Source organism: Sorghum bicolor, chromosome 8, assembly GCF_000003195.3.
Source record: "Sorghum bicolor cultivar BTx623 chromosome 8, Sorghum_bicolor_NCBIv3, whole genome shotgun sequence".
Classification (NCBI taxonomy): Eukaryota; Viridiplantae; Streptophyta; class Magnoliopsida; order Poales; family Poaceae; genus Sorghum; species Sorghum bicolor.
Window position 1 is genome coordinate 3,117,045 of NC_012877.2, and position 141,674 is coordinate 3,258,718.

The following is a 141,674-nucleotide window of genomic DNA, read 5'->3' on the forward strand; positions in this document are numbered from 1 at the left end:
TTTTTGATGATGTTATCTTGATGGCTGAAGGGAAAATTGTATACCATGGATCTAAGAGTCGCATTATGAGTTTCTTTGAATCATGTGGATTCAAGTGCCCTGATAGGAAAGGCGTTGCTGACTTTCTCCAAGAGGTAATACAAAATTGGTTATGTAAAACAAGCAAAAACAAAATTTGTAGTTTCTACTACATTTCTTATATCATTACTTGTTCGTAACACTTGTTGGGGCATGTCATAATGCATTAACAAAAATATGTCTCCCACTACTAGTTTAGTATGTATCAAGTACTCCCTTAGTTCCAAACTATGTCATTTTTTGACTTTTTTTGGTACATTCATTTTTCTATGCGACTTATAATTTTAGAATGAAGGGAGTACATACTAAACTATATATTAGGGTAATTTATTAACTTCATCAGAAGCTAAGAATTCTTATTTTCCCATACTTATATATAGGTCTTATCAAAAAAGGACCAACAACAATATTGGAGCCACAGTGGAGAAACATACAATTTTGTTACCGTTGACCAATTCTGTGACAAGTTTAGAGTGTCTCAAATTGGTCAGAACCTGGCCGGGGAGATTTCAAAGCCTTATAATAAATCAAATGGGCATAAAAATGCCTTGTCCTATAGTATCTACTCGCTATCCAAGTGGGAACTCCTCAAAGCATGTTTTTCAAGAGAGCTTCTCCTCATGAAACGGAATGCGTTCCTCTACACAACAAAAGTTGTGCAGGTAAGTCACATAGTAATGGTCTTTTCTAGAAAATATTATTGAAGTTTAGTATTATTGAACAATATAAAGACTAATCACCTAATTTTGTGGTTCCATATGAAAACATGTAGCTAAATATTAATGTTCATATGAAAATTACACATATTATTTGTAGTTTAATTTGGCTATAACCAAAAAAAGTATGGCATGTATCTAGAAAGGGGAATTTCTAGGCTTATCTCTCCCACACACTCTCTCTCTCTCACGCGCACGCGCATACACACGTGTGCACACCCAGACACGTAGACACACACGTGTTCACGCACATGCTCGTAGGGGTGGACAACGAGCCAATAACACTTTTTTTAGTTTTTTTCAAAATTTACATAATCTTATTTGTCGTAGTCTCCTAAATTGTTTGAGACTTAACTCCAAACCAAGCTTCATGAACTAAGCTAAAGTCGAAAGCAATTTAAAATCAAGACATTTTTAAAAGGAAAACGACTTTAATCTGAGCACTTTTGAAACGAGCCAGCTCAACGAGCTTTTTGTCCATGCACACGTGCACACATGCACGCGCACACACGCATGTGCACACTCTCACACACACACTCAATAAGTGCAAAAAGGTGATTCGAACATGATCCTCCATGCAGGTGGAGAGATTCTACCACTTAAGCAAGATAAACCCTCTATAGACAAAAAAAACCTTATAAGTAATATTGTGTAATATTTCTATGTATGAAGAAACAAATATATTTATAAACTTATTTTGCTATGTGGATGTTGAAATCAAACCTTTGCACAAGAACCAAAACATCAAGTTTTATAATTTTTAATCATGTTTTGCTTCAAAGCGAGTTACTCCTGTATATCATCAACCCTCCCAACAATCAAGGGATCTCTTTTCAAGGAACATGGATATTAAGCGAAGTAAAACTTCATTTAAAAAACATGATATGCGGTCACATATGCGCACACAAACTTAGTATATGGATTTAACCACATCTACAGTACCTAGCTTGTTCTGTGTACTAAGAATTAGATGTTGGAACATAGATAAATTTAAATTGAGCCCCCATTGCAAAAAAAAAAAAAGATAGCCCATTGAGAACCTGTACACAATCTTAATATCCTATGCACTTCCTACACAATTTTACATTTAAGAATTTACATTATCTTTTGCTTATATGAATGAACTTAACTACATTTACGTGAAAAGTATATCTTACAATTGACATGAACTAAAAAACAATTTTACATTTGTCTTAGTGTGACAACTAGCAATTAATAATGCACTATTACTGCAGCTTGGACTACTTGCTACTATTACTGGGACGATATTTTTGCGCACACATATGGGAATTGATAGAGTTCTTGCTAACCATTACATGGGTTCACTCTTCTATGCACTCCTCATGTTGATGGTGAATGGATTCCCTGAGATTTCCATGGCAGTTAACAGACTTTTAGTCTTCTACAAACAAAGAGACTACTACTTCTATCCTGCATGGGCTTATGCAGTACCAGCTTTTATCCTAAGGGTTCCTATCTCTTTAGTTGTGTCAATAGTTTGGACATCACTATCTTACTTCCTCATTGGCTATGCTCCTGAGGCATCTAGGTAGGAATTACGATTTTGTTATGACTAATTTAATCACATCACATTTTTGTTGTCAACTTTGGTAATAATGCTTTTGTGTGTCAGCATGTTTTATGTGCATAGGATTTTCTAATAAAGAGGTAAACCAGGCATCTCATGTATATGCGCACTTTCCTAGTAGTCTAGCCAAAAGATGTGTGGCTAGACTCTTTAACTAATTTTTTAGTGACCTCATCTCTTGAGGTCAGTTATATGTATAAGTTTGCCTTAGGCCTTATCTAGCTCTAGGTTTCTAAGGTTCAGTTACTGCTATTGCTAAAAAAGAATACATTCATATATAGCTTTATATGTTCTCACACACACCATTTGTATGTATAGGTTCTTACGTCACCTTCTTGTACTCTTCCTAATCCACACCGGAGCATTATCAATGTTTAGATGTGTCGCCTCTTACTACCAAACAATGGTAGCTAGTGTAGTGGGTGGTACAATGTTACTTCTACTCATCCTTCTGTTTGGGGGTTTCCTCATTCCTCATCGTAAGACATTCCCATGCTTTCATGAATTCATCATTCAAGCATGATATTCGATTACTAAACACAAATTGCTAACACATTTTTGTATTGAATTTTTACAGCATCCATGCCTAACTGGTTGAAATGGGGATTTTGGCTTTCTCCATTATCGTACGCTCAGATAGGGTTAACTGTAACTGAGTTCTTAGCACCAAGATGGCTAAAGGTAAACTTTGACATAAAGATATGTATTAATAATTGTGCACTCCATAATAAAATCATGCCCTTGATCTTTAGAAGCATGATGTATTTTCTTATGCAATATCTGTAGTTTTCAGTTTTACCTTGTTAGCAGAACTTGTAAGCAAGGTATACATGTGGAATTAGTAACTTGATTCCGGGAGTACATGGTACATGTTTATACAGGAAAGATATCCTAGGGTTGGCTTATATAATTATAAACAATCATAGAGATCCTTTATCTAAAATTAGTCTACACTTTCATAGTAGGGGAGTGCAAAGACACGGTGTTAGGTGGGTCAACAGCCATGGAGATGTTGGCAACAGCTAGGGTTCAGGCAAAGTTGTGTGATTGAGGATCAACTAGCTTGAAACCATGTGAGGTATACAAACAAAGATATCCTAGTATTAGCTTATAGAATTAGAAGCAGTTATAGAGATCATTGCCTATCTCAATTCAATATCAGATCTGCGCCAGACTCTAGCTCCATGCTAGCATGGACTGTGTACATTTGATAACCTAAGTCCCAATTTTTTAGGCCATATCTGTGAAGTTATAAATCGAACTTATTTCCCCTTTAAATTCATTATTGTGAACACAATGCAAAATGTATAACAAAAACTATGTAATTTGCAATTTTTCATCACTGAGATAGTACTAACTTTTTTCATTGTTGATAGTTCACAGGATCTGGTGTGACACTTGGAAGGAGGACATTAATGGACAGAGGGTTGAACTTCTCTAGCTATTTCTACTGGATTTCAGTTGGAGCATTGATTGGGTTTATTTTGTTATTTAATATAGGTTTTGCTATTGGGTTGACTATTAAAAAGCGTAAGTGCATTATTCTTGAAATTTTCTTTGAATTCTTTACCAACTTATAATTCTCAGATATGATTTGTAAAGTAAATTTCTCTAACATCTCATGTACCTCATTCTCAGCTCTAGGAACTTCTAAAGCTATTATTTCTCATGATAAGCTTACCAAAATTAATAGAAGAGACCAGAGTATGTCTATGGGCACCAAAGATGGGATAAATAAGCTGGAAGAAAATTCGTCTACACCTAGGACTGGTTAGTCTTAATTCTACAATGTGGAACCAAACATAGTTCAGATTGTTAGTGAAATGGAACTCACCTTCAATAATAAAATTTGCAGGAAGGGTGGTATTGCCTTTCATGCCCCTTGCGATATCATTTCAGGATGTGAACTACTATGTGGACACACCTGTGGTAATTACCATACTCTAAAATGTCAATATATAGTTACTCTATTCAAAGAAAGCCATGCTTGATAGACCATCATATGGGCATGGCAGACACTTGTGATTCTCAGTGAAGTAAACATAAAGAGAAAAAATGAAACTTACTAGCAAAAAAGGAATTATGAACATTTGTTGACCAATACAAAATGTCTATTATTGCAGGAAATGAAGCAGCAAGGTTACATGGAGAGAAAACTTCAACTACTCCACAACATCACAGGAGTCTTCCAACCAGGAGTCCTTTCAGCAATCATGGGAGTTACTGGGGCAGGGAAAACCACCTTGCTTGATGTTCTTGCTGGGAGGAAAACTGGTGGTGTCATTGAAGGAGATATAAGAGTAGGAGGTCATCCAAAAGTTCAACAAACTTTTGCTAGGATATCTGGTTATTGTGAACAAACTGATATTCACTCCCCACAAATCACAGTGGGAGAGTCAATTGCATATTCAGCCTGGTTGCGCCTTCCAACAGAAATTGACTCCAAAACACGAGACGTAAGTTATACTTGATGATATGTCATAGATAATTGTACTTCAATTATAAGAAATTACAAAGAACTACAAGGTAACTGGTATTATTTTCTCTTGCAGGAATTTGTTGATCAAGTTCTTGAAACAATTGAGTTGGATAAAATAAGAGATGCTTTGGTTGGAATACCTGGGATAAATGGATTATCTACAGAGCAGCGAAAGCGTCTCACAATTGCAGTTGAGCTTGTATCCAATCCTTCAATCATATTCATGGATGAGCCAACATCAGGCTTAGATGCAAGGGCGGCTGCTATTGTCATGCGTGCAGTGAAGAACGTGGCAGACACAGGTCGAACAGTTGTGTGCACTATTCACCAACCAAGTATCGAAATTTTTGAGGCATTTGATGAGGTAATACCATTTATGTACCCTTTGTCAAGAATTAGAAAAGAGCTAAATACAAAATAATTTAAAGAATACCTTCCAAAGTTTTGTCTTCCAAGAACAAATCCATGCAAGCTCAAATGGAATTCCCAATCCCTAGAAACTAAGGTTTATCCAAATATTAATTATCTACTAAAGAACCAAAAACTGCATTCAATACAAAACTTTCTTCAACCTTCTTATTGTCTAAGTGTTTGAGATGTTATTAAATTTAATCCTATTATTTGCAAATAAAAATAGTTATTTAATCTAATTTCTTGATATGGTTTCTTTTAAACCATGTCATATATTGCTAATTAGCCTATAAAATTCATATTTAGCTGATGCTGATGAAAAGGGGTGGACAGTTGATCTATGCTGGGCCACTTGGTCACCGTTCGTGTATGCTCCTCCAATATTTCCAGGTAATTAAAACAAAGCTCAATTTGTGTGTATACATGTATAGTTTATATTATGACTTAAATTAATGTAAGCCATCTTACATCGCATGCAAAATAGGCTTCAAAATGGTCTCCATTTATTTTGAATATTTCCAAATATATTGTGTTTTTTTACTTGTAGAGTCCTCATGATTTCCATTATACATAACACATGGAGTAGACTTTCTATATTCATGAAAGACGTAAAGAGTAAAGTGAACAAACTAGCTACATCCCTAAACTTTGAATTGTGGTTTCAAATCCCCTAAGCTTTGAGTGGTTCGCCTATAGGGTCCAAAACTATCCGGTCAATAGCTACTCTCTCTCTCACTTGTCCTAATTGATCTGTGGCATTGTGAAAAGTAAAAGAATCACTATTATAATCTACTCGTTGTAAACTACATTCAGTTTTAGTTAAAAATGACAATGATCTATATTTATCGTTGAGTGGAATGTGTTCCATAGGCTAATACTTGTGGAAGTATTCCCTCTATTTCTTTCTAGGCAATACCTGGGGTACCCAAGATCAAGGACAACTACAACCCATCAACATGGATGTTGGAAGTAACATCAACATCTTTGGAAGCTCAACTAGGAGTTGATTTTGCACAAGTTTACAAGGACTCATCAATGCACAAGTAAGCTTTGAAAAATCATCACAATTAGTTAAAAACCATGTTGTGTCACTAACAAACATTTTAGTATCATCATTACAAAATACAATATGAAAAGCATGTTTAGAGGCATTCTGCATCCACAATACTTAACAAAATAAAACTCATGGATCACAAAAGCAATTTTATTAGGAAGGAACTATTTTGCATGGGTCCTCTCTTATTTCTTAGGAACTAAATTTTGCAAAGGATTTGTACTAATAATAAGCTATTGGGGATTGAAGGGATAAAGATGAACTCGTAAGACACTTGAGCATACCACCTTCGGGTACAAGCAACCTCCATTTCCCAACACGGTATCCACAAAAGTTTTGGGAGCAGTTCAAAGCTTGCATTTGGAAGCAATGTTTATCATATTGGAGAACCCCTTCCTACAACTTGGTGAGGATTGTGTTCATAACAGTCACTAGCATTACCTTCGGGGCATTATACTGGCAGCAAGGAAACATAAACCGCATGTATGTAAATCATCACTTGAGCAATATGACATCCCATATCTCTTAATTATATTTTCTTAATTTATGATGTTAATACTTTTGTGTGTGTAGAAATGACCAACAAGATTTATTCAATATATTGGGATGCATGTTTGGCACCACTATATTTGTTGGCATCAGCAGCTGCCAATCGGTGATGCCATTCATCTCCATTGAGCGATCTGTCATGTACAGAGAAAGGTTTGCAGGAATGTACTCTCCTTGGGCTTACTCCTTTGCACAGGTAAATAGACTTGATACAAACCACTTACATAAGGAAGCTTATAAATTGTCTAGTTTTGGAGCTCATGGCAATAATGCATGTTTAGATATGAAGTTAGTATTTATTAGTATTTGAAGACTTTAACTTTATATTTCCACAATTAGGTCGCTATGGAGATTCCTTATGTCCTTGTGCAAACAGTGTTGTTCGTGTTAATATCTTACCCAATGATAGGCTATGCATGGGAAGCAACAAAGTTCTTCTGGTTATTGTATACCATGTTTTGTACATTGTTGTACTACGTCTATCTTGGAATGATGATGGTGTCACTCACCCCAAACATCCAGGTGGCGTCCATATTAACATCTCTGTTCTACAATATGCAAGACCTCATGTCTGGCTACATTCTGCCTGCTCCAGTAAGTCCTTCCACACACTTACTATCATAGTTTGCTCTATCCCATTTTGTTGATGTTTGCAAATTTGCCATCCATTGTATCATTGGGTTTGCCTCCGATGGCAATAGTGGCAAATTTTCCACTTACTATTGCACATAATTTATTGGCTTCATGTCACCTTTGGTCAAGGATTTAGTAAAGCTGCATATATGCACTAGCTCAGAAAGAAAACTAATGTTAGATTAAGAATAGACTGAAGGAAAGTATTTTATTGTGTACATATACTACAAAGTTTGTATTGATTTGAATAATTTATACTAGCTTGCTGGTGCATTTATTGCAGCAAATACCAAAATGGTGGCTATGGTTGTACTACATGTCCCCCATGTCATGGACACTCAATTTATTCTTCACCACCCAGTTTGGGTATGAGGACCACAAGAAGATTGAAGTATTCGGGGAGACCAAATCTATCGCAACATTTCTTAGAGACTACTTTGGTTTCCGACGTGAATTGCTACCCCTAGCAGCTGTACTTCTGGCGGCCTTTCCCATCTTGTTTGCCACTTTATTCGGTTACAGCATTTCAAAGCTAAACTTCCAAAGAAGATAAATCAGTAAATAATCAAAAACAAAATATTGATTGTATAGTGTACCATAAATTTTGGCATATAGGATGTTGATCCAAGGGGGCGCATGAGAGAGGTGGAAGGAGGGATTTGTAAAAGTGTGATTAAGAGCGGACGGTTAAGTGTAAAATTACCCAATCTCTCCGCGTCCCTTGGATCAACATCCTGTAGTCTAGATTAGAGTTTACACACGGGAGATGAGTTTGCACTAAATCCGTTGCCGTATTTACAAAAACTATAAGTTTATTTTTGTTGTTACAAAAAGTCAATATTGTGTACATTATACACGTGCTACACTGTGATTATTAGTTTGTCTCCACGTAACACATCCAGAACGAAATGTATCATCTGGCACATCTAAAATACAAATTGTATTCCTCTTTTATAAGTCCTTGAAATATAATTATCTTCGTTTCTGCAATTGAGCTGGAGAGGAGTACTATTCTTAATACGTAGAAAGCCAAGTGAATTTCATTAGTTTCCAAAACATGCTTGTGAACTATAGTTTACCATTCGGTATTTTTATTACAAATATTGATCAGATATACAACTAAATTGTCAGATATAAGTTGACGGATAATTGTTAAGTTGTATATGTTTCATTGTTTTGTATACATAATAAATATCTGTATCTGTATTTGATATCCAAAGAAAATTACGGATATTATGTTTGGTGAGGAAACATCCGCACCCCAACCCCCAGCATTGTGCAGAGTTTTGCAAGTGCTGCATTTAAAAAAACTCATGCGCCAAACGCTCGCACCAGTAATCCAGTATGCCGTATACTCCAAGCGGCAAGGCCGCAAGGGCAACAATAAGAATTTCACATATTGAGAGAATGATTTAAAAGCTGGAGGCAATATATCGAACAAAGGTGCATATGCGTGGTAGAATGGCCTCTGACCAAGAGACATTTCTATCTGAAAGACGGCACGAGAATCCAAGGTAATACAGTTGCATGAATATATGGTTTCCAGAACCATACACCATGTTGATAAATGATAACAGCATACTCCTAGCTCTAAAAGACTAAAACTGGCCCAAAAGATAAGCAGCCTAAAGAATGACAAAAGGTCTTTGTTGACCCATCCTTTAGTATGTACAGTGTAAAACTCGCAGCAGTCATTGCTACTCTAACTGTATGATGGTTAAACTTTGGTCAAATAACCAACCCCACAGCATCTGAACAAACAGTAGCACTGCATAACAGCTTGGTGGAAATTTTTCATACAGATCCACGTCACACTTCACGATGTACCTTCCACCTAAAAAGAGCTTGCTCAGGAACTATAGCCGCAAACTGTAGTTAACAGAAATCTCGTATGGAATGTCGGTATGTTTACCTTATGATAACAGCTGGCAGTTGCCACTGTTAACAGATGCAATCAAGATCAAAAGTTAATCATCGCCACTCCCGGCAACCACCACAACTCCAGTTGCTGCTGTCAACAGGCTCTTCACCTTCGTCCCACGGTGAGCAATGCCTGTGTATGTGCAGGTCACAGACAGCACATTTGAGATCAGGTGGTGGCTGAGTATTCATGCACTTGTTGCATGCTACCTCATCAGGGGTGGGGTCATTTGTTGGGAAGTTCATATTTGAAGCTCCATCTTCTACCATGAAAGACAATTCATCAAAACCAACTCCTTGTTGAACAAAGCTTCCTGTGCCATTGCTATCACCTTGCAGACCAGCAGACATCCCAAAGGCATTGTCAAGCTGTGTATCATCAGCTTCAAGTAGCTCGGTGAACGAGAAATAAGTCTGGGGCTCATATTCGTCCATACCGCCACAGCTAGTGTCATTCGACTGGTGATTAGCAGTGAAATCAGGAGGTGCAGCATATGCAACTCCTTGGGAAAAATCCCACCCCAATAGTTCTGAAGCATCAACGCTGTCAGCCTCCGAAAAAGAAATTTCATTCGTATGGCTGAAATTGATGTTTCCATTCCCTGGAGGTTGATTCTGGATATAATACTCATTCACAGGTCTACCAGTACTTTTTGCCTGTGCTCTTCTTACAGACAACTTCTGGTTACTTCCAGGGCCAAAGCTTGCCATGTTCATTGACAAATCAATGTCCATTCTATCATCCCCAATTGGTTCCACTATCCCATAAGAAGCAAGCAGTGGGTCCTGATCTGCTAAAGCAAAAGTCTCCTCACTAGATAGCATAGTTGACTGCGATGATGTAGCAACTGTTTGTTCACTTAATTCTGGTTCAGCCTTTGTGTTACCATCAGAATGAGGACAATGCGGTATGGCTCTCCTTCGGCACCTACAGCACCGGTATGCAACCAACTCACAAATCCTTTCTTCATCAAGTTGCAAGGCATCACCATGAAACCAATCTGTATGCAGGGATATCGAGATGTTAGAGGGAAAAAAAACTGAAAGATAACACAAAAAGGATAATGATCTAAACTACAGAAATGCTAGACTTACTTCTGCACTTCTCACAGCGTACATACAAGAAATCCGGAGAATAATCTTTGTCACAGAGACAACATGTTGGTCTTATTGATGAACCTATACTATCCTTGCTTTTAAGGATTACATCGTCTGCCCTGAACTTACTTCCGTCGTCCTTGTCGCTCTTATTTTTCTTCCATACAAGACCAAAATATGTGATCGCTTGAACTTTTTTAGGTTTCTTTTCTTTTTCTGACTTTTTAGCTTTTGTCTTTGGCAGAGCTTGGACACTAGTGATATTCTGAGTTGCCACCTTTGCAAGTGGCTGGGCTTCCACCTTCGCAGTTGGCTGGGTCTTCTCATTCATAATTGGCTGAGCTTCCACCTTCGCAAATGGCTGCGTTTTCACGTTCAAAACTGGCTGGGCTTTCACATTCATAGTTGGCTGGGCTCCCACCTTCACAAATGGCTGTGCTTTAATCTTTGGGACTAGCTGGGCTTCAACTTTGGGGGCAGATTCACCGGAATGAGAAGAACTAACCTTAAACACAATTCTGGGAGCAGTCACTGGTTGTTGGCCATTGCTCTTCTGTTGAGGCCGGATATAACTTGCATTTGTATTGTAACTAGTAAGCATAAGATTCCGCTTCTGGAGGCATAACTTGCATATCAAACTGGAAGTAGCACTGCTTCCTTTGTTAACAACAGAATTTGATGTACACTCTTTATGACAATTACCTGAAAGTTATTTTTAGATAGCAACAATGTGACCAAGTATTCAAAATATCAGAAATTGTTCAATTGTCTTCTTGAATATTACAAGGAAAAATTTTGAAAACAAATAATCTAAAGAGCACGACATAGATCAATACCTTGACAAGTGCTGCATTTAACAATATCCCTGCATGTGATCAACCAAAATACAAAAGGTCAGCATCTCAAAAATAATAAATGTATAATCAGTTTATTATCATCGTAACAAAGAGGTGAAGTAGAAAAACCTGTAGAGAACGTCCTTCTTGCATGAGGTGCAGGGATAGACTTCTCCTTTGTGAAAAAGATAAGAAAAGACATCTCCCGCAGATGATTTTACTCGCCTTGGATATAAATTGGTAAAACAGTTAGAGTCCGAAATTCCTGGAGTAGGCAAGAAGGTGTGCAGCTCAAACTCTCGCAACATGTGCAATGGCACATGGTTTTCAGAAAACCACAATTTGCTATTTTCATCCTGATCACCTTCTGATTCCAAGATATTTTTTGTCACACGCACAGGAAGATGCTTTTGATTGCGAAACTTAAGTGCGTATCTTATCTTGTTATCAATTATTTTTTTATCACAGACTACAGCATTTCTGAGAGCAGAAAAGTCTGCATCAGAACTTTTTCCATCTGAAGGAATTTGATCTGGAGGGATGAATTCCTTCCATCTGATGTGGGCATCAAGATATCTAACCTGAGAAAAATGGATATTAGGTTCATGCTAAAGTAGGTTTAACGTACTGCTCTTTGCAACATCAGGACAGAAGTGCAAACCTGCAAAGCAAGTTGAGATGAAGTATGGCTCATTCCAACACATCCTCTCCAGATAAACTGCCGAGATCGTCTTGGAAAGTTGGAACCTTCATGGTAAGATAAACCTGCTATCCTTTGTTTACCACCTAGCAGATGACAAAACAAGTCAACTTGTTAATGTCTTGGACACTGATAGAGGATGAAATAAGACTACTAAGAGTTAAACCATGTAATACCTTGGCGGGCAGCTTTCCTTATGGTTGACTGTAGAAGAGCCCCCCTCTGCAAAGTACGTTTTGAAATATTTCCTCCGGTCCACCAAGTCCAGCTGTTGTCCTCATCAGTAGCAGTACTAGATTCAGATGCCAACGAACGTCTTCTGCCACGCCTTCCACCAACCCCACGTTTTTGGTATTGTGCAGGACGAGATGCTCCCATTGATGGACCAGGAGATTCCACAGGCCAATCGTCTATTGGCTTCAACCAGCTTGCACAAAATGCTACTCCACGGATGTTGCTTTCCAACTGCATAGAACATGTAACAATTTTTAAAACAACAATCAAATTCATCTCACAGCCATTTGTGGCAATAGCTTTTTCAGCTAGGCTATTTATCTTTCTTTCAATATCTTATTAGCATTTATTCAATATCCAACTTGATTATCCAGAAGCAATTAGTATGCAATATTATGGCATATTGGCATTTGGCATGCTACTATATATCCACTCTTTTGTTCTGCCTACAATATACATCATCATCTAGTCCTTCTAATTATCCAAGAGTTGTGCCAGTGAAGCACTAGATGGCATTGCTGCAACTTTTCTGTTCTTTCATCATCTTGGTCGTATATTGTATGTTCATGAGTTATCGCATTGGCTCTATTAGGATAATTTTTTTCATGTAAATTGTTTTTTACACCAGGTACAGTAGTCTTTGTTTCACTTTGCACAAATAATTTTATTTTGCACCCTGTTATGTTAAAACCTTCATGGTGCCTCATATAACACGATTGAAAACCATGAAACTTTCATTTCATGAGCCAAGTGTAATGGTCAAATTATTATTTGGGTAGATAGTCTTCAATAGCTCTTCTGCTTTTATCCTAGTTCAAAGTGAATGAATATGGCTTTACATGGGCAAAGTGCAATTTACTATATCTTTCAGTATTGAATCATTTTATTTCACAAAATGCCTCACTAGTCATTTCTGAGTCAAATATCAATGGTTTTTTGGAACAATTTTTCTAGATTCTAATGCTGTATTTAGAGTTAATTTCCTTTATTAAAAAATGCATGCAGGGATATTATGTATCTAGCTCAAGCTGAATAAGAAATCTGAACAATGTTATTCTATTTGATGCCCACCCCAAAGCTGCCAGCATTCAGAGTGTTATATGCTATATCACAACTTAGTTGTAGAATATTGAAAAGTACCAAAGGATGCCCAACCAAAAAAAAATACAGCTCACCTCAAGCAAGAGGGGTATTACAGTTCTGCAGTTGGAAGCCTCTTGTAGTTGTTGATGCCACCTTTTTTTCTGCTGCATGTCTTGTAGTGAACCAACCAAGAGGCCACGCAAACTCTCCTCCATGTTGGCTAAATAAGCAACAATACTAGGAAAATGGCTATCAGAACTTTTTATGACGCGCATGGCACTAAGAATTCGAGCAGAGCATTTAGCAGCATTTGTGGTGGCCATGTTAAGAAAACAAGCCTTTTTTGTTCCACTTGCCGAACTTCTACAAGCAATGCACCAACCACATCTATCTCTTGGGACTTCCATAAGCTTCTTTTCAGTACTTGGCCAAAGAAATTGTGTGGCTGCTGAAGAAAATGCTTTCAATTGTAGAGCATTGTCTGCAGCCATTTTCTTCCTTGTTTTTGCAGTCAGTTGGGATGCTGAAACTTTACCTTCATCGGATGTAATAACAGCTAGATTGGCAGCAGCAGATGCTGCAATGTTGCCATGATTGTAGAGATTCATGTAAGCTTGTGGTTTAAAAGAAGATAGTTTTGCTGCCTTGCCACCACTCATGTTTCCAGATCTTTCAGGAAACAGCTGAAGGTGGTGTTTACCTTGAGAAGATGGACAAAACAATCCTGCCGTCGCAGAAACGGTGGATGAGTCTGGATGGAATATACTCTGAGCTGGCTGCGCCTGTGCTATGTTAGACACACCTCTTACAATGGATCCATTCTGATGAGAAATTGAGGATACCACTGGTGGTCCAAAAGCTCCATTTCTGTGTGCATTATGTACATTATTCTGAGCTGACACAGTTTGCTTGCAAACTTCAGCATTCTTCTCGGTGACAGCACCAAAGCTTGACTTGCATTTTTGTTCCTCCAGGCTTTCGGCTGAGCAAACTGCGCTCTGATTAGCCACAAATTTCTGCTGCACATTTGTTTGAGGAAGCGCTGCTGTTTCTCTGGCCCCGCCATCTTTTAAAGCTGTCCAGACACTTCCATCTCCTGCTTTTATTGGAATAGAATTCAACATACTGGACCTTGGAGTATGGTTCACACCAACTTCTTTACCTGTTGCTGATCTCTCACTATGATTTATACCTAGTAAATGCTTCCAATAGTCCTTTATTTGCCTGCATATGTCCACATATGCATCTGAAATAGCAAGTCTTTGGAAGACCTTGGCAACATCATACTGATTGTAATATCTTGCATAAGACTCTGCATCCAAAGCTGCTTCAATCCTGCAGTATTTGACGGAACAAATACAAAGGAAACAAATCATTAGTAAACCACTAAACCAACGTATTGCATGATTCATTTGCAAGAACTTACACCAGCAAATAGTTGCAGGTTCCTAAGAATAGTCTCCCACACATATCAATGCCAAACATTTGAGCTCCTCTTGCACCACGCTCAATTCTTGAAGAAGTTGGTCCAAGCTTGTTAACCACACATTCTGGACAGAACCAATCGCCCTGAGGAAGGAAAGCTTTGTTTTGACCAATACATCTCGAATGATATGCCCATGGGCAGCCATCACAGCATACCAAAGTTCCATCCATTCCACATATTCGGCAATCATCACTATTGCCATCCTGGGACAGTACTGCTACAGCAGTTTCTGGATTTGTTACATTTGGAGCATTTTCGAGATTCTGGAAATCATTCGTATTTTTGTAAGCTGAGGCCTTTGCAGCTCTAGTTGAGACTCCTCTTGAAACAGCCTCCTGAAAGATGCTGGATTCTATCTCATATTCCATCTCCTCATTGTAGCCTACTCGATTTTCCAGTTCAGTTTTGAGTTCTTCTGATTCATTCACATCATCGCAGAGTATTTGCAGCACCCTCAGCTTCATGGCAACAGGAAGTTTATAGTATTCGGCAACTAGGAGGCTTCTACCAAAACTCTTCCCCCCTAGATTTTTAATGGAACGCATCACATACAGGTACTCCAGTAAGAAATTCGGCCATGTCAATGCATCTAGTAATGTCCAATCCAGGTACCTACACACAGTTCCGGGGAAGTGGAAATAATGTCAGAATTTTAAGTACAGAAACACAACACCTACGAAATAGTTACTGTGGTTAAAAGTGGGTTGATAGAGTACGTACTTCAGGCAATCTGAAGCCTGTCGAGATCCTTCAGCAGATATAGATTCAAGATGCCGCCTCAGTGCCCGCAGTAGCGAGACATGCACAGCATCCAACAAGTTATTCTGCACGCTGCAATTAATGGCCGCAACAAAATCGTCCAGCCCAAATGGACTCAGGAACAGCTGCACACTGAATGACCGCAGGAAGTTATAAACAGAGAAGAGAGAACTTATGGACTCTTCTGGCACAGGAATGTCTCCTGATGACGGAGGCAACTCCACAGCCTGTACAGGAGGGCATGGATCAGATGTTTCGTCTCTAGTGAAATCCGATGAATTACTCGAAGATTCAACATCCTCAGACATATCCGAGCCAGACGCGCTATGCTGCAGCTCATCAGGCCTGGCAGGCATCTCGCATCCATCAACCCTCTGCCTAGTACTTGCTGGCTCTTTGACCTCCAAGACACTCCCCGACGAAACCAGCAAGTCTAGCTTCCTCTTCCTGCAGCTCACCTTCATGCCTAACGCACCATTATCATCCGACATGAGAAACTCCCGGAGCTGAGCAAGCCCCAACACCTCAGTATGTCCATCCTCAAACACCACACTGTAGACCCCAGCCGTGCTATCATAGGATGCAACCTTCCCAATAAGAATCCTCGCGTGCCCTGGAGCGCTCCGGCCAATGTAGCGGCCCACCAAGCATTCCCCTACCTCCTCTTTCACCTGTATTGCCCCAGCAGGTGCCGTAGTCCCTTGATTCACCACTCCGCCATCGCCTTCCTCCGTCTTAACCTCGCTTGCCACAGCCACTGCAGCGCACTCTTGTTCCTGAACATTGCCCTCTCCTTCCAGAACAGAGCTGTCATCCACCTCCATCTTCATTTCAGATACAACAAGACCCAAATCTTGCGGTGCCCCAAGAACACTCCCCACATTCACCTCCCTCACCGTAGAAGCTGCAGAGTAGTCCTTGCTTTCAGGGCCACCCCCGTCCACGTCCATCCCCGCTTGTTCAGATACCACAGGATCCACATCTCGCACTTCCCCCGCAATGCTGCCGTCAACTGCCCCATTCGCTGCAGTACCATCCCCGTTCGCTGCAGTACCATCAGGCTGCTCCTCGCCCACGGCACCACCCTCATCCACCTCGTCTGCCTGAGGCGCCGCAGGACGCTGCTCGCCCCCAGCGCCGCCTTCGTCAGCGTCGACCCCCGGCTCGCTCGCCGACGTCTCCGCATCACGCCCACGCTCCGCCGCCCCAGCCACAGTATCCGCGACAGGCTCCTCCGCAGCAGCAGCAGCAGCAGCGACGCCAGAGCTCGTCCCCGCCATCGCCTCGTCACCGTCTGGCGGCGCGGCGGGGGAGGCGTCGGCGGGCGCCCGATCGGAACCCTCCCGTCCGGGCTCCGCGTCCATGGCGCGCGGCGAAAACCCTAGCGATTGCGGCCCCTACCGAACCATCCTCCTCTCGGCGAATCGTGCGGGGTCCGAGAGAGATTTCCGTTGGGGCTGGTGGAGCGGGAGCGAGAGCGGGGAGAGGCGGCGCCGACGCAGGGGTGAGTGGGGGTGGTGGGGGTGTGGCCGGGTACGAATCTGGTAGCTGCCGATCTCGCACTCTCGCGGCGCGGTGCGGCGGCAGCGAGAGGCCGGCGTGGGTGGACGGAGCGTGGAAGTGGAGGAGGGTACGGTACGCGTGCTGCTTCGGGGCTTTGCAAACCCTACTGCGGCGGCGTGCGGCGAGGAGTTGGGTGGTGGGAGAGGCGGAGATGATGGGTGGAAGGGGAGGGGAGGGGAGGGAAGAGAGGGAACTGGAACACGGCCGCTGCCAAAGGCAAAAAGGCCCGGGCCGGGCCGAAGCCGCGGAACCGACTCGACTCGACTCGACTCGACTCGCACGCACGCACCAGCCTGGCTCGCGTCACTCCGGGAGGTCCGTGCCGCACTTGTCGGGTCGTGCGGGTGCGGGGTCGGGGTCGGGGTCGGGTCGGTGGCGATACGAGAATAGCGCCGCCCGACCCACACGCGGAGGGAGGGAGGGGATGCCGCGACGCTGCCAGGTGGGGCCGTGCGGGTGGGTGGCTTTGCTTTTGCTTCGGCGCCTTCACTTCACGAGAGTTCGCGGGCGGCGGGCGCGGGGTGAGGCGGCAACGGAGAACGGACCCGGTGGGTGCGATGGTGGAGTCCTCGTCGTGTCCGCGGCGGCGACCTGGCTGAACCGGGTCAGCAGGGTGCGTGTGCGTTCCACCACCAGTCCAGGTGCAGGTCCAGACCAGCACGCACGGCACGGGATGGGACGACGGCTGCGGTGTCGACGGCCGCGAGGCTGGAGGAGGGAACGAGGGAGGGAGGGAGGGAGGTGCGGCGAGTTTTTCAAATTCAAAAAAAAACCCGGTGGAGGGAACCGAACTGAGCTGAGCTGCCCTGCGTCGGGTTGTTGTGTTGCTTGCTCGGTTATAGCCTTATAGGGCGGGCAGGGGGGCAACGGTTGGCTCGCGCCAAACGCCGGACTTCGACCTTGTGCCGCGTAGCACCTGCTTTGGTTTGCTCCTACTCTTGCTCTCGCGGCTCCTTTTGCGCTTTGGTTGTAACTTGTAACGCTTGTGCCCAGCTATCTGCCCACTGGTGAACTAGGCAGAGGTGTGCAGTGCTTGTGTGCACACCCCCTTGCCCCTTGGCCTTCTAGTTATATAGTATCTTTCTTTGCATATATATATATATATATATATATCAAACTCTTTGATGTTTAGTTGTAGGCCATAGGGAGTGCTAACTGCTAAGGATGGTGTAAAAGTTCTACGTAGAACTAATGCGTTGTTGTCCTAAATGAGCTGAAAAGTTTGTGTCTCGGACAATTGGTCTCTCAACAATTTAAAACCTTTTTTTTTTCTTTTCACCTAGACTCTCCTCGAATCTTATGCCTTGTTTGGTAGATCCCCTTCTGCTTTTGGTTCTTAAGAATTCTCAAGAACAAGCAGTTCAATGGCTGAAACCGAATCTCTAGAATTAACTCTACGTAAAAGTGTTTACACGTGCAAAATGAATCAACGAAAGATATCAGGGTCGATAATGCAAAGTAGAGAAAGTGAGGGCGCCCTAGTATTTTAGGTCCTAGCATCCTAGTTTATTATTTCAGGCAATAGCTTCACATAACCGCCATAGGTGTGATTATATATCACAAAAGTTTTGTAGAGGTTCCCATAGGATTAGCCTAAGAGTTGCACCAAGAATTTTGCCAAGCATACCCTTAAAATGAGAAAATTAATACGAAAACTATATGGCAATTAATATCCCTCAAATCCTAGAAGCAAAATTCTATGAAGCTATTATATAATTCAAACATGACCATCTTGATATATATTTCCTCTATCCCAAATTTTAAGATGCATCGATGTGTCTAGAAATATTTAAAACGTCTTTATAATTTGAGATGAAGGGAGTACTTACAAGTCAATATCATGGCATGACACATATGGCTAAAATATATAGTAAGCACCTACTTTGATCCACTAGAATTAATAGCTGCTATTTGTTAGCTAGCTAATTATTAGCAGGGTTGTTTAGATCCTCCTACTAATTATACAAATATTTAGTTGGCACCTATGACCCCCTATTACCAATGCTCAAATCTACTAATGGAACTAATAGTTAGCATGTCCTTATCTAATAGTTAGTTGGTCTATTAGCAAGTATGTTTAGATCCACTAATACTATTTTTAAAGCACTAGTTGACCGAAATAGGCCCTAAACCTTTCATTAACACAAATTTTGACACACAAAATTTGAACTTATTTTGAGATGTCCAAGTTCATAGCCGCCAAGATTGTTTTTGAGAAGTGATTCTTTTGGAACAAAGATAAAAAAGGCGAATTTTCAGAACATAAACCGCAACCAGGCTGAACTGCCACAAGTTTGAATCATCTCCAACAACTTGGTATTTCAACATACTATCCTACCAAATTTGCTAAAAGCATAAAAATCCTCCTCCAACAACTTCTTATCTCAACTTGCTAAATTTCCCAAGTTGCTATCCAGATGTTTCTACTGCCGAGATTTGTCAAGTTGCTATCCTGAGCGCAACTTGTTAGAGACACATATTCTTTTACCAAGTGAGCGGGTCCCATCTGTCATCCTCTATTTTTACCAAGTGAGAATATCAACTTATTGGAGACACATCCTTTTTTCTTTTGCTAAACAAATTAGCAACTTGCTATAACTCAAGATTTGACAAGTGAATTTTACCAAGTTGTTGGAGATGCTCGCCCACTTGATATGTTAATGCATCTTTCTCCCTTTACCATTTTTTGCAACAAAGATTGTGCGACCCTTGGGATTGGACCGGGCTAAAGAAAATGTCAGAATTGTTCCTTTCAGGCAGAAAACTTCTACACGGGCCCATCTTTACAAGGCTACCAGACAGAGAATCATCGAGTTGGGCCGATTCATTTCAGAAATTTTGCGTCGAAATGACATTTCCAGTCCATCACTTCCAGAAGTAACGCTATTTTCAACAAAAATCGAACTGAAATTACAGTGGGCATGTAATAAAGTACTCCGTACTTTTCTTGTTACAAGGCAATATTAGGATTCATAAAAACCTATACATGTATATTTTAATCATAATTTTTAAAGGAAAAAATAAATAAACTATATTATAGCTTCGTACAATATATATATATATATATATATATATATATATATATATATATATATATATATATATTACACATGAAAAAAAACTAAAATAAAAAATACGATATTCTATCCAAAATCTTTTACTACTGCTTTCCTACTGTCTTTTCCTTGATATAGCCAATGCTCAAATCATATCTGAAGCAATAAAGAACATTGGCACTTACATCATCCGTATAGCATAGGTTGCAAACTCTAGACCCATTAGGCCTTGTTTAGTTCACGCATAGAGCATTAAATATAGATATAAAAATAATTAATTACATAATTTGTCTATAATTTACGAGATAAATTTTTTAAATCTATTTAGTCTATGATTAGATAATATTTATCAAATATAAATGAGAGTGCTACAGTATCTATTTTACCGAGAAAAATTGGAACTAAACAACACTGATTCTCGTCCCCTCACCCACACCCATCTACTTCGCCACCGCCACTGCCTTCATTGCCACATCGGCTGTTGTCAACCATAGAGGCATGCATCTTGGCGCGACCTTGGGTGCTCAAGGTTTATTGCGGCTTTGCATTGACCCCACCGCAAGCGTGCACCGGCAACCTCCTCACCAACAACACCTCATGTACGTAATAAGGTACGGGTGCCCGAGCTCATTGTCGATGTCGCCCCACCTCCATCTGCTCTTCCTCCTGGCTCCTCAGACCTTCCAGCTACCTTTGTTGGGCATGGCACAGCAGCAGGCGATGATGCTGTGAAGACACCTATCTTGTATATATGGACGGTGATGACGACGCAACAGGTGACAACGATGGTGCATGGTGGTGGTGCTTCGTAGAGCATATGCGTGAAGTGACTTGAGGAAGAGGAAGAACTTTTTTTTTATTCCCTACTGTCGCATCGATCGTCTAAGCCTAGGATAGACTTGTCAGAAACTTATAGGATGAGTTTACAATAGCTAAGGTGCATCACTATTGTGGTATTTGTTGTTTAATGCTATACTCTTTGTTCTAAATTATAAGATATTTTGTTTTTTTATATACATTGACTTTAACTATATATCTTAACAAATGTATCTAAGAAAATAGAAAACATCTTATATAATATATAATTTAGCACGGAGTAAGTATACATTTTTTAATACACTGTGATTGCCCTTAGAGTCTAGAACTGTCTAGTCATGAGTTGTTAGATGACAATTTTGACCAGCCAAGGAGAAAATGTTCTAGATAAACAGCTATGACGTTTCTCCTTTTATTATCAGTACATACGATTAGCTACATAGTAAGAGCAGATCTTTACGCTGAAGTACCTATCTGAACTACAGACCGTGACAATTTTATCAGCATCAGCGTCCAGTAGACCAGTATTGGACTACACACTGACAGACTTGATGCCAGTTTCTAGATTGTATCGCTGACGGAGCAAAATTAGCAACGGGTCGCTTTGTCTGAAAGGTGATGTTTGTACTTGGCCATCCCAGCTCGTCCAGTTCAGTTGACAGCGCCGCCGCCTGCAATTTTGATACTGACAGTCTGACACATGCATACATACCGCTGTCCAATCATCGTCGTTGCCGCCGACTCGCTGCTCGACTCCAAGCTCAGTCCAATCCAAGCTGTCCAATCATCGTAGTTTTCGTCGACCCGCCTTTGACTCCAATCTGACCTTGGCTTCGATGTCAGTCCCGTGTCGCCACATGTAGTCGAGACCAACGAGCAGCTCCGTGACCGCGGCCTCCGTCTTCCTCTGGTCCGCGAAGTGGAGCGTCTGCAGGAGCAGCACGGTGCCGCCGCCGTCGCCGCCGGAGGCCACGTTCCGCTGCTCGAAGTTCCTCTCGGTCTCCCACCGGACCATGTTGTGCGCGAGCGGCGCGAGCCACGCCAGGATCCTCCGCACCGTGTCCGACCACTCGGCCGCGAGCACGGGGTCGTCGCAGCAGCAGCGCGCCGGAGCCGGAGCCGGAGCCGCCGGGCTCGGCCTGAGCCGCGCCCTGAGGGACGCCCGGAGCCTGGCCGTGAGCATCCCGTACAGCGCGTCCCTGTCGTCGGGGCAGATGTCGAGCGGCGACGCGGCGAGCTTCTCGATGAACATGATGAGGTTCGCGTAGTGCAGCGCCAGGGCCGCGGCGCCCAGGGACGACTCCGGCGGGTGCGTCACCACGTCGCGTGAGGAGGCGTCGAACACGGACGTCGTCGTCGTCGTCCTCGCGTCGCCGCCTCCGCCTGCCTCCGCCGCTTGGGAGTGGAAACTAACGATGCCACTGCTGCTGAAGTCGCCATCGTCGCCGTCGTCGTCGACGCTGCCGGCGGCTGATGAAACGTAGCTGAAGCTCACGGGGAGATGAGCCGCGTCCCCGCTGCTGCCCATGACGACGCAGCCGATGAGGTACTTACCAGCCGCGGGCCACCTGACGCTGAGCTGCTGCCCGAGGCTCTTTCTCCTAGACATAAGGAACCGACGCGCGTCGCCGGCGCCGGGACCGGTGGTGGTAACCTTGCCAGACCTCGCACGCAGCCGCACCGTCTTCCGAGGCGCGTCGGCATCGGCGGCGACGGCGTCGGAAGGGTACACCATGGACTGCAGCTGCATGCTGCCGCTCACGAACGAGGCGCTCCACGAGAGCCGCGAGGCCTTGGACGACGCCTCCTCCTCGTCGTCGTCCTCCAGGGACGCAGACGCAGACGCGGAGAGGAGCCGCGCGACGGGCTCGAGGTCGAACACCTCGATGATCCTCGCCACGACGGTGAAGAGCGACCTGCCGATCAGGCGGACGGCGTAGTCGAAGGACCGCGCCCAGAGCGACGCCGCACGGAGCCGCTCCACCTCCTGCCTCTGCCTAGCCACGAGGCGCGCGCACTCGGCCCGGCCGCCACCGACAAGGTGAGCCTGCTGGTGGTGGTGCTCGAGCTCGGCGAGCACGTGGAGCTCGTGGCAGAGGTGGACGGTGGCGGTGACCAGGCGCTGCATCTTGCGGGCCTTGCGGTCCATCTTCTTGTGGGCGGCGTAGCGGAGCCCGTGCGGGTCGGCGTTGCACCGGACGAGCGCGGCGAAGAGGGCGTCGAAGCGGCGGAGCAGCGGGTCGGCGCAGCGCGTCGAGAGGCGGGACACGGAGCGGGAGAGGCGGCGGCACGCGGAGGCCATCTCGGCCAGCGCGAGCGACAGGAGCGCCGCGTCGTCGTCCGCCACGAGCCGCCGCACGCCCTCGTGACGGATGGTCTCCCCGCGGAGCCGCGCCAGGTTGGTGGCGTCCAGCGCGCGCCATAGCCCCGCGGCCCGTGACATGAGCGCCGCCACCTCGAGCGCTAGGACCCCCACCTTCTCCCCGCCGCCCCGCGGCGCGCTCAGCTTCCGCATCCCCCGTCCCGTCCCTCGGCCGCGGTGTCGCAGGGCGTGGTTGGGCTACTGGGGTGGAGGAGGGGGGAACTGACTGGGGGCGGGGTGAAAAGGCGGTGTGGCTGCGCGCCAACGGGTTTGGTGGTGGTGGGGTGGGCGAGGAGGAGGAGCATAGGAAAGCGGCAGCGCGGTGGCATCGGTAGTGTCACGAGTGAGTGAGTGGGTGGGAGTTGAAACCGAGCGCGGTGCGCGGCGGCATCGCATCGCGGGGGGGATTATTCGGCGGTTTTCGGGCGCGGCGCATGGGCAAGTTGGCAGGCAGAGGCAGGTTTTGTGAGGGATTCCGCGGGTCGGGGGACGGACGTCGTCGTCGTTCGGTCGTCTTGGTGCAGGCAGACAGGCTCCGCGGCACGGCGTGTCTGCGTGCGGGTGTCGTGGCTAGGGGACGTCGCCGGCGCGGGGGTTCCAATGATTGGTTGTTTGAGCTATCTATCTATATTCTGAGAGCTGGCTGGTCATTTTGGGAGCATCGGGTGATCTCGATGGGGGCGGCAGCGGCACGCAGCAGCGCCGTTTGACGAGTTGCTTGCTACTGGCTCTATAGTAGTACAGCAACAAACGCACGCGTAGGACGCCGCGTGTGTCGCGTCGCGTCGCGGTCTCGAGATTGTGAGACTTGATTTCCGAATTCCGAGTGACCGAGTCACACTCACGCCGGCACGGAGAAACGGAGGACAGTACAAGCTACTACACAAAAGGTTGGACTTGCCGGCAGATCCAGTCCAGAAGGAGTGAAATCTTAGAAAAGTTTTTGAATTTTAGAGCAGCAGTAATGTATGTGTAGATGGTGGTTCTATATATTTAATATATCATAAAAAAAATATATTTTACTTTAACATATGACATGGTTCCAACGGCTTTATGCATTGCGAGCTGAGTACTAAGACCCGTCATATCGTTGGTGGAGCCCTCCATCGAACCAAACTCGGTGCTCCATACTGCAGACGCTCAACTAAAGAAGGCCTTAGTTGGCAAAAAAAATTTAAGACTTTTTATCGCATCGAATATTTAAACGTATATACAGAGTATTAGAAATAAATAAATAAACTAATTGCACAGTTTGTCTATAACTAGCAAATACGCCCGTGCGTTGCAACGGGAGAAAAAAGTAACATAAAAATAATACTCTATATTTATCATCAAACTATTTTCATATTATTTGTATATATCATTAATTATTTGTAATATGTGACTAAGAAAAGAATCTAGCAATAATTATTATCTGATCAGAAAAAATTCTTTATAACTTATGTCGATGCAGTATTGCAAGAATTAAATTCATGGCGTACCTTCATAATTTGTATATCCAACGACAACAATTTTTAAACCTTTGACAATATGGTACTCACAGACACACCCATATAGGATATCCTAATTCTCACCTAAATACAAAGCTAGCTATGACATTGTTAGAGGCTTAGAGCAGCAGCGGCAGCATACATACATGAGGCACGAGAGCTGACTTCTCCGCCTTGCTTTTCTGAATTTTCTTTCCATCCATCTCAGCTTTGACTCGTCCCCCATGGATTTTGTCACTATCATATGAAAGCCTCTGCCGCTGTTCCTAGCTCTTGTGGCTCTGTAAGCATCCATCCCTGATTGCAGGGTGGACTGGTGACTCCGAAAACTTGCATGCCGTGTTTAGATGGCCGCGACTGTAAGATGCCGAGCACGTTTGATTTGGTGACCGTGTTCTCCTTGTGATGTCGGGCTGAGCCATCAGGCACCGGTGTGGGCTTTAACTTCAGCTACCTAAGCTAGGCCTGGTCCACGCTGCCCCACAGGCCCAATTAACGTTTGACTTCATCTAAGCCGTTGATAGCAATCCAGTGGCTAAGAACGCTTCTGTCGGGAACAAATCCATGAATCGACGTTTACAACAAAAACCCTATCTTCATCTCTTCTTCCACCGCCTTTCTCTCGTGCTCTGGTGATGAGAGAGGAGAGCGAACAAGCATGTGGCGCCAGCCCAAGTGCCCCGACGGCCGCATAGCCCGTGTTCCTGGTGGCTGCACGCCTCCACAAATCCATGCCTTCGCTTTGCCGCACTGTTGCACAGAGTTGACGCGGGATGACGAGATCTGCTTCTTCCTCCTTGCAAGTTGACCAATCGAAGTCCCCCGCGCCGGGTTTGGCCCTTCATCAAGCTAGGTGCGCCGAGTTTGGCCCTTCATCAAGCTAGGTGCGCCGGGTTAGCCAGATCAAAGTCTTCTTGAGGCCATTCTTTCCTTCCTTTTCTGAAGCTGAGTTTCTCATGTATTGACAATGATCCGCTTTATAGTAGATTTTTCTTGACATATATTGGGCTGTTATTTATGATCTCGTAAAGAACATGGTTCTTTTCTTGGCATAGCTTTTATAGTTATTTTTCATCTTGATTTTTTTCTTTTATCTGGAATCCTTTCTCTCCCGTTGTTTCCTGCTTTGCAAGTTTTTGTTGCTTAACATTTTTAGGCCTTGTTTAGTTCGCAAAAAAATTCAAGATTCCCGTCACATCAAATCTTTGGTCACATGCATGGAGCATTAAATAAAGACAAAAATAAAAACTAATTATACAGTTTACCTGAAATTTGTGAGATGAATCTTTTGAGCCTAGTTACTCCGTGATTGGACAATGTTTGTCAAATAAAAACGAAAGTGCTACAGTAGCCAAAAAAGCAAAATTTTGCGAACTAAACAAGGCCTTAATTGACTCGTTGTATTGCACTTATTATTGTTGATTTGGATTCCATCTGCAATTGCTTGGTACCCAAAGAGGAAATATAATACGGACCCATGATGTCCTGTTATATTAGAGAGGGATTTTGTCTTGTGGTTTACATATTGGACTCTTCTCGTTTTTGCTGTCTTTTAAGTCATGTTGTTTTTATATTAATACTCTATATTTCGGTGGAGATTTTGGAAGGCAGGAGCGACAAGGACTCTGGTTGTTAGAGTGTGATTCCATCATGGTTTCGATTTTGTTGGATTTTTTTCTTCTTTCTTTCCTCTACTGTTCGAACATGCCTCGGACATGGTGACGGAAGAAATCTATTGGCAAACTGAAATTTTGGCTCTTTATAGATAGGTATAGATTTGCTAGACGAATCTTTTGAACTTAGTCAGTTTATAATTAGACAATAACTAGCAAAAATGCCCGTGCGTTGCAACGGGAGATATACAATTTATTGATCCGTACTCATGCTAATTATCACAACCAAAGACACGAAATTAATCAAGCTTAAATATCTTTTTATTCCACTTTAAGATGCTTCACAAAATATACAATCATTCTTGCTTATACAATTATGTTTGGTACGTCAGCCATTAGAGTACATAATAAGTTTCACCTCCCTTATCTGACTTGTCCAAAATAAATAGCCAAGCACGTGCACACTCGCAAAACAATATGCATATTAGACCTAGAATTTACAAATACATGATCATCTAGTAAGGAATATTACATTTTAGATTAATTTAAGGAATATTACATTTTACAAATACTGATTGCAGCATAAATGACTAAGGGGTGTTCCATAATATATAGTTTATGAATTAGTTTGGTCATATCAGGAACTCTATTTTCAGTAGTAATCATAAAAGGTACATTTAAGATCTTGTATCGTTCATTAAACTGAAAATTAGGATATGAAACAACCCATTAGAAACATCACGACCAGATTTATTGGACTCATCTAGACCAAGGCTTGATATCACCTCCTGCATGAAACCCTCAACGTGGCTATCAGGTTGTCCTGATCCATGGAAGCATGCAGGTATCCCATGATTTGCAAGTTTCAGGTACTAAACATGCATTAACTAATCAAGGGTGATATGACCACCATGATCTTTGTTGTTAGTGTAGCTAGGATCTAAAAACAAAGGGACTTTCCTGCCAGTAGAGTTATCCATGTGAGAAAAGGAGGCCAAAACTGCTATTCATGTGGGGGAAAAATGATAAACTACAAAATATAAAAAGGGCATTACAGAAAACATACCTACCTATTTGTCACTGCTAGGACGAGACAATCCCTATGAACAAACCAGGCATCGACTTCCTTTATCCCGTACAGTAAGGCCAAAACATGGTCTCTCTTCGAGTACTCGCTGGCTCCGGCGTTGTCGATGTTGCCATGGTTAAGCTGCCGCTCTGACGATTTGACGTCGAGTAGTACACCCAGCCGTCCGATGCATGAGAATATGACTCCTGTGGCCTGCATGTTGCCCGCAACTGGAAGCCCCAAACGATGGTTCTTCCTCCACGGCTGTCGGCGGTCGTCCGTTCTTTCTTTCCTTGGAGCTCCTCGGCCCTGTGCGCAAATGAGAGGAGCGGTGAGGCTCCGCACGGACAGGAGGAGCGACGGCCTCGGTCCTGCACGTGCACGTGAATAGGAGGAGCGGCGACCTCGCCCCTATGCGCGGACGGGAGGAGTGGCGGCGCTGTGGGCGGATGGTAAGGGGATGTCTCGCGTGCAGCGCCAGCGCGGTATGGCACCGCGAGACAGGAGCGATGATGGCGTGGGAAGGAAACGTTGCGGTGGCCTTGGAAGGAAATAAAGAATAGACATACTCGTGCGGACAGATACCTGGTGGCAGAAGAAAGTTTTGGACAGACTGAAATTTTCACAATTTAGTAGTAGGTATAGATATAGATTACCAAGTACAAACGAAAATGCTATAATAGTAGCTAAATCCAAAAAATTTTAAAAAAAGAAGACCGATTTGCTCGTGTCTCTTGTGTACTACAGTACAGCAACACACGCACGGGTAGGACGCCGCCTGTGTAGCATTGCAGTCTCAAGATCGAGACTTGGCCTTGTTTAGTTCACAAATTTTTTTTCAAGATTGCTTATCAAATCGAATCTTTAGACGCATGTATAAAGTATTAAATATAAATAAAAAATTAATTATATTATTTATCGATAATTTATGAGATAAATCTTTTAAATCTAGTTAATCTATAATTAAATAATAACTATCAAATACAAACAAAAGTAGCAAAAATCAAAATTCTCGTAAACTAAACAACAAGGGCCTTGTTTAGTTCACCCTGAAAACCAAAAAGTTTTCAAGATTTCCCGTCACGTCGAATCTTGTGGCACATGCATGAAGTATCAAATATAGACGAAAACAAAAACTAATTATACAGTTTGCCTGTAAATCGCGAGATGAATCTTTTGATCCTAATTAGTCTATAATTGGACAATATTTGCCACAAACAAACGAAAGTGCTGCAGTAGTGAAATAAAAAAATTTCACGTCTAAACAAGCCTTGGTTTCGTGTGACTGAGTCACGCTAGCAGCTATACCTCACGCCGGCCGGACAAACGAAGGAGTGGAGGAATCGTATACGAGCTACACAAAAGGTTGGACTTGCCGGCAGTTAAGCAACAGAAGGGTGCGGGCTTTGATTTTGTCTTTCTGTTCATTGCTTGCGTTGGAGCTTCAGGAAGCGAAGGAACGACCGAAGGTGTTTGGTTGCGAGGATGACCAATGACATGGCGAGTCGGTCCTAGATTTAAGTCTGTTTCGTTCCAGGGTGACCGCTGATGGGACCGTCCTCAACCTCAAGGAAAATAATCCTCTCATATGTGGGGGTTCTCTTTGGATGACAGCCTCATCCGTCTCTCGTGGGTGAGCCACATGGAAGCTAGCGGTACAAGCAAATGGAGTGTCTCAAAGAGGAATTGTCACTGTTGTATATATCAATGCCTTCAGCAGCAAATGTAATGGCTTCGATATGCAAAGTAATGGCTGTGTTCACTTCTAGTAGCTTCCAGCTACAGTACCATGGCGCAGGGAGGCCCCGCCCCTCCTGGTGGCTTGTGGGGCGGCCCTAGCGCGGAGGGGCCCTCTTCCTCCACGGCCGCGGGCGTGGCGTGCACCTCCTCCCCTCTCCTCTCTCGAAAGCGGAGGCCTCTCCTTCACCGGCGGCACTCCTCCAGGGTGGCGGGCACGTGGGCGGTTCAACGGCGGTGGCGAGCTCCTCCCAACGCAGTTGACCTCCCTTCGTGTGGATCCAGCGACAACGACTCTGATCCGCGTGGATCGAGGGCAGTGGTGCCCCACGGCAGTGGATCAAGGACGGTGGCGCCTTCTTGCGGCGAATCGAGAGCGTCATCGTCCTTCGACAGTGGATCAAGGGCGGTGGCACCCCCACGGCTCCCCAACAGCGGCGACGGCACCTCCGAGGATGAGATCCAGTGGAGGACGGGCGCTGCGGACCTAAGCGACAGCGTCGACGACTGCCGGTGGATGGGCTCATGCGGGCCTATCCATGGATCTTTTGTTTTTTTGTTTTTGATCTGATTAATTGAGGCAGGTAGCAAACCACATTGGAAAGAAGGTCATTTAATGTGACCTTTAATCCGAAACGGTTGTAAAAACCGCCTCGATTAATCGTTTTTGCCCGCCTCCACAGAGATTATTGTAGTAGTTTGGAACGAAAGAATCGTGATTTCCCTTCCTAGGAAGGGCTTGCTTCCATGTGCAAAATGGAGGGAAAAAACATCCACCCAAATCTCTTAGGTTATTTCCTTCACGAAGCCCAAGGCAAAAGCGCTATGTGTGTTTGCCATGCATAACGTCAGTGAGTGAAAGTGCAAAGCAAAGAATATTTAGGCCTTGTTTAGTTCATTCTGAAACCAAAAAGTTTTCAAGATTCTTCGTCACATCGAATCTCGTGGCACATGCATGAAACATTAAATATAGACGAAAACAAAAACTAATTACACAGTTTAGCTGTAAATCACGAGACGAATCTTTTGAGCCTAGTTAGTCCATGATTGGATAATATTTATCACAAACAAACGAAAGTGCTACAGTACCGAAAAGTTTTCACTTTTCGGAACTAAACAAGGCCTTAACCATACTCACCTCATGGTGCTGAGGTCATCTGCTCGTTTTCAAATTCCTCCTATCCAAACACCTGTTTGTATATGTTTTTTTACTCTCTCCATTTCAAATTAGTCACTTTTACTTTTTTGGTACATCTAATTTGCTATGTATCTAGATGTCGATCGAAACAACTTATAATTTGGAATAAAGGGACTATGTTTTTTTTTCTTTCTCTGTTTTGCCACTAGCGACCTTCTACCTGATTCTTGTAGTTTTCCTATTGCTATGTTTTGCAATCTTCAATCCAACTGTCACACCAAGCCCAACATCTCTTTTTTCTCCAATTTTAAGGTCACTACGGTGGTTCTGCACTGCTGCGTCAACTAATGGCGATGTGATCTAGGCCGCCTCGTAAGCAACGGGAAAGGTGATGCGTGGTAGTGTTGTTTTCAGGGACTGGTTGTTTTGTTGTTGGAGTTTTACAAAGCAGAGCAATGGATGCGCATCGTCGTGGTCAAAGCTACGTTGCCTAATGAGTGAGGTAATACACCTTTTAGCCGTGTTCTCGTCGTCGTCGTTTCTCACGAAGCACGATCGAATCAGTTCATCGTTCCTTTGGACGGGAACCGCCATGAGCGCTTGTCATGGCAATGCACGTTTGTGTTTAAGCTTGTAAACTCTTGTACCTTAATCTCTTCTCTTTCTCTGCTCTCTATTCTCTGTTGTATCTCCTATTCTGTCTGTCTGTCTGTCTGTCTGTCCGTCTGTCTTGTAATCTTCTACTCCCTTCGTTCTCTTTTCTTAGGCGTAAAGAGCAGCTTTGCACATACTAAGAAAAAATAATATCAATACTGTAAGCAGTAACCACTTTACATACAGCGACATTTAACTGCCATGGTGAAAAAGAGAACGGAGGTTTAGATGGACCAGAGCACCCTGCTATGGTTGCAAATTTTTTCCAATCTGGACGGCTAGCTGCCAACACATGCAAGTCTTGTAGACGGCACCCAACAGAACGTCGTATGGTTTCGGGACAATCAAGCGTGTGCTGACTGCTGTCGAAGTGTTCACCGAGTATTTTACAGATTTTGGATTTGTATAGCCTGTCAGTCATTCAGCTGATCAACTACTCCTTGCACGGAAGACAAGTTCATCTGCCGCTGGCATGCGTCCCATCCCATCTACAAGCTACCTGGTGGACAAGGATGTTTTTGAGCGTTCTCGACAGGCAGCAACGAGACAACCTACCTACCTACAACGGACCGTGCGCCTTTTAATTTAACCTTGTGCATCCAAGAAATGCAGACCACTGAACACCTCATGCGTCTTCAGTCGTCAAGAAGTTTGGTCAAGGATAGATTTTGCATCCTGTTGGCACTTGTCCCGGCGTCTGGCTGGGATATTGGGGATGCCGATTGGATTTGGTGGTTTTCGTGCGGGCTTTCTGTTCATCGCTGGGAGCTTTGGGAAGGGAAGGAACTCAAGGGTGTTTTGTATGTCCATGGAGCTAAGTGCGTCGGACTATGAATGAGGCGATTTCTTCCTGTTGTGTTATAAACTTAGCGTGCCATAATGTAACAGGAGTTACACACATACTCTGCAAAATTAGCGTACGGAAATTATTAATTCTTCATAAGTGAGCCTAAAAACTTTTGGTGCCCTATTAATATTTCAAAACTATATATGTAGTACCTCCTAGTAGACCTATTCTAGATTAAACAAATGTTTTACCAAATATGTCCCGATTTTTAGAGCAACTCCAACAACTTGGCTATTCTTATTAGAACTTGTATAGCAGAAAAATAGGCTTTAACATATGTGCTATTTAGTTTTGTATTGACTATCTATTAATTTTCGGAGGCTATATATAGCTAACCACTTGCACTAGCTATCTAATAGCAAGATTACTGTGGATCTTTTTTTTAAAGAAATTATCAATTTTACAAAATAGCTAAACAATAGAATTTAGCTACTAATTTTAGCCAAGCTCTTAGAGTTGTTCTTAAATGTAAAGTCTAGAGTAGTACAAATTTATAAAGAACGTATTTCATTCAATTGATTCTTTTATTATGATAAATCAACTTACCGTATTATGCCAGTACAACAGGCACAAGCACAACCGTACACTTATTCGTGATATATTGCTTGAGAATATACTTAATATGCCTCTTTTTTATAATCCTAACTAATACTTATTTGGTGCTATATTGACGAATGTTAATACCTAGAACATCATAGATTGACCAACATCTTTCATATTTCAATTGGGTAACAACTTTCACTCGTAAAGAGTACTCCCTCCATTTATTTAAGTATCACATTTGATTTGTTCTAAGTGAAACATCGCAATCTTTGATCAACCATTTTTAAAATCCTTATAGTTTCACAATATATGAATTATATATTATGATAGTATTTCTCATAATAAATTTAAAAATATAATATTATGACATGAAACTATATACTTTTGTAAAATTAATAGTAAAAAATACACACGTTTGACTTAGGAAAAATTAAATGTGACACTTATAAAAAACAGAAGGAGTAATAGGACAATAAACTTTTAATGATCTTATTTTAGCATAGACATAATTGTCCATTTAATAAAATTATAAACCAAAGTAAGCTATGAGTTTAGCTTTAAACATTTAAGACTCCATTTGCAGTCACATCTAGAATCGTAGACTTTTTATAGCCTATAGTGACTTCATTAAAAATTGTACTAACATACATACTTTATGTTAATAGTTTTACTTAGTTTAGAATAACAAACATCCTCTCTTGATGTGGTCATCTTACACAGGTTTATTAGAAGTCATAACTGGTTGAGTAATTGATGCCCTTCCCAATGTGCATAATCACTAGCTAATTGTCATTGCTACACTTTCTTGTTGTGCTTCATTAATTGACTCATAAATTCTTGAGAAAATGAAGTAATTTGAAAAGAGATGTACTAATAACTTGTGTCACAAACTAAGACATACTTGTGTTCCCTTGAATCACTAGTCAATTTTGGAGTGTTTTTTTTCTGAGGAAATCAATTTTGGAGTGTTTAAGTGTTAACGCACGCGCGCGCGCACACACACACGCACACACTCGTTAATTAGCTATGATCAACACAACAGTGGCAGACTGGCAGCCATGATTCTAGTGTGTAGACCAAAAATACGATGACTGATGATGCTTCGGAGCCATTGTGAGAGGAAAAAAACCAAAGGTCCTATACGAGGCACCATTATCTTCAGCCCACGACCACTGCCGTGGGCCAAAAACAGTAGGGCCTAGGCCCACTAGGCCATTAGACAGCAGCCGCGCTTGTTGGTCGTGGACGACGACGACGGCTGATGGCACCGAGGCGGTCGACGAACCGGCGCCGGCGGCGACGTCGATCTTCCTCGCTCTCGGTGCTGGCGGCCACTACTCGCTTGTTTTTCCCGAACTGCCACCATATCCTTCCCAGACGTGTGCTTCGGAACCTCACCTCGTTGGTAATGGTCAGTAACTCCCGATCAGGACACTCTCCCAGTCCCAGGTCAAGAAACATCAGGTTCGTCTGCCTTTCCTGTTGAGACGATGTGCGGCTTAGCCTGTAGTTATGGCTTCCAGAATCATCATAATCAGGGAATGGAGGACCAGACGGAATTCGTGATTACAATTTACGACATATGTTCCCTCCCCTTTTTTTTCAACTAACCCAGAGATGAGATGAGCACCATGCCTTCAGTTAATTTATATTTATATTTATATTTCCTCACATGCATGTTGCTTGCATTGTGAATTACGGTATTACCTTCAGTGGTCACCCTCATGCCTCAGACCTTCAACATCACATAGTTCAGTGTCAGATTTTCCTCCTGACCTAAGAGATCTTGCTTCAGTTTCAGTCTTGAATCTGTGATTCTGTATCTCTGAAGAATTCTTTACCCAACCTGCTGATAGTTCCTAGTTCCAAAAATTGTTATAAAACTCGTTCTTCAGTTAATGCAGAATAGTTTTTGCCCAGGCATTTCAAACTTCGAAACAACACTTAGTTGTTAGGGTTTAAAACAAAATCGAACTTCCTTAGGGGCAGTGGATTTACTCTTGAGAAAATCATATGTTATTTGCCTTCTCCAATCTACTTTAGTTATAAAGTTTTCGTCAGCTATGAACCTTTTAGAGTCATATTAAAAAAAAATGAACTTTTGTCAGCTACCACAGACCACAGTCATTAATAACTGGAATCATGTTCCTCAGCATTTTATTGTCATATTAGTATGATTGTCAGTCTGAATGTAAGGACTCTTGCTACATTGAAGTCGCTCTTTACCTGCACGTCATATGATGAGTCAGCATCTAAGTCAGAATATAAGAACATGTAAGGTTATAAGTGGTTAAGCAATTACTGTCAAAATCTAAGTTAGTATCAAAACATGTTTTTTTTGTGACTATCAAAACATGTGTTTTATGTCATCCCTTTATGTGCATCCTGTACAAAACTTGACCGTAGCTTTTCCAGAAAACTTCTGATGGTTCTGTGCAACAGATACTTAACAGATTTATTCTCGACTGAAGTAGCAACTGAAATTTGGTGTGTTCGAGAGTCATTGTTCAATCATGGGAACAATCTTTTCTCTATTAATAATATCTAAGTAGGTTTTCATGAGGAAGCAAGCATCATATGTTGTTTTATGGTATGTATTCTTGACTTTTTCTAGAGCAATTTATTCTTGATTGAAGAAGCATATGAAACTTGGTTTCTCACGAGTCATAAATCAATCGTGATAACTTTTCCCCTCTTACATTCATAGTATCCAAGTAAGTTCTGGAGGAGTTTTTATGGCAAGCCTAGACAGCAATAGAAGTGCTTCATAGCATTTGATCTTCTACTGAAATATCGTTCAAGCCTCAACATTTCCACTGTTATTTGTAGTTTGCTAACGAAAGTGGGTCAAGCCCAGTGGTATATATACTTGATTTTGTTGCAAAAGTAGTAACTCCGTAGTAACTCCGGCTATGTATCATCAGAGAGAGGGACTTGCAACCGAAGTTGGATCTATTGACTTACTTTGGCAAAGCCCGCTGTTATGGTGCAATAAATTCCCTGTCATTTTTCCCAACCACTACATTAGGAAAGCAGGTATCCATCTTCTGATCTTAAGCATCGTTTTATCTGTTAATAGTGAGCATGGTACAGTTCGTAAAATCTTAGCACTGAAGCTCAATGCTGACACAACATGCAACTCTCAATAGCCCTGTCAGTTAGTTGTTGTTGATTCTAGTACTGTTATTTTTCTTTATATTTTTAGCGATTAGTACTACCTATGAAATCCTATAAATACTACAGCTGCTTTCTTCTATCATGAAATGGCAGAGCAACTGCCCCTGTTGGGCAAAAAAAAAGCTCTCATGAATAGTACTATTGCTGTTATTCCCATGGGTTATTCCTTGAAAGGGTGCTTTAGAGGCCATGTGCATGGTTAGATTAGGTGGCAGATTATTTCCCAGCCTAAGAGTAGAAAAGGTCCTCTAGGTCTCAGTTCTCTGATTGTTTACTTTAATATAATTTGGCAGCTTTAAATTTTGGTTCCTGTTTTGCCTTTACCTGTTTATCGTATCATATTGAAAGTTGTGACACAAGAAGCCTGCTTTCCACTCCACAGAAATTTTAGTATAGTAGAGCTGCTTTCCCTTGTCCCATTTGTTTTATACTTACAAGAAGCCTGCAAAAACGTTAGATACAGGAATATCAATTTTTTGGGCTTAATCACATGGCATCACCATCATGACTCTTTAATCAAAGCCTCATCGATAATCAACTCTACTATACTAATCCTTGGGAGGCGAGTTTTGGTTCCTTCTGGGTGCAATTGAAGCAAGTACCTGTCCATTAATCCATACTAAGTTTCTGTCAATATCTCCAATGGAAATTAATACAGTTTGTATGTTTTTCCCTTCGAATCCACAGTGTAAACAATGGATTATTCAAGATATTTATGATGTCCTTTGATGTTCGTTAGCTGTTAAAAGTTTAAACACAAAATCAGTCAAAACGTGTAAAGCTCTTCTGTGCTTCTCGGTACTTTTTTTTTGGGTCCTGTATGGTTGTCTTTCCGTGTAGGATTTCGACTCATAACAGGTGTACCATTTTTTTTAAGACTTCATGGTATTTTATCATAGTTGTCCAGCTTACACAGGCATGTCTCAGCTAGAATCTTCTCTATTGGTGCTCATCAATTGAAAACAGGTCGTCCCAAGCCTCTGATTTGAGATTATTAGATGTTTTTTAGGTAAAACATGGGACTGCATGGTATGGTTTAAGGAACTATTCTCTATCTTTCAAAAGAAAAGGGAAACTACTTTCGAATAACGATGATATGTAGGACTCTTTCTTTTATCTTTTACAAAATGCGCAACTATAATCATTCTATTTTGGTTGGGATTAAGCTGCTTATATATCATATTTGTTATTTCCGGCAAGTAATGTTGCTTGCTCTAAGTTTCTCGTGTCCTATGCTCGTGTCATTTTGTTGCTGTCATCTTTGTTTTTCCTCCCTAATAATTGAAAATGCTGTTTTTCCTGAATGTTTTCTAGAAAAAATGTAATGGAGACACAGCCACTAGTCCTTTCAAGAAACAAAAAATATCTGCTAAGTTCCAGTGTAACAAACATTTTCACTTCAAATTTCTTAGTGCTGTCTTTTTCTCTGTCTTCTTGTTCACTGAACCAAGAGCAGAGTGACAGGTTATATTTAGAACTCAGAAATTCTGTGATCTGTATTACAAATTGGTGAACCAGAATTTCTGTGGAGTGGACTAATTCAAATGTTAAATCCTAAAAGAGAGAAAAAAAAGAATATAAGCAGGTTGTGAAGTGTCACAAATGTGTTTCTTTCTTCTACCAGCTTGTGAAGTAGTTTCCCTTTTCTTTTGAGAGTAGTTTCTCTTTTCTTTTGAAGTGGCCTCAGCTCTTTTCGCTTTGCTAAAAAGCTGTCTAAAAGTATTGTTCACTAGCTGAGATACAATAAATGCCATAGCTTTTGGACGAATTTTGGGGTGTAAAATTTGTTCTAGTTCCCAAAAATTTTCAAAAATCACATCGAATCTTTAGACACATGCACAGAATATTAAATATAAATAAAAAATAATTAATTGCACAGTTTACCTATAATTTGCGATATGGATATTTTAAGCCTAGTTAGTCCATGGTTAATTAATATTTTACCAAATACAAATAAAAGTACTACATTAGCCAAATAAAAAAAAACACGAACTAAACAAGGCCTAAATGTCATTTCCTATCTGAGAGATGCAATAACCAAGCTGTTAGGCCTTGTTTAGTTGTTAGGCCTTGTTTAGTTGGCATAGAAAAATTTTTTGGACGTCACATTAGATATTTTATAGGATGTCGGAAAGGATGTTCGGATACTAATAAAAAATAATTACATAACTCATCTAAGAACTGTGAGACGAATTTATTAAGCCTAATTAATCTATTATTAGCACATGTAGGTTACTGTAACACTTAAACCTAATCATGAACTAACTAAACTTAAAAGATTTGTCTCGTGATTTCCAACTAAACTATATAATTAGTTTATTTTTTATCTATATTTAGTACTCTATGTATACCTCAAAACATGAGTGTAGGTTGGGAACTATACGAGGCTGTTTTAGAGCTTGTTTGGTTAGAGACGTAGTTTATCGTCTGTCACATTGAATGTTTAAAAACATGCATAAAGTACTAAATGTAGTCTGTTTACGAAACTAAAAACATGAATAGAGAATAATTTATAAATTTTTTAAATCTAATTAGTCCATAATTAGATACTTCTGCTCTCAACTTTTGATCCAGAAGCTGCCAGGCAGCAGCTCACACATCTTGCATCTTTTGCAGCGGATGCCACTGAAATCTGCTCCAGCTGCCGTGCTAGTTCAGAGTACTAGTGTACTACAGCTAGTACTACAGCTGTGCTCACGAAAGCAAGGGACTCTAGAACTCTGGAGTCCGTGTCTGTCTTTTGTGCAATACTTTTCAATTTTTTTTCAAAATAAACTACTTTCATTTATATTTAATAAATATTATTTATTATAGACTAATTAAGTTTAAAAATTTTATCTCGCAAATTACAGATAAATTATACTATTAGTTATTTTTTATTTATATTTAATATTCGATGCATATGTCGCAAGATTCGATATGATAAAGAATTTAAAAAGTTTTGCAACTTTTTTGGAGCTAAACAAGGCCTTAGTTTCTTAGAAATTTTACAAAAATTTTTAGATTTTTCGTCACATCGAATTTTGCAGCATATACATGGAGTATTAAATATAGATTAAAAAATAACTAATTACACAATTTACCCCCTAATTTGCGAGACAAATCTTTTGAGCTTAGTTAGTCCATAATTAAACAATATTTGTCAAATACAAACGAAAATACTACAGTGTCTAGTTTGCAAAACAAAATCAACTAAACAAGGCCGATTCGTCTCACGATTTATAACTAAATTATGTAACTAATTTTTCTCCTATATTTAATTTTTATACATATGTCTAAAAATTTAATAGGACGAGTGAAAAGTTTTTAGATGAAAAACTAAACAAAACCTTAAAAAGGAAAAACTAGTTGTTATTTCTGTACACCTTTTTACATTACCACTATGTACTTAAGTTTAACCCATATTCTTCCCTATTACTTGTGTACAAACGTTTTCTCTTCATACCACACTCTTCTTTTTCTTAAGGCCCACTTTAGTTTTCCATCAAAAAAATTTCATCCATCCCATCGAATTTTTGAACACATGCATAGAACATTAAATATAGATAAAAAAGTAAACTAATTACGCAAATTAGTTTAAAATCTTGAGACGAATATTTTAAGCCTAATTAGTCTATGATTAGCCTTAAGTGCTACAGTAACCTATATATGCTAATGACATATTAATTATGCTTAATAGATTTGTCTTGCAGTTTCTAGACGAGCTATGCAATTTGTTTTTTTATTAGTTTCTAAAAACCCCTCCCGACATTCTTCCGACACATCTGATGTGACACTCGAAAAATGTTCATCTCTAAGATAAGGCCTTGTTTAGTTTGCAAAAATTTCCGTTTTCGGCTACTGTAGCACTTTCGTTTTTATTTGATAAATATTATCCAAACAAGAAATAACTAGGCTCAAAAGATTTATCTTACAAATTACAAATAAACTGTGCAATTAATTTTTATTTTTATTTATATTTAATGCTCTATGTATACGACTAAAGATTCGATGTGATGGGAAATTTTAAAAATTTTTGCGAACTAAACAAAGCCTAAGAGTTCCCACCCTTTTGTCTGCATCTTTCTGTCTTGCTAAAAAAACAACACTTACTTTTTTATTCCATTATCTTTTTTTTTTGCAGTGTCTGATTGTCAGCTGAAGCATTCTTTTTTCATATACTTATAAAAAAGTGGATAGCAATAGTTCTATGCTATATTAGTTTGCAGACTCTTATCCGTAGCCTTATTTATTCAGGTCTTATTTAGTTCCGAAAAGTGAAAAGTTTTCGGTACTGTAGCACTTTCGTTTGTTTGTGACAAATATTATCCAATCATGGACTAACTAGGATCAAAAGATTCGTCTCGTGATTTACAGCTAAACTGTGTAATTAGTTTTTGTTTTCGTCTATGTTTAATGTTTCATGCATGTGCCACAAGATTCGATGTGACGGGGAATCTTGAAAACTTTTTGGTTTTCAGGGTGCACTAAACAAGGCCTCAGGCATCATATAACTATGATGACGAGGATTTCATGCTTTACTTTTACAGTTGCAGCACGTCATGGAATTGACTGTGTTTTTTTATTTCCTCTTTGAATTAACCCAGATACTGATTTCCCAAAAATGATCCCAGCTTCGATCTTATCCCCTCAGATGGACAGCTGTGAGATGTGCAATAGGTGCTGCAAATTCTGGTACGCCTGCTTGCGATAATTTTACTACTACACAGGTATTTCCCCGAGCTCCTCTTTTTTTTTTATAACAACCAAGCTCCTCTAAAGAAAAGTATTTCCTCGAGTTCTCTTGAAGCTGTCTTCAGACTGTGGGAAAAAAAAGAGGATAAAACAAAAAAAAAGACCTTTTTAATGTGATTTTGAATATTCATAAGAAGAGGCACATTGAGAAAGCTGCATAGAAAGATGAGAAATTAAATGCTTTATTTGGTCTACCGACGTTATTAGTAATAATATTAATAATTAACAATATTAACGGTACAATTATCACCTGTCAATTACATGAAAACAACCAAACACATTCCCTTCATTGTCTTAATAAATGTCAGTTTAACATGCACGCTAACTTTTAAATTTAACCTCTGTTATTCGCAAAAAAATAGATTTATTGCAATAAAATGAATCATTACACTTTCCCTTCATTTTTAGATTTTTGCTACCGTAGTACTTTCGTTTTTATTTGATAATTATTGTCCAATCATAGACTAACTGGTTCAAAAGATTCGTCTCGTAAATTACAGATAAACTACGCAATTAATTATCTTTTTTTATCTATTTAGTGCTTCATACATGTGTCGTAAGATTCGATGTGATGTAGAATCTTAAAAAGTTTTGGGAACTAATCAAAGCCTAAGGCCCTGTTTAGTTTCCCACCCAAAATTTTTCCATCCATCCCATCGAATCTTTGAACACATGTATGGAACACTAAATATACATAAAAAATAAACTAATTACACAATTTGGTTGAAAATCACGAGACGAATCTTTTAAGCCTAGTTACTCCATGATTAGCCTTAAGTGCTACAGTAACCCACATGTGCTAATGACAAATTAATTATACTTAATAAATTTGTCTTGCAGTTTCCTGACGAGCTATGTAATTTGTTTTTTTATTAGTTTCTAAAAACCCCTCCCGACATCCTTCTGACACATCTGATGTGACATCCAAAAAATTTTCATCTCCAATCTAAACAGGGCCTAAACTGTAAAATGTGTGGTAATCAGAGTTGTGCAGTGTAGGTATAGTAATGTCATAATGTCAGAGATGGAGGGGCAGTAATATACAGTATGGTACAAACCCCCAATGTGATTGCTTTTCTCTCACCTGCCTCACCTTTTGTGAGGTCTAGTTTTTAAAATTTTTCAAAATTATCTGTTACATCAAATTTTACGGCACACGTATGAAGCTTTAAATATAGATAAAAAAGATAACTAATTTTATAATTACCTGTAATTTACGAGACAAATCTTTTGAGTCTAGTTAATCTATAATTAAATAATAATTATCAAATAAAGCCGAAAGAGCTACAACAACGAAATCTAAAAAATTTCATGAACTAAACACGGCTTGAATAATAGTAATATATACAATCCACAGGCAAATTTTAAAGAGAACCAGCACTCTATGCTTAGGAAAAAAAATACTCCTAGAAAGGTATATTTTCATTTTATTTATCTTATCCATTTTCTGTAGTGTCTTCGTTCGCGGCTTTACTGTTCAATAGAAAAATGAAAGTACACTTTTGCAGTCCAACCAATCAGATGGTTGGTCAAAGGAGAGAGGATCACCAAGCATTCTTGTGCCGTTTCTGCCCCAAAAATCTCTCCCCCTCCCTCTCTTTTTTTTCTCTGTTATATTTTCCCTATTCAAAAATCATACCCCTGATGACTTTGGTATAATACTGGTGCCTGGTAGTAACCGGACACAAGCCAAATCCAAACTAGAACCAGAAGAGGAGGTGTCTGTTCTTGTCCGCCTTCCTCTGCCAAGCAAAGAAGCAAAACCAAGACCAAGGCCAAAAAATTTTACCCAGCAAGCAAGTTCCAACCAAGAAGAGCCCTTCAAATTCAACATGGGCGGAAGGGAGGGCATTGCAGTGGCAGGTGGCCATGAATCCGGCCACGGTCTGTTCAGAGCAGACATCTCCATGACAGAGGCGCAAGAAGCAGCAGCGAAGGGGTACCAGTTCTCTCTCTCCTCGCCGTCGACGTCCCCCACTCCGTCCCCGCCGCCACCAGCTGCGGCTGGCGATGGTGGGGACGCCACTCCAGTTCCGCTAGCCTGGAGTCTGGGTGGGGACAAGCCGAGCGAGGCCTCCGGGAACAACGGCGTGCAGACGGCCGCGCAGACTGAGCACGCCAACCTGAGCTCCGGACGCCGCCGCGGCCGGCCGCGCGGTTCCGGGAGGCGCCAGATCCTAGCCACCCTAGGTCAGTTTGCCCCCTCAAATGCAAAGCGTCCTCATTTTCTTCTTCAGCAGCTCGAAAATTTCATTTTTTTTTTATTTGTAGTTTCTTGCAATGTCTGCTCCCCTTGTTGATTTCTGTTACATTGCGTCTTGGATGGGGTCCAGTTGGGGTGATGTGTATGTGCTTTTCACACTCAGTCTTACAAGTCAAACATCCGTTACCTGCTACCACAGTTCTTCTGTTCATCGCATTCATCTTTTGTGTTATTAATTGTTAATGTGATTCTCATGTTTTTATCCCCTTTTTCCTACCAATTTTGTGCGCGCGTTCTCTCTCAGATTTTTCCTGGGTTGGATTACCTAATCGACCTAATCCTTAAATTTCTTACCGATTAACTGTGATTAAGGTCTCTTTCGTCATCGATTGAGTAATTAAGTTACTTAAAATTAAAATTGTTCATTTCGCTGTCTGAATGGTGTTCATCCAATGCAAAAGGGGAATGGTACGCCCTGACAGCCGGAGGGAGCTTCACACCTCATGTGATCATCGTGGGTACTGGGGAGGTAAGACATGTGTTCCATCATCATCGGCAGCGTCATGCTTCTCTGCAGACTGCAGCTAGTTTGGCATTGCTTGACTAGTGTGCGCCTGTGCGGTGCTTGTCTTAACGGTGTCACTGAGCTTTCTTGTCGAATTCGTTGGTAGGATGTGGCGGCGCGCATAATGTCGTTTTCTAAGAAGGGTCCACGCTCGGTCTGCATCCTCTCTGCAAATGGGACAATCTCTAATGTAACACTGAGGCAGCCGGATCCATCTGGTAGCACCTTCACCTATGAGGTATGGACTGTTGAGTGTTACTCTTTGTATCTTATCATTATCCCTGTAATGTTCAGATTATATAGAACTTAGAAGTCCCCTCTGGACAAATTCGATGCACTTAGTTTTAGAGTTGTCTATAGGCACATCCAGCAAAGTGGCAATGCTTTCATTTTGTTGAAAAAGTGGCAAGCTTAATTTGATGTGTTGATGTTGCGGTGATATAAAAAATCTCAACCACCAATTCAGACAAAGATTTAGTAATGCAAGTCACATTCTTTTGACTTGATTGCGGTGAGTATCACACAGACAAACACTGTCATACATTCATCAGACGTGAGACCATTATGTCAGGAAAACGCTCCTCTTCCACTTTCTTCTAGTATGTCTCTTCGATTTTCTTCTATGCCTCTTCCACCTTCTGTGTCTCTGTATGTCCACTATTGATGTGATTTATTTCAGGCTTCAGGAAGACTTTTTTAAGTTCTGATTCTAATTGTAACAATACACAAAATCGTCAAAGGTATAAATGGCCATGTAACTTCTAAAGTCTCCCATCTGCATGGAAAGGGACAACTTTCATCTCCATGTTGTTCCGTCGCTGTAGGATCACAATGATGTTGTGGGATTTTGTATTCTAGTGCACATGCACATGAAATTTGTCATTTTTGTATGAATTTTTTAGTTTGAGTTTGTATCCCACTTGTGCACATGTGTACATATTTGTATGCATTATGAGTACATATTTGTATGCATTATGGACATACCAAATTTCATTTTTTTTATTGACCAAAATACGTTTTTTGAATTAGTTTCCTGTTTTCACCTAATAGGTGGTTTCTACCCCATATTTTCCTGTGAGTTTGTGCTACTTGTGTTTAAAAGGCACTGATGTGTTTCTGTTCTTCAGGGTCTTTTCGAGATTCTGCAATTGACGGGCTCCTTCACAATGGCTGAGGAAGGTCGGAAGAGAACCGGTGGGCTCAGTGTCTCTCTTGCTGGCCCAGATGGCCGTGTAGTTGGCGGCGTGGTGGCTGGGATGCTGCGTGCTGCAAGTCCTATACAGGTAAGTGTAACTGAAACCTGAACCACTTTTTAGATGTAGTCATACTAAACACATCAGAACACAAAATATTCATTCCTTGTTGATTTAGTGCAATCTGTAGCGTATCAGTTCACGGATTGATCACAAAGCAAATATTGAGCTATATATAGCCTGTTGGTTCTCTAAAATAAAACTTGGCATGGCAGGTGATCGTGGGGAGCTTCCTGCCCAACAGTCTGAAGCAGCACCAGAGGAGGATGACCTTGCAGCAGCAGCAGCAGCAGCCACCTGCCTTCCCGGCACCACCAGCACCACCAGCACCTGTGGCTCCCCCTCCTGTGCTCACTGCCGCCATGCCAATCTCCCAGGCAGGTTTCGGCAACGGCTTCCACGCACCGCCACCATCTGTCGTGCCTCCACAACCCCATGCCAGCACGGAGCACGGCGCCATGAACCTGAACTCAACGACGGGCTTCACCATGGTTGGCTGGCCTGCGAGCTCCCCGCCCATGCCGCACAGGGCCTCTCCTGACATCAACGTCAGCTTGACTCCCCAGGAGTAGGAGGAGCCGGTTATGGCGGCTGACTGGTTGCCGTTTTCTTTTGTTGCCTCATCCCTGACACATTTTGTTATGTAGGGCCTGGCTGTTAATGTAGATGCTAGATTAAGGGCGGTTTAGCCAAGATCAGTAGGATGTGGTAGATGCTCTAATCTGTTTTAAGAGGAGGTGCCAGTTTCTGAAACAGTCAAGACTATTGTGCCGTCACTGACAGTTATGTTAATTCTGCTTCGTCCATCACTGTGCCTTTGCAATGTCCTACATCCTGAATTCCTGGTGTATATGCATATGTATATCCCCTGTTTGTGTCCATGTTTGTGCTCTGCTTACCGAAGGTTCTTGGCATGATTCACAGCTCGAATGCAGTAAGTAGTTAGTAGCAAATCTTCAGCTTTCTTCCAATATGACTCTTTATCCCTCATACACTGTTATCTCGGAGGGAATGTGACTTTTTTTCTTGCTTTAGCATACCTCCAATTAGACCTGAGCAAATTGAGCTAGGCCCAACCCAGCTTGTGAGCCTGACACAATCCCGTTGGATTTTGGCATGTCTAGTTGCCCTGTTCGTTTGATCTTATTTATTAAATTTTTAGACGTATGCATGAAATATTAAATATAAACGAAAATAAAAACTAATTGCACAGTTTAGCCGAAATTGACGAGACGAATCTTTTGAGTCTAGTTAGTACATGTTTGGATAATATTTGTCAAATACAAACGAAAGCGACACTATTCCTATTTTGTAAAATTTTTTGGAACTAAACAAGGCCTTAGAAAATTTTATCAGAGACTGACCCTTCTCGCTTAAGTTTATCTCATTCAGCAATATTTTTTTCTTACAACCAGATCAGTGAATACTATTTTCAGCAATAGGAGCTTTAAAGCCGCACTGACCTCGTTAAAAAAAGAACTGGGACCCACCTACAAACGTGACCTCTGTAAAATGCGTGGTTGGCCACTTGGCCTGACTCGCCCAGTGGAAAGGTCATAGGCAGGATTATGTCAGCAAAATGCTCAGTCTATCTGTTGCATGGGGCCCATATTAAGGCCTTGTTTAGTTCACAAAAATTTTCAAAATTCTCCGTCACATCGAATCTTTGGTCGCAGGTATGGAGTATTAAATATAGATAAAAATAAAAACTAATTGTACAGTTTAACTGTAATTTGTGAGATGAATCTTTTGAGCCTAGTTACTTTGTGATTGGACAATGTTTGTCAAATAAAAACGAAAATACTACTGTGGTCAAAACCGAAAACTTTTACGAACTAAACAAAGCCTAACTATCCTAGGAAAATGGAGGGGCCGTAGCCCCTACAGAGATTAAATTAAATGAAACAAAGGTACATAGTACAAAAGATTACAAACTAGGAAGACTCAAAAGGGGAGTAAATCAAGAGGCTAAAAAAGAGACGAAGAAAATAAAGCAAAAACTAAAGAAACAGGTCTATTCTAAGCTTTGCAACCATTGGGCCTTGTTTACTTCCATTCCAAAATCCAAAATTTTTCAAGATTTCCCGTCACATCAAATCTTTAGACGCATGTATGGAGTATTAAATATAAACGAAAATAAAAGCTAATTGTACAGTTTGGTCAAAATTTACGAAACGAATCTTTTGAGCCTAGTTAGTCTATGGTTGGACAATAATTACTACAAACAAACGAAAGTGCTATAGTGTCGCAAAATTTTTGCCTTCACAAACAAGGCCTTGATTGAAAAGAAATGAGAGTCTACTCCCAATCTTTCCAACACTTCAAAAAACAATTCAATCATATACGAAAATATATGCAGCCAATTGGAGGTAGAAGTATGTGTAGACGAATAAAAATAAGGACAAAGTTTCTAATACAAATGTATAAGTGAGAAAGAAACTACAAAAGTAATTAGAGTGATTCGGAAATAATCCAAAGTTTATATATGATGCACTGTAAGATCGTCTTCTAATCTTTTACCAGCCAGAATTTTAAAAACGGTTAAAGAAACCTAACAAATATACTTCGCAAAAAAATATTATTATTAATTAATTTTGACCTACTTTCCATGTTCTAAAAACATCATTGTTTTAGCAAAGAATCTGAATAGCCATAATCTAAATTCATTTTAAAATAACAGTTCTTGGGCCGGAAGGAGTATCATAGACGCTCTAACTGCATTCGGGGCTTGTTTAGTTCCAAAAACTAAAAACTTTTTAAGTATCAAATCGAATTTTGTGGCATATGCATGGAGTATTTAAATATAGATGAAAACAAAACTATTACACAAATCATCTGTAAATTGTGAGATGAATCTTTTAAGCCTAGTTATTCCATAATTCGACAATATTTATCAAATAAAAATGAAAATACTACCATATCAAAGTTTAAAAACTTTTTGGATCTAAACAAGGCCTTGCACTCGTGTTATGCAGGAGCCCTTTGAACAGCAAAAAAAAAAAAAGTTTGCCACACCTGATGGCGCCAATCATCAGTCGCCACGCGAGCATGTGTCTGTTTTCGCCACGTCACGCGGGCAAATGGATATTTCCATTCCATTGCAGCGGTGGCGTCGTGATCGTGACTGGTGACGTGTGCTCTAGATGTCGCCGTCTCCTTCTTCCACCTTCGCTCACGTTCTAGACTCCTCCTCCACCGCTCACCTCCCCTATAAAATCTCTCACCGGCCACACCGTCCTATATATCCTCACCAGGCAGAGAACAAGAACAACCAGCGCACGCAGCACTTCCACTCCAGCACACACACACACACACCATCTCAATCTCATCGAATCGATCCTCGTCCACCGACAATGGCGGCGTACATGCGGGTGACGCACCGGGACGAGGAAGGCAAGAAGGTGACGGAGAAGATGCCGGTGCCAGAGACGCGGCGGCCGGACACGGCGAAGCACTTCGAGCGGAAGCTGGAGGAGCAGGGGCTCCACCGCTTCGAGCGGCACCCGGCGAACGCGCCCCGCGGCGTGGGTATCGGCACGCCGCCGCCCAAGTCTGGGCGCGGCGGCAAGTTCACCTGGGAAGGACCCGGTGGCGTCGTCGACGGCCAGCTCGACCCGGCCCCGCCCGCCATCGACGCCAATGATCCCAACTACGTCGCGCCGGAGGAGGAGGAGGAGGAGGTGGCTAGGGAGGTGGTCGTCGGCGAGGTGGAGGTGGCTAAGGTCGCTGAGAGCAGGGTTGGTGTTGCCAGAGTCGACGTCGCGCCGGCCCTGCTCCAGGACCAGAACCAGTAGTCGCTTTTTTTTTCCTCTCTTTTTCCTGTTGTTTTCTGGAAGTGTCTCGACTCGGTGTGTGTTTTGAGTTTGTTGGGTGCAGATCGTGCAACACCGTAAACTCTGCTTTAATTAATGTATGTATGTACTGATCAGTAATAAACCAGTGTAATAGCAAGTGTGATTATCTTTGCATCGCCATCATCGGATTAGCTTGCACCAATTTGACATCTTGATCGTACCTGTTGCAGTGGATTTATCCGAGAACACCGTTTTATGGATTATGTTTGATTTGTCAAGAAAATTTTCACCCCAAATTCCTAATGAGAATAACTCGGACCAGCCGGTTGCTCGCGGAACACCACATCATGTCGGTGTTTCTACAATTCCCAGCAGAAGAGGAGGATCAAGGGTTGAAGCTGCCTTCTTCGGAGTGCCCTCGGGTGGTTTTGTGTTCCAGATGTCCTCCACGCATCGGATGTCTTCAGTTCTCCAGCCAATCCTAGCCCAAAACTGGCGAGCGAAGTCACAGGCCGAGATGATGATGTGGTCTGCATCTTCATCTTTCATTCTTGCATAGTATGTCAAGTAGCATCACTGACTATTCCTTTCTTGGCCAAGTTCACTTTCAGTTCTTTAAAGAAACGGACTCACGGAGGGGGCGAAATTATGCCAAACAAAGGTGAAGGATGGAAGCTTCTGCTCACCCCTGACTGAAGCTTTAAAGATCGTTGCCGTTGATAGCTTATGATCTCCTTTCTCAAACGCACGGACTCTTTCATCCACTGTCTCGGTCAGTTTCACCTCCTCAAGCAACAGCTCCTTCCAGTTGTTGCAGTTCATTCGCCGGCCTCGGGGTGAGCCTTTGCCATCCCCATGTTTCTATTGAACTTACTTATCGAATCTATACTTATCGAATCTATCGGTAATTCAATTATATTTTTATTTTATAATAAATCAGCAACACTCTTAGCCATGGTTTTTCAGAAATAGCTATGAAGAGCCGGGAAGGTTGACGTTTTGCCTGATCCCTTCCACAAGAAGGCTCTGCATTTGGGGTCCAAAGCATCCTTGACGTCGATTTGCAGAGCTAGAGCACTCATGGCGTATTTTTGACCTGAATCGTGAACAATCACTTCCCCTATTATGTGCCATACTTATGTGACTCCTTTTTCTTATAATTAAAGTTGTTTCTTAGCTTAGCTGGGATCGGATCAACACACTGATATTGCCATTAGGAATAAATCCATTATGGGATTAGCTTAGCTTGATAAAAGTCATTATGGGATGGAAAAAGTCTACATAACTCTAAAACTATCTAGGGTGGAATACTTCACCCCCAAACTATAAAACCGGATATTCTACTCTCTGAACCTTCAAAACCGGTCAAATAACCCTTTCGAGTGGTTCTAGGGGGTGGTTTTGTCTTTTTCTTTTTTATTTATTTCCGCTGAATCTTTGAAAAATCGTAATAAATCACAGAAAAATCATAAATAAAAAATTTGATTTTGTTGGACTTCTGATGAGTAGATCTACATAGTGAATATATAATATGATATACTTTAGTACAAATTTTTTTCTATAGCTTTAAATCTATGTTTTTCATAATTAAAAGAAATAATTCATATATGTAGTTCCTATGGTTCCAACTGTGGTAAAATTTTTATGGTAGGCTCATTATTGTATGCTTGAACTATGATAAAAATTTCATACTCATTGGATCACATATAACTTAGTTATAGATAAAGCATAGATTTAATAAAAATAAAGCTAAATAAATCTATAACTAAATTATACTTGATCCAATGGATATGAAACTTTTACCATAGTTCAAGCATACAATAATGAGTTCACCATAAAAAATTTACCACAATTGAACCATAGGAACTACATATATGAATTATTCTTTTTAATTATAGAAAAACATAGATTTAAATCTAAATAAAAAACTTTGTAGTAAAGTATACCATATTATATATTCATTGTGTAGATATAATCATTAGAAGTCCAATAAAAATGAATATTTCATTTTATGATTTTTCTGTGATTTATTATGATTTTTCAAAATTCAGTGGAAATAAATAAAAAAGAAAAAGACAAAACCACACTCTAAAACCACTCGAGGGGGTTATTTGACTGGTTTTGAAAGTTCAAGGGTAGAATATCCGGTTTTATAGTTTGGGGGTGAAGTATTCCACCCTAGATAGTTTGGGGGGTTATGTAGACTTTTTTTCCTTATAGGATACATGTAGATCAAACTTTCTCAACTTTGACTAAATTTATACAAAACACATGCAACATTTATATCTCCAAATAAGTTTACTATAAAAGTATAGTCAACGACCTATCTATTGATACCTGATTATGTATTATAAATATTAATATTTTTTGTATATTGTTGGTCAAAGCTAAAAGTATTTGACTTATTGGGAGGTGAGAATGACATCAATTTTAGGATGAAGTGAGTAGATATCAAAGGAGGTAGACAATACCCCACCGAGAAGGCTGCCATCATGCAAGACCCATCACCATACTACTGCAGCAACAACATGCATCGCAGTCACTAACACAAAAAACATAATGTGGGAACTTCTTCGACAAGAGAACCCGTACGGGGTGTTTCCCCTCCCGCATATTTGGACTCCGCTCCTCGAGCAGAGAATCATGCAGTGAGCAAATGAACCTCAGTCTTCAAACCCTCAGTTCCCTGGCAATTAATAGAAGGCCTGGGGGATTGGAGACCACTCCCAGTGGAGAGGGTTGATGACCTTCCATGGAGCATCAGTCAATCAAGATTAGACCCTAGATTGATCGAGAAACCCTAGATCACTTAGGTAGCACTCTCCTCCATCATCTCTCCCCCACATCGTAAGAACTCGAATGAACATTCTAACATGAAGAAAATAGTTGTTGGATATAGGGCTGTTTGGATGCCTAAATCAGCATAGATCATTTGTGCCTTGAGTGCTAATATAAACCATCGAAGTCATAAGCATCTACCCACCGATTGGATCACTAATCACTTCCGTGGAAATAAACCCAGGACAGTTTTCTTCAACCGCAAGGTAATGATATATTACATAGGGATTTAATTTCGCCCCTTAAGAAAATTGTCGACCGTCAAGGATATTTCATTTTCTAGTAGTTAAATTTGTAGAAAAATCCACACTCATGCATCTATAACATCAAAATTATTTCATTAGATACAATGTGAAATATACTTTAATGGTGTATTTGTTTAATATTATAAATAGTTATATATTTTTCTATAATCTTGGTCAACGTTAATAGGAAACATCTAAAATAACTTACAATATGGAATGGAGGGAGTACAACTAACACCGCTCTCCCTGCATGCTAAAACAATTCAAGTTCACATCATCTAACAAAGTTTTGGATTAACAGTGCTGCTTTGTTCGGCTAGCTGATTTTTCGACGGCTGCTGACGCTGATGCTAATTTGTTATGGGACAAAAAAAAAACTATTTATAGCTGAAAAGTAGTAGAACCTTTTTTAGCCACTGTTTTCTCAATGCACGTGAAAAGAGAGGTTTTTTAGTTGAAAAGTAGTAGCGTGCATGAGCAAAAGAATGGTTCCTGTCCATGACGATGCACAATATAAAAGAATGGTCCCTGCTACAAGACAAAAACTCTACCGCGCGCCAACCCTGATGCCATCCATGGCACTCCTGCGTGGCAACTGTTGCAGCATCCTCATCCGCGGCGTCTAGGATCGAGCGCCTAACCCTGCCATCCCCGTCCTCGGCCGCGGCGCCCCTCTGCCCCGTTCACCTCCGGTTGCGGACGCAAGCTCCTCGGCGGTGCAGAGGAAGAAGAAATGACAGTTACAGATGGATCTCACTGGATTGGAGGAGATGTAACTCTCGAGAAGAGATGGGTTGTTTTCGGTGGCCACAAAAAAGGCCATATTAGGGAGATCTTATCTCCTACTCCCTCCGTCCCAAATTACAAGTCATTCCAAGAATCTTGGAGAGTCAAAGTTTTTCAAGTTTGACCAAATTTATATAGCAAAATAATAATATTTTTGGTACCAACCAAGTATCATTAGATTCTTTGTTAGTTATATTTTTATAGTGTACCTATTTTATGACATAAATCTTTATATTTCTCTCTATATTTTTGGTCAAACTTAAAAATGCTTTGACTCTCCAAGATTCTTGGAATGACTTATAATTTGGAACGGAGGGAGTACTATAATAGTTTTATGGTGATTGGAGTCCTATTAGGGAAGTGCTGTAAAGACTCTTAGATTGGTGGTCTCCCCAAATCCTTGTGCACTTATCTTGGGATGAGTTAGGCCTTGTTTAGATGAAAAAGTTTTTGGATTTTGACACTGTAGCATTTTCGTTTTTATTTGACAAACATTGTCTAATTATGGAGTAACTAGGCTTAAAAGATTCGTCTCGTGATTTACAGATAAACTGTGCAATTAGTTATTCTTTTTATCTATATTTAATACTTCATGCATGTGCCGCAAGATTCGATGTGACGGGGAATCTTGTAAAGTTTTAGGTTTTTGGGTGTATCTAAACAAGGCCTTACATGATGTTTGTTTGACTTCTCTCTCACTTTTTTTTTGGAAGAAGTCCACTTTAGGTCTCTCAACTTTCGCAAAAGTCTGTTTTTCATCCCTGAACTTCAAAACCGGGTAAAATACATCCCTCAATTTTTGAAACCATGCATATTACGTCCCTGACATGTTATGAGCGGTTTTGAAGGCAGTTTTGTCTTTTTTTATTTTTATTTATTTTGGCTGAATATTTGTAAAATTATAGTAAATCACATAAAATTCATAAAATATTAAATCTGATTTTGTTGGACTCCAAATAAGTAGATCTACATAGTGAACGTATAATATAGTACACTTTAGTACAAATTTTTTATTGTAGCTTTAGATCTGTGTTTTTCTATAATTAATTAGAATAATTCATAGCTATAGTTTGTATGGTACACTTGTGGTGAATTTTTTATGTTGGAATAATTATTATATGTTTAAACTATGGTAAAAATTTCATACTCATTAGGTCTTGTATAACTTAGTTATAGATTTATTATAATTTAACAAGCATAAACCTAAATAAATCTATAACTAAGTAATACGTGATTCAGTGAGTATACAATTTGTACTATAACTCAAACATAGAATAATTAGCTCACTATATAAATTTCATCACAATTGGACCATAGAAAATGTAGCTATAATTAGTCTAATTAATTACAGAAAAACATAGATCTAAAGATGCATCAAAAAATTTTGTACTAGAATATACTATATTATATATTCAATGTGTAGATCTACTGATTTGAAGTCCAACAAAATTGAGTTTTTTATTTTATGATTTTTATGTGATTTACTGTTATTTTTAAAAAAATTCAGCCAAAATAAATAAAAAGAAAAAGGTAAAACCGCTTTCAAAACCAGGTCAAGGATGTAATGTGCACAGTTTAAAAGTTGAAGGATGTGTTTTATTCGGTTTTAAAGTTTAGGGATGAAAATCAGACTTTTGCGAAAGTTGAGGGACTTAAAGTAGACTTTTTCCTTTTTTTTTTTTAGATGACCTCTCCCACATGAACACAGCCTACCATCATCATTTCTATGTCACTGGGCCTTTTCAATCAACGCTCAATTTAGCCGGCCCGGCCCATAATCCCTTGTAAGAGAGGCTTTTGCTAGGTTTTTGCCCCAACCGCCCGCCCAGGTTCGTGCTTCTGCCCACCCACCCCTCCACTCCCGGCGGGCGGCGGCTGCCTCGCCGAAGCGGTCCAGCCGGCGCGCCCGAGATGGCGAAGGGCGACGACGCGCTGGCGCGGAAGCGCAACCGGGTGCGCCGCAAGCGCCTCCGCAGCAGCGAGAACGCTGTCTCCGCGCGGGTCGCGGCAATCATCGCCTCCAAGCGCCGCCGCAAGTCGGGGAAGCGCCGCGGCTGCGAGGGCATGTGCTTCTCGCTCCCTACGCCCGACGACCCATTCAACGAGCGCCACGGCAAGAAGCGCAAGGTCGATGACGAGCCGACCGAGGACACAGCCGCCGCCAAGGACGGCGACGACCCCAAGAAGAAGGGCGCGAACACCAAAAAGGAGCAGCCGGTGGCAAAGGCCGGCGCCGAGGCCAAGGCCAAGGCCAAGGCCAAGTCGAAGGCAGTTCGCGAGAGGGCGACGGGAGCGGATGAGGGCCGCGTGGACTTGGACCGGCCCTCCAAGTTCCTGGTGGTCTGCCTCAACGCCATCCGGGACACGCTGGCGCCCGAGGACGGCGGCGGCAGCATTCACGGCGCCGGCGACTGGGGCGTGGAGCTCTGGCGGTGCTGCTCCGCCCAGGCGCCGTCCGACGTGCTCGACGCTAGCGGCGCGTGCGCCACGGTGGACCAGACCGCGTGGCTCGTCTCCACCGCCTGCGACATCGTCGCTAGGAAGGAGAGGCTTGGGATGGTCGTGTCCTGCCCCTTCCTGCTGTACCTCGTCCCGTCCCAGGAGAAGGCCGCGCAGGTTTGTCCTCACATTTTAATGCTCCTATTACCTAGTATTTCTTTGTATGAGGTTTAATGAACAAATTGGAATGATTTGTTGATTCTCTTGGTGTTGTTTGGGCAGGTGCGATCGATATGCAAACCCCTGAAGCCTCTTGGGATTCATTCAGTGAGCTTGCATCCTGGCGCATCCATTGAACACCAGATTTCTGGGTATGTTTTGTTCCATTATTTGCATCATCCGCTGTTGATTGTAAATGTGATACATGCTATGTATTAGCATAGTCATGTACTGTTTATAATGAATATACTAAATGACAGCCGATTTATTAGTGTTAATTCATTTTGTTTCGACTGCTCTATCAGACTGAAAACTTGTGAGCCGGAGTTTCTTATAGCTACCCCTGAGAGGCTTCTTGAACTTGTTTCGTTAAAGGCGATTGACATATCAAGTGTATCAATGCTGGTGAGTAAATGTGGCAATTGGAGTGAGAGCCTTGATGAACTATATCAATGTGATTGTAACTATGAATCTGGTGTTCTATGTAACTGCACATTGCAAACTATGAATTTTGCAACAAGTTATTCATCATGGCTCTTAGCATGCTTAGTCATTCTGTTTTCTATATTGCTTTTCTCCATATAGTTACCAATCCTACTACCGAATTTCAGCTAAAGATGACAACTTCAATTGACAGGTCATTGATGGACTGAAATGTTTCGTGGACCACAATGCCAGTGACAAAATATTTTCTATTAGAGACGCCATATCAAACAATCCTCAGATTACTATCTTCACCGATCCATCTGATAAAAAGGTTGCAGCAATGGCTAAAAGCCTACTCCGTGGAAGAATTACAAAGCTTTCTATCAATGATTCTGTTTCTTCACGAAGTGCATTTATAGCCCAGCATGTACACTTCTGTCCATCAGAGGAGCTGAAAACATCAAAGGTAATTACTTCTTATTTCTCTAATGCCTATGTTCCTGATGGTACCTTTCATGGTTTGGTTGTGTTTCAAGTGTTGTGCAACTTACTCATGATAACAATAATGCATAGCTACTAAGCTACTGCAATTTCTACAGAACTTCCAGTCTTAGTTACACTTAATGTGTTTCCTTCTTACTGGACATCTAAAAGACTTCATTGTTTTCCTGTATACTGGAAATCTTTGTTTTTAGGATGTCGTGCTCATACCTCAAACAGTAGTAGATTTGCTTTGATATTGATTGTCTGAACAAACATTTGGATCCTGCTTGCTAGTTAGTAGCTTACTCTTACACCTATCAGGATCACAATCCGAATCATAGAATCTCATGATCCAGTGTTAAACGCAATTAAATGCTCGCCTAGGCATTCTTAAACGTGAAACGGAGCCCTGGTGCCTCGCCTAGGCCATAGGCATCCAATTAAATGTTGACTGATGGGTAAGTGGCATGAAACCAGAGGAAATCAGGAGGAAGGCAAGGTAGCGCATGAATAGGCGAGCAGCAGGAACATGCATGAATCTCGAGCACCAACTCCTGAAGTGGCCGCCGGAGTAGCACAGCACCCCCCGGCACAACTCCCTGGTGCTTGCAGACCTTGTGGCTGTGCGGCCAGAGACCTTGCAGTTTGTGAAATGCGGATAGCTGTGCGGCGGATGTGCCCCTGGGAGGGAGACAGGAGGGGAATAGAATAGGAGTGGATAAGGTTGGGGTGTAGTTTTTTTTTTTAAATGGGTCTAGGCCTCTTAACATCTTTTCTGCTCTGCCTTGTTTGGCCTGTTGTTGCAACAAGGATAGACTGAATCTGTGATGCAGTGATACACTTAATACACATCCCGGCAACAAAAAAGAGAAAAAGCGCAAACGCTTAATCATGTTTAATCTCTGCTTAGGCATCACAGGCGCTAATCAGTAGCCTGCTGCCTTGCACCTTTTGTAACCTTGCTATATGATCCTAGTTCTGGCAAACAATCTGAGTCGCAGCAGGGATCGTTTTTAGGTGGAGTCACCATGAGATCGTAGAATCAGGATACAGATGTGATTTTATACTGTCCATACTGAGGGAGAGAGGGAGTCTATTTGCTGCATTGTCTCTGAATAGCGTTCAGAATTTTTGCGAAATTCGGTTTTACCGGTCAGGCAATGTAAAAGGCTATACTGTTTTCTAAATTTCGGTCTGTTTTTTTTTGGCCCAATAGAGTACACAACTACACATGGCCCATGTATCCATTCCGGATTACATACAGACCTACTTGAAACCCTAGCCAATGGGAATTATATTTCTCTCTTCTCCTCGGAACCTCAGCCACCGCTAGCCTTTGCTCTTTTTCTCTGCTCCTGGCCTGCTGCTCGTTTGCTCCATGGCACCTGTGGTTTCCCTCCACGGCGTGTCTCCAGCTGTGCAAGGTCAGTGTCTTGTAGTGTAGCACTGTAGCATCACATTTGCCTTCTGAGTCTCGATCTGATTGGAGTTCAGCCATGAGAAGAGCTGATGTGCCGGTGCAACTGGAGACATCTCGCCGTGGATGGCACTGCAGAAGGTTGATTTGTTTCAACAACTCTGTTTTTCTTGGACTGTTGAAGTCAGTGACGGGCCCAGGAATTTCCTAGAGCCTGGGCGAACATAACAATGGATAACTAGTTCACATAGACATATTTAGCACTGGTATAAGCCAAGTTTACAGCCATGATAGTTTTGAAACTAAAATCACCATTGAGCATTACACATACGAATATGCAAATATTAAAGCCTCGTTTGTTGTAGCTCTGAATGCCTTGGGCTTCTTGTTATAGAAGTAGACGGAGCCAGTGAAGCTAAAAGTTATGTCTTCATTGACTCCTGTTCATTTTTAGAAGAAAGATAAAAATGATTACTTGCTACAGTGTTCAAAGGAGGCAGAGCAGAGCCATTCAGACCAAAAACCAGTAAGGAAAAAGAGATGTCACCAATTGTCTAAATAATATATATGACAATAAAGATTAACTGTACATTAACAAATTTCAATATACGTGCACCAGCTATATTTTTAAACCTTTAAGTTCTGATGAGACCGTCGATGAGTGGTAATTTGACTATTGTGTGAAAATGGAAAGTCAATTATGAATTAATATACGTGGTAGCCGGTAGCTAGTACTATCTGCTGCTTGTCTATTGCTCCATGAGGCATGAGAACCATGAATCAAGTGATTGATTTTGGTAATGTTGCCTTTCACTGTGTCATGTGGTCACCAAGGAGAGCTCGGGCAGGTGCCCAGGGTCCCCGGGCCCTGGGTCCGCCCATGGTTGAAGTGGACTATTAGACTGTATATCTGTATGCAACTATAGAGTATCATTTGCCATCTAGATTTGGAGTATATCGATGGTAGTTTGAGTTGAGGAATTTCCAGTGTACTGGCTATTGAGTACTTGATGTTGACTGTGATTTTATAAACAAAAAGGTGTGGTTTGGTCTATTAATTCCGGATGATTTCCGCTGATTTCGTTCAAAAAGTTCTGTCGTTTTGTTCAAATTTCAGACAGATTTCGGTATTCACCAAAGTTAGTTTGGGCATTTTTTGAACCGAGAAAATCTGAAAATCTCTGAAATTCACGAAATTTGTTTCTACTGTTGGGCACCGTCTTCCCCCCATCAAATAGTATCCTCAACCCTGTTGAACAGCTCACATGCTCCCTTCCTTTCCCTTCTCATTGATCTGACCCATACTCTTATCTCCTTTCTACTCCTAACAATCAGCAGCTTCTGCAGAATAGAAAAAGATTCATGAAATCGTGATAGAGCTCAGTAGCCTGGGTATCAGCAGTGACTCCACTGCACGCTGCATTGGCATAATGATTGGCCGTATGGTTTTACTACTGTATATTTTAGCTTAGTCTTGAGGGATGCATTTTGTAATTTTGTTTGTTCATCTTGCACTTGGGGATAAGGGGCAAAAGTCAACCAATGGAAACAGTAGAGTAATGCTGCTTATCACTAGTGATGTCAGTGATTCTCTTGTTGGATTGCGAGTTTGCATCTTCAGTGAATGTTGAAATCCAGACAATACTTGGATTCAGAACCATGTGTTTGCATGTATAATTGTGCAAGTTTGAATGGAACTCCACAGTTTGTACCTCCAGAAATATCTCTATTTGCATCCTAATATTATAATTACCATATTATCTGATGGATCTGCTATAAATAAATTGAAGTAGATGTATGCTTTATCATATAAAAATACATTAAACTTAAAAAACGAAAATCCCACAGGATCCTGATCCTGCAGTACGACCCTACTTGGCAAAATCGATCCTACCTTGAATCCCGATCCTAAGAAACTTAATCATGTCTGTATTGAATTCATGGCTGATAGTTTATTTAGCAGGAGTTGTTCAAGCTTGTATGATTGGGGTGTGTTGTGGCTTTGATGTTCTGATGAAGTATTTCTACTTTCAGGTCAAGGAAATTCTTGAGGGGATATTGCAAAGTCATCCTAAAAAGACATCGAAGGTTCTTCTAGTAGTCGCAAACGATCAAAAAGCGCGATACATGTCATCGTCACTTAAGCTGAAAAATTGCACAGTGATTGATGATTCACATGGCAGCTCTTTTACGATATGCAGCAGGTAAAGTGAATTAAACAACATTGTAGTTTTTCTGCAGTTTCCATTCTCTGCATGCAGACTGAAATGCTGTGAGAAGAACTTTGGGTTTCAGTCCTAAAGTAGTTTTAATCACCACATTATTATCTTTTGACTGAGTACTGTGTAACTCATCCTTAATGTTGACATTGTAAATGCATTTATATTTGTGCAGTTTGGGGCTGATGAATGTCATTGTGAAAGATCGGGAGAACATGGCAGTGACAGATGCAGAGGAATTTGAAACAGTGCTGGTGGTGGATCTGCCTCCTTCAGTCGACGAATATGTTGAGATCCTCACTGGGGTTGCTCTTCATGTGATTGGAGGCGAAGTGCATAGTATATTCTGTAACGCTGATGCGTCTATTGCAAAACCTCTGGCGGAGCTTCTTGCAGATTGCCGTCAGGTGGTGCCTGAGTTTTTCAAAAACCTGGAGTCTTCATAGCAGACTTGTGTACACAATCAGAATAGTCAGATCATATCGTGGTGCGGTTGTGGCACTTAACTGTCACCAATCAATTTTGTTATTTTTTGTGTTGGGTTCTACATGTAATTCTCATTTGTCAGCCAACATTGGTATTCAGGCCTCGACCTTGATATGTGTACTAATGTACTATTATCTCATACATTGTGAAATGTGAATGCCCTGAAGCCCTTTACCTGGAAGAACTGGAAGTGCCGCATGTTCATAAGACGGCGGCCTCTATTATTGTCAATTTTGTCAAAGGAACTGTGTCAGTTATCAGGGACCTCCTTTGCCTCCAGCTCCCTTTGTCCAGGGAACCCCCAGCTTCCTTTGTCCAAAGGCAAAGCTGAAAGGAGTCCTACACTGATAGATCTTGGGACCTTTACAGCGCATCAATCGAAATGTCAAAGACAGCTTCTTTTGATCAAGTTCTTTTCACATCTTTACAGTACTGCTCATCTTGCTAGCTCATCTCTGTGAGCTGTGCACCGGCCAGCAGCCTTTGCCATGCCGGCCTGGTCCTGAAAGCTTGGTCAGAGAGGGATTGCTGGATGCTCATGGGTAGATCACCGGTGGCAGATCTACGCGGCCGGGACCAGGACCATGCTGTGCAGCAAGCAGATGGCACGTCGGTCCAGGGAGGAAACAAAGTTCTGTTACACGTATACGTGACTATAGCTCGACAACGATGTATCCTTTCTTGATTGATTCCTCTGAAATCATAGCATGCAGTCACCTTTATTTCATCGTGTTTCTGTGGTGTCCAGTGCTGGAACTGGAATGAAATGTTCGTTCTGATCTTGAATTCTTGAGAGCAGCGAACAGTTGTGCACGCTTGAAGCTGAAGCTGGAGCCCGTCTTGTCGTGGCGACCTATTGATGCTGAAGCGAAAAAAATGTTCGACCTGATCTGCAGCCGCCAAACCAACAATTTCAGTGGACGGCTTGGCTCCATCAGTGGCAAGGTATTCTTTTTCCAGATCACAGGCATCTCGCGCCGTGCACACGGCGACCTTCACCGCTTCCGATGAAACATTTGTCTAATGCGTCGACATCTTTGGACTTTTGGGTACGTTATTAGAGTATTAGACTTGTAGCATGACACATGCTTGAACGAGCTTATTATCTCCCTGTAAAGGCGATTCACGCCTGTCCTACAGTCCTACTCCTACACAAGTTAATTTGTCTTTCAGCAGCAAGTTTATTTTACTAGAATACTAGTGTGTTGATCTGCAAGCTATCTAGCTAGCTTTCAGCAGGTACGGAAGGGAGAAGAGAGGAGCATATAGATATAGAGCATATCTTGGCAAGGCTGCCATGCATCATGCCCATCCAAGGTCCTCAGCTACATGATGCTGAAAGCACAGAGGCTCCATGGAGAATCTGCCTAGTAATCATGGTTTTCAAACATGCTCAAGTTCTTATTTTAAATGAGTTCTATGTCCGCTCCTTTTCAATATCGGGAGGCGTAGGCAATGTTAAAATTCACAGCGACGACAAAAAAGTGGATTCATTGGTACGACATGCTCGACTTCTTGTAACATATATATGTACACATACATTATCAACTTCAAAAAACTCGACCTGTGGTTGTGGGGGGGTGGGGGGGGTGGGGGGGGGGGGGGTGGCGGGATTGTTAAGACGGGCTGGGCTGGGCCGGGCCGGGGCATTGTATTAAGACATTCTTACGTATGTAGAGACAAACCTTTAGACATCTACCTCACTCATACACAGCGGCACCATTGCCCATGTGAGAATGACCATGACTACGGTCAAAAATTGTGCTTTGACATGGGAAAGAGAAGGAGATTTTTTAAGCTCAGCCTAAAATTCGCTCCCACGGGAGTCGATATATGTACACCACCTAACCAACTCAGCTAGATGCCCTTTCGCTATTCTCAACTTTACCAATAACATTCACTAACTTTAGCATAGACTTTAGGCCTTGTTTAGGTCCATAGGCTAATGACTAGTTGACTAATTTTAGTCCCTAAAGATCCAAACAGACAGACTAAATGATGGTAACCAAATTAAGTACTACCTTAACCAGCCTAAAACGACTAGCTTTGTGAAAACAACTACCAGGCTTAGAACGATCTGTTTTATGGGTATGGAGAGAGTATTATTAGCCATCTTTCTAGGTTTGACCTAATAAGTCATAATTTAACATTTCCTAGTAATACCTAATACACACATATCTTATATATATTGAAAAAGAGTTAGAATCACTTCTGTATGCCAACCTTGTAAAGCGGACTTATAAATCATTACATACCGAACTAAAACGGTTTGACTTATAATAAATTTATATGGACTTATATTATATATTTACAATCGAAGGAGTTGCCATTATTATTCTCTCCACCATGTGTGCTAAAACATTAGTCTATTGCAGCTCGCAGTGTCGTATGGCACCAACACGTACTTCGAGATATTCCGACACAAGCTTTGGTAGGGATGATGAATGGATGATGAGCACCCATCACGCAACTCAGCATCACAGCCACGAGGATAAAACGTTCAGGTCGCTCTCAATCAGCATGCTAAATTTATCCGTTGCCATGCTTGCCGTCTTGCCGATCATGGAGCTTCACTGTCATCAACTCGCCGTCGGCCGTCGCCATCGCCATTGCCCTGCATGCTAGCTAGTTAGCTAGTAGAAAGAAAAAGGCCAAGGGTCCCTCAGCTGCATGCACGCGCGCCTTCTTCTTCTTTACACATCACGCGCCGCGGCCGCGATTGCCTCTTGCATATATAGCGCGTGCTGTGTGTGATTGTCCTCTTGGCATGCTAAACTGCAGGCGGCTGCTAGCTCGTGTCCACAGAAGAAGCTAGTTGGTGCTGATTAATTAATTACATATGGATCATGGATGCATATCATTATATTTCATCTTATCATGTAATGATAGCTAGCTTTACGATTCAATACTAACCACGTGGAATGCATGCATGCATAGGGTTGATCGTATTTGTGCTAGCTCGAGCAATTCAATCCAAATCAAATACGTATTTGACATGTTGTTTATACGTGCATGCATGCTTGGCTAGGAGGAACCTAGGGGCCTTCTAATTGAAGAAAGAATATAACTTTCAGAGAGAGAGAGAGAGAGAGAGAGAGAGAGAGAGAGAGAGAGAGAGAGAGAGAGAGAGAGAGAGAAGAATCTAGAACTCAGCAACTTGAAAAAAAGCTCTCTACTTTTGTGTCATCGTCGATCGTCATCAGTAAAAGTATCAAAGATTGTAGAGCATCAAATGCTCGAGCTAGTGTTAATGTTCTGCTCACCTTATTAGCTTTCCTACAGGCGCATAAAACTCTCAGTTGTTTAAGATAATTAAGAAGCAATACAATTTGAGTTTTAATTTTGTACCTACTAGTATTGCCGTATATTACCTCTCAACAATCGACATTCAAAAAACTTGTTTTCTTTAACGAAACTTGTCCCCCCCAACTCAATTTACTAAGGCCTCCAAAGATTTAAAGCTAATTTCATGTATAATGGCGACATCACCATGCATGGAGGGAGCGAAAGATGCCAAGCAAACCCTAACTAAGAAAATAATCTAGCACTAAACTTTTAAAATAACATTGGATTATTAGCATCCTAGAGCCACCTAGCTCCTCCAAAGAAAGTCAAGACAAAAACATTCTACTTCATATTTGCAATTTTAGGGTTCATCTTTGAGAGACCCCCTTTTCATTCTTGGGGCACACTTCTGCCCCCAAATGAGTGTTCTTTTTATATATCTGGTTGCAATTTGTTGGGTGGGTGGGGTGGGGAGGGGGGGGACGTTGTTTTCAACAAAGAAATAAGGGGGTGTTTGGTTGGGGGTAGCATTTTCGTCTTATTTGATAATTAGTGTCCAATCATGAACTAATTAGGCTTAAAAGATTCGTCTCGCCAATTATTCTCTATCTGTGTTTTTAGTTTCGTAAATAGTCTATATTTAGTACTCCATACATGTGTCTAAACATTCGATATGACGGACGGTAAACTTTATCGAGAACAACCAAACGGGGCCTAAAGCTATTTTCAAAGACGGCTAGTGTTTCAAACGTGAAAATAGATATAGTTAGAAATACTAACCGAACCTAGAAATTAAAGCCATTTCTAGTTACAACCGATTCTGAAAAAGAATTTGTGGTGCATGTAAAAATCATTTTGGATAAATGGTGGCTTGTTCGAGTGGGCAAGTTAGCATATAGTGTACGTAGTACAATGCAAGAACAAAAAATTGGTGATGATGCAAGCAAAGTTAGGTGAAAAAGAAAATATCCACAAATCCACAATTCCAATCCCCATTTAGGTCACACAACGTCATGCTCCGTCACAAGATTACGGCATCTCCTCGCATGCTTAAACTAAGATGTGAAAGGAGAATGATGCTCTCTACACAAAAAAACTCGCTGAAAATGACAAGGCAAGCTCTGCACTCGTAAGCTCCAATGAACCGTTTGCTGGCATATCCTCCGGCGTTATATTAGCACTACTCTCCACTATCAGCAATACAGTGAACCATGCATATAATTAGTCACGAGGCCTTATGTATAACAAACTACTTTTTGCGATTACATGCATGTTCCCATTAATTAGTAGCCTAGTAGGTATTTATTACCTGCTAGTGACATCGCACGATCTATAGTGTTGGGGGTGAAAATTAAAAGTTGTTTCCACACATATATAGCTCAAGTCCAGTGCATGCACGGTAAGATGACATGGGCGCGCAAACCAGCATATCGTTGGGTAAGTTTGCACACGCATGCATATCAGCTAGTGCTTTACAATGTTTACACACTGCGCTGCATAATATTTTTCACGTGGAGTTTGCACACGCATGCATGCATATCATCGACCAGATTCGAGATTATCCCTGGAACGACTTAGCTTATTACATGGATTACATACAGAGACAAGTGCACGGAACAAACAACTTTACATATATAAAAATCTAGGGTTTTTTTGTAATTTAGGAATTCCAGTGGTGGAGCTTCAGTGTGTGGCTCTCCTCCCCGTGGTTGCCCCAGGGTTCAAAATTTCGATGAAGTTTCACTAAAATTTGTGAGTTTCGGTAATTTTGGGGTGGCAGAAAGATATCCAAATATTACGCATGTGCTATATAACTCTAAAAGCATATTTCATGTTTAAGTCTATAAAGAATTCAGAGTAATTTCGGCCAAATTTTGGTAATTCGGTTAAATTTTTCCAATACCGAAAATTGAAAAGCATGAGCTGCCCTACATATGGAATTCTTGTATATATTTGGATTGAGTACTGTACTGTGACGATGTCTACTAGTCCTAATTACAGTGAAGATGCGTATCTTGAAAAAGTATTTGGGTGCTGAAAAATCCATCCCTGGGGCCTGGGCTCCTAATTTTGTTTTTTTTTCCTGTATCCCCTGGTAGCCTTAGGCCCTGTTTAGTTCCCCGTCCAAAAATTTTTCATCCATCCCATCGAATCTTTAGATATATGCATGGAACATTAAATGTAGATAAAAAAAATAAACTAATTACACAGTTTAGTTGAGAATCGCGAGACGAATCTTTTAAGCCTAGTTACTCCATGATTAGCCTTAAGTGCTACAGTAACCCACATATGCTAATGACAGATTAATTATGCTTAATAAATTTGTCTCGCAGTTTCTTGACGAGCTATGTAATTTGTTTTTTTATTAGTTTCTAAAAACCCCTCACGACATTCTTCCGACACATTCGATGTGACACCTAAAAAATTTTCGTTCCCAATCTAAACAGGCCCAGAAATCTTATTTGAGCAGTGTATTTGAATATCATAGATATCACATAGGTCCTGACGAGAGGAACCTATAGTTGCATGTTCTCGTGGACGAGGGTACTATAACTAGCTGGATTAGTACACGTACGTGCATGTGTATAAGTAATTAAGTATACTACCTTCTTCCTCCGGTACAGGAAAGTACGTATGCGTACGTCACGAGTGGCAGTAAGGGTGACCAATCGACCGTCTGTCTGGTCGTGGATTGGTGACGCGAGCGAGCCTTGTTTTTTTTACGTACCATAGTATTTTTGTTTTTATTTAGTAAATATTGTCTGATCTAACTAAACTTAAAAGATTCATCTCGTGATTTATAGGTAAACTATATAATTAGTTTTTATTTTTGTCTATATTTAATGCTCAATGTAAGATTTGATATGACAAAAAATTTTGAAACTTTTTTGGTTTTTGAGTAAACTACGAGGCCGCTCCGTCTCGTCTGCAGCTGTTGCAGTCGTAGCATGGCACACCGGCTGTGCGTGTCTGTGCTGCATGCATGCGATGCGCGCCCACGTCGTCGTCCCTGTCCGGGCCGAGCATGGAAACGTATCGTATCCTGTATGGCTGAGGGGACTGTTCTGTTCATCAGTGCAGCTAGCTAGCAGCACAGTGCCAGCTGACTGCAGGGGCCGGCCGGCCGGATCGATGGAGCCGTTGACTCGTGCGAACCACTGCACGGATCGACGATGTGGACCGGACACTCGGACAAGAACAGCAGGGTTGAAAACACCAGGACCAGCGTGTTAAAGTTTAACGAATATTATATCATTTTTGTTTTATTTAGTAATTAATATTTAATCATAAATTACCCTCTAACTGTGTTCTTAGTTTTATAAATAACTTATATTTGGTATTATATATATATATATATATATGTGTCTAAATATTTAATATGATGAGAGTTAAAGTTTAACATCCCCAACCAAGGATGCATAGATTGACAGAGCACCGTTGGTGTTGGTACTCCTTCCAGCGAGCGAGCAGAGCACTGTACTGTAGCATATGGCAGCAGCCTGGCTGGCTCGGGCGCTCGGCGACGACGACGACGACGACAGCGACATGCATGCATGAGGCGCCGAGCAGCGACCGATGCATGCACGCAGCTGAGCTGAGCTGAGCTGATCCCTCTCATCTATATATCGTCAGTACGTACGTGCTGGTGCAGCACAGGCAGGCACACGGGACGGACGGGACACGATCCTCACTCCTACGTACGTACTCCTGCTGCTAATATATGGCTAATGCAGTGACCAGTGAGAAATAAAGTGGCGCCAACCGCCAATGATGCAGCAAAAAAAGAATACAAAATAGTACTGGTAAGAAGCTTGAGCCTTGTTTAGTTCCGAAAGTTTTCGGTACTGTAGCACTTTCGTTTATTTGTGATAAATATTATCCAATCATGGACTAACTAGGATCGAAAGATTCGTCTCGTAATTTACAGCTAAACTGTGTAATTAATTTTTGTTTTCGTCTATATTTAATGTTTCATGCATGTGCCATAAGTTCGATGTGACAGAGAATCTTGAAAACTTTTTGATTTTCAGGGTAAACTAAACAAGTCCTCAGATGGAAACGTCAAGATGGTGATGGATCGGTGGGGCAGCACGTACAGTAGTACTCTGCATGTACACAGCACAGCATGAGGGGCGGAAGGGAAGTGCTGCCACATGCACGCACGGACACGGTAGAGTGGACTTGCCACATCCATGCGTCGTCATCGTCATGGGTGCTGGGTGGTGCTGTGCATGTGGCCCGGCTGTGGGACCTGTGGGGGACCGGCCAGCTGGACACCGTGCATGCATGGTCAACGTGCGCCGGGCCCGCCCATGCACTAGGATAGATTGTCCATTTGGGCCTTGTTTACTTCCAAAAAATTTTGCAAAATTTTTCAGATTCTACGTCACATCGAATCTTTAGACGCATGCATGGAGTATTAAATATAGACGAAAATAAAAACTAATTGTATAGTTTGGTCGGAATTGATGAGATGAATCTTTTGAGCCCCGTAAGTCGACAATATTTGTCACAAACAAACGAAAGTGCTACAGTAGCCACGCAGCATGTACAGTACACAATGCAGTTTTCCTGACTCGAGGACAAATACTCTTACCCTCTGCAAATTTAATTAGTGGGAGGATGTGCTTTGAAGGGCAGAAATAATTTTACTATAGAAGATACCTCGCACATTGCTACAAAGATTATGAAGGATTTCGAATGAAATTAAGTGGAAATGATGTGCATAACTTGCAACAAGAGGTTTAAAGTTAGTGGAATGACATAGCTATTAGTGAGAGATGACGTAGATTAATTGTTATTGGACAGTGGTATGGATTACTTACATGTTGAGATAGATTTATAGTAAAATTAGCTTTATAAGAGATATAGATAAATAAGCTCTCTTCCAGACTAACCTCTACCTAGCTAGTTTCATTTTACTCACAACAAATCACGATTATATAGCAGCAGGTAAGAGCATTTTATTTTTCTTGAAAGACCACATGCTGCGCATGCCTTGCGCCCACCATCTCCCATTATAAATAGAGCGCCTCGGCACCACCAAGACGACCACTCCAAACTCCAAAGTCCCAGCTCCCAACACAACACCCATCCTCATCATCCTCTGTTCCAGTCCAGCAGCTAGCTATAGCTAGCTAGCAGAGCTTCTCCCTCCTCCTCTTTCTCTTCGCTCACAACGCTACGCTAGCTCCATAGTTTCAGTCGCAAGACCGAGTGACCGACAGAGATGAGGCGCTGCAGCAGCAAGATCTCCTCATCACCGCCCCTTGTCGCTCTCGCTCTCCTCTTCCTCCTCGTCGTCGTCTGCTCCTCCTCCTCCTCCTTCCATGGCGCGGCAGCTGCTCGCCCCCTGCAGCCTGCTGTTCCTCTTCCTCCTCTGATTGCTCACCATGGTTAGTGTATTGTATATGCTGAATTGCTGATCCTCTGTGTGTTTATTGCCCCTACTACCAGATTAGTGTTGCTCCAAATTAAGTTTTCTCAACTGCTATTTCTTGTGCAGAGGATGGTGCCAAGGCGGCGGCGACGGCGACGGCGGCGGCTTCTTCTGCATCTGACGGCCTAGTGCTTGATGAGAGTGCTGCCGTGGTCAGCGGCGACGACGAGCTTTCACTTTCAGTCTCATCCGAGGTGACAACTGAAGACGACGACGACGACACTGAATCCAGTGCTCTTCATCAGTTGGAGCAGAAAGTCTGACCTCTCTTCTTCATTATCGTTCTTCTTCAGGTGATGGGAGCAGATCAGTCGGAGTTGGAGGAGGAGGAGGGTGGAGTGGCGTGCGAGGAGGCGGGCAACGACGACGAGTACTGCATGCAGAGGCGGCTGCTCCACGACGCGCACCTCGACTACATCTACACGCAGCACAAGGGCAAGCCATGAGGCACGAGGAGGAGGATGCAGATGGAGGAGCGAGGAGCTTGCAGTTCCGAGCTCTTCGTCTCGGTTGCTACGGCCTGCTTGTTGCATTGGAGTCGTCGTACGTTCATGCTGGAAAGTTCGTTGAAGGGAATATAATCACTTGCTAGCTTAATTTAATGTAATGCTGTTACTAATTAACATCCGTACGTCTTCTCCGTGTAGGAGTATAGTAGTATATACTAGTACTAGTATGCTTGTGTACTACGTGTACGTACGTCTGACATCTCTTTGTACGTCTCCAAGCTAGTCTAATACCTGCATGGTGGTGGTGCAATTTTCTCTAGTCTTTTTTTTTGTCTTGGTACTATTATCAAGAAGAAGAGCACATGGTGGTGCTATAGAAGAGCTCTTCTCTCTTTCCTCTATCTACATATATATAGAGTGTGTACTATGTCATTTACATGACACTGCTGCTATGTATTATCTGTCCACAGTACACCTTTTTTTTATTTCCTAATGCGTGGACAAAAAATAATAATATAGCCTCTCATCTTAATTCGAACTTTATTGGAGCATGGCTGATGACTATAGTAAGAGCCATCATTAATTCATTATAGCAAATAGTAATCACTCACAGTGAATTGGCTATAAAAGATTTTACTCTGCTTGCACCTTAATTGGAGCACCTATAAGACTGGCCACAGCGTTACTGGTGCTGAAAAATCATCTCCGTACGCCAGCTCCTATCGATGCCAGAAACCACAAATGGGTATAGTGTGAGCATCGATGATTTATTATATATGGGATCCAAATGTTCAGAGTTGTCAGTGTGCAGTGAGTGTGTGGAAGAGGGAGTGATGCTGGTTCAAACGAACAGCTGGTGCAAAAAAAAAAAAAAAAATCTCAGCATTAAGGAACCAATATACCTGATGCTCCAACACTCGTCTCTTTGAGCACCGTAAAAAACATACTTGGCCAGTATAAAAAAATAGGTTGTTGCATGAGATCCCATTGCTCCCAACTTTTTTTTTTCTTGTCTATCTCCTTCACACATAATAAGTAAAACTGCCATGTAAATGGGCTATAAGGCCCTTTTTATTATATACACTTCGTCTCAGACGTGCGAAACGTTTGCATAGCAGTGACAAAAAGGTAACAAAAAGCAAAGGAACATGCCCGGTGATACAAGAATTCCTCGACAAGTGTTTTCTTTGAATTAGTGTGTTTGTGTCCTTGTTCATGTTTAACTTTTCTTGCCGCGACACACATCCCGAAACATTCTAAGTGCGGCCAGCAACACGTATACCAAAACATTCCGACACAAGTTAAAAAATGATTTTTTTTTTAAAAAAAAAAGAAATAGTACTAGTATGTGCGTTTTTCTGGTTACACTCTCCTTGTGTTGTTTTTTTTTTTTGGCGAATCTCATACAAAGTCTATTTCGGTATTGAAAAAATATTTGTAAAACGCACATAGGTTTCAAATGGAGGTCGTCATCAACGTATTTATCCGTAGTAATGCTCAAATGCCTAGAATGTGTCTGGTAAAAATGAAGCGGTGTGTCATCCACTCCGCGGCAGAAAAAGGCGAGGAGCACCGCGTGCATAGGCATTCGTATCGCATAATCACGCGCTTGGTGCGGCAGCTTTGGCACAATTGCAGCATGCGGTACGTGACTGTTCTAGAGTGTCCGTGTGAAAAACTAGCTAACTAGTGTCCTAGTTTGTATACACAATTTTTTTCTTTGGCACAATTTTTTTAATGGTTGTGTGTATATGAAAAAGAAAAAGAGGGTGTGCGTCAGGGCGTGGAGTAATATCTAGCACTATATACAGTGACCACGTGGAATGCACGAAAAGACCGACCGAACCCATTGGCTCCAATCAGTTTTGTACTCTAGTACTATATATAAAATATACTCCAATGCAATATCCCACTGGGACACCAAGGATCATCAGTCCAAAAGTTGAAGTTGCATGCCTGATCTATTGCAATTGGAGTGATGGTGGTGCTTAATCTTAATAATAACTAGGAGAACAAAAAAACTAATTTTGGCCTTTGTGTAAACATTTTCCAGAAAAGCAATGGAGGTAGTATTTTGATTTGAGGATGCCAAGAGAGGAAAGAATAATCTTTATTGGAGATCACCATGCAAGCAGAAATAATGCGAAGACCACCCATATTTTTGGCCTGACAAAGGTCTTTCCAAGAATAGCACGTCGATTATTACCTCTGATAGAAGATTCCAGATCTCTCAACTCAACTGTTGTTCATAGGATTTTAGGCCTTGTTTAGTTCCAAAATTTTTAGCAAAATGGACAATGTAAAACACTTTCGTTTGTATTTGACAAATATTGTCTAATTATGGACTAACTAGGCTCAAAAGATTTATCTCACAAATTACAGGCAAACTGTACAATTGGTTTTTATTTTTATTTATATTTAATATTTTATGCATGCGCTGCAAGATTCGATGTGACGGAGAATCTAAAATTTTTTGTAAATTTTTTTGGAACTAAACAAGGCCTAAAAATACCAACAAGCCAAGACTCCATGTACTGCTCATTTCATTAGCACATCAGGCAAAAAAATTGATACGCGCTACCGGAGACGGAGTTTTTTCCGATGGCCCTCAAGGTTGCCGATGGCCGAGGAATCTGCCATCAGCAAAAAACAAGGTTTGCCGATGGCAAAGTGGAGCCATCGGAAAAACTATTGTCGCCGATGGCCGGGCCATCGGCGACAAAAGCCCATCGGCAACCGTCCAGTTTGCCGGTGGCCCCGCCATCGGCGACTAAAAGCCATCGGCCAAAAATTTTTTTTACCGATGGCCGGGCCATCGGCAGAACTCCCCCATCGGCAAAACTTGCCAAGAGCGGACGGCCGCAGACGCCGTCACGTTTGCCGATGGCCACGGCTAACGGCAGACCATGGCCACGTGGCAGCCTGGGGAGCGCCCAGGCCCACCTTGTTTGCCGATGGCCAGCCGTCGGCATAGCTTGTTTGCCGATGGCTTTCCAAGGCCATCGGCAAACAATTAATTTTTTTTTGTTTTTTTCTTCCCAATTTTTTCTGGTGTCTTCCTAAACCAAATACAAGCCACCTCCAAAGTTTGGGACAATTTTGAACTTTTTAGCTATATTTCGTTGATTATTTCTGTTTCTTTTAATTTTTCCCGCACCTCAAGATTTGAACTGCAGGTACCTGAAATAATGCAGACTTTTGATTCGAAAAATGATATTCATGATTCTCGGAGTATGTTGAGGCCATATCCAGGAGCTCGCATGAAATTACGACCCTGTTGGCCTCGTAACATGGGTAGTGACGTGCCGGGAAAGTGTTTTAAAATTCTATAAAATCCAAACGAAGTCCAAAATTGACGAAACTTGACGAGTTGTGTGGGCATGGCATGTGTAGTGTGTGGTAAAAATTTCAAAAAGTTTCGAGCAAGTTGTGACGTCGGATAGTCAAAACCCAGACATCTCCACAGGTTCCTCCTCCACACCCCGGTTTGGGTCCTTACCAGAGCCTCCTCCAGAGCGGGCAGCCGTTCGGCCCGACACCTCCACCGACGCAGGGGTACTCGTGGCCGCCGCAGGGGCAGCCCGGGCCGTCTCAGTTCCCCACGCAGTCGGGGTACTCGTGACCGCCGCAGCCGCAGCCCGGGCCGTCGCAGTTACCTCAGCAGCTCGGCCACTGGCAGTACTCGTGGCAGCAGCAGCAGATGCAGAATCCGCAGCCGCACGGGGGTTGGCCTCAGTGGGAGGATGCTTCTGGGGCTCGGGGACCCAAGGGGACGGCGCCACGAGCTAGGTAGCTTCTACTCCTTATTTTGGACCTTGTTGTGCCAGGTCGGACATGTTTGGCCGACGTTGAACTTGTATGGATGCATTTGGACATGTTGGACTTGTATGGATGCACTTCTGATATGGACTTCTATGCATGGATATGGATTTGATGCTATATTATGTTTGAAATGGCGTATTATTGCGAATATATGTGATAAATGTTGTATATATTGCTTCTGATATCATGCTTGTGTTTAAATGTGCTGGAAATGGAAGAAAACAAGGAAAAAAGGAAAAAAAATATTCCCCAGGTTTGCCGATGGTTAACCATCGGCAAACCTGTGGAAATTGGCCCAGCGCGGCCCAGGTATGCCGATGGCCGTGGCCAACGGCAAAAAAATTCGTGAAATGATTTTTAAAAAACAAAATAAAAAAAATGCCGACGGCCCTGGCCAACGGAAAACAGGACTATTTGTCGATGGCCACGTGGCGTCAGCCATCGGCAAACCCGCCGTTAGCCGGACGGCGGGCCGGATGACGTGGAGGGTTTGCCGATGGGGGTAACGGCCATCGGCAACCCTTTTGCCGATGGCTTCTGCTTTTGCCATCGGCAAACAAGTGTTTTCCGATGAGAATTTTACCGATGGGAGGTTGCCGATGGTCACGTCACTTTGCCATCGGCAACCTCTTTTCCGATGGCTAAGTTCTTTTTGTCGATGGCTTCGAGCCATCGGCAAAAAGGTTGGATACGGTAGTGACGTGAGTAGTACAATATACAAGGCCGTCTACTGCCTTCTCCTATTCAAGCCCCCTGAACACCACTAGGCACTAGATGCTCAGTGCAGCAGGTTCTCTTAATGCACCTTGGGTCCCCTTGAACCTCGTTCTTGTATGTTTATTTTTTGTTGACAACAACGTCCGTGTATGTTGTACTTATTTTTAACGTTAAGTTTCTTATCAAATAAAGTAGCAGTGTTCCTATAATAGAACAATCAAGTAGTGTGTGTTCCTCGATCAATATCACAATATATATAAGTTGAATGAACGTACGACCACCGGGTACGGGGTATGTCGATGATGATGATGAGGCGCATTTACATGAGAAGATGTGGTTGGATGGATGTGCCGTACGTACGTAGTATGTGTTCTTGGCACGATTGGATTGGTGGTGCATGCGCACTGAATGGATGGAGAGGGAGGTAATTAAGTCAGAAAATATCCTTATTATCCCCTTTTTGTCTGATCCTACACGTCACAGGATTACTCATGTGGCCTCTATATGTATCTTCACGTACGCGTGCAGTGTACTTGAGGTAGAGTTTATTAATTTGGTCCGTTGATGGAGCTCTCGATCAGGATGTGACAGGAAATCATATACAGCTAGCTAGCTAGCGCCACGCACAAACATGCTAGTAGATGAAAATGACGGCAGGGCCGGCAACAAGTTGGATCCCCGCATGCATGCAATGCACGGATCGGAAGCAAGCGCGATCGAGAGGGGATGATAGAGATTGGGGGTTGGATTCCGCAATGCATGCAGCATGCAACAAGAAAGATGATGATGAAACCTCTCGCCTGCTTAATTGCGTGTCGTATGGTATGGGGCGCCATGCTCTTATCCTCTCACCCTATGTTATACGGATACTCCAAAGGAGTGACGTATCTGTATCCAATACTCGTGAGATACGCGGACGCCGTCCCTGCAGGCCAAGCTAGGCTCCTGATTTGACTCTCTGGCAGTGTGTGGTGGGAGGACGACAACGACGAGGATGCACGTACGTACGTACCATGCATCGACGGACGACAACACGGATGAACACGGATCAACGACCCACACATGCATGCAGAGATGTTGTTAGTGACCAATGACCACTGACCGCACATGGATCGGAGGCGAGACGACAGATCGATGACGACGAGACTGGAACACGTACGACAATAAACAAAGTGGCGCCACTTTGATCTGAAATGATAGATCCATATGTGCGCGCGGCGGGAATGAAGATGCATGGTGGCCGAGCTACATATGCTGATGATATGCAGAGCACAAGCCGACACTCCTCGATCTACCTCTGCCCTTCTCAACCACCGTAGTACTCGCTCTCGTCTCTAGTTCACCTTCGAGGCCTTGTTCACATGTAATCGGAGATTTGTATTAATCCACGTGTTGTTGGGGTAAATTAGAGTAGAACCTGAACTAAAATTGCATCTTAAACTATCCTAACATATGTGAATTGAAGGGAATCAGATGACATCCCTGTAAGCAGTGTTTTTTTTCCTGGGAAGGTACGGTGGAAATGGGAAAGAAGGAAAGAGAGAGTGCGGACGCAACAACTTGAACCGGAATAATGCATGGTCCAAAAACTACTGCATACATATGTCTCAGTCTGCATCCATATCCACCATGAGACGGCATGCAGCGGTGCGTAACAGCACGTATGCGTTTCAGGCTTTCAGCTGGAATCTCTAGTGGCTGAAGAGTCGTATATATACTTCCCTTCATTCTCTTCGAATCATACCAAAGGCAGTAAGGCACGACGAGTAGTATGGATACTTCCTCGGTTCCATTGAAAGTATGGCTTTTAACTTTCTAACTTCTTGTTTATTTTGTTATGACTTATTTTATTACTAAAAATATTTTAGCAATGATTTATTTATTTTATTGTTTGTATAAAAAATTAAATAAGATGAACGGTTAAAAAATTTGAAAGTTAAAAACGATATTTTTTTAATGAAACGGGAGGAGTAGATAACTTTTTTTTTTTTGACAAAGAGGAGTAGATAACATTGACTATAGCATTCCGTTCAGTCCCGTTCATCACTTTGTCTTTCACCGTTTTATCCTACCTTTTCATCCTCCTTTTCTCCTGTGGCTGGCTACATGACAAGAGCATATACTTTGCGTTTGAAGGTGTACAACAGTAGTCCTCAGTCCATATATATTCATATTTAATCAATATATTTAAATAAATGTAAACCAGCAAGGACACTCACCAAATCATACCGGGTGTGATATTGATCCGGTATGAACACTCATGTTATCACTGTCGAGTGTCGAGTAAAGGTTTCACCATGTAGAAACACTGATACGAGTCCGTTCCTTTATCTTATCAACCGTATTTTTTCTGCCAGCCAGTAATATTTTTCTCTCATAATAAATCAACCAACAGTAATTTTAGCTATGACTTTTTTTAGACCAGCGAACAGATATTATAACTTTTTATGTATGTAAACATATCTTGTATCTAGACGCAAAGCAAGAGCTGCGTGCCTAACAAAGTCAAAACAACCTATCATTCCTCTCTTCCGAATCCTTGTAAAATCTTATCGATCCGTGGGGATCGGGAAGAAACATTTAACCAACCATTTCCTTTTTGTTTGGCACACACTAGTAGTAGTGGAAGGTGGCACTAGCACCACGCCCGGTCCGTCCAAACTCCAAATCTCTACGTGTCACACAATGAACAAACTAAACGTGTGGCAAACTCCAGTATGTAGTGCGCGTGCGTGCGTGCGGCTTGATACTGTTTTCTAGAAGAAAAAAGAACATCTGCTGATGATACTGTTTCTAGAACCTGATCGGTACATATACTGATCGAGTAGTGATGGTGAACTAGGCCTTGTGCACCCTAAAAACCAAAAAGTTTTCAAGATTCCCCGTCACATCGAATCTTGTGGCACATGCATGAAACATTAAATATAGACAAAAACAAAAACTACTTACACAGTTTAGCTGTAAATCACGAGACAAATCTTTTGATCCTAGTTAGTCCATAATTGAATAATATTTGTCACAAACAAACGAAAGTGCTACAGTACCGAAATCTTTTCACTTTTTCGGAACTAAACAAGGCCCTAGCAAAATTCTTCCTTATATTTTACCTTTTATTAAAAAAAAAAAGATTGATGCACGCCATGAATCCCTGTCGTATCGTATAGGGCGCCGGTTGCGCGTCACACGTGATCACTGTCGTCAGCTCTCTGCTGCATGCCTCTGCTCCAGCCGGTCGTGTGCAAAAACCATAGCTAGCGCCACGCCGCGCACTGCACAGCACGGGCCATCAGCATGCCTGCCGAGCTGACCTGAAAGCTACAGACCGATCGAGCGAGCGGGTGGAAAGTGGAAACAACACTGCAGCTAGTGACGGTGATGGAGCAAAAAAGACTCGATCGCCGGCGCACGGATAGAGAAAAAAAAATTGAATGGCTGATGAGATCATCCAACAGGAGAAGAAAGTGGCGCCACCGAAATGATGCTGCAGGAAAATGGTGGCCGGAGTGAGTGAGTGGGGGGAGTACGAGCGCAGATGCAGCAGGACGCAGCATGGGCTGCCAGTGCTGCTACCTGCTCTGCTAGTGCCACAGCTGAGTGCACGTACGGTGCCAACGACTTTTGCTCTACCTCTACGTGGATCTGCCGTGCTTCGTGGGAGTGAGCCACACCCGGATATGGTGGATTGGATTGGTGGTCAAATGCTGCACTGTCACATGCATGCATGCATGCATGCACCGAATACCATGTCTTTGTCAACACTCAACTGCAGCAGGCCAGCTGCCTCCTCTTGCTCTGAATCTGATGCTGCTCTCAGCTCTCTTGGAAACAGAGAATACACTTGCCTTTCAAATCTCTACTCAAAATTTTCCAAAGTTCATGTGTCAGCAAAGCACGTCGGATGTTCAGGAGGCCATTCCCCCCCCAGAAAATCACTATTACCATTTTGAATTGAGCTGTTTCGTACTAGACAACTACAGGCCAATGCTGCTCCTTCAGCCAACCCTTGCTGAAATGTTATGATGAATGCGGACGGAATGTGCACCAACATCAGAACAATCTTACGGGCGAACTTTTGTTGTAGATGACAATTGATTCTCCACAGTTATCAGACTGATAATTGAGTTTGCGGAGCAACTGAAGTTGAGAAATCATTGGTTTCCTTTCACTGGGCAACTTTGGATGCCCTTCTGATTGCACTTCGCACGTACATTCCCTCCTCAACTTCCAACAATCAGCCACCTAGTACACACGGACATGGGTATTAAAAACCTTCAGTTTCAGGTGAACCTTCAGTCAAGGTATCACAGCAATAGCAAAGCACCATAAACTTGGCATATACAGTACATAGTGAGCTTGCTGGTAACATGGTCCATGGGCAGGTCCTATGATCTGCATCTTTGTTTTGCCATGGCATACCCATGAGTGCAGTCGTACCACATTTTCTGAAAAGCATGGCAATATGACATACACCAACAGGACCAGCACCTCAGAACATTCTCGCTTCAATCACATCCATGGATTATGGATTATGTTCAACTCACTCAAGGGCTCTTGAATCACTCTACTAACTGAAGATCAACAATCGACAGGTTTGCTGTGTTCCTTGTTGCACAAACCCAGATGGCTCTCCTGATCCCAAGCTCCATCGTTGCTTAAACTGGTAAGTTCATCAAGATACTGATCATAAATAAATAAATTAAGATACTGGATTCATTTGGTCCAGGAGCAAAGGGACAGGCAGCTGAACACCTTCAAAATGTTTAGCTTGGAAACTTGCCTGGCACAAGTAAACCCACCATCGAAAAAAACTGTAAGCTCACATTTGCAGCAGCCTGTTTTCGTCTTTCTCAGAAGAAATTGCATTGCCATGGACCAAAGACTTACAAACAAACCAAAGTTTCCCAGCTTTGTTGCACTGAAAAACATTTTCACATGCTCTGCTGATGAACCAGTCACCCTTGGTGTCACATTCATATTCATGTTCCGTCAAGTGTTGCAACAATTGCTGCTGTGCCTTCATATGATTCCCCAAGGCTTTTGCTCATATCTCCAATTGCTAAACCATTTGATTATTGATTCTTGTACCATATCTGGATGTTGTGATCTTCCTGGTTCATCAAAGTTATCTGAGACAACCTTTGCCATCAGCATTTCTTGTAGGACTGCTCTTTTCAACTCATGGTTGCTGGTGGAAGGACCAACTAAGAATTTCACCCTGCAAGGATAAAAACAACAGAATTAGGCATTTGTGCCTAAAGAAGAAGAAAACCATGTGTACAGTTGCAAAATAGTAAATAAAATCATAATCAACAACAGAACTAAAATAAAAGTAACCAATTGAAGGAATATGCAAAATTGTACACAGCAAATGATAGGGAAGTATGTACATCTCAACCTTGATAGATGGAGAAACAACTAATATCAAATGTGTCTTAAAAACTAATGGAATAGAATAAAAAACTACTGTTAACCACTACTCCATTTATAAACCAACAGTGCTCATAACAAGTCCTTGTGACTCGCATGAAAAAAAAATCCATTGAACAATAGTGACATCTTACGGAATGGCATAGCCACACTTCATCCTATGATTATAATTTGTATGCGTTGAACTGCGCCTCTTGAGAAGATCAGTAATTGTCTCTGGATTCTAGAATTGCTCAAGACACCTTATAATTTATTTTAAAACATGGTGATATCAAATATCATAAAATTAAGCTACAGAGTAATAAATTAAGGAGCACTATAAGAGTAGAAATGCAGCACAACTTCTGCTTGGATAAAGAAATTACTTGCCTCGTCATTTGATAAGCCATCACTAACTTGTTGCTGCACTGCTTAACCAATCCCAAGCTAGAAAAAACACGCTTTCCATAACTAACATCCATTCATCATGTCCATCTTGTATGACTTATTTGGGACTACTAAACTCTAACAAACTTGTATTCAAGTATGCAATGTGCTTTGATCATGAAGAACACATCAAACTTCCAACAGTTGATGTTGTAATAATAATACTTTGCCATTCTCCCAAAGACAACGGTGATTTGGCCATCAGGGATCTCTATACAGTCAATAGGAGTCTCCTTCTGAAATCAGCTTGGCACATTGCAACAGAACAGAATCCTTATCTTACAGCAGTTCTCAAATCCAAATATTTCCCAAGCTCTTCCTTCTGGACAGCTGATGCCAACCATCCCAAAACGGTCTTCTGATCCTCCCTCTTACATGTCAAACCAGTCCTTCGCCAGAACTGCATAGTCTAAATTCACCAGGGAAATTCCAGCATTTGGTCCTCTCTTTGGTCCACTATCCGGAACAACATTCACAACCACATCAAACTCCCAATCCAGCAATTCCAACTCCCAAATACCATTGCTGACCTCTGGAATCCTTATTCGAACACCTCAAGCAATGCCCTCATCAGTAACATCTTCACTGACTCGGCAACCCATATTATTTCACAACTGCAGCCGATCCCCTCTCAAGAGAAAGACATCATCCGCCGGACTCCTGCTCCAAAGGCATCTGCACTGCCAAGGAGGCTTTCATCCACCTCAACTCTCAAAACTGAATCAATCTTCCCAACCTGGGATCCAGAAACATTTCCAACCAAACATTGCAAATCCTCAAAAGAACTTGGAAACACAAATCCATATCTCCATGGATCAAAACCTTTGCTTGGATACTCATAAGAAGGACACTGGCCACAGGTGATCGAACAGGAAGATACTCAGACAAGATAAGCAAACAATGCACCAACTGCAATGTCACTGAGACAGATGCTCGCTTATTTTTCCACTGCTTGTTTGCTAGAGCAGTATGGTTTTCAGCAAACCCTTCTTTATGTACCTCCTTTCTACCTACTGAACAGGATGGAGTGCAGGAAACTCCCCCTCATTCTCAGCGGCAACACCACCCACGACCGTCTGCAAGCTACAATGACCATTTTGTGGTACATCTGGAAAGCACGTAATGACTTAAGGTTCAACAATAAAAAATGGACAGTTTGGCATGTATACAGCTGCACGGCAGCAGAAATCAGAATGTCCAGTCTATCAATGAATGCAGTTGATCAGAAACATATGCCCAACGGTATGAATGCTTCCCTTGCAGATCCATAGATGCAAAACACAACTCCCCAAGCCACCAGGCCTCTCAGCGCATTCCAATCTGAACATCATCCCCAACAGGACCGAAGGCAAACAAGCTCCACTACACCCCCAGGTATAAATTCGGCTTCCAAAGGTACAAGTGCCGCAGGCACAACAGAAGTCCAGCAGATGCGCAACAATGAGGAATCAACACCTACACTACCTCTTTACAGGATCACAATGCCTGACGTTACACTAACGCATCCACACAACCAGACGCAAACCAAAGAACAATAAAAGATGCTGGCCTAGGTGTGTTCATACCAATCAGCACATACAGGGCCCCCAAGCCATCTTCATACAGGTGAAGGCAACGAACATGTCCACAGTGCTCATGGCTGAGGCGGCAGCAATGACACTGGCCTCAAGGCTAGTCACAATCCTACAACTACAATCACCAACATATCTGACTTACAATCAACAGTTGGCCAGTTTTTTCAACTCCGCCGACACCTAATCACCGCCGCAAATGGGACATCAAGTTCTATACAGTATACACAGAACTTCATCAATGAAAATTCAGGCAAGCTACACAGGGTCTTGAAAGTTGCAAGGCAGCTAAACCAAACAGCAAACACGCTGGCAAAACAGGCTAGAGCAAACTCAAACCCCGATCCTCAACATATGTACTTCTCTTGCTCCAATCGTCACCATGTTCAATACTGCCCACATCGGGCAGTTCCCCCCTCTGTACTTTGGGAGAATTTCTCCTTGTTGTCAGCCAAGTGCTGTTAATAAAATCTGTCTGTTATAGAAAAAGAGATCTTTTGCACTATAAACTTCCATGTGCCACCAACATAAAAGCATAATGATCGTTCTACTTTCTTCCAAATGGGGTGAGAGTATCTGAACACCCTTAATTAAGACAGATCATTGCTTGTGAAGCCTTTTCTCCTCTTGTTAACAGCTCTTCCTATGAAGTCCTCAACCCAAGGAAATGTGAATGTAAGTGCTTCATGATGAACAACCTTGCAGTCTCTACCATCATAAAAAAAAAGGCAAATTCTAGTACTATCCAATGCTTTATCACAGAAAACAGCATAATTCTTCTCGTGAATGAGGAGAAATTCTAATCTAAGAGCTTGTAAAGTTCAGGAATAGTACTCGAAGTATCATCAATTGGAGGTTCCTTCGGATGTACAATATAATAAAGATCCATTTGTACCAATCTTTAAAGAATGATCAAACATCAGTTCTCGGAGACTACTGATCTTCCAAACTAATGTCTGTCTCCATCCCTAGTAGCGCCGAAGTCACACCTCGTATACTAAGTTTTGATCTGCTACGTGAAACCTTTTGGTTACAATGTCATTTATCGCAACTCTAATTTCCTATTTACTTCTATCCTACTTTCATTACCTAGCACTGCATCGCAGCAAAAGGCATACAAAAAGGAATATCTCCTTACCATCCCTTGTGATCACATCCATCACTAACACAATATAGATAAGGGCTCCGTAGCTTCAAGTGACAGACAGCGGCAGAGCCTGACACAAAACCAAGGGAGGGCCAAACACAAAAGACTTTGCTCCTAGTTTCTTGGGTGAAAATTTATTCAGGAATGGGATGGATTATGAATGAAATATAGTAGAAACTGGTGTCTCTATACTAAACTGTACATATGGTCTTCAGTAATCTATTCACGGCAAGGGGGATCAACTGCCCAGCTTCGCCTCCATGAGGCTCCGCCTGTGGTGACTGACTTATCCACATAAAGCTTAGACTAAAGTTCAACGTTATTTCACCATCTCTATCTCAGTGTTCCAAGTTCACTCGTAATCCAAGTTGAACTCAAAGGTGTGGTATCTGTTTATTTATCCTCTTTCTTCAACAATATGACCCATCCAAGTTGACAAGGTCCAATTCTAAAGTGCCAAAGATAAGGTCTTTTCCCCTTGTTCTAGAGTCTTCTCTCCTATGTAGCATATACTGCTCGTTGAGGCTAGTGAATACACCAGCTTTGTAGTTCACATGGTAATAGAGTCCAATTTGTACGTTGTTCCTCTTTGATCCCAAGCATAGCTCCAGAATCACCGCCGCTCACTACCCTCTTTGCTCTCTGGGGTGGCCATCACTTAGCCATCAATGCAATTTTAATAGTACTAGTAGTGGCTGCTGCTGCAAGCTCACCACCATGCATTGAGCTGTCTTTCTTGAGCTATAGATCGAGTGTTGCAACTTTAATTCAGACCTTAGTCAGACTGGAGGCTCGAAAAAGCCTCAAATCAAGGCAACCACCCCTCCATATCAGCCTCCTTCAGTGTCAACACAATCCTCCATGCAGGAAGCGCCCCATCCGCATGCCAATCCACACCCCTCCACGCATTCGGATCTAACCTGCCGTGGCCCCTCAGCATTGCATCACGCCATGCTTTCGCACCCTAAGCAGTGTATCACACCTCTATATGGCCCTGCATGCTGCATCGCCCTTCAATTGCAGCTCTGTCACCTCATCAAGCTCCAACTCCTGCTGGCATCTTACAGCTTCTTCACCACACAGCTATTATCACCTGCTGGCTTGATGGCCAAACCACGATGGCAAGCTCAAGGAGTCTCCCTATATGTAACAGGTGAGGGCCTCTACCCATGGCACAACCATCACCTTCTCCAGGTTGCCCGAAGACTCCATAACCGGGTGTTGGTTCAACATTGCGGCCAGCCCTCCGCTACTTGACTTCTTGTAAAGGCAAGTTGGCTGTGCAATAGTTGGGAAACATTGGTGTCTGCTGGTGTGCTATTGGGCTTCATTTTGAGCTAACATAATGGTTTTGCAATTGCTGCTACCTTGTTTTTGTTGTTGTTGTTGCTAGCTACTGCCTACTTAGTATCCTAGTCCTAGCCCTACTGTTGTAACCAAGTCTTGTTAAAGTCTTGTTGCATCCATCCAAGTCTGCAGGTCCTCTCCTTGAGTTTGTGTGTGCCGAGCAAGAAAACAAATTTCCATCGCCAAGTTGATTGAGTCTCATCACATGGCTACAACAACATTCTTCTTTGTCGCTGGTTCCATTATCAGGACCTCACATTGGTCCCAGACCACCATGCTCCTCTATGCATACGATGGTCTCTCTTCTTTCAGTATCAAATCCCCACATGTGACCCTCTTGTTGATGTTGGATGTACACTGTACAGTTGAGCCATGTGTTTCTTTACTCCTTCACATGTCTTGTAACAAAACCCTTCTCTGTTGTTGATTCCATTGTCGGCACCTTCCAAGTTTTCTTGGAACCACCATCCCTTTTCTGCATGCGAAGGATGTTCTCTTCTACACATTTTTTGGACCCCTGAGCATGACCGTACCATTTGATTCATAGGGAGCCATGTGTCTCCTTCCACCCCATCAGCTTGACTTGACATATCTTTCTGTGTCATCTTGTTTTTGCCACTTTTCTCATGGCTACTAACATAACTTTGGGTAGAATGTGGGAGAAAGCACAACAGATCTAAAAAGAACAAACCAAGACAATAACATGTCTTCGGATTTGGATGTGTTGTTTAATCCTTATCACTGTTACAGTAATGTGTCTAAGTCCAGTGTGCTTAGTATTACTCTCTTCAAATGCAACATTATTGTATATGCCTTGCATAGTTGCATATGATGAGGGGAAGGGGGCTTAAAGTAAAAAGGTCTTTTCACCTTCTTCTTGAGTCTTCTATCCGATGTAGCATATATTGCCCTTCAGGCTGTATGTCTAAAACTATAATTGAATGAGGTGTGCAGAACTGTAAACAATTTATCTTTCAATATTGCCACATGGGGAATGCATGATCCACTCTGGACATCTTGGTACCAGTAATTTAACAATTTAGCCAGTTTATAAGATAGTTTGGAAAAAGTTATGATTAGAAGCATTAAAAATACAACTCTTAATTTTAAAACAAGAAGGCATAAAGCTTAGGTACTTTAAACATTCTGACATGACCATTAAAACCTAGAAGGTGGTTCTTTCTCCAACCATTAAGTTCTGATCTTAGCGGTACTGAAGTCGATTCTTGTCATATGTCCCCCATGAACCAGATTCAGGAGGATGCAAAGGACCTTTCTCAGAAACCCCCTGGTAATACAAATACAATAGAAGGTTACAGATAAAATAAAACTATCCACAGAGTTAATAGGGGAACAATTTAATGGTCACATATGCTATCTTTTAGGAGATCATACCGCATTGATATTGTAACTATCTTCATATGGGTTCTTAGTGAAGGTCACTTCAGGACTCCCCATCTGCATCCCATATGTTCCACCTAAAATGTTACATAAAAGTAATAGCATAAGAATTCTGCCTTATATTAAAGAAATAAAAAAAATGAGAAGTATAAACCATCAACAATACTGACAAGATAAATACTGTTTCAGGAAGTTGACTTTGAAGAAAATCACTATCCATTTTAAATCTCAAATGATTCAGTCTTAACAAATGATTTAAGCATTGGTTGTTGATGAGGAAGATTCCTGAGTTTTGTACACGCAAGTGATGAGCAAGGAAACCACCTAGCCTATCTAGGCAGCATCATCTTGCCTAGCCACCTAGCCTGCCAAAGTGGTGATCAAACCATGCCTAGTCCTGCTCCTGCCTAATCCCAATTCGGTGCTAGACACTGGTCTGCCTCTAGATTAGCACCTAGGGCAACACTGATTATGGCATGCTAACACATCAATTTCCCCAGTTCTTTTTGCCCCATTAAACAACACCAATTGTTGAGTATCAAGGCATCAAGGTCAACGATGGAAAGTATTAAACTGTCTAGACATAGATTCTGCATGTCCTGGGTTATGCTAAATCAAGATCAGCACAAAAAAATAGCCATGCACATAATATACATTTTAGAGCAACAGATAATTCGCAACATATACAAAGACTATGCTTGCTTCTATACATTTGAACATGTGCAAAAATAACATAGTTAAAGTATTGTTTAATTGACTATCATATCCAGTGCAGTGCAGTCAACAAACTAACAGGGTTCAGTAAGCACACAGTTGAGTAATTTCTGCCCAAGAATATGAACCTAAGCCATCAATGTATATTATTTAAAACATATACCATATGTATCCTTTATCAATTAACAAATATAATTCTAACGTCTACAAGGCACATCTCCCATAAGATTAGTAGAAACCAGTAGCCACTAACCACAAATGTTGGCCTTGCAATACAGAAGTTTCCTATTTTCCCAAATGATAGTTTACAAAGTTGTTAGGGCATGAAGGAGTACTAAAATAATGATTCAGGCTGCATACAAGTGTTTTGGATATGGAGGTATTACATCATTGAGTTCATACTTTGTCTCATTTTCAATGTGACAATTTTTACACCTCAACAAGCAGCTGGGCATGTTTCGGGCAAATTTGTTCTGCTCTTTTGTGCTATTCTGCAACCTTTGCCAATTGCAGCAAGATCCAATTATAGGCTGTATCTTCAAAATGAATGCGCCCACACAGGTATAATAGTCGACACCATATGGTTTTTAAGGCGGCAGGGCAAGACATGGTGAGCCACTCATTTGAGTCGACTAGGCGAAGGCGAGGCAAGGTGACGCCTTACCATTCTAAGAAATAGGAAAATACCAGCAGAGAATAGGCATGAAAAAAGATAAAAGAAAAACCAGAAAAAACATAAAAGGAAAATACCAGCAGGGAATAGGCAGCCCACGAGTGCGTCCTTATCCCTTCTCAGGTCATCTCTCATCTCACGGATGCAGATGCAGCGCCACCGCACACATCCCTCCTTTGTGCTGGCGCAGCGCTGCCACATCTCCCTGCTTGACACATGCAGATGCAGCGCCACTGCATCTCCCTCCACGCAGGCGCAGCGCCACCACATCTAGCGCCACCGCATCTCCTCTCTCATGGCTCACGCAGGTACAGCGCTGCCATCCCTCCCTCGTGCTGCTCTTGGCTGCATGCACTCAGCCTGCCCTCCGCTCCTTCCCTACCTCTCGCTGCTGCTCTCTCAGGTCCCCATCTCGATCAACCACCGCCTCCGCCGCAGATGACCCAAGCCAAGCGGCACCGGATTTGGTGGGGATGAGCAAAGCGGTGGCTACGGCCTCTCCCTATCGTTTTCCTCTGCTTTTGGCTAGGCATCGAGGACATCTTTACTCCCTGCAAGCGCCTTGTCGCCTAGGTGACGACTAGGCGACGCCTTAAAAACCATGGCCAATACAGGTATTAAAAAAAACTTTGAAAGCCACTGCAAACCTGTAATACCAAAAGGGGGCATGGTCCAGTTTGTAAAATACCAAACTTTTGTAACTTGTATGCTCTAGAGTAGCTTTTCATTAGATCTTCTATAACTAGATTTCACACCTCAAATAGTTAGTATTTTAAGAAAGGAGAAGAGCTGAAGATTGATCAAAAGTAAAGATAAAGACTCCTAGACAAGAATAAGAACAGATACAGTTGATATGCACAAAATTGTTGTGCCCACAATAGCAAAAAGGAGTCACAACCTGATGTCCTACTCCTATAACCATGGTATAGTGATTGTAATAGTCCAAAGAGATACAGAAATATGCACAGTTCAGTCAAACAAACAGAATTATCTACAATAGTACAGCCTCCTGCCAATGAGAGGAGGTATTGTGTGCAACAAGGATAAGAAAATTTACAGTCTTGTCAAGTAGTCCTAACATCATACCTGTGACCCATGGTCTAACTTCAAACTTAGCTAATTCGCCTCGCATCTGTTCAATCTCTTGTGCCATAGAAAGCAGATTCTTCTCCATTGCCTTCCTTTGTTCCAGCAATTCCAAATTCCCCTTCTGCTCTAGCCCGCAAGCAGTCCTGCAGAAGACAAATCAATGATCTTACAATACAAGCATATAAATATGAAAAATACTAACTGGTGCACCCAAAAATCAAATGGAGCAAACGAAACTGCAGAACTACCTCACGTGAATAAGTTCCTGTTGCAGACCATCAAGTTCTGTTTTCAGCATGGGTAGCTGCTGTTGAACGGATTGTTCCCTGTTCAGCTCCTCCATGAGAGATGCAGCCTCTGCAGATAGTTCTTTCCTAGTGGTAATGAGCTTGTCGATCTCACCACGGAGCTGCCTGACCTCATCACGCAAGTGCTCACTTGCTCCAAGTTCAGCTTCAAGCTTCCTCCTCTTGTCCACAAGCTTACTAATATAACTTTCTTTCTCAGTACTAATGTCTGCAATGATCACGTTCAAGTGGCGGACCTCATCTTTTCCAGCTTGTATTTCCCTGCTTAACACTTCACGCTCCTCTGCCAGAGCACGGTTATGTGCCAAAAGCCTCCGGAGTTCAACTTCCTGTAACTCGAGCTCATCCTCTAAGACAGCTGGGTGAGGGTGAGCTGCCCTCATGCGTGGGCCTTCATGGATCTCAGGATAGGCCCTACGGTCATCAATCCCACGACTGCCAGGATAGCCCCTAGGGTCGGCCATACGAACACCAGGGTAGACCCTACGTTCATCAAGCAGACGGCTTTCATGATAGTCCCGGCGTTCCTGAACCACACGGATGTCAGAGTAGCTCCTACGATCCCCAACAACAAGAACTTCAGGATAACCTCTGCCTCTGGGGTCAACTAGAGGGACTTCATGGTACCCCCTGCGATCATCACTCAATCGCCTTGCCAAGCGACCTCTTTCCGACATGATGCTTGGTGCCTTGGCATGAAAAAAACACCATCAAAAAAAGGGAAAAAAAATAGAGTTAATGGATCCATCATTACAGGAACATGAAGCCGGCATATTGATCAAATGATGCAACAGTGGTGGTTGATCTGACACTGCATGACACTGGTAAGACAAAGTTCATATCCTTCCTATGGACCTAAAATAATACTCCAGCTAACACCAACCATGCCTTGGGGCATGGCATGGGGCGGCGGTGCCAGCAAAGCAGTGGTGGAGCCAGGATTTTTGTATAGGGTATGCCAAACAAAAATTTTCATATGCAAACTGGTAGAATCCAATTAGCAATTCGGTAAAGTTTCATAAAAAAATGCCCAACAATTCAGTACACAACTACTAAATGGCGTAATAAGTCTTAAATTACAATACAGATTAGTTTAAAACAACACAAGCTTAAATAACAAATAGGATTACAACACATAGAAGCAATGTCTCCATCCCTCTTCATAGTTCACAAATCCTACAACCAAATCGTATAATGCATAAGTAATGGACCAAAACATCCCTAATTCCTACTGCATACATCAATTCTTTTTGTGTTTGGTTTGATGCTTTCAGTTAATCCCTGTATGTATGAACCCCTGTTTTAACTTTAAATGAAAAGTTCTATCACTGGGCAGGGGCGAATCTACGTTATCGCGTCGGGGTCAACCGACCCCAACGACCTTGCGCTAACCTCCAGTACCCTGCGATCTTTCACCGTTTGTGACCCCGGTCAAAAATATTCAAGACCCTGGCAGCCCGATGGCCCAACTAATGACAAGTTAATGATCAGGTCAAAAACGCATGCAGCAGGCCCAGTAGTACTCCAACGCTCCGAGTGGAGCTTGCCTTTCCCCTGCCTAGACATGCATATATTGATGTCGTTCTTGCCTTCTCGGCTTCTCGCATATGTGCTTTGCGTCCGCGAAGGCCCTGGTGGCTTGCACTTGAGACGGGAGAAACGGAAGTAGAATAGCAAAAAATCAAAAACATGTCATTTTGTATGCATTATAAAAAGACAAAACCTTAGTTTAACGGCTTTTGGTGTAGAATATTTTAATTACTCCTATTTATTTATTGCATGCATTCTAAAAAGACAAAAAAAAAATCAAGAGTTTAGATTTATTTGAATCTTACCTCCTAGGTGAAAGTGGAGTATAATAGCAAGATTTAATATATAATCGTAAGCAAACAATGTCATTTTGTTGCTTGTATTGGATTAAAAAACTTTCTCCTATTTTTTTTTAACCAAAAATTTCTCCTATTTCTTATTCCAGCAAAACGTTAAAGTATGTATTAGTATTTTTTATGTATGGCTGCTTGCAAATTGTTAATGTAAAAAGGCTTATTAGACTACCGACTAATTTAATAAGCAACCAAAGTACATTGTGATTTGTCATGATATCTCATTTGTTATTTAATCGATTATTAGGGTTATGCCATGCATGTTATTTTATTATACAATTATCGCAAGCTATAGGTTCCGTTTGGCAGAGTGCTGACTCCGGCTTCGTGGAGCTCCTCGCAAGGAGCTCGGCCAACCAAGCCTCCAAAAACAACTCCTTGCAAGGAGTCCGGAGGAACCGGAGCCGTTTTTTTTATAGAGGAGCCAAAGTCGAAAAAAGTGGAATTTCTTCACAAAGCTAATACAAACTATATTACACGGGAGATGTTTTTGCCAAACGGTTTCCAAAACGGCTATAACCCCATTAGAGCAAGATCAATAACAGAGCCAAGATATTTGGCTATAAGACAAGTTATAAGAGTCAAGTTATACAATAAGTTATTCGTCTTGAAAAAGTTTCTCTATCCTATTTCTACCCACAACACTTGCTATTTGGGTCCACAAATACATATGCTTCCATGCTCAGCTTGGTGCTTTCATGGTAGCCAAGCTCTCATCTTTCTCCTCTATTCTCTCCTCCACATCAGCATTAACTTGACTATAAGCCCATTATTGTCCCTACTCTTAGAGAAGCTGCTTCCTATGAAGAGCTAGAGCCAAAGCCCTGAAAAAATGGGATATAAATATGGCCACTTGACCCTGGCAATGATTAATCCTGGCTTCGCCACCGACTGTGCGGATCTGCCCCACAGTTTTTTTTTCTTTTTTGCGGTAAAAAAAAAGATATATAAATTGCACTAAATCTACAAAAAAAAAATCTAACAACAGCTATCTAACAAATTTAGGTATCAGTAAAGCTAGGATTTGGGGGGGAAACTAAAGAAAATGCAGGGGAGAGCAGAGGGTATCGAGTTCTCACCAAATGAGGGGTGGGGCAAGGCCGCAAGGGGCAACCCGGCGTAGCCTGGCTGGGGCCGGTCGGCTGGGAGGATGGAGATGGGGCTGGCCAACTAGGGGCGGCCGCAAGGGGACGAGGTGCCGCGGGGCGTCGGCCGCCCGCCGCCGGGGCAAGGGCTGGGCACCGCGCGCCGCCGCCGCTAGGACTTGACGCAGTCGCAGACTCGCAGGTCGCGCGTGGCGTGGGGCAGCCGGGCAGGATCGGCCGAGCGGGTGTGGGATTGAAGGGAACGATTTTTTTTTTTTAGAGAGAGTCGTACATGTATGCTTTTGGGCTGGGCCTAGGTATGCCACACCATACCCATGCCGCCCACTGGATCTGCCCATGCAGCAAAGGGACATGGGTGTATACGGTCCAGGCCCGGCCCTGAGGGAGGCGGGAGGGACGTCCGTCCTAGGTCCATTCCACCGATGGGCCTCCACTCATGTATGTATACACTGCTATACGTATATATATATGCTACGACCTGTATTTCCGTGATCACGGTGGCAGGAGTCACGCACGTGACCTTCCGCGGTTCGGCCTTTTCCTGCGTGTGCGGCGTCAGTGTGTGGAGGGCGGGGCCTGACGGCGCGTTTCAGACTTCCAGTTTTCAGGTTTCCAACGGTAATCACACGGCCCTAATCTCACCTCACCGTAATCTCTAATTCACCTCGCTTCTCCCTAATCCTTCAATCTGAATATCTGTTCGGCAATCGGCTTACGACTTATCGGCAGTTCTAGCGATGAGAGGATCCGAGGCAGGCGCCAGGCGGTTGGAGGCGGCACCAACCAGCACGGTATGAATCTAAATTTTATTTAGGCCTCATTTAGTTTAAATTTTTTATTTCGTCTCATCACATCGAATCTTTGAACGTATAGAGCATCAATTATAGATAAAAAAATAACTAATTACATAATTCATATGTAATTTGCGAGACAAATCTTTTGAGACTGATTAGTCCATGATTAGACACTAATTGCTAAATAAAACGAAAATGCTATAGTAGCCAAATTCAAAAACAAAAATCGCGAACTAAACAAGGCCTTACTAATTGTTTCTCGCGTGATCATATCTCTACTTTATGAATTTTGGAGTAGTTGCTAATTGTTGATCTCAATTTTAACAGTACCATATCAAGACACTATCAAGCGCTTTGTTGGCATTTCTTAACGTTATCACTAAGAACAGGGTTTAATCCGTCCTCAGCAACGATGTCAGAAATGTCGTGATAACACTTACTAATGCAATCACCAAGATTAGAGTATAGATCTATCCTAAGCAACGGTGCCAGAAATGCTTGTTAGCGTTTCTTAGCGTCGCTACCTAGAATAGGGTTCTGCTCTACTCATGCTAATGACATTGGCAGTGTTATATTGGCAGATCCGTAGCATCACCGCCTTGAATAGGAAGCTAGATCTACCTTCCCGATAACGGCGCCTTATTACCGTTAGGGTAGGGTTCCAGTTCTTAATCATGGTAGTGGCACTAGGATTTCTATGTTGGTATTCCTTAACAAGTCACTAGCTCGGCGCATGTCTAGCAACAGTGTTAAGTATATACCGGGGTGATAGTTCCTTAGGTTTGGAGTTTAAGTACCGCAAGCGGACAGGAATTATCGTGTAGCATTTCAACTCGGGGATTTACCGAGTGTCGTATTTATAGGTTCGCTTTAAGGAAGGCTTAATATGTTAAGGATTCTAAGATAAGCATAGATCAAAGTAATTATGATAGCAATAATGGAATCAAAAGTCATAGCAGGTGATAAACATTTATATGTAGAATAGTGATCCATCACAATCTAGGCATGGCATATGGGCTAAGGAATAAAAATAGACTAAAAGAATGAATTGAATCAAAGAATAAACAAACAACCTATTGGAGCGGGTGTGGTCCTAGATACAGATCATGTTATAGAAGAAGTTAATCATGTAATTATACTACTTAGATCTAGTCCTGTGTTTAGATGGTTTGGGAGGTTAAGCGAGTACTAGTCTGCCAGCAACCTCCGCAGCTATTTAGACTCCTACACCCTATCCGAACGTGGGGGAATGCCAAGGACGGACAGGGCTGTCACCACCTGTCGCCATCCCCTCAACCGTGGACTAGGACAATGCATTTACCCGGCCTTTACACCCAAGCACCATCCTTACATGCAAAGAACCTACTCGGACTCCCCCAGGTCCCCGACCCTACGGATCGACAGGTAAGAAGCCCGAGCCTACTCAAAAGAGCATGATAAACCCCCATCTTCACACAAAGCTATTTCTAGGCAATTAATTAACATGAAGCAATTAGACTAAAGTCCTAAGTGAGAATAATACAACATACACTTAGCACTAGTTCATATAATACACTACTAGCCCTAGGGTAGCATTATACTATAAGAACTATATACTAAAATATATGTCATATCATTTTCACTAGAACTATATTCTAGTTCATAATCTAGCATCATAAAACAGGGCCTATGATCTATGTAATATACCATATCATAAGAACTATACTCTAGTTCATATGAAGAACTATATCAGACATGATAAGGCATGGACTTGGAGTAAAGATATTCTTTATTCATACCCAAGTTTCTCTCTAAGGAGCCAAGCCCTCCTTGATAGCTCACCCAACTCTCTCTCTAAAAGCTTAAAGGGAAAAACTAAGAAGAGGTAGTGCCCAAATGCCTTGAAGGTGGAGGGTTGATTGTGAATGTGATGAGATGAATGGAGCCTCCCTCTCCCCCTCCTTAAATAGGTGGGGAAGGTCGGTTCCCCAGGGTGTAAACTGCAATTTGCACGCGGGGACTGCGGGAGGATAGGCTCAGCACCGCCTCTGCGAAAGGCGGTGCCGAGATGGGCTGGGCCAGGGTCGGCCGACCCTAGGGGGCGGCCGCCCCCTGGTGGGCCCCGCCGGCCCCGGCTCATAGCCCGTTGCCTTCCTCTCGGGCCCCTGAGTCCAGATCCACCTACAAATTGATGCACTTCTATATTGGGCTTTTGAGTACTTGTTTATTTGCGCATTTTTTTGACGTGTCGGATTGCGCCTTTTTATTTGCTTTCCACCTGTATGCCTGTATATGATCTGTAAAACACAACTTGCACTACATGTGGAACTTGGTAAGCATTTAATAAGTATATGTGAGTAAAATACATGCTTTTCTTCCTTTGCATGGACTATGTTGGCGGGGTAAATATGTCATTAAGAACCGCCAACACGCTTGTTAGATGAGATTGATATTGAAACCATTATCAATGGCTTCACATCAAGGAATGTTACAACCACTTTTTTTCCACACCGGTAAAAACCGAATTTCATTACCGCAGCAACGAAATTACAAAGGTCTTACAACCAAGTTCAGCCAAACCAAAACAAAGTACCGACACACAAGAAATAAAGCGGTACTAAGGCCTAGGTACACCAAGGGCACCAAGCCAAAGTACAGGATAACACGCCAGCAACGAAAAGTTGCAGTACAGACCACACGAAAGAGGTTCTTGAACTGCTAGACTAAGTCTAGACATATAACTAGAGCTCAAAAACAGCAAACTCTAGAAAGTCTTCAGGGATGTCAACGCTTTTGGGAATCAACCATCATAAGGCACCATCTGATGTCCTGCACCCATCTGAACGCCTTGACTGTGGAAAAACAAAGCCGCTGACTTCACCACAGCCGCGCCTTGAATAACCTGAGCCTGCATATCTTCCTTCAGCAGCCCTGCCCAATATGTCAGAAAAGAACAGATCATGCACACAATCTCAGTAGGAGATTTGATATGTTTCTTTTCAAAGCAAGCAGCGTTACGCGAACGCCAAAGCGCCCAACAAATGGCAGCAAGCCCCACAGCATGCATCTGTTGGCTATAAGGCAAAATCTTATTGACCCAAATCCAATATTGATCAATGTTAGAGGGTCTACAATCAGCCCCAAGAGAGAAAGCTAAAATACTCCACACATATTTTGCCATCAGGCACCCAAAAAAGATATGCTGAACAGTCTCATCCTCAGAACAAAAAGCACAAGATTTGTTCCCTTTCCATTTCCGTTTCCACAAGTTATCTTTAGTCAGAATTGCATTTTGACATACTAGCCAAAGAAAAATTTTGATTTTGATAGGGAGCTTAGCTTTCCAAATTTTGTTATTATTCAGACCATAATCATTCTTGCACAAATGATTGTAGGTAGATTTGACAGAGAAAACCCAGATTTCTCCCAATCCCACACCACTCTATCTTTGTCGCCATTAGTACAACAACGATAGACAATATCCTGGAGTCTGCCCAACTGACTTTGAAGGTCTTCGTGCAACCATCTCCTAAACTTAAGTTTCCATCTCCTATTCTTCATATTTTCCACTGTGCAATCTTGATCTTCGCTAATTTCAAAAAGACGAGGGAACTTGTCTGCTAAGGAGACAAGTCCACACCAGCGATCATGCCAAAAACTGGTATTCTTACCATTCCCAATAATCATAGATCTGCCTTTCAGGTATAAAGCTTTCACTCTAAGTAAATCATTCCAAACCGCAGAATTTTTATGATTTTTCCTCAGGATATGCAAACTTCCATTTTTTAAGTATTTCTTCCTGATGATGTCTTGCCAGATACCCTCTCCATTCTCCACCTTCCACCACCATTTACACAGAAGGCTTATATTCATTCTTCTTAAGTTCTTAATGCCTAACCCTCCCTTATCTTTAGGCTTTGAAATTTTGGTCCACTTCACAAGATGATACTTCTTTTTTAGGTTTCCTCCTTGCCAGAAAAATCTTTTTCTGACAGAATCCATTTTGTCAATGGTTGACACAGGCAACCAATACATCGACATTACATACACAGGAAGATTGCTCAAGCAGGAATTAATAAGAGTCAACCTGCCCCCAAGACTCAGCACACTTCCCTTCCAACCATCCAATCTCTTCATAAGTTTTTCAATAATAGGTAGCCAGTCAGCCACATGAAGCCTAGAGCCAGCAACAGGGACTCCAAGGTATTTCATGGGCCACTTACCGATAGCACAATTGAACATATTAGAGAATTCAACACTCTTGGAATCATCCTGACTTATCATGATTACTTCACTTTTGGAAAAATTAATCTTGAGGCCCGACATGGACTCATAGAGGTATAAAAGAAGCTTCAAATGAGTTGCTTGTTCCTTGTTGTCCTGCAAGCACAATATGGTGTCGTCCGCGTATTGCAAAATAGCAACCCCATGCTCAATATAATTAGGAACTAAGCCAGTAATCAGATTGTTTCTTTGAGCAAGAGTAATCATCTTAGCTAGAGAGTCAGCCGCAATATTAAACAGAAAAGGTGACAGAGGATCACCTTGTCTGACACCTCTACCAGAAGTAAAATATCCACCAGTAGTGTTATTAACTTTGACACTAACTGTACCAGTCACCATTACTAGTTTAATCCAATCACACCACTTATCGCAGAACCCTCTTTGTCTAAGACAATCAAAAAGGAACTCCCAATTCAGCTTGTCATAAGCTTTTTCAAAATCCAATTTAAGGACTAACCCATCTTTCTTTTTAATCCTGGTGTCATGAAGAATCTCGTGTAAAGCTAAGACACCATCCATAATATTTCTGTCTTTCAAAAAACCAGATTGGCTCCTATTAATTATTTTCCCCATCACCTTTTCTAATCTGAGCATCAAGGTTTTAGTGAAAATTTTGTAGCTTACATTCAGTAAGCAGATTGGTCTGTACTGCTTAATGTTATTAGCATCCTTCACTTTGGGCAAGAGAGTGATGACACCATAATTGAATCTGCCAATATCCAATTCTAGTTTATAGAAATCAGAAAAAAGGGCCATCAAATCATCTTTAATTATTTCCCAACATTGCTGATAAAACTCCACAGGAAAATGGTCTGGCCCAGGTGCTGTGTTTTTCTCCATTGAAAAAATTGCCTCCTTAATTTCAGTTTCAGAGAACTGCTTACTCAATTCACTATTATCATGTTCAGAAACCCTTTCGGACTCATCCCAACAGCTAGGCTCTATACGGATGCCAGAAGGCTTAGAAGGTCCAAACAACTCTTTGTAAAAGCAGGTAGCATGAGCCACCAGGGCATCATCCCCCTCAATGACCTGGTCCTTATCATTCAGGGAAAAGATAGTGTTCTTCCTTTTTTTCCCATTCGCCATACGATGAAAAAAAATTGTGTTATTATCACCTTTTAAAAGCCACATACTATTGGATCTCTTATGCCAATAACTCTCTTCTTCTTCAAGGAGCCTAAGAAGCTCAGTTTGAATGAAAGTTTTTCTGTCTAATTTATCAGAAGACAACATTTCATTTTCCTCAATTTTCTCCAAAATCATAAGTTCTTCACGAAGGATTCTTTTGTATTTTGGTGTGCCCTTTCAAATTTTGTCCCCAGCCTTTGAGAAACTTTTTGACCCTGTCCATTTTGATATTCCAGGAATCAATTGCTGATTTAGCTTTAACATTCCTTTCCCAAATTTCTTTAATTTTTCTAGTAAAATCAGCATGTTGCAGCCAGGAATTTTCGAAGCAGAAAGGTCTAAATCCTATCTGCTGGTGTAAATCAGTACGCACAATCAAAGGATTATGATCTGACATATACCTAGGAATCTTCCGAAGATTACAGAGAGGAAATTCCACTTCCCAAGAACTAGAGATTAACACTCTATCAAGCTTTTCAAGGGTAGGGTTAGATCTATTATTACTCCAAGTGAACTTGCCTCCAGCAAGAGGTAACTCTCTTAGTTCGTAGGAGTTAATGATCAAATTGAAAACATCGGAGAAATTATTTTCACTGAATTTTTTGTTTTTTTCACTGCTAAATCGCAGAATATTAAAATCGCCACCCACAAGAACTGGGTACTTGGCTTTGATACAAAAGTTTGACAGTTCAGCAAGGAAGCTGTCCTTAAGAACATCCTGAGCCGGACCATAAACGTTCACCAAAGAAAGGTGTTTCTTTAGGTTTTTGTCAAACACATTAGCAGTAATCATAAACTCACCACTATCAAAACTCTCCACATCAAATCTATCATTTCTAATACCACTTAACAACCCTCCAGATTTGCCATTGGAAGGAATCCAGTACCAACTGAATTCTTTGGCATTATCAATCTTTCTAAAAAACTTGTCAGAGTAGTTCTTTTTCATAGTTTCTTGAATACCAATAAAGTCAGCCCTATGATCCCAAATTAACTCCTTGATAAACGAACTGAGACCTTTTTTCTCCACCCCTCTACAGTTCCATATGATGCCTATCATTTATAGACTTTCTTGATAGTTTTTCTATCTCTGAGATTAAATCTAGGGCTAGCCATAGATTTATCTCCCCCAGATTCAGTAGGATCATCAACAGGATGAGCCTTCACTGCTCTGGTTTTTCTTTTGTTTTTCTTAGCCGACTTGCTTTTTCTTGAGCTAACAGGAATTACACAGGATTCCTTATCAGATTCCTCTGATCCCCACTCCAAAACCACCTGATCTTCTAGGGGAAAATTTTCATCCACTATAATTTTTTCCTGTTCTAGCAAACTACTATTTTGTTCAATAAGTTTCATTCTAGCATTCTCTAGGTCCTTAAGCACATCAATTTTCTCGAAATTAAGGGATTCAGAGTTGATCCCCATTTGAGATGCTAAAGAAACAATCTGAATATCAGAAAGAACTGCAAAGGAGTTCTGATCAGTAGAAGTAATACCTTCACTATGCAAATCCTCAGTTGTAGTTTCCTTGACGATGCCATCCATCCTCAACTGAGAGGTTCCAGACTCCCTTAGCCGTTTGCTTTGTCTCACTTGCTGCCACGCTGGCCATTCATCCTGGCTTTCCTTCTGAATGTCTTCCACCACAGCCCTTATATCAGCACCATGATTTTCCCAGGGATTTAGGTTTTTAGCTGTCATATCATACATTTCCGATTTCTTGTGAGTTATCTCCACTATGCTGTCCTCAACACTCTGCACTTTCTGAGAATCTTCCACAAATATTGTTTCCTTTTGCTGAGATAAACTGATATCCATATCAGCAACTTCAGATTTTTGACCATCCTCTTCTTCTATGAGCTCCCAGTCAATATCACTGCTTTCTTTTTGAAGCAAATCTTCCTGGCTAGAGAGATCCATCATTGGAGCACCTTGGCTTCCTTTAACAGGGCTTATGGAGACAGCACGTTCCACACAGTTCACCACCTCTTTATCTTCCAGAATAGTCTGCAAACTTTTACTAGGACACTTATACATCGTATCCTCAACCTGAAAGAAATTCTCCTTGCTGCAATCATACAGAGCACTCTTCGCTTTAACAGGGCTTATGTTACAACCACTTTAGGTCTTGTTTTGATGTTGTCGTATTTACCTCGATCCAATCTACATATATTGGGGCAGATTGCATTGAGTTCCAATGTAATCCACCCCAACACACGTGGATTAATAGAAATCTAACTACATTCAAATAAGGTCTTATGTGGCCCTCCTAGTCAAGGAGGATATTGATCTCTACAAGCAGGTTTTTGAGCCAAATGTTACCCTAGGATGTACCTTAGTGGTTTTTGAGCCAAATGTTTTTTTTGAGGTCAACTACGGGGGTGGAGGGAAGGGGGTTTGTTTAAAGAACCCTCACATGGTATATTAAGGCACGGATGTCGGCCGTGGCCTATGGGTGGCGGGGCACATAGCCCAGACAAAGTTTGACAGAATTACAATGGGAGAGAGATAGAATAGAATAGGTAAATGATTACACCAAAAGCATCATTCTTAGGCAGATGACATCTCCATTGCCTCGCAGAGTTTCGGCAATGCTATAGCCAAATGTTACAACCTCACGCAGAAGTGGAGCCTCTTACTCAGGGAGAAGGGCAAGAGTTGGGCGTTGAAGACGGAGGAAAGACTTCCTCAACACTTGGACTTGGTGTCAATGCCCATTAGTAGTTGTGTAGTTTGTTTGTGTAATAATCTTTGTTGAGACTGTGGTTTAGACACTGTTTGGTTGTTTTTACTATGTTAGATGGTGTGCCTTGGACATTTATGAACTCTATCTGTGTAAGCTAGTTTCCCCACCAAACGAATTATGCTTTCTATAAAGCGAGGCCAACAGTCTTTGGTCTAAAAAAATAGCTCCCTCAATCACCTCATATATTTTCTATATATTTGGTACAAGCTATTTTTCTATTTTGTTGTTTTGCCATTTCTCACTTACCCCTTTTTTATACTCCCTCCATACTCGTAAAGAAAGTCATTTAGTGTAGCGATATAGTCTCCAAAGCCTAATTTTGACTCCTTGTTTTTATAAAAATATTTATCAAAAAGTGGTATATATATATTTTATGAAAGTATTTTTTCACGACAAATATATTCATATGGTTTTCACATTTCCAAGCTCAACACTTAAAAGTTATTTATGATTTACATTTCTAATGTTTGACCAAAACCTTGTTCAAAACGACTTTCTTTGTGAATATAGTGGGAGTATTTTATCTTCTTTCTTCTGTTTTTCATTATTTTTTCCCCCACACAAGCAAGGGCCTTTAGCGTTTTTGTTTGAACCACGCGCCCGTCCAAACAATCTCCAAATCTCTACGCGTGGCCGACTCCAGCGCGCGTGCGCCTGCGCGTTGCGCTTTGCAAGTTGCCTTGCCTGCCTCCTCGCTCGCAGCTTTCGCATTATAAATACAGCTGCCAGCATCGGCAGCCAGCACCAGCAGCAGTCCACCACCCTCTCTCAAATTAAGGCATTTTTAAGCCATCGATCACCAGCCAACCAGCACTCACTCACTAGCTCCATCCAACTCGTACACGACCTCTCCATCCATCCTCTCGTCCTTCCAACAACTAGCAGCATTAGCAGCTCATCTTCATCGACCGTCCAAAGCATCACGGCGGCAGAGATGAGGCGCTGCGGCATCATCATCTCCTCCCCGCTCGCGGCTGCTGCCGTGATCCTCCTCCTCGTCGCCGGCTGCTTCCACTGCGCCGCCGCGGCTCGCCACCTGCCTTCTTCAGTCCCAGTTCCAGTTCCAGCTATGGTTCACCATGGTACGACTTCACTCTCAGCTCCTATCCTACGTAGCTGAACCTCTTTAATTTTGCTGATCCATCCTTTACCAGCGTCAGTTACCTTATTAGCTGCTCGATCTATATAATAACGTCTCTGAAGTCTGAACTGAACTTCTCGTCTGCAGATAATGGTGTCAAGGCTGCAGCTGGTGCTGCAGACGGCGGCCTGCAGATGCTGCAGGAAGTTGGCGTGGGCAATGGCGACGAGCTCTCCTCCATCCCCGAGGTGAGGAGAACGAAAAGCTACTGAATTCACAACTTTTAGTTTCAGCCGTGCACTGGGCAGTGGGCACTGGCTACATATAAAAGCTCATCTCAGCTCATCTTCTTCTTGGCTTCTGCTTCTACAGATGATGGGAGCAGATGCGGAGGAGGAGGCCTGCGAGGAGGGCAACGACGACGACGAGTGCATGCAGAGGCGGCTGCTCCACGAGGCGCACCTCGACTACATCTACACGCAGCACAAGGGCAAGCCGTGAGGAGGAGGATGCAGATCGAGGAGCTGGCTAGCTGCAGCTCCGGCCAGATACTCATCTTGGTTGGTGTTGGGACTGCTAGCTTGGGAGTATTGGGACAAAGTACATGCTGCAAATTAAGTTGACACACGGGAATCTCATCTCATCTACTAGTACATGCATCGATAATCAGCCATCTGCATGCTATATATCTAGCTCGTAATTTCTGTTACTGCTTAGCATCATCATCCGTGATCCATATATCATCTAGGACTAGTATATGCGTGTGTCAGTCACCTCGTCTGTACATCTAGTCTGTCTGATACATGCATGTAAGGTATTTGTAACCACCAGCTTCTTCAAGTTTTCTGCTTGCTATCCTCCCTCTCTCTTTTTCTCAGTGTAAGATAGCATCGTGAGGCTGCACTTGTTCATATATATGCCATAAGAGAGTGTTTCCCTATACCTAATGCTGGTGTGCCTTGCTCTAATACCTTTGGTCCTTTTGGTTGGTGTGTGTGTGATCGATATCAAGTTGCCTACAAACTTGTATGGCCGTGATTTTCTTGTTCTTAGTTAAATGCTACTTACCCTATCATATACAATAATGCAACAAAACCACAGCTGCATGCAACGGGTGTAGTATGGCTGAATGAATATACTGTAATGTCTGTCTCGATGTCTGACTTTGGGTTTTGTGACCGGCTGGACCGCTGTCTGATCCTCTGATCATTTCCCAGTCTTGTAAACAGTTCCTCCTACTTTCCTATCCCCTAAGGGCACTCACAATGCAGACTCTGTCATAGAGTCTAAAGTTATTTATTACCTCGAACAATGTGGACTTGGAGTCTAAATAAGACTTGGAGTCTTATTTTTTCTACCTCTTTCTTCAATAAATATGCTGCCACATCAGCAAAATACCATAAATATTATGTAATTAAGTGTCTTGGACTCTATGATAGAGTCTTGCATTGTGAGTGCCCTAATCTAATCTAATCTCCTTATATAGTCCAAGAGAACAATACATTTTTTTATTTGGTCCAAGAAAAACAAATGTTTTGGTCGATCTATGAGCAGCTACAGCAGTAAATTAGTATGGGCTTCCATCTGCTCTGCTCTCCGAGCGAGCGAGATTCCACATGATGGTCGGAGCGCGCTGGCCTGGCGTGGCTCATAAAAAGTCAAACACCGCCATGGATGGCGCCGTGCAGCTACAGCTCATCATTTTCATATGTCTGAGTCTGAGGCTCTCTCTCTCTCTCTCTCACAGCTGCTCCGGCAAAGAGAGACATGCATGCAAAGATTCGATGCTCCGATCCTCCTCAGATTAGATCAGTCCCCACATGCGAGCCATGGCAATGATTCACAATTTCACACGCTGACACAGGCACTACCTAGTATCTGTATTTGCATCTTGTATATATAGACCTCTCGGTTTGGTAGAGCAGCTCCTTCTAAAATGATTCTGACTGGCTCCTTGTGTGGAGCAAATTCTCTTGTGAAGATAAAACCATTTTGAAAAAAATATTTAGCAAAAATAGCTCTAATATTAATTTTGTAATAATTTGTATCAGGTTTGTGAGGAGGAACTGAAAAAAAAAATCTTTTTTGGGTTTCTATTCCTCTATAAAAAAACAGCTTTTGGCTCATCCGGAGCCTTGCCGAACGAGGCTTATACTTTTTGAGGATGATTGAACAGCGCATATATCATTTTGCCCTCTGCGTAACGCAGGGGAACAATCGAACAACAGGCCAGCAAGTAGCATTCGTTTCTGAATGAATTATATATGAGCCTTGTTTAGTTGGATTATAATTATTGTCCAATCATAGACTAATTGGGTATAAAAAAATAGTTTCGCAAATTATAGACAAACTGTGCAATTAGTTATTTTTTATCTACATTTAATGCTCAATGCATACATCTAAAGATTCGATGTGATGGGTAATCTTGAAAGTTTTGGGGATTTTAGTGTGAACTAAACAAAGCCATGAATGGAAGGATCTCGAGGCAGGAAAGGGATTGATGAAAAAAAAGGCAACAGTTTGCATATAGCCATATAGGAGCAGCATACAGAGAACTACTCTACCAAGCTTCTCCTTTTCACAAAGATGCATGCTGTGGTGGTATCTGTGAAAGCCCTCGAGCTATGAGCAGTCAAAACTCAAAATGAATACATACGAAAGTGAAGCCCCATGTGCCAGCACTTATCAAGGCTGCTGCTGAGTGCTGAGTGTGAGTGTGCATATATATTCCATTTCCAGACACTCCACTTGCTTTGCTTGCTTCAGTACCAACCAACCGACTCCTCTCTGCTAGCTACCCCTTACAAAACAAAACAAAACAAATCAAAACAAAGAGAAGTACTATAGCTGCTAGCTAGTGCGATCACTAGTTTACTTGAAACCCATGGAATGCATGCGTCTGGTTTGTGCAGGTCGAGTGGCCAATGCCCAATAGTGCCCACCCCATTATCATCTCTCATGCATTTATCTGAGACTGAGACGATGCAGAGCTAGAGCTAAGCACACTGCGCACACTGAGTGATTGATCCTGATCCTGATGCATCAGTGCTGCCTACTGCTGTGCTGCTCAGCTGAATGCATGATCTCAGATAGCTCCCCTGTTTCTGGTACTATAGTTTAGAGGAGCAGTACAGGCTCTAGTGCGCAGGGTTGGGGTTTTATTGGTTAAAGCAGCATAACATTGCACTAGATTATGGTATTTGACAACAAGCAGGAGCAACATGGACACTTTGCAGCCGTTGCTTCTTTTCCGGCAGGCCGTGCGCGCGTGAGTGAGTGTGAACAAGCAAAGGGGTCGGCCACTTGCAAAGCTGCCATTGGAGCGCCCACTTTTTGCCCGCACGCACAACGGCACAACACCATCTCTTTTAGTATTCTCTATCATCGGTCGGATATCCACTCGTGCACGCAGATAGATAGATAGTTCTTGCACACAGCACACACTACTGTGCCTGTAGATATGCAATGCGTGTCTCTGCAGGAAGAAGTTCATCAGGGAGTATTTTGGTAAGCATGAATGCATGACATGTGTATGCATCAGGTCAATATGCATATCTGCATCGAGAGTGAGTGGCAGGTCAGAACTCAGAACTGAGTAGTGGCCGGCGGTAAGCTGCCAGACACAGTGGTTATACTCGTTGGGTGTACATCCAAAATGTCATGGCACCACCACCGTACCATACCTAGCGCCACAACCAACCGGCCACCGGCCAGCCACAAAGCACATGCATGTTGCATACTCACTCACCGTCTTAGGCCTTGTTTAGTTCCCAGAAAATTTTGCAAAATTTTTCACATTTTTCGTCACATCGAATCTTTAGACGCATGCATGGAGTATTAAATATAGACGAAAATAAAAACTAATTGTACAGTTTGGTCGGAATTGACGAGACGAATCTTTTGAGCCTAGTTAGTCCATAATTAGACAATATTTATCAAATACAAACGAAAGTGCTACAGTGTCGATTTCCTAAAATTTTTGGGAACTAAACAAGGCCTTAGAAAATTTAATATTTTAGCTATAGATTGGAACAGTTCAGATTATAACTAAAGTACTGTTAAATATTTTGGAATGGAGGGCTTTCATGGCATAGACATATACTCGGTCCACCCTAAAAAAAATGCAATTCTCTCTTTTTAGAAAGTCAAATAATTTAAAGTTGGACTAAATTTCACTACGAGGCAAGTTTTGCTAGAGAATCCAAACAACACATATACTTTTATTTTTTTATCTAACAATTATTTTTAGAAAGTGGATTTTAAAATAAAATAAAAAATAAAAAATTATAAGGTTTGTTTCTAATTTCTTCCAAAATAACTCCAACTTTACCTTCTTTAATAGAGTCAAGAAGCCATTTGAAAAGAAGAAACATTTGGCAGAAATTCCAACAAAGCGGGCATAGGGAATAGTCAAAACTGTAAGTACATTTTAGGCTCCGTTTAGAAGGGTTTTCTTCTCAAAAACTAGCTATGACTATTATATAATATTGGGTTTTCTTCTCAAAAACTGGCTATGGCTATCAGATAATATTTTGTACTACGTAGCGAAAGAGCCAGTTTTTATCGGCTGCTCCAGAGAAACCAGACCTAGCAGAAAGAGTCATGCCATTTTATTATCAAAGGAAAAGAAAGCCATGCCAAACAAAGTCTCATTTTGGTTTGACGAGTCCGGTGCGATTTGTGCAGAGGCTTCGGCTCTATGGGTGTTTCATCGTGCGCGAAGCTGTTGTTCACGAGTCCATAGACCAAAGTTTTTTTTTATATAAAGCCAGCCCAATCAAACAGCCATGGGCTGATTGCAAGCAAAATGCATCGGGGCATTGTACAATGGGCCTTGGGGCGGTTAGTCCATTACTGGGCTCGCGGTAAAGGAAAGGCCCACTACTTAAAAAAAACTATTATCGGATCAGAGAAAGGAAAACACACACCCTACACCGAAGTCAAGCTTCAACGACGTGGCCTATTTAGGTTTGGGTGGAAGCCATGTTTATTTTTTTAGATTTTGATACTCTAACACTTTCATTTGTATTTAGCAATTATTATTCAACTATAGACTAACTAGGCTTAACATTCATCTCGTAAATTACAAATAAACTATCTAATTACTTTATCTATATTTAATGCTCCATATACTGTAAAATTCGATGTGATGGAGAATCTTAAAATTTTTTTGGATTTCGGGTGTAATTAAACAAGGCCTTAATAACTCATATGCTCTGGGTAGAAGTATCTAACAGAAGTCAGCCAAACAGTGCAATGATTAAATGTTTTTTTGAAAAATAGATGGATCACTACCGGGTCAAAGAAAACCCGACATTGATAGACATAGATTGCTACTGGTATCCCGCCCCGCAGACCTAGTATGTCGCCCCATGAGCAATGCCACGACACACCTCGACCGGGATTACTGAGGCCAGTCTCAATACATGTTTCATGAGAGTGTCATACACATTAAATAGGGTGTCACATAAGCAAAATCGCTGACTTGGCAGAGTCATTAAATGAAGGAGTTTTATCAGATGAGAGAGGAGTTTCATCCCTCATGAAACTCATGTGGCTCTACCTAGTTTATAATCTTGGTAACTATACCATGAAACTATGCATTGAGACTGGTCTGAGAGCCTTCCTTAAATCAGCGTCTCTCTTCTCCTTCCATCCCACCATGAGGCCCCTCCCCACCTCTTCATATCCCTCATGTCCATTGCTTACCTTCTCTTGAGCGAGAAAGTTAACTTTGCTCTGCAAACCACTTGAGCTCAAATGCTGGTACATAGGTGAGTGATCACTCACTGCTATTTAGGGCTAGGAAACAATACTCCTGATTATATGATTAGTACTGATGGAAGGAAATTATCGTTCACGTATTACATTTCCTATTAATGTTAGTAGTAGTTGGGTTCCTCTTGACATTTCATAAGATGATTTGAGATGTTCCAATGCGTGTGGTTGCTGCAGCACCACATGGCTAGGTGGGCACACGCAACTCCGTACGTGACAAAGAAGAAGTCTAAAAGGCGCCGAGGTAGAGCTAGATGCCAAGCAATTATTAACGATCTGACTAGCGTCCAATATTTTGGGGACGTCTATGGGTAACAACAATTCCTTGATACTCCCTCCACTCCCATACATAATTAAATAGATGCATTGTAGGTATATGTCAAACTAGCTTAACTTTAGTTAAGTTTATAGTGAATAAGAGTATTATATTAGTATTATTAGAATTTACGTCCCAATTAGATTTACTATGAAACCATATTCTATAACTAATTAATTATACTTATGTTATTGAGCATCTCCAACAGTTTGTCAAATCAACTCCCTAAAATATATGGCAAGTGAAAAAAATAGACTCTCTCCAATAGTTTGTCATTTTAACTTGGTAAAATAAAAAAATAGGCCCACAACCTATATCATCTGGATTTATATTTCATTCATCAGTTTATAGTAGAATAAATATCCACTATATTTTTTTGTGATTTTTTTGCATTCACAAACAGGAAAACAAAGAGCATATGCATTCAAGACCTGACATCCATATTCCATCGGCATGACCCTAGCAGAGTAACCCGAGCAAGTGACAGGACATAGCCCTAGCAGACAAGACGTGACAGGAGCAACAACACGGCCGCGTGATCTGAAGCAGCACAGGGGACCACCGCTGCCGAGCACTCTCCGGTCGCATCCAACAACAATTGAAGAAGAGCAGGACCGCGCTGGCCACCAAGAGTGATGCCAAGTGCGATGCGCGCGCATAAAGATACACGCGCGGAGAGAGAGAAATAGCAAGTTGCTAAAATAGCAACCTTATTTGGCAAATTGTTGGAGATAAAATTTTCTTATTTTGCCAAATTTTTAATGATGACAACCTTATTTGACAAACTGTTGGAGATGCTCAATATTAGTATTTGGTACTATATATCTTTCTTTTAAATGAGAATTGCATTGCATCCTTTTGTGAACGAAGTGAGTTAGTTTACAAGCATCTTTTACAGAGAAAACTTGTTTGGATAGCTTTTCACGTCATCTACTACCTACTGTTGTCTGTTCGAGACTCCGTATGAACTGCATTAGCAGTGGGTACGTTGTGTCGATCGGATTCGTTTTCTTATCCTAAACGAATTGGACCCGGCATCTATATACATAGCTTGGTCACGTACTAGCGGAAACGCAGTCACGCGTTCGTCCGTCCTCTCCTCCGGCACCGACAGCCAAGAACGATATCTGTCTGAGCAGCGCCGTCGTCATCTAACAATAACATTGCTTGCCTGCTTCACCTAAGGCCGACGACAGAGCTTGGTCTGAAGAGACGCCATGGCCGCCGCCTCAGTTGTGAACAACGGTCCGTCGCCGGTCGCTGCCGCCGCCGTCGACCAATTCCAACGACGCGTACGCGAAGCGGCCATGGTTCTGTTGATGGAGCAAGACCAGCTCAGTTTGGCAGAACTGTTGGTCAGTCTCACGATACAGGTGCCGCCGTTGTCGACCCATCGTCAGTTCCATGACACCATGCGGCTTCTTAGCGACGTCGACACGCGCGGCGTCTCCTTCCACGGCGACCCCTTGCTATTCAGAGATTTCCGCCGCTCGGTCTGTCTCCGCGTAATCAACTTACTGCAAGAACAAGAAGAAGCAGGCTACTACGACGAGCGCATGCTTTCCGAGGCACTTGCTCACATAGTGCTTCGGGCCGCCGAGCAAGCTGCTGGCCTTGTCGTCGTCCCGCCCGACGACGACGAGACCACCCAGCAGCCCTACTACCCTAATGGCGGCGGCAGCTCCGGCGCGGTCGTCGTCCCTGCGTCCGCCGCCGCGGTGCGAACCCTGGAGAAGCAAACGTTCCATGCCGCCGGCGGCGGGAGCGACGAAAGCGTAGCTAGCGGAGGTTGCGGCATCACGGAGTGCAGCATCGGCTTCGACGAGTTTGTGGACGGTGCACAGGTCACCGTGATGCCATGTCCGTCGCGCGGGCACAGGTTTCACCCGGACTGCATCGCCAAGTGGCTGGGGATCAGCAACATGTGCCCTCTCTGTCGCCATGAACTGCCTACACTTAGTAGCGTATATGACTAGTGAAACTAAGGCTTCGCTTCTACGACAAGCGAATAGTACTTTCAGCCATAACATTCTTCAGCAGCGTTTTTCTCCTACAACAAATCAGTGAATGTACGGTAATTTGAGTGCATGATTTTTCAGATAAATGAACGACTCTAAGAGTAACTCCAGCCCAGCATGCAAATTGGGCTCCTATTTTTTCATTTGCATGCTAGGCTGCATACAATAGGGGCTTGGAATTTACTCCAACTCCAGCCCAAAATCCATTACTCACCTCGGTGGTGTCAATGTGCCTGGCCATCTTCTGAATCGAGCGGCACCGACGGTCCCTTGGGGAAAATGGCGGAGTTCACCTCCACCTTCTCCTCCACCGGCGGCACCTGCACCGGCGCCAGGCCACCTGACAGCGCAGCGCTGAGCCACGCCGACAGCGACCCGGCCTTCCGCAGGACGAAAGGCCCGTCCCACTCGGAGCGGCGGATCTTCATGGCCGCGACGCCGGAGAAGCCGAGGTGTAGGAAGAGCACCTTCTTGAGGCAGCAGGCGTCCCGCACCTCGAGCCACGCGCTGGTGACGATGGCGGCGCAATCGTCGATCCGCGCGCCGTTGCACTGCACGGGCGCCGTGTAGATGTGCGAGAGCAGCGACGACCGAGGTGCGCGGCTAGGGGAGGTGCACGGCAGGGCGTGAGGGTTCACCGGCGGCGCGAGGGCTCGCATGGAGGGCGAGGAGGAGGCGGTGGGAGGGCGGCGCGGTGGCCGTGGTGGCGTCGGGGGCGGGATGGCCGCGGCCGCGTCGGGGAGGGGAGAGGATAGGAAGCTCCTGTTGTTGGAGGCCTGAAATTAGAATTTGGAAGTTCTCATAAAATGAGAGCCCAAGTAGGTGGTCCACTGGAGTTGTTTTTTTTTACTCAAACTCCTAAAATTTAGAATGGAGCCTGTTTAGGAGGCCCACTGGAGTTGCTGAGAGTAACTCCAACCCAAGTCCCTAAATTGAGTCCTTAAATTTTTATTTACATGCTATGATAAAAAAATATGAGCTCAAATTAAGACCCAACTCCAAACCACCTCCTAAACAAGTAGGATATGAGGTTCTAGATGTGAGGGGTTGAAACTATAATTTAGGAGGGTATGGAAAATGGGAGCCTAAATAGGAGGTGGGTTGGAGTTAATTTTTTTGAATCAAGTCCCTAGATTTGGAATAGGGACTTGTTTAGGAGGTGGGTTGGAGTTGCTCTAAGCTCTAACGACTCTGAGGACTGAGGACCGGAGCATCGTGTCTGGTGAGTGCCTTTACCTGGAGCAACTCCAACCCACCTCCTAAACAAGTCCATATTCTAAATCTAGAGACTTGATTAAAAAAAATCAACTCCAACCCACCTCCTACTTGGACTCCTATTTTCCATGCCCTCCTAAATTATAGTTTCAACCCCTCACATCTAGAACCCCTATCCTACTTGTTGAGGTGGGTTGGAGTTGGGTCTTAATTTGAGCTCCTACTTTTTTTTATCATAGCATGTAAATAAAAATTTAAGGACTTAATTTAGAGACTTGGGTTGGAGTTGCTTTTAAGTACCAATAAACAGCGCCTCTTCTTTCACGTCGTGTGGCTTTCTAATGAAGCTTTTTTGTTCATGCCTTGTTTGGATATATAGTGCACCTTTTGTTCGGTTAGTTCGAGGTACATTGCTAATGGGGTGCATGCTTCGTTGTTTTGGATGTTACTGCTTTTGTTCCCAAACTTGTGAGCTAGAAATCTCTTGTACTACAACTTTTCGGTGTCAAATAAAAACAGACCAGATGGTGGTGTTTGTTTGGTCGGACTAAAATGGCCTCGAGATAAATGGTGCGAAGTTGAGATAATGTTATATATCTTGGTATCATGGCTCCTCTTCCAACTTCCTCTACATATATTTACTTGGTTTGGCCTTCTCTGGGACATTTAACTATTTGATACTTTTACAGATGGCCACTTTTCAAATGTTAATTTTAGAATGCATAGCACTTACAAAATGTTCATTGGAGAGAAGCGTTGTTGCTACTCCTATTTCTTACGTTTTTTTGACTAGGTTGTGTGTGCTCGTGCGTTGCTACGAGATAGCTAACACATTTTGTACTAAAAACATATGGATCACACGATAAGATAACAATATTGTAAAAACTAAATACCAACATTAATGTAATATTTAATCCAAATAAACAAACTTTATGAATTTAACCCAGTCACAAAGAGCGCGGCGTCACATGCTCATAAACTCTACTGTATAGACCTTTCCACGATGCGGCTGTCCATTTCTTTTGTGCGCCAATAAATCTACAAATAAGTTCTACCGCATCTCATGTCATCCTATACACAGGTTTGAGTATATATACGTAAATATTAATGCTTGTCACATGAGTAATAATGTATATGTCTTAAAAAATCTTTCACAAAACTTTAAACAATGTATGTTATACTCACCATATAAATAAATGTCAACCTTTAAGTCTTTGAAGTTATGATGAGATCACTGAATTAACGAATTATATATTGGAAGGTTATCGTACCAAGTAAGAGCAATCCCAATGCATAGTTTCTTGACATAGTTTTCAAAATAGAAAAAAACAATTAATATGTAGTAGAAACTATAATTCCCAACCCATGTTTTTTATAGTAGTTTCCATACAAAGGATAACTTAAATTTATCCTTAAATGCAACACAAAAAAGTAGTAGATCAAGTGTGGCTAGCAACAGTATAGTCTCATATGCATAATCGATGGTATATTTGCATCAAACACTAAGACTTAGTAATGCATGAATATGTTTCTAGAGAACATATATTAATCATAGCAACCCTTAGTAAAGATAATAGATAGCATATATATTTGATAACGAAACAATAAGGTGCATGGCATCATCCATATATCATATCTTATTCTGAGTTGCTTTTTTTTGCGAGCAAAGAGAGAAGCTCTATTAGCTAGCCATCGGCAAATTACAATCGGCATTTAGGAAAGGCAAAGCGCACGCAGGCACTTGTCCTTGCCAAGCCGTAGAAAGTTCATTATTTTGAGTTGGTTCTGAATGCACAAGTACAATTTTGATTTCCTTTTCCCCTATGTAGTATTCAGTTCGTTCAGAGAATTTTGATTCCTATCACATTCATTCAGAGAAGAAGAAGATCTGATCATACCCTTTTTTTCGATACTGCAAGCAGTCACCATCGGCATCGCCCATCGTCAAGACAAGTGCCAGCAAGAAGCACGAGGATTCTAACAACTAACCTGCACCATCCTGGGGCTGCTCATCGGCCTCACCAAGCTCTTCAATCTCGTGATCTACGGACTCAGTTTTTTGCAGATGCTCAAGAGATAGAGTTTTGTATGTTTATAATGTGAATATGCGAGTGTATTATGGATGTCTACGTTGTCCTATATTATTCTAAAATATAATGCCTGAGGATGCATGCACCCTCTGTCATTTTCGTGAGCAAGCTTACTACTAATATGTATTAAGATTTGAGCTGAAAAATAGATAAGCCCCGCGATAATGAGATGTGCACACTAGATTAGATCCTTCTTAGAAGCCACATGCAATCGGCCACACTGATATGATATGATTGTTCAGTGCGCTGACAAACAACAAGGGACTGATTGGTTTTTATTCAAATACTACAGTATGTTGATGAGATAGTGGATCCCAATGTCAGGGACTGATAAACATTTGTTCCAAAGAAGAAAACAAAAGAATGCTCATAAGAATTCAGTAATAGATACACATTCTGTCAGTCCCAATTTGATCCGTTCAAGGTCAACGCACAGATGACGAACAAACCATGGGCACCTCCACGTACATTAATCCAAGTAAACGCCCGTACAACGCGAAGCTTTCACCGGTTGCCAATGCCAACACGAGCTGACGAACTGGAGGATTGTGACACCTGAATCCTTAACAATTGTCAAATTCTGCTCACATGAACTTCGGACCATTAGCAATACAACCATATATATCCAGGAGGGGTAATAACATCACTTCATAATTCAGAAAGCCAGGGAGAAAGGCAGGTAGTACAAGTAGAACAGGTAGTTGACAATTTTTTTAACAGAACCCTTTTGTTTTTGGGAAAAAAAACTGTAGTTGACTTTTGGGCGGAAACATCGCGTTGACTTTTTTGCCTGTTTATACCACTATGGCCTTGTTTAGCTCACAAAAAACCCAAAAACTTTTCAAGATTCTCCGTCACATCGAATCTTGCGGCATATGAAGCATTAAATATAGGAAAAAACAAAAACTAAATACACAGCCGTAAATCACGAGATGAATTTTTTGAACCTAGCTAGTCCATGATTGAATAACAATTATCAAATAAAAATAAAATTACTACAGTATCTCAAAACAAAAAGCTTTGAGAACTGAACAATATATGCACTTTGTTGCCTGTTGTTGCAACTTACAACTTGGAGACTATGCAAAGTTTTCAGTTGATGCACATTCATCTCGCCCAAACATGGGGCATATGCATTTGCATCATTTTATATTGGCCATTGACAACTTGAGACAGGCCCTGACCCTGCAGCAGTGCAGCCACACCGTTGACCTTCCCCAAAATGCCTATGCCAATCGCCCAATCCCAATGCACATATTTAGTATGCACACTCTCTCAAACATTTGACCTTCATCCATCCTCTCTTTCTCCACAATGAGGCAAGCCAAGTGTGATCCGGCGATCGCCGCTGCCGTCGTCGTCCTTCTCGTCCTCCTCTACGTGGGATCGCCGGTGGTGCTCCCGGTGGACGGGGCCAAGGGAGAAGAAGAGCTCACGACGCAGCTCATTAACGGCTTCACCGCGACGCACGCGGCCGGGTCCGCGGCGACGTTCGAGCCATTGCTGTACGCGACCAGCGCCGTCTTCGCCCTGGGCTTCCTCCGCGTCGGCCAGGCGTCGCTGGACCTCGCCGTGGTGCACCTCCCGTCGTCCTTCCCCGTCTGGCGCGCCACGCCTGCCAACCTCGGGGACTGGTCTCGCCCGGCCACGCTCACCTTCGACACCAGCCTTGTCCTCACGGCCCACGACGGCGCCGTGCTGTGGCGGACGCTCAACGCCGCGGGCGACGTCGTGGCGCTGCTCAACTCCTCCAACCTCGTCGTGCAGCGGTACGCGAGGCCGGTGCCGGCGTGGCAGAGCTTCGACCACCCGTCCGACACGCTGGTCGTGGACCAGAACTTCACCGCCTCGTCGCCGCCGCTCATCTCCGGTAACCGCCGCTTCGCGCTGCGGCTCGGGAAGACGTACGTGGCGCTGCACATGGAGTTCGACGGCGGCCGGGCGACGACGACGGCGCCCGCGTACTGGAAGCACACGGCGCTCGAGGCGCAGCCGGAGAACGCCACGGCGCCGCCGGTCTACGGCCGCCTCGACGGCCTCGGGTTCTTCGGCCTCTACCTCGAGGGCGGCGGCGGCCACCCGACGGTGGACGTGCTGTCGTTCGACACGTTCGTCCTCAACCTCACCGGCGTGTTCCGGCGGATGACGGTAGACGACGACGGCAACCTCCGCGCGTACTACTGGTCCAGCGACGCCAAGGCGTGGACGTCGGACTACAAGGCGATCGCGGAGCGGTGCGAGCTGCCGACGTCGTGCGGCGCGTACGGCCTGTGCGTCCCCGGGAACGCCCAGTGCCAGTGCCTCGACAGTAACGGCACGAGCACCACCAGCTCCCCGCCGTGCCACGCCGTCGAGGAGACCGGCGACCTCTGCAGCAACGGGCTTCGGCAGCCGGACTTCGACGTGGTGCGGCGGACGCGGGTGTCGGTGGCGTACAAGGAGGAGCTGCCGGTGCAGACGAACACGACGGCGGAGAGGTGCGAGATGGCGTGCGCGCGCAACTGCACCTGCTGGGGCGCGGTGTTCAACGGCGCGAGCGGGTACTGCTACCTCATCGACTTCCCCGTGGAGACGCTGGTGTACCAGGCCGACGACCGGATGGTGGGCTACTTCAAGATCAGGAAGGCGGCGGCGACGGCGACGAGGAGATCGGCGCGGCGAGGCATGTCGCCGGGCGTTACCGCCGCGACGGTGGTGCTGTCGCTGGTCCTGGTGGCGCTGGCTGCGGCCGGAGCGTACTGGGGATACAGGATGTGGGAGAAGAGGAAGAGGAAACGGGCCGGGATGGAGCAGGAGCTGGCGCCGGGGCCGTACAAGGACCTCAAGTCCATGGCCAGCTCTAACAGTTCGTTCAAAAGCAGCCATGAATTCCAGCCATGAGAGGGCTGGTTGAAGTTGAAGGTCTACTAGTGCAGTGGAGTGGAGTGGATTGCTCGTCCTCCAGTTGTTGGATGAATTGCATTCGATGATCGATCAGAGGTTCAGACCTCGATCGTCTCCTTGATGAATTGCAGAGTTTGGAGAAGAGAATGAATTCAGGTACCTCAGCTAGCTCCTCGCCTCTCGCAGCATAATTCCACAGAGAATGGTGGCTGCAGGAAGTGCAGCCTTGATGATCTGTTCCCAATTTGCTGGTGGCATTCTTTTGCATAGCCGCGTGTAATTGTGTACAGATTTTTCTTCCCTGTTCTTTCACCACCTGTTCTTACACAGGTTACAAATTTCTCTGTTTGTTTTTTTGTAAAGGGTAAAGTCTATTTTACAACCTAGAACTTGCATGACAATCTAATTTTCAGTCATGAAGTCCGAACCCGGGGATTGAAGAAATTTTGTTCATCTAGCTGGTTCCAAATGTGTTTTTTATTAATTTTTGAAAAATAATGCAAATCTTTTTTGTCTTAGAAATGTTATCGACATGTTAGTTATTTATATAAAGTTATTTGAACTTATTTATTTATGTTCCAACTTATAGAGTTCTAAAAAGACAACTTAAGTAATAAGTGGTTAACCTCAGTAGGTCACAATAATAGACAAGTATATTTTGTGAAACAAAAAATGGTACTAGCTTCATGTTTGCCAGCCCTGCATTTCATCCTCATCCACCGTGTCATCCGCATTGTCAACCTCATCCTCGCCCCCTCATCTCAGTTTGGCTTGGTGATCAGGTCTCACGTCAAGTGTGAGACGACATCCCTCCCTCAACTCTGGCCTTGGCCCTACCCTGCTCCCCATCCTCCGATGTGCCCTCGCACGAGTCATGTCCAGACCACAGCCGCCCAGCCCCATGCTTCTTTCCACGATGTGGTCGTGGCAGCAGCGGCGCGTGTGAGCTTGTGGTCATGCGACCGGCAGGGCAATGCAGGAGAGCGCGTAGGAGTGTTCCTGAAGGTTGATGTGTTATGGCAAATAACCACGATTTCATAATGGTATTCAGCAAATCTCATTGATTACGGTGTGATGAATGAGCCAACACCATGTTTCTCCAATATCCCACGTCAAAATTTCTCTAGTTTTTATTATTTTTTGAAACACAGCAAAGAAAAGAGGTCTTCTACCACCACCTAAACATAGTACTATTAGATCCTAAAATATATTTAGGAAAACACAAGTGCTCGTACCAAGTTGACAATTTAGACTTAGATAAATGTATGTTTCATTAGCCAATACTTTCATTGTTGCCTCCTCCCTAGTTTAGGTGACTACCCCCAATTAAAAAAAGCTACGGAAACCACACGCCATGAAACATGAAGCCAAATACTACTGGTCTTCAGTTTGGCCAGCTGCTCTCTTCCACCTTTTGTTGCTCTCTGTCGTCTCAGGCTCGCTCTCTCCGGCCGTCGCCGGAGAGGCTGTACACCGTGTCTTCAACATCACCGGTCGTCATCAAGTCTTTTACTTCACATGTCATGTTACACACTACTCGTAGTAGGCAGGCAGTTCATGGCGGCAGAGAGGACACACGTTGCTGATCGCCAACCACTTGTAGATGCAGTCAGAATGGAACTTGTGCTCGCGACGAGATGGGCATGGCATCACGCTGACCTCCCCACCATCCACAAACTCATCCAAACAGATCCCACACTCCGTGACGCCGTCGTCGTCTTCTTCTTCCCCTCCGGCGGTGGTGGCGGCACGGAACGTTTGCTTCTCCAGGCTACGCACGGCGGCGGCGGACGCAGGCGGGACGACGACCGCGCCGCCCAAGGTATCGCCGATGTCGTAGGCCTGAACGAGTCGTGCAGCGTACTGGGCGGCCTCAAGCACCATGGCAGGAAACGCCTCACCGACCTCGTCGTCGTCGTAGCCAGCTTCTTGTGATAAGTTGAGCAGACGCATACGGATCGTGTGACGGAACGCGTCGAACAGCAAGGGGTCACCGGAGAAGTCGCCGCCGCGCACTTGGTCGGTAAGAACCCACATCACGTCGCGGAGGTCGGCGTCGACCAGGCCGAGAGCCAGCCGGGCCAAGTCTGTCTGCCCTCGGCGGCGCAAAACCGTCGTCGCTTCGCGTAGCTGAGCTCGAAGTTGAACGTCGGCGGCGGCCGACGACGGGCCGCTCACGACTGATGAGGGGGCCAGCTCACCGTCCTCCAACTCGATGCTCATCTCGTCGGCCATGGTTGAAGAAGCAAGAGAGGTGATCGATATAGGTGGTGTTGCGTGGGTGTGGATTGTGGACGGCGGTGGTCAGGACTCTGCCGGATATATATAGCGTTCTACGTACGTTGCCCCCCTCTTGGGTGTTGTGTTCACGCGAGGCGGCGGCGTTGCCCTCCGTATCCGTATGGATGTTGAGTTCGTTTACGAAAAGGAATTGTACCCGACAGCCCAGTCGGCAACAAATGCATGCAGTTTAGTACAAGTCCGAACTATATCCTACTGCCTAGTTCCGCCAGTGCATCTGAAGTTGGGTGACGTTCGTTGCCCTTATTTTTTCTACTTTTTTTTGGAGATTCACCCTAGGTTCTAGCACAGTGAACAGGTGCTTGGGGGGCCCACAGTGCTGTTATTTTTTAAAATAGAGATATTAATATCTTGAAAACCAAATCATGCGACAACCTTGTCGATTTATTCACTAAGTTCCTACCAACTTTTCTTCATGAGTTTTTCCCCACAAGGTTTCTCGTAAGGAGTTTTTTTTTAATGAGGTAATATTAACACAAAAGTGTCATATTCTTTGTTTTTTCCAAAGGGGTTTTTAAAGGAGTATCAAGGACAAATATTGTCATCTAAACTACAACATATGAGTTTTCTCTTGAAAATATTTTCTCATATTAGTTTACATTGAGGCAATCATTAAGTGCTATAACTTTCTCCTTCTTTTTCTAAGTGGTTTTAAGGAGTTTTACTATAGCACATACACAAACATATTTATCTCGTTTTTATCCTATAGGAATTTTTGGAGGAGCAATACGATTCATTGATCTCAACAAGCGATTCGATAAAGAGAGAGTGCTATGGTTAATATCCAGGTGATCTCATGTCCTCAGATATTTCCCCTGGGTCCTATCCTAACATCACGGATGAGGAAAAGAGGTTCCCGTGAAAACCGGTTTCCCACCGGGTCTTTCCACTACCGGAATCCGGAATCCGGCTCTTTGCCGAGTGTCTAGTGGTTTGCCGAGTGTTTTTTTTTGGCACTCGGCAAAGAGCTTCTTTGTCAAATACTAAAAATAAAACGCTCTGTAAAGAAAAACACTCGGCAAAGAGGGTTCTTTGCCGAGTGTCAAAAAAAACACTCGGCAAAGAAAATTTTAAATTAAAATTTAAAGCCCTAAACAAATTCAAATCAAAAAGTTTTGAACTACAGAGTTGTATAACTTCTCAAGATCTACAATCTTTATTTTGGACATTTCTTCATTTGGCAAAGTGAAAATAAATTTGTTCACAAATTTTACATCTCTCTTATAGTTCCTAGAACTACAAGAGAGATATATAAGATTTGTGAAAAATATTAGAATTACCGTGTCAGATGAGCAAATGATCAAACAACAAAAATAAACTTTATAGATTTTGACAAGTTATGAAATTTTATGGTTGACAATTTTTTCCTTTGAGTTTATCTTGTCATTCAAAACTGCGTCTTTATTTGAAAATTTTTAAATTTGATTTTTTGAAATTACCTCGGATGAAAAAATTGACTAAATAAACTTTGTAGGTCTAGAAAAGTTATGAAACTTTGTAGTTGATAACTTTTTGATTTGAAACCATATTGTCATGCAAAAACTACGTTTAAATTTCTCAAATTTGAAATTCATTTTTTGTAAACGGCCTCAGATGGAGAAACTTCCTAAATGAAAATTATAGATCTCAAAAAGTTACGAAACTTTGTAGTTGACAACCTTTTGATTTGAAATCGTTTAGAGGTTCAAATAATCAATTGCATATGATTTAGTATGTATAATCACAGCTGATGGTTTAGTGTAGTGGTAAAGGAGTGAGGTACTTGAGCTTAAGGTTGCAGGTTTGAATCCTGCTGCATGGCGCATATGCAAATTTTATTAAAAAAATGCTGAAAAAAAGGTGGAGGGTGCAGTGGCCGATCGGCTGCCCTTCCTCTAAATTTTTTTTTAATACTCGGCATAGACTTCTTTATCGGTTAGAATTTTACCGTGTGCTATTTGTCGAGTGTATTTAGACCTTTGCCGAGTGCCAGAGACAATCGGCAAAGCATCTGTCTCTCGTAGTGTTCCCCATGACTCCGTGTACTGAACACTGGTTTCTTAATGGAAACTTGCCCCGCAACTCATCGTGGGATCGTGCTTTCTTAGGGGAAGCCTCTTCCCCAACCCTATACAAATACAGATCAATGAAATAAAGAAATTACATGGAATTCATTACTTACTTCCTATCTGTCACTCGTATTTACAATTCTACTCACAAAAGGAAACAATGGGAACTAGTGAAGCGCCCAGCACGCGGCCCAACACCACAAATTTCAGCCCACGTCCCCACGAGCAAAGAATAGATTCCTCGTCGGCGCACGGGCAGGCGTGTGGTGGCCCACCATGCGGTTATTTTCTAGGAATACGTGAAAAATGGTCCATATGAAAAGCTGTTAAAAACAATTTGTGCACTCATTTGTTCTGTTCCGGCAAATGCTGCTTTCACATTGCTTGCTTCTTTTCTACTGTACTTTAGTACGTAGCTTTCCTCTATCTAGGCCTTGTTTAGTTCGAATTTTTTTTTTAGTTTTAGCCACTGTAGTATTTTTGTTTTTATTTGACAAATATTATTCAATTATGGATTAACTGGACTCAAAAGATTTATCTCGTAAATTACAAACAAAATGTACAATTAATTTTTATTTTTATTTATATTTAATATTTTATACATACTTTTAAAGATTCGATGTGATAATTTTTTTTAAACTAATAAACAAGGCCTACTTCTCTGCCCACCCCAGATGTGTGTGTGGCGACTGGCGAGCCAAAGCCCCCCTCCCTCCCCCGGCCCACAGTGAGCACGTACGTGTGTGGGTGTGGCCTTCGGAGAATCGAGTTCACTCGTGGCAATGGTTGATCCTTGGCTATCAGGTGCGAGGGTCAACAGAAATAAGTCTCCAGTTCATTTACTCTATTTGTCAATTTAGATTCATCACTTCATAAAAGTATATATGACTATATTTTATAACAAAAAAAAAGTAATAGTCAAAGTTATTTTTCAGAGATCGTGTCGTTGTTTAAATGGATATTAGAACAGTTTCAATGTTAGAAACTGTAGTTTCTAAATCTACTAATTTTTATAGATAATATATATAGAAACTATGGTCCAAATGGATAGTTTCTACAGAATAATTTTTTATCCAATCACATTCATTCTCTCTCTATTCTAAATCAATCATATTACTTTATGTCTTGAATCTCGTGTAGACATGGTTTCTAACTTAAATCCGATTTCTATGATTTTTGTTCTCTATTTTCAATAACTACCTTGTCACAACAGCAAAATGCTTAGATGATACTACAATTAATGTCTATACAAACCATAATAGTTCCTGCATTAGAAGTGCTCTTAGGGTACTCATAATGCAAGACTTTATAATAAAGTCCAAGACAATCAATTACATATTATTTATGATATTTTGTTGATGTGGTATTATATTTATTGAAGAAAGAGGTAGAAAAATTATAAGACTCCAAGTCTTATTTAGACTCTAAGTCTACATTGTTCGAGGTAATAAATATCTTTAGACTCTATGATAGAGTCTGCATCGTGAGTGCCCTTATGAAACCGAAGGGAGTATAGTCTATCTAGTGGCATTAATTTGTTGTCATAGATTTTTTGGGGTGTTTTCTCTATAAATTTCAATTAATTTTAAAAGATTAGACTCACACAACTTCAAGAATTGATTGACGGGAATGGTAGAGACTGGAATCTAGTTTCCTTATTAAAAAGTTTCCTTATTAAAAAAATAAGTGATTGATGGAGGGAGCATTTCACATTCACAATTCGCAAATCGGATTGGTTCATTTTTCATGGGCCGATGGACCTTGATCTTTTGCAGCGCACATATTATTGTTTTATTTCTAGTGATTAATACAATGGTCTGTCAAAAAGGTGCAGGCTTAGGGCCATTCTAGACGGATCTCGCACCGACTTCTCTGTCGGCTTTATGGCTGAATTTGCACCGAACACTTTCCTACAAAGCAGCATTTATTATTGGCAAAGTACGAAGCTACAGCCGTTTTTGCGTGTCGATACGGAGTCATGAAAATTGGCTTCACCAGATTATCATTATCTTCTTCCTTCTGTTTGCTCGCCCTGGGTGTTTGGTTATAACCGCAAATTCGGTTCAGTTCGATTAAAAATATTTCGGTTTTCAACAAATAAGCACCGATCAATTATTAAAAAAAATGAAAACCGCAGAATTTCGGTTCGGTTTGTAAATTCGGTTTTCGGTTTTTAACCGCATTAACCGAACATAATGGCATCAGCATATTCAAACAACAGCAGATTGCAAGCAACAACATATTAAAACAATATCTTAACATGAAAATTTAAAAGTAGTGCATCTCAGTATCTCACATTCTCACAGTACACAAATCAACAAGGCAGCAAACATAGTTTCAAAAGTTTTTCATTATTGAAACAGTAAATAACCCGCGATGAAGGAGTGAAAGAGGGTGTTCCGGTTTATTCGGTTATTCGGTTCGGTTTCAGTATAAAACCAAAGCCGAGGCCGAACACGAATACCACAAAAACCATAACCGAACCTGCACCCGAAAACCGAATAAACCATAATTTCGGTTCGGTTTGCGGTTTGCGGGTAAAAAGTGCCCAGGGTGACTGTTTGCTGGACTTTTGCAATTTAAAAGTGTCTACTGTCTAGTACGTGGTTGGTGCCTTAAATTTTGAACGAAAATGTTGCCATAAGCCTATGGTCAAAAATGGAGACACTAGCCACGTGACTGGGGAGCAAGTTTTTTGCTTCGTTTATAATCATTCATCATGCTTTGCTTGTCATTATGTATTCATTAGTTAATGTCTTAATCATTTGTTGGTGAATAATCCATTTGTTTTGGTACTGAAAGGTACACACGGTAGGTAATAAAGTCACAAACTTTTCATTGTGTTTCATAACTTCAATTAGGGTGTAAGATCTCGGTAGGTGTTGGTGTTAGCGCTGGTGTATTCCTTCTTGTAGGATCGTACTACATTTTTTGTTTTGTTTTTGCTCATCATACATTCCACATGTCAGGGGACCATGAGTGCGTCGTAATCCGTGATCCGCTGATCCCTTCTCACACTGTTCATCCAATTATCAGTCTGATCCAACTATTGAGCATTGATGTCGTGGCTGCTGTCACACTTTTGTCCACAGAAAAAAGCCAATTAGCTGCTGAATACGAGTCCATCCTATTACAGGAACTCAAGCATAACTGACCAGAAGCTCTATGATCTAAGCGTGGAAGAGTGTCTACTCGCGTGTCTTAATCATATATCAGTTTGAACACTGAAGTGCTAATAATGCCATTACAGTCATTCTTGTTTTTTGTTTTGCCATAGGGATTGAAGTAAAACACCATGTAATTCAGACCAACAAAAGGACTACAAAGCACATATTGGACCACAAAACACTATGTAATTCAGACCAGCAGGAACTCTTTTTTGTTCATCCGGATCAGTTTGATGGTTGACGAGAGCTCAGGATCTGTGGTCTCCGATCCTGTGTTCTCTCAAAAACTGGCCTCCTGAAATTTGACCGTGCAAATTGTTTATTAGGATTTTTTTTTGATGAAACTCCTTGTTTATTAGGATAGGCAAGCAGTAGGCACTATTGTGTTCTTCTGACGGCGACGAACTTGTTGAGGCTTGTACTTCACGCAACTTATTTGGAAGTTTTCTACTACATGATTCCAGTTAATTTAGTACCACAACTACTACTTTCCAGCGATAATGATTCGGTCACCTTGATTCCACTGCATGAATCTAAACAAGGTGGTACGGAACCGTGTGCTGTTTAATGGTTCTTGGTTCGTTGCCACGCTGCCGCGTGCTAAACTATGACCAACTGGGGTCTTTCTACTTGGGGTGCAAACTTTTCTTGCTGATGAACGTACAGTTCCAACCTGCAGCCTGCGCACGAGGAGGGGTCGACCGGCCATTCCAACTGGAGCATATGCAAGACGACAGATTCATACCATGTCTACTAGTTGGCAGCAAAGTACGAGATGTCCTTCCTAATGCAGAGCTTTATCTGATAGAGTTCCTTTTGTAACGATTCTCTCCAATCCTTTCTGACTAGGTAATTGAAGAAAAGCTTTGCACTCCTCCGATCCAATCCTCAACCGCCGCTCAACTGCCATGCTGCTGTCATCTAGCTAGAGACCTAGATAGAGTAATAGTATAACTTGTCTCCAATTGCATAACATTATCTCGTCAGCTGCTGCTGTTTCTGTAGTTGTAGCTGAGTAAGTAGGTCTGAAACAGAAAGGTTTGTTTCGTTAATTTGTGTTGAAGGCTTGAAGCGGCACATGCAGAACTTAATTCATATTGTCAACTCTCAGTGTCTAAACAAGAAGATGGGCAAAAACAATTTGTGTCATCTCTTTGTTGCTGAAACGTTCAGCGATATGATGATCCAACCGAGAAGAATTTAATACTCACTGGTACGTATATATGTCTCTTTGGCTTCCCTGCAATGTGTAATACTTGTACAAATTTTGTGTTGCCGACAGGACTAGATATTCTATCAGACTATGGATCATTATTGTGCACGAACACCACACTATTATCTTTCCCTGTGAAGGAACCTGCACTGAATTAACAATTGGTTTCGATTTTTGGCGGTCGTTGAGAGCTGTGGTCGACTGTTTTCCGGTGAGGGTCTCATTTCTGTTTCGACAGGTCGGCATGGCAGCTATGGGAGTATTAGTTTTCATAGTACTATTTTTTAACTCCATGTCTCGAGCCTAAAAAAAAATAAAAAAGAAGCTAAGTCAACTAACCATGCATAGATTGTTTAACAGATTGTTTAATGCACCTGGGATCAAGTGCATGCATGGTATTCAGGTATTGCCCTTGCATGAATGAATGGCTTCTCAGTTGTCGAAGCAGATTACTCCATGCATGAATGACAAAAACTACTACCACTAGTTACTTTTACTATGAAAAGGTTCTTCTTCTTCGGAGCCACGCTAGCTGCTAGCTGCATCAAGCTAAACTAGAACTACCACCAATTTATATATTGTACTATGAAAAGGTTCTTCTTCTTCTTCTTCGTTGCCACGCGCGCTGGTAGCTTCATCATGTGCTAAACTAGCTAGGACCAACTGGCCGGCCGGCCTCCTTTTCCAAAACCAAATTTCAAATGCTTATCGCAAGTGAGATCTGATTGTTTGGCTAACTACCCATGGACCATATGCATTTTGTAGTGTTATTACTCATGGACCATTGGTCCATTCACTTGCAGAGATTGTTCAGTGGCGAGCGAGCAAGATGTAGTACCACTACTGTTGTCTAATCTAGCAGCAGAGTCCTATCGATTGGGCACGGCAGTATTTTCGTTTATATTTGACAAATATTATCTAATCATATATTAACAATGTTCAAAAAATTCGTGTCACAAATTACAGACAATCAGTACAATCAGTTTTTATTTTCATTTATATTTAATGCTTCCTGCATGTGTCTAAATATTCGATGTGACGGAGAATCATCAAAATTTTTTGTTTTTTATTTTATGAGAAGAAGTAAACGAGGCCTGGAGCATTCAACGCAACGGCGATCTGGCAAGACGGAATTCGAAGAGGGATCATGGGCTCCATCTCCATGCTGACCGCGACACGCCGACGACACGTTTCGTGCGGCACGTGTGCTCTCTGCTCTCTCTAGAGAGTTTTGCAATAATTCAAGATATATGTCGCTGCAAACAGTAAGTAGAGCACTGTCGTCTCCAATGAAAACTAGCTGAATTCATCTCAGATCAGGACAGCGACGACGACGACAGCAGCACAGCACCGTACTAGCTACCATTCAGGAACAACACGTACGCACGGGGGGGGGGGGGGGGACAAATTAAACCCTTTAGGGCTTCTTTGGCAGCCCACGATCCCGCAGGGATCCCAGCCTTTTCCATGGGCTAATCAGGCCCGTGCCAGCCTCCCCCGGGCCAAAATTATGCACCATTTGGCAGCCCACGAACTGGAGGAATGCGGCCCGCTTCCCTGTGTTTTACTCGTGGAATAAATCCACGACTCAATGCCTCGGGAGGGTTTCCCCGTGGAGACCCCGTGCGCTCGCGAGCCGCACGGCTCCCTCGCGACGCCGCCGCCGCCCAGGTTTTCGTCGCGACGCCGCGCAGTTTCCAGGCTCCGCCGCCGCTCGCCGGGCTCCATCCAGATCGACCGCCGGGCTCCATCCAGATCGAGTCGCGCGCCTCCACCGCATCACGTCGAGTCGCCTCCACCTCGGCATCTCGTCGACGCCACCCCAGCATCCCATCGACGACGCGCCGGCATCCCATCGCCTTCCGCTCCGGCATCCCGTCTCCTCTGCCCCGGCATCCCGTCTCCTCTGCCCCGGCTTCCCGTCTCAAGCCAACAGTGAGCCCAACATCTCTTCTCATGCAACAGTGCCTCTTGCTAGGGTTTTGAGTTTCTTGACCCTCTCTTTTGATTGGCTGTTTCTCTAGATCCGGCGTCTGGCCTCTTGCCTCGTTCCAAGATCCGGTAAGTCCTTCCTCCCTTCTCCTTCGCCGATGTGTGGTCTCGATGGGATTAGCAGGGCGTTTCGGCATTGGCCTTGGGTGGCCGGTTGCCGTCCTGATCTGTGACACTTGTGTGCTTTGGAAGGCGATAGATACTAGTACTACTAGGCTGGGAGTAGAGTAGGGTGTTACTGTAAGTCACCTCGTAGCTGAATATGATGGTCTGTTCTCTGTTGTTATGTCCTATTCGTTTTGTAGCAATTTGGTTTATGCTGATGCTTATGTTATGTTAAAAAAGACGATGATTGCGGCTCTAGTCGTTTAGCAGGACATGATTGCTGTGGTTGGCTGGGACAGGTGCTGTTCATCGTCTTGTGGAAAGAAAATTGTCCATTCCTGCGACGGTTAGGCGGGGATTTTTTTAGAGACGTCGCTGAACTGCAACTGTGACCCTTAAACAATACCTGCATCGGAGCTGGCTAACTTGATTAGACAAGAAGTGGCGTGTAAATCATACGTTTTGTGTTGATAGAAGCATAAACGAACTTGGATCAAATCACTGAACTGTTGTCTGTGCTTTATTGCTTCGGTCTGTTATGTCATGTTAAATTCTGCTGGTAGTAAACTTAAATGTATTTTCATCTACTCTGAATTGTTGATTCATATGTGCTCTGGAAATCTTGTGAATTGACTGACAGTTTTTGTTCTGATAAAACTTCTGTTTGCTTTATTTATCCTGATGCATAGCGATCTGTTTTGCTACTGCTTGCCAGATTTCATTTCATGTTACTTGTCATTCGCCAGATCGTGCTGCAATAATATCTGCTGCTGGCTGCATCCCTTAATTTGTCACATGATTTAATCATGGATTAACTATGAATCATTCCCATACTTGTATCTTTCATTGATGGTCTTAGTCAGTCCCAGATGATTAATAGTTATTTTGCAATAGTATTTTAAAGGCGTGTTATGCATTTGTAGATTTAAATATTTGATCACTGCATTTGTATATGTAATAATATAATTTCATATATGAAACACTAGATGGCTTCTTGGGAAGACCTTGCTAGGAATTTTTTGTTGGAAGAGGAAGAAGAAGATGAGGAGCTATTCTTTGTTCTTCTCCCTGCTATAATGCCCTTTCTCGAAGAAGAGAAAACACCTGAGCACACCTCTTCTCTTCCTGGAGCTAAAAAAGTTAAAGAGATCCTCGAAGGGCATGAGAATTGGTGCAAGGTAGAATTTAGGATGGAGACTGAAATATTTAGAACTATAGCAAACTTTCTCAGAGCCGAGAACTTGCTACGTGACACACGTGGCATGAAGATTGAGGAGCAACTTGGTCTCTTTATGTTCATGCTCTCTCATAATGCAAGCACAGATAGGCTAAAGAAGGAGTTTCAACATAGCGGTGAGACAGTGCATAGGAAAATAAATGAGGTCTTCGATATCATTCCAGCATTAATTCAAAGATTCATCAGACTTCCGAACCCAAGCAACACACACGTGAAGATTACATGTGACCCTAGATTTATGCCATTCTTTCAGGTCGGTTCATACATACAGTACACTTTCCTTAATACCATTCCTAAATACAATCCAAATCTTTAGTAATTTTTCTTACCTGCAGAATTGCATAGGTGCTATTGATGGTACGCATGTCCCAATCACAATTGGACAAGACAAGGCCAGTCCCTATAGAAATAGGAAGGGAACACTATCGCAGAATGTAATGTTTGCTTGTGACTTCGACCTGAAGTTTACTTTCATCTCATCTGGTTGGGAAGGATCCGCATCAGATGCAGGAGTGTTGCGGTCTGCTCTTGGCAAGGGGTTTACTGTGCCGGATGGTAAATTCTATCTTGTAGACGGTGGATATGCAAACACACCATCATTCCTTGCTCCCTACCGAGGAGTTAAGTATCATCTCAGTGAGTTTAGGAGACGTGGCCAGAGGGGAAACGCATATGCCAACTACAAGGAATTGTTCAATCATCGGCATGCGATTCTTCGAAATCACATTGAGAGGGCCTTTGGGGTTCTCAAAAAGCGGTTTCCAATTCTGAAAGTGGGGACACATTACCCAATTGAATCCCAAGTTAAGATTCCAGCAGCTGCTGCTGTGTTTCACAACATCATTAGAGGGTTGAATGGGAGTGAAGAGTGGTTTGACTACCTACCTGATAATATCAACCCATCAGATTATGTCGACTTGCCAGAGGGAGACACTAACTACCCAAGTGAGATGGAATCAAACCATGGAAATATCCTACGAGACCAGATAGCCCATCAGATGTGGGCTGCCTACAATGTGTAGGATAGTAGTGTTAGGAATATAATTTATGAGTTCTAAGTTATGTATTTATGTAATACATTCTGTGATGCAACAGTCTATAATAAGTTCACCAATACATTCTATAATATTTATTGCAGCAATGTCGAAGGAAAGGGCTACATGGAACTCTAGATATGAGAAAGGGCTTGTTGACATTATGAGAGATCATGTGAATATCCCGTTGTTCAGGGGTCAGAATGGATGGACCGTAGAGGGTTGGAGAAGTATCTCTGAGAAGTTTACCCAAATGTATCCTTTAGCACGCTTCACAAAGCAGCAACTGCAAGAGAAGGAGAAGGAGCTAAAGGGCAGCTGGAAGGCAATACATGTAGCAAGAAAGGAAAGTGGTGTTGGCTGGAATGACACATTGGCCATGGTCATTGCGGAACCAGAAAAATGGAAGAAACTTATCAGTGTAAGTTTTTTTCACTAAACCAAAATATTGCTGCTATATTCTAGTTGCAAGCACTAACTATAATGTTGTCTTGGTATGAAATAGGATAATGCAAAGATGACTAAGTTTCAGAAGAAGCCGTTTCCTTTATATGATGAGTGTACATCATTGTATGCGGGTATATTATTTGAATCTTCTCTTTAAAAATTTGTAGTATTGGTGTAGTGTTTGAAACATGTATAGATTGATTTCATCCCATTAAAAAATAGTATGCCTATAGTTGAAGTATAACTGTGCACTATTTTTTTTGCATAGGAAGTGTTGCTACTGGAGATCTAAACTTCACATCAACTGAGCACTTGCTGCCTGCTCCCGCTGCTCCCCTTGTTCCTACTGTTGGCCCAGCTGCTCCCGCTGCTCCAGTTGCTCCACCTGCTCCAGCTGCTCCACCTGCTCTCGCTGCTCCAGCTGCTCCAGCTGAGAGCACAGGTCTATCTACTCCTTTTGATGGGCTAGATGTCTCAAGTGCACACAATGAAGCTCAGTCTACAGGAGAATCTAATCAAGGAGTGAGTGGTGGGAGAAAGCGTAAGCAAAGTCTTGGTGCTGCTATTGATGGTTTTGTGCAGTTTAAGATGACACAAACAAGTAAAACCATGAAAGCTCTCGAAGAAAAGAAGAAACAAGACGAACAATTTTCAGTTGACAAATGTCTCGATGAAGTTGATACCATGCAACTTACTGATGTGGAAAAGGCATATGCTATGAACATCTTCAAATCTGAGATTGATAAGGAGGTATTCATGAAAATGAAAAACAAAAATGTTCGCTTGATTTGGCTCAAACAGCAAATTAGGTATAGCTTAGCTACCATTGGATTAGTTTACTTTGGTGTACCTTAGCTGCTAATGCTTTTTCTTGTGCTTACTTGCAGTGCTATCAGTGGAGGCAATGTTGATGGAGGCAATATTTGATTTGAGAAGAAAAAGGTAGTAGTAGTAAAATCAGCGAAGTGTAGCCGACGAGAAGCGTATTCTCCATCTTATTAATTATTCTTTTCTTTAGAAATATAATATTGGAACTAGATTTTGAGTGCAATTTGTGTCTTACTTCACAGTTTGTAATGACTGGTCTCATTCTCTTGTTCGGAAAAGCTGAAGCCGCATTTATTTCATCATCTAAAAAAACTAAGAAAATTAGTAGCATCTGTGTACATATATCCACTATGAGATGCTAGGATTGATATGTAATGACTTTGTTATATTACTTTTCCTGGAATCCTAGGCATTGTAGACGTGCAGCAAAGCATCATGAGTCATTACAGGACTGATCCGTGCATGCATGCCTGATCAGTTGTGTCTTTTTTTATATCATTTTACTTTTCTAATTTTATTTGATTTTTTTCTGATTTTTCTAGACATTGTTTTCAATTTACTCATCATGTTTTAGTGAATAACGACAAGAATGCATCAAGAACTTGAACATTTTTTTTTCTAAATATTGGTACCCCTGGGCATTCTGTGATGACGTTGCAATCCTTGGGATTCCATGGGAGCAAGACAGCATGCTGCCAAACAGCGACAGGGAAACTCTCCCACAAGTGCTAATCTTCCCTGCGGCAAAGGTGGGAATCAAAAGTCCAAAAACTTCCACGTGCAGGGTTATCTGCCCGGGGTTAATTGGCCCCCGCTGCCAAAGTAGCCCCTACGTGGTTTCTAAACCACCACCACCATCTTTGAATTTGCTTTTTTCCTTCATTGACACCAGCATTGTTCATCCGTTTTCTTTCTTAGTGGAGGTTTCACCACAATGTCATGCACATTTATTAGAGCGTCATGTCAGCAAAAATGTACTTTTTGCATGAAACGAAGAGGAGAAAGAAGGAAGTAGTTTCACCATGGCGAAACTCCGCGGGCGTAACATGATGAAATCCCCACTGAGGACTAAATCGTTTCACCATCTTGCATGTGATCCAATCATTTTACAGTAATTAAATGTTTTGTCCAGCCTAGGAAACGTCAATGTGAAACTCATGCATTATAGAGGTTGTTTCATTGTTCGTTTTATTAATACTCTGTCAGCAGATTTGTTTTGGAAATAGTGTATTGAAACGGACCATTGAAACTGGCCTTATAATCCTGAATTATTGGGAGCCGTTACCATTCGCCTCTCAGGAGCTGGCAGGTAATGCGCGCGGCGGTGACAAATTAGCATGTCGCCGGGCGGGCGGATCTGCGTGCGAGTGCCATCTTGTTGCTGGGTGGTTGGCAATGCTAGCTGCAACTGCAATGGCACTGATGAATGAGCTGAGCTGAGCTGAAGCGTCGTACTAGGCGGGCGGGCGGGAGGACGGAGACGGAAGCCGGCCGGCCGGAGTACGATGGGGTATCTGTACCTGTCTCTTTTGCTCATCAATGGCGCTGCACGTCGAGGCGGGAGCAGAGAGCATAATTAGATGATTCGTGCATGCTGCTCGCTTGCTTTGCATTGCATGATGGTCGGCGCATGCGCATGGATCCGCCGACACTCCAGCCCCGGTGTCGTTGCCTGTTGCCTGTTGCTTCTTTAGCTGTTGCATTCTCCCTTTTGTGTTGTTGGTTTTTTGGTTACACTATAAATTACTACTATTGTCATGCTGACACCGGGGCTGTCTTTGTTTAATTTGGAGGACGACGCTTTTTTACGCAGGGGCCGGAACACACAGCAGAAGAGAGGAGCATTGAGGTAGCTAGCTACTATCACTACGGGAGGAACGAAATTTCCCGAGTGCCAAAAGTCGGGCACTCGGAGAAGCCACTTTTCCTCGAGTGCCACGACGGAAAACACTCGGTGAAGAAAAACACTCGGGGAAGATGGGCTTTCCCGAGTGCCGCACTGGATCTGACACTCGAGAAAAGTTGGCACTCGGAAAAGCCTCTCTTCCCCGAGTGCAACACTCGGGAAAGAGAGACACTCGGGGAAGAAATTCGGCAATTGACGTCCCGACCCGACGGCGCCGTTTGTTTTATTTTTTTTAAGAAACGTTTCCCGAGTGCTAGAACAGGGCACTCGGGGAAGCAGCTCTTCCCCGAGTGCCAGGATACGGCACTCGGGGAAGATTTTCTTTTTTTGTTGTTTTTTATCCCATTTTTTTCTGAGGCCATACAACATCATTTATAACTCATTCTTCAAATTTGGGACAATTTTGACTTTTTTTGTTATATTTCGTTAGTTTCTTTTGTTTTGTTGAATTTTTTACATACCTCAAATTTGAACTGCAGGTGCATAAAATAATGGAAATTTTTGGTTCCAAAAATAATATTCATCATATTTGGTGTATGTTGAGACTGTATCCAAGAAGTGACATGAAATATCGAGCATCTTGTTGACGTAACATGACGAACAACATGTGCAAAAAGTGTATTTAAATTATAAAAAATCCGAACGAAGTCCGAAAATCATGAAACTAGGCTGGGCATTGTTTTATAGCATGTATAGGCTATGGTAAAAATTTGAGAAGTTTTCGAGAAAGTTGCAATGTCGGATGTCTAAAAGAGAGACATCTTCATGTGATTACTTGCGATCACATGTAGAGATGTCTAGGTTTTGGGCATCCGACGTTGCAACTTGCTCTAAACTTTCTCAAATTTTTACCGTAGCCTATACATGCGATAACACGATGCCCAGACAACTTTCATGATTTTCGGACTTCGTTCGGATTTTTTATAATTTAAATACACTTTTCGTGCAAGTCGTTCGTCATGTCACGTCAACAAGATGCTCAATATTTCATGTCACTTCCTGGATACAGTCTCAACATACACCAAATATAATGAATAATATTTTTTGAACAAAAAATTTCTATTCTTTTATGCACCTGCAGTTCAAATTTGAGGTATGCAAAAAAAAATTCAATTAAACAAAAGAAACTAACGAAATATACCAAAAAAAAGTCAAAATTGTCCCAAATTTGAAGAAGGAGTTTCAATTAATGTTGGAAGGCCTCAGAATAAAATATGGCAAAAAAACACAAAAAAAATTAAATATTCCCCGAGTGCCAGGATTTGACACTCGGGAAAGCTTATTTGTGTAAAAAAAATCATCACCCAAAATTTCCCCTCCACCCCCGCCTGTACGCGCCGCTAAGTCCCCTCCACCCAAAATTTCCCCAAGGCCGCGCCTGCCACCCCGCCGCCGCCGCCTTCGATTTGGACCCGCCGGAGCGCCGCCGCGCAGCCCGTCGGCGACGAATCCCCTCCACGTCGCCTCGACCCCGCCTCCCCCTGACTACCCGCGCCGGCGCCACGCGTTGCCCCGCTGCGGCCTGCCGGCGGCCGGACCGGCGCTGCCCCGACAGCTCCCCCCGCGCGCCCAGGCCGGTCCGGTCGCGCCTGCTCAATATATTTGTGATATATTGCTGTTCATTTGAATTTTGCATTGTTGTTTACAATAAAAAAAATAATTTTTACAAATAGCTTTCCCGAGTGCAAAAGGCAAGGCACTCGGGGAAGATATTATTTTGAAATATAAAAACAGGACACTTCCCCGAGTGCATATGTCTTGGCACTCGGGAAACATAGGGCTTCCCCGAGTGCAACTTGTTTGGCACTCGGGAAAACGTAAGGCTTTCCCCGAGTGTTGACTCGTGAAAGAGTCCTCCCCCCCTAAAAAAATCAAACGGCGTCTAGCGTCACAGACGGTGTCAAACGTTTCCCGAGTGCGAATGAGGAACTCGGGAAATACTTCCTCGAGTGTAAGGTTCACGGCACTCGGGAAATATATCTTTACCGAGAGAGGAATAGCCGTGAGGGCTTTCCCGAGTGTTGCACTCGGGAAAGGTTTCCCCGAGTGCAAAGCAGCCTTTCCCGAGTGCTGCAGACACTCGGGGGATCTCGAGCCTCCTGTAGTGTATATATACGGTGCTTCATTCGTGCAGCACGTATTCTTGACGCCAGATGGATCGAGTTGCTCACCATTTGTCTACTCTGAAAGAAAGGTCGTGTTTAGTTTCTAAAGATAAAAAATTTTTGTCATACTGTAGCGCTTTCGTTTGTCTAACTATCACTAATTAGACTTAAAAGATTCGTCTCGTAAATTTCGACCAAACTGTATAGTCTCAATGCATGTTTCATGAGAGTGTCATGCACGTTAAATAGGTGTCACATAAGCAAAATTGCTGACTTGACAGGGTCATTAAATGAAGAAGTTTCATCAGATGAGAGAGGAGTTTTATCCCCATGAAACTCATCTGGCTCGCTAGTTTATAGTTTTGGTAACTGTGCCATGAAATTATACATTGAGACTGGCCTTAGTTTTTATTTTCGTCTATATTTAATACTCTATGTATGCGTCTAGAAATTCGATACGATGGAGAATTTTGAAAATTTTTAAGTTTTGGATGGAAGTAAATAAGGCCAAAGTTTTGACGACCATGTACAGGAACAGGAGCGGCACCCATTGTGTCAGTCATGTGTGTTTACATTACCTTCTATCATGGTTTATCAACAAAACGAACAAGATGGAAATCGGATTAAAAGAAATCTTAGTGGCATCTAGAACGAAGAGATAATTTATCGGATACCAGTGTGAAACTTTATAACATGGAAAATCCAACAGCGCCCAAGATCATGTAATTGGCACACGAGTTGGCTTCTCTTGGTAGTGATTGTGATCCGGATGAAGAACCTTTTGTAGTCTTCGGCTTTGTATTCAATCTATAATTGCTGATGATTTAGCTTTGTCTGAGTAATAGAAATTAATATTTCCCCTAAAAAAATTCAGAGGCCAAATTATGAGAATCTTGGAATCCATTAACCCAGATAACATGCGAAAAGACTGTCTTGCCCTCACCTTGACTTCTTTCTCAAAGAATGGTTGAGGGCATTATGGACAAATGAAGACATCATATATGAATTATCTCAATACAAACTGTAGGATCCAAACAGATAGGGATTTTTTTTATCCACAATCCAGATTTTAGAATATATATATCTATAATAATCAAGATTGCAAGAATCCTTAGGCCCTGTTTAGTTCCCCACCCAAAATTTTTTCGTCCATCCCATCGAATCTTTGGACACATGCATGAAACATTAAATGTACATAAAAAAATAAACTAATTACACTGTTTGATTGAAAAACGTGAGACGAATCTTTTAAACCTAGTTACTCCATGATTAGCCTTAAGTGCTACAGTAACTCACATGTGCTAATGATAGATTAATTATGCTTAATAGATTTGTCTTGTAGTTTCCTGATGAGCTATATAATTTGTTTTTTTATTAGTTTCTAAAAACCCCTCCCGACATCCTTCCGACACATCCGATGTGACACCCAGAAAATTTTCATCTCCAATCTAAATAGGGCCTTAGGGGATTTAGATGGCACCTAAGTTCAACACCAACTTTTTATATTCCTTGTACGTGCATCGTGATGCACGTTTTCCTAACACTACGATGCATGCAATGCATGCATGGGAGGTAGCGATGGGAGGGGAAGGGGGAAGATGAAGGTATAGGTTAGGAAAAGGTAGCGATTGGAGGTAGCGATGGGAGAGGAAGGTGGGAAATGAGTAGCGAGCGAGCAGCGGCAATGGCAGGCTTGTTGATTAGAGTTTGAGGTTCCATTTAGAGATAAGCTATGAACTCGCAGAACAAACAGAGGGTCGATGGTAGTCACATTGATGGGAATTTGGAAAGCATGCATGGGTACCTTATTTTGTGATAAGATCCTTGCCAACCAAGACGGCGGCGGAGGTTTTGTGGCCATTGTGATGGATCCAGGTTGAAAAAGTCATTGATGTCAGCTTCATCACTAAACCATGATAAAATCTTCACCTATAAACACTATTTTGCAAAGGAACACAAAAAGTCATTGTAGTCATATGACACCATGAAATAGGCTGGCTTCGCCCCTGTTTGCAGCGACGGAACCAAAAGGGCTAACAAATCCAACGAGTTTCGTTAGGAGCGAGATGGAGCACTAGGGCGAGAGATTACTTGGATGGCGAAGTGGTAGAGCTCGACTGCCAGGAGTCGGTTGAGGACGTAGAGAGCCAGAAAAAAAAGTAGCCATCGAGATAAAATAGCGACGTAATAAAAAGCCTCAAGTTTCATATACGGTACATACATGTGAAACACACCGTGGCAAACAGGATCCGATCAAAGACTCCTCTATCTCGTTAGAAAAAAAAATGCAATGCAAATAAGAGTTTAGGGTCGCGGCATGTGCTGAAAAATACTGAAAGTATACCCCGCATCAGTATTCCAATTTGCCCTCCCAAAAAAGAGAATATATACTCAGAAGAAAACGTGCTAGACATTGAACTGAAGTACTTCCTCCATCCCAAATTATAAGTCATTAATCTTGAAGAGTTAAAAAAAAAAACAAGGATGTACTGAACCGTCTGCCATGTCATCACACAGCCACGTCATGGTGGCCTGTGGAGCCGACGCCCGAGGCAGACGGAACGGTTGTGATCCCACGGCCTGCCAGCCTTAAAGCGGAAGCATCCATCCACCATCCTCGTCCCCAAGCTCCGGCTCCCGCTCCGGCAGTTATCAGTCGCCTCCGCCACGCCACCGGCTCACCACCTCAAAACGCCCCACCCCCAGTCCCCACACCTCCCACTCCCCTCCCCTCCCACGCAGCGCACGCCGGCCTTGCGTTGCGTCCCCTCCGACCCCCGGCTCCCCTCCTCCCCGTCCCCGCGCCGCAGATCGGGACGAGGGAGCGGCGGAATGGTGAGCGCGTCCAGCCTCCTGCTCCCGTCCTCCCTCCGCGACCTCGCCTCCTGCGTCTCCGACGGCGCCGTCCGCGTCGCCTGCACCACGCCATCCTCCACCCTCACCGCCCGCACCTCCTCCTCGTCCTCCTCCTCCTCCTCCGCCTCCCCCTCCACGCTCTCCGTCGCCGTCTCGTACCGCGCGACCCCGCAGTCGCCGACCTCGCCGCCGCTCCTGCTCCGCCTCACCTGGTCCCACACCCCGCTCGGTCCCCCGACGCTGTCCTTCGCCGGGCCCACGGCCTCCTCCCCCGCCGTCCTCCTCCGCCGCCGCAAGGGCACCCGTTCCCTCCCCGCGCTCGCGCTCTTCTGGGACCTCACCGCCGCCAGGTACGCCGCGTCATCCCCGGAGCCGGTCTCCGGGTTCTACGTCGTGGCCGTGGCCGACGCCGAGGTGGTGCTGGCCGTCGGCGACCTGGCGGCCGAGTTCGTCAAGGCCAAGTTCGAGGGCCAGATCCCCAAGGCGCGGTCCATCCACGCCGTGTCGCGCGCCGACCGCGTCGTCGTCGCCGCGCCGCCGCGGCCTGGCGCCGCCGCCACCACGGCCGTGCACGCCGCAAGGGTGCGCTTCGCGGAGGGCGCGCCGGAGCACGACGTCACCGTGGGCTGCTGCTGCAGCTCCTCCTCCTCCTCCTCGACCAGGGCCGGCGCTGGGGAGCACGGGGAGGAGGAGGAGCTGTGGGTCAGCGTGGACGGCAAGCGCGCCGTGCACGCGCGCCGCCTCCGCTGGAACTTCAGGGGCAACCAGACGGTGTTCGTGGACGGCGCGCCCGTCGACGTGCTCTGGGACCTCCACGGCTGGTGGTTCCGCGACCCGCCTGGGTGCGCCGTCGTCATGCTCCGCGCCAGGACCGCGCTCGAGAGCAGGCTCTGGCTGCAGGAGGAGGCCCAGGCGCCTGCCTTCGCGCTCCTCGTCCAGGCCTTCAAGACGCCGCCTTGAGTTTTTTTTTCTTCTTCGTCCTCGTGAGGTCAAAATCGAAATGCTCGCTCACTGCTGCTTCAATTCAGCGGCCTGCTGCTTAAACTTGCTACCTGCCTTTTCACTTGGAAAACCAAAACAAACCAGGCCAATCCAATCCAACAAGGGAATGGGAATGGTTGATGTTGACAGTTTACAATCGAATCGAATTTGGTATACAAAATTGGAAAGGGAAGATGAGAGGAGAGATTGCTTTGTGTTGTTGCTTGGATCATCGTCTTGCTTCTTTTGGTTTCTGCTTCTCTTTTTCTTTTTCTTTATGGATAATTTTAGCTGTGTACTCGTATAGTTTAACAAAAAAAAAACACTATACTACAATACTAGTATCATAGAGTGTGTCTTGATTCAGCAGGTTGCTGCTTGTACACTAGAAATCAGAAATTCATCTTCATGTTTGCCTCCGTATCTTCTGCTCGTCCCTGTTTCTATGCAATGTAGCAGTAACAGTAATACAACTGCTTTCTACCAGTGCAGTGCATATCTGCATATGTATGTATGTACATTCCTGCACATTGCCATCAAAAACATATTGCTTGCACGGCTATTCTTTTATGCCACACTCGTTGCTCTAATTTAAGTTCTCAAGTAAGTACTGATTCCTGAGATATCCACCACATGTTTACAGATATTTGTATCCTATCATATCATTGCCAATGGCTCTTTGATCATGCAATTTGTGCAGCTACTTAGCGATGTCCCTGTCGTAATTTATCGCCACATGACTGTCTCTCTCTACCTCAGTGTTCACCATGCCTGAAGCTGAAGAGCTGGAATGGAGATGCAGCACAGGTGGAATGGAATCCATTCCTCCCAGCTTGTACTAAACTCTCATGAGAGCTTCCACTTTCCTGCTGCTTCTCACGGGAGAAGGAAGGTGTCGTAGGTTAGATTCTGGGTATTTGTTTTTCTCTCTGGATTTTGCTCTTCTATCTACTCCACGCCAAATTGGCAAATAGAATATGAGACGAAAGAGACTGGTGACGCTATCACGGTATCACCCATGACCCATCATGTGAGCATCATCGTGTCTGTTCTATTTGCCAAGCAACCATGTTGCCACACTAAGACAAAACCTCCACTTCTTTCTCTGTGTCTTACTCTATCTGCTTTTATTTTCCTTTGTTTTTGTTTCTTTAGTTTACCTGCTATGCTACAACAGTGTGCAAACTGGAAGCTATACATTCTTGAAAATGCATTTGATCACACAGCAGTTAGCAGCACCATTTACTTGTAGCCTGAGTTTTACCTGTATATATCCCATCATCAAGAAACCAGCACTGGAAGAAGCTGGCTGGGGATTCAGACTTGGTGATGGTTCCGCCACGGCACGCCGGCGCCCTCGGCCATGGAATCTGGGCAACTTCATTCTGGTCTGTAAGCTACATGTGCCTTGACTTGGAGTTGGAGATGGAGTTGGAGATGTCCAAATTAGCGCAGCGTTGCTTTCACGATTTGTCTATTGTCGATTGCTTTCAGATTATGCAATGTGTATATATATTATAGACTGATGAATGGTGGTGACCTGGGCAGGGATGTAGATGACTGTATGTGTGTTAGGGTGGGCTGAGGTGCTCTTGGTAAGCTGATGAAAGTGACGTGTTCAGTCTTCCATTTGATCACTCTGTTTTAAGTCTACAAGTAGTTGATCTTATTGGCTGCGCTGCACACATGTCTACATCATGCATTTCAAGAATGGTTCAATGGGATATCACATGAATAACCATCAGATTCAGTCAGATCATCGCCCATGATATGCATAGATTGTACTGAATACTGAGCTACATATGCAATGACGTACGACTGTGAATTTCATGTATGATGACAGTGACAAGTGTACCTCGCAACAGGTACGACGGCCATCATCTAATCTGATTAGGGAGATCAGGGTTTTCGTTCGAAATCTCAAAAACTCTGAGAAATCTGCTGTTGTTTAATCACTTCCCAGAACGAGAACGGGTGGTGGAGATTGGAGAAGAGGACGAGAGAGAGCATAAATGCCAGAGCCAGCGTGAATGCCTTCACAGGAATGCACTGACTCGTTACTGTTAACCAACGTATAGTACGACGACAGTACAAGCAGAGTAACTACGCACTGTGCTAACCTAACCAACTCGCCATGGCCACACACACACACATCTGCTCTTGGGCTCTTGCCAGAGTTTATGCAGGAACCAGTAATACTCCTAGCAAATTAAAACTCGGTTAGTAGGAATCTGTCAATCCATCATAAAACACCGAAAAGAAACGAGAGACAGATTACAAGCATACCAGAAAGATGACCGGAATTTATTCCAAAGATAACCAAACAATAGGTACTTGAGCGGAGAGTGCACGGTGCAGATATTTTTGCCTTGCAGAGTTTACAGGCTTACAGCTACTACACCATGCATGCACTAACCGGGGACATATTATAGATAGATAGATAGATAGATAGATAGATAGATAGATAGATAGATAGATAGATAGATAGAGCAGAACAAGCAATAAATAGTAGTACCACTAAGTACGTACAGTAAGCAGTAGCACACCAGCAGCAGCAGCGCTGCAACACACATGGATCTGATCTGATGCTACCTGAAAAAGGGCGCCGTACAATACAATGGCCGCCGGCAGATCATGCCGGAGGCGGCGGCTTGGCGACGACGACGGGGAAGTCGATGACGACCACCTTGTCGAGCGCGGCCATGAAGGTGGCGGCGAACGCGGCGTGCCTGTCGTGGCCCATGTAGGTGGCCAGGTCGTCGGCGAAGGCGAAGGTCAGCGAGAAGACGTGGGTGAAGCCCTGCGTCAGCATCTCCTGGTTCAGCACGTCCTGACCCCTACAATGCAAACCAGTCCATTGATTTGTTCATGGAGATGCATGGAGAGCAGGGTGATGACTGATGAACAGAACAAATTGCAATCTCCCATCTCCCTTCTAGTATTAGCAAAGCGAGATGCTAGCTCGTGATACTGGCCGGCTGGCCGGCCGGGCATCCATGTCAATCATTCAGCAGAGCATGATAGCGAGTCTCTGAACTCTGAAGAAGTTGGATGCAACACCTGTTTGCTAACTGAATGACTGAACAAAAGCCATTCAGAGCTGTACCATGTGTTACTGTTACTAATTCACCATGCAGTGTAAAGTGTAAACTTTAACACAGAAAAAATAAAGCTGAATACATTCAGCTTGCTTGCTTGACAGAAGAGGAAGGGTGAGAAGAAGGGAGTGAGAAGGCAGAAAGGTAACAACAGCTCATGAATGAATGAATGAACAAAAGCCATTCAGAGCTGTACCATGTGTTACTGTTACTAATTCACCATGCAGTGTAGTAAAGTGTAAACTTTAACAGAAAAAAGAAAGCTGAATACATTCAGCTTGATTGCTTGACAGAAGGGGAAGGGTAAGAAGAAGGGAGTGGGAAGGCAGAAAGGTAACAACAGCTCATGAATGAATGAATGAATGACTGACTGAATGTAGTACCACTCGAAAGATTTCACCATGTCCATCCCGGCCACGAGGTCAGTCATGCCTTTGAGGACATCCTCCACCACGACGCCCTCCTTGAACTTCACCAGGCACAGGTGCTTCACCTCCCCCATGGTTGGCCGGCGCCGAAAGCCCCCTCTGACCCTCAAAGCAAGCTTGCTTGCTCAAAGGTCTCTCCTCAGTCCTCACACTGACTCACTCACTCACTGACTGCCCCCAATGGCTTTATTTGCAGATGAGAGGAGTATGCTCGGGGCGTCGTCAATGCAATGCTGCGATGGATCGTGGCGACATGATGGTGCTGGCCAATTTAAGCTAGTGCGCTGCGTGCTGCGGCACCGACAGGGATCACTGCAGAGCTTATTATTCCTAGTGGACTGAATCATTTCGGTACAGTAAATTAAACACCACGCGGTTTAGCGGTGCGGAGAATCTACTGTGTTACTGATCGGAGCCAACTATCTTTACTCTTACCTATTCGCTTGTCTTAAAAGCAGTAAACATAGATTCGACAGATAAATTTAAACGATCAGAACCTCTACTATTTTACTAATTCAAGCCATCTATCTTACCATTACTAATTGGAGCTACTATGTTACTAATTGAAGCTTACTATCTTACTGTTTGGAGCCTACTATGTCGATAGACACATTACTAATTGGAGGCTACTGTCGCTAGACACATGGTAAGAAAATGGTAAATCTTAGAAATTCTCATAAAAAACTTAAACCAATAAATACTTGGTCCTTGAATTTTGTAGACTTTCATCATCATTAATACTAATGTCCATTGCATTTTTTCTTGAAAACTTACCCATCTTTGCTATTATGAGAAGATATATAAAAATAGCCCCTAACTATATACACATTTACAAATAAAACACTAGCTCCTCTCACGGTGTACGCCAAAGAAGCGGTTGGCTAAGCCACCCCAGGTTCGAGTCACGGCACCATCTTCTTAAGACGAAAATTAGGAGGTCGTCTCTCCCCATGGTCGAGTTTTTAAGTATAAGTGCATGATAGATGACACATGCCACCATATAGACAATGAA

At 42.8% G+C, this 141,674-nt stretch overlaps 15 protein-coding genes across 18 annotated transcripts in view; 10 read left to right on the forward strand and 5 right to left on the reverse strand.

Moving 5' to 3' along the window:
- Positions 1–8,061, forward strand: part of LOC8074875 (ABC transporter G family member 41) — a 14,076-nt gene extending 6,015 nt beyond the window's left edge. Inside the window, exons 7-22 of the mRNA XM_021446581.1 lie at positions 1–134; positions 459–740; positions 2,030–2,343; positions 2,701–2,861; positions 2,960–3,063; positions 3,759–3,912; positions 4,021–4,152; positions 4,238–4,311; positions 4,506–4,838; positions 4,935–5,225; positions 5,579–5,662; positions 6,182–6,315; positions 6,576–6,809; positions 6,900–7,071; positions 7,215–7,469; positions 7,792–8,061. The exon at positions 1–134 is cut by the window's left edge and continues 168 nt beyond it. Of these exons, the coding sequence (XP_021302256.1) occupies positions 1–134; positions 459–740; positions 2,030–2,343; positions 2,701–2,861; positions 2,960–3,063; positions 3,759–3,912; positions 4,021–4,152; positions 4,238–4,311; positions 4,506–4,838; positions 4,935–5,225; positions 5,579–5,662; positions 6,182–6,315; positions 6,576–6,809; positions 6,900–7,071; positions 7,215–7,469; positions 7,792–8,061 (3,128 nt within the window). The remainder of the gene's footprint in view (positions 135–458; positions 741–2,029; positions 2,344–2,700; positions 2,862–2,959; positions 3,064–3,758; positions 3,913–4,020; positions 4,153–4,237; positions 4,312–4,505; positions 4,839–4,934; positions 5,226–5,578; positions 5,663–6,181; positions 6,316–6,575; positions 6,810–6,899; positions 7,072–7,214; positions 7,470–7,791) is intronic.
- On the reverse strand, positions 8,906–17,378 carry LOC8074876 (DDT domain-containing protein PTM). 2 transcript variants are annotated; one of them, XM_021445979.1, is made up of 11 exons: positions 15,586–17,378; positions 14,806–15,477; positions 13,472–14,714; positions 12,239–12,527; positions 12,024–12,148; positions 11,492–11,943; positions 11,363–11,391; positions 11,032–11,228; positions 10,524–10,947; positions 9,421–10,429; positions 8,906–9,342 (listed from the first exon to the last, which is right to left on the reverse strand). In XM_021445979.1, exons 1-10 carry the CDS (start codon positions 16,986–16,988, stop codon positions 9,480–9,482), a joined length of 5,784 nt encoding a protein of 1,927 aa, XP_021301654.1. In that variant the 5' UTR covers positions 16,989–17,378; the 3' UTR covers positions 8,906–9,342; positions 9,421–9,479. The 2 variants fall into 2 exon arrangements, with proteins under 2 accessions (XP_021301654.1, XP_021301653.1); XM_021445978.1 differs by having other exon boundaries at positions 10,524–11,228.
- Positions 21,478–23,574, reverse strand: LOC8066954. The gene is made up of 3 exons (XM_002442749.2): positions 21,886–23,574; positions 21,639–21,730; positions 21,478–21,538 (listed from the first exon to the last, which is right to left on the reverse strand). Exons 1-3 carry the CDS (start codon positions 23,572–23,574, stop codon positions 21,478–21,480), a joined length of 1,842 nt encoding a protein of 613 aa, XP_002442794.2.
- LOC8066955 (AT-hook motif nuclear-localized protein 7) lies at positions 41,952–45,253 on the forward strand. Its single transcript, XM_002441779.2, has 5 exons — positions 41,952–42,613; positions 43,088–43,155; positions 43,298–43,429; positions 44,319–44,474; positions 44,660–45,253. The coding sequence occupies exons 1-5, from the start codon at positions 42,256–42,258 to the stop codon at positions 45,014–45,016; spliced, it is 1,071 nt and encodes a 356-aa protein (XP_002441824.1). The 5' UTR covers positions 41,952–42,255; the 3' UTR covers positions 45,017–45,253.
- LOC8074877 lies at positions 47,672–48,418 on the forward strand. The gene has a single exon (XM_002441780.2). The coding sequence runs from the start codon at positions 47,798–47,800 to the stop codon at positions 48,236–48,238; it is 441 nt and encodes a 146-aa protein (XP_002441825.1). The 5' UTR covers positions 47,672–47,797; the 3' UTR covers positions 48,239–48,418.
- On the forward strand, positions 53,928–59,977 carry LOC8074878 (probable ATP-dependent RNA helicase ddx5). Its single transcript, XM_002441781.2, has 6 exons — positions 53,928–54,723; positions 54,829–54,917; positions 55,071–55,170; positions 55,403–55,657; positions 59,126–59,295; positions 59,486–59,977. The coding sequence occupies exons 1-6, from the start codon at positions 54,019–54,021 to the stop codon at positions 59,754–59,756; spliced, it is 1,590 nt and encodes a 529-aa protein (XP_002441826.1). The 5' UTR covers positions 53,928–54,018; the 3' UTR covers positions 59,757–59,977.
- On the forward strand, positions 68,133–69,411 carry LOC8074879 (phytosulfokines 2). The gene is made up of 3 exons (XM_002441782.2): positions 68,133–68,477; positions 68,588–68,715; positions 68,815–69,411. The coding sequence occupies exons 1-3, from the start codon at positions 68,312–68,314 to the stop codon at positions 68,965–68,967; spliced, it is 447 nt and encodes a 148-aa protein (XP_002441827.1). The 5' UTR covers positions 68,133–68,311; the 3' UTR covers positions 68,968–69,411.
- Positions 77,136–109,326, reverse strand: LOC8074880 (protein FLX-like 3). Of its 3 annotated transcripts, XM_021445718.1 has the most exons (7): positions 109,320–109,326; positions 93,316–93,320; positions 90,575–90,702; positions 87,553–88,301; positions 87,302–87,447; positions 84,823–84,905; positions 84,423–84,715 (listed from the first exon to the last, which is right to left on the reverse strand). In XM_021445718.1, exons 4-7 carry the CDS (start codon positions 88,287–88,289, stop codon positions 84,632–84,634), a joined length of 1,050 nt encoding a protein of 349 aa, XP_021301393.1. In that variant the 5' UTR covers positions 88,290–88,301; positions 90,575–90,702; positions 93,316–93,320; positions 109,320–109,326; the 3' UTR covers positions 84,423–84,631. The 3 variants fall into 3 exon arrangements, with proteins under 3 accessions (XP_021301392.1, XP_002442795.1, XP_021301393.1); XM_021445717.1 differs by lacking the exons at positions 93,316–93,320; positions 109,320–109,326 and adding an exon at positions 77,136–78,724 and having other exon boundaries at positions 84,617–84,715; positions 90,575–90,826; XM_002442750.2 differs by lacking the exons at positions 93,316–93,320; positions 109,320–109,326 and having other exon boundaries at positions 84,377–84,715; positions 90,575–90,825.
- LOC8066956 (phytosulfokines 2) lies at positions 100,258–101,563 on the forward strand. The gene is made up of 3 exons (XM_002441783.2): positions 100,258–100,617; positions 100,764–100,864; positions 100,989–101,563. Exons 1-3 carry the CDS (start codon positions 100,470–100,472, stop codon positions 101,115–101,117), a joined length of 378 nt encoding a protein of 125 aa, XP_002441828.1. The 5' UTR covers positions 100,258–100,469; the 3' UTR covers positions 101,118–101,563.
- LOC8066957 (PAN domain-containing protein At5g03700) lies at positions 113,330–115,210 on the forward strand. The gene has a single exon (XM_002441785.2). It carries the CDS (start codon positions 113,348–113,350, stop codon positions 114,911–114,913), a length of 1,566 nt encoding a protein of 521 aa, XP_002441830.1. The 5' UTR covers positions 113,330–113,347; the 3' UTR covers positions 114,914–115,210.
- LOC8074883 (E3 ubiquitin-protein ligase MBR2) lies at positions 116,450–117,151 on the reverse strand. Its single transcript, XM_002442752.1, has one exon. It carries the CDS (start codon positions 117,149–117,151, stop codon positions 116,450–116,452), a length of 702 nt encoding a protein of 233 aa, XP_002442797.1.
- Positions 126,729–128,079, forward strand: LOC8066958 (putative nuclease HARBI1). Its single transcript, XM_002441786.2, has 2 exons — positions 126,729–127,232; positions 127,315–128,079. Exons 1-2 carry the CDS (start codon positions 126,729–126,731, stop codon positions 127,999–128,001), a joined length of 1,191 nt encoding a protein of 396 aa, XP_002441831.2. The 3' UTR covers positions 128,002–128,079.
- On the forward strand, positions 128,105–129,207 carry LOC8074884 (vacuolar protein sorting-associated protein 37B; the record flags this gene model as incomplete). Its single annotated transcript, XM_021446219.1, has 3 exons — positions 128,105–128,434; positions 128,519–128,591; positions 128,729–129,207. Coding segments are annotated over exons 1-3 (867 nt in total), but the record flags the coding sequence as incomplete, so codon positions are not given.
- LOC110429781 lies at positions 135,484–137,692 on the forward strand. Its single transcript, XM_021446355.1, has one exon. It carries the CDS (start codon positions 136,132–136,134, stop codon positions 137,113–137,115), a length of 984 nt encoding a protein of 327 aa, XP_021302030.1. The 5' UTR covers positions 135,484–136,131; the 3' UTR covers positions 137,116–137,692.
- Positions 139,416–140,954, reverse strand: LOC8074885 (stress-response A/B barrel domain-containing protein At5g22580). Its single transcript, XM_002442753.2, has 2 exons — positions 140,618–140,954; positions 139,416–139,973 (listed from the first exon to the last, which is right to left on the reverse strand). Exons 1-2 carry the CDS (start codon positions 140,734–140,736, stop codon positions 139,769–139,771), a joined length of 324 nt encoding a protein of 107 aa, XP_002442798.1. The 5' UTR covers positions 140,737–140,954; the 3' UTR covers positions 139,416–139,768.

Coding starts and splice junctions, on each gene's coding strand:
- LOC8074876 (XM_021445978.1), bottom strand. CDS start 16,988: ATGGACGCGGAGCCCGGACGGGAGGGTTCCGATCGGGCGCCCGCCGAC. Junction 12,528..13,471: donor TAATACCCCTCTTGCTTGAG/GTGAGCTGTATT, acceptor TGTTCTATGCAG/TTGGAAAGCAACATCCGTGG. Junction 10,430..10,523: donor ACGCTGTGAGAAGTGCAGAA/GTAAGTCTAGCA, acceptor CCCTGCATACAG/ATTGGTTTCATGGTGATGCC.
- LOC8066954 (XM_002442749.2), bottom strand. CDS start 23,574: ATGCGGAAGCTGAGCGCGCCGCGGGGCGGCGGGGAGAAGGTGGGGGTC. Junction 21,731..21,885: donor GGACTGACATCGAAGCCAAG/GTCAGATTGGAG, acceptor TCAAAATTGCAG/GCGGCGGCGCTGTCAACTGA. Junction 21,539..21,638: donor CCCGTTGCTAATTTTGCTCC/GTCAGCGATACA, acceptor CACGGTCTGTAG/TTCAGATAGGTACTTCAGCG.
- LOC8066955 (XM_002441779.2), top strand. CDS start 42,256: ATGGGCGGAAGGGAGGGCATTGCAGTGGCAGGTGGCCATGAATCCGGC. Junction 42,614..43,087: donor CCAGATCCTAGCCACCCTAG/GTCAGTTTGCCC, acceptor CCAATGCAAAAG/GGGAATGGTACGCCCTGACA. Junction 43,156..43,297: donor TCATCGTGGGTACTGGGGAG/GTAAGACATGTG, acceptor ATTCGTTGGTAG/GATGTGGCGGCGCGCATAAT.
- LOC8074877 (XM_002441780.2), top strand. CDS start 47,798: ATGGCGGCGTACATGCGGGTGACGCACCGGGACGAGGAAGGCAAGAAG.
- LOC8074878 (XM_002441781.2), top strand. CDS start 54,019: ATGGCGAAGGGCGACGACGCGCTGGCGCGGAAGCGCAACCGGGTGCGC. Junction 54,724..54,828: donor CCCAGGAGAAGGCCGCGCAG/GTTTGTCCTCAC, acceptor TTGTTTGGGCAG/GTGCGATCGATATGCAAACC. Junction 54,918..55,070: donor ATTGAACACCAGATTTCTGG/GTATGTTTTGTT, acceptor CTGCTCTATCAG/ACTGAAAACTTGTGAGCCGG.
- LOC8074879 (XM_002441782.2), top strand. CDS start 68,312: ATGAGGCGCTGCAGCAGCAAGATCTCCTCATCACCGCCCCTTGTCGCT. Junction 68,478..68,587: donor TCCTCTGATTGCTCACCATG/GTTAGTGTATTG, acceptor TTTCTTGTGCAG/AGGATGGTGCCAAGGCGGCG. Junction 68,716..68,814: donor CACTTTCAGTCTCATCCGAG/GTGACAACTGAA, acceptor GTTCTTCTTCAG/GTGATGGGAGCAGATCAGTC.
- LOC8074880 (XM_021445717.1), bottom strand. CDS start 88,289: ATGTCGGAAAGAGGTCGCTTGGCAAGGCGATTGAGTGATGATCGCAGG. Junction 84,906..87,301: donor AGTTAGACCATGGGTCACAG/GTATGATGTTAG, acceptor GTAACATTTTAG/GTGGAACATATGGGATGCAG. Junction 84,716..84,822: donor ATAGTTACAATATCAATGCG/GTATGATCTCCT, acceptor TTGTATTACCAG/GGGGTTTCTGAGAAAGGTCC.
- LOC8066956 (XM_002441783.2), top strand. CDS start 100,470: ATGAGGCGCTGCGGCATCATCATCTCCTCCCCGCTCGCGGCTGCTGCC. Junction 100,618..100,763: donor TCCAGCTATGGTTCACCATG/GTACGACTTCAC, acceptor TCTCGTCTGCAG/ATAATGGTGTCAAGGCTGCA. Junction 100,865..100,988: donor AGCTCTCCTCCATCCCCGAG/GTGAGGAGAACG, acceptor CTGCTTCTACAG/ATGATGGGAGCAGATGCGGA.
- LOC8066957 (XM_002441785.2), top strand. CDS start 113,348: ATGAGGCAAGCCAAGTGTGATCCGGCGATCGCCGCTGCCGTCGTCGTC.
- LOC8074883 (XM_002442752.1), bottom strand. CDS start 117,151: ATGGCCGACGAGATGAGCATCGAGTTGGAGGACGGTGAGCTGGCCCCC.
- LOC8066958 (XM_002441786.2), top strand. CDS start 126,729: ATGGCTTCTTGGGAAGACCTTGCTAGGAATTTTTTGTTGGAAGAGGAA. Junction 127,233..127,314: donor GATTTATGCCATTCTTTCAG/GTCGGTTCATAC, acceptor TCTTACCTGCAG/AATTGCATAGGTGCTATTGA.
- LOC110429781 (XM_021446355.1), top strand. CDS start 136,132: ATGGTGAGCGCGTCCAGCCTCCTGCTCCCGTCCTCCCTCCGCGACCTC.
- LOC8074885 (XM_002442753.2), bottom strand. CDS start 140,736: ATGGGGGAGGTGAAGCACCTGTGCCTGGTGAAGTTCAAGGAGGGCGTC. Junction 139,974..140,617: donor ATGGTGAAATCTTTCGAGTG/GTACTACATTCA, acceptor TTTGCATTGTAG/GGGTCAGGACGTGCTGAACC.